General features: G+C 37.9%; 4 protein-coding genes and 1 long non-coding RNA gene across 10 annotated transcripts in view; 3 read left to right on the top strand and 2 right to left on the bottom strand.

Annotated features, from left to right (window-relative positions):
- LOC125276514 (L-threonine ammonia-lyase) overlaps window positions 1-10381 on the bottom strand; it is a 19967-nt gene extending 9586 nt beyond the window's left edge. Inside the window, exons 1-3 of one of the 2 annotated variants that reach the window (XM_048204044.1) lie at window positions 6372-10381; window positions 1975-2329; window positions 1167-1283 (exon numbers count right to left, since the gene is read on the bottom strand). In XM_048204044.1, coding sequence (XP_048060001.1) covers window positions 1167-1283; window positions 1975-2329; window positions 6372-6958 — 1059 coding nt within the window. In that variant the 5' untranslated portion in view covers window positions 6959-10381. The remainder of the gene's footprint in view (window positions 1-1166; window positions 1284-1974; window positions 2330-6371) is intronic. The other variant, XM_048204046.1, reaches the window with a different exon arrangement.
- A 13439-nt stretch (window positions 10382-23820) lies between these two features.
- Window positions 23821-107792, bottom strand: LOC125276512 (serine/threonine-protein kinase 32C-like). 2 transcript variants are annotated; one of them, XM_048204040.1, is made up of 12 exons: window positions 106754-107791; window positions 69847-69902; window positions 55814-55965; window positions 40597-40770; window positions 39125-39162; window positions 38896-38985; window positions 36473-36576; window positions 32944-33060; window positions 30046-30171; window positions 27898-28026; window positions 27000-27067; window positions 23821-25358 (listed from the first exon to the last, which is right to left on the bottom strand). In XM_048204040.1, exons 1-12 carry the CDS (start codon window positions 106833-106835, stop codon window positions 25178-25180), a joined length of 1317 nt encoding a protein of 438 aa, XP_048059997.1. In that variant the 5' UTR covers window positions 106836-107791; the 3' UTR covers window positions 23821-25177. The 2 variants fall into 2 exon arrangements, with proteins under 2 accessions (XP_048059997.1, XP_048059998.1); XM_048204041.1 differs by lacking the exon at window positions 32944-33060 and having other exon boundaries at window positions 106754-107792.
- Window positions 107793-108440: 648 nt separating this feature from the next.
- LOC125276513 (malignant fibrous histiocytoma-amplified sequence 1 homolog) lies at window positions 108441-125131 on the top strand. 2 transcript variants are annotated; one of them, XM_048204043.1, is made up of 9 exons: window positions 108441-108773; window positions 108857-108987; window positions 114218-114276; window positions 114354-114473; window positions 116800-116959; window positions 117466-117537; window positions 120076-120163; window positions 121168-121242; window positions 124310-125131. In XM_048204043.1, the coding sequence occupies exons 1-8, from the start codon at window positions 108633-108635 to the stop codon at window positions 121222-121224; spliced, it is 828 nt and encodes a 275-aa protein (XP_048060000.1). In that variant the 5' UTR covers window positions 108441-108632; the 3' UTR covers window positions 121225-121242; window positions 124310-125131. The 2 variants fall into 2 exon arrangements, with proteins under 2 accessions (XP_048060000.1, XP_048059999.1); XM_048204042.1 differs by having other exon boundaries at window positions 108448-108773; window positions 114354-114479.
- Window positions 125132-125621: 490 nt separating this feature from the next.
- pwwp2b (PWWP domain containing 2B) lies at window positions 125622-136133 on the top strand. 3 transcript variants are annotated; one of them, XM_048204038.1, is made up of 4 exons: window positions 125622-125960; window positions 131098-132733; window positions 133910-133945; window positions 134794-136133. In XM_048204038.1, the coding sequence occupies exons 1-2, from the start codon at window positions 125821-125823 to the stop codon at window positions 132731-132733; spliced, it is 1776 nt and encodes a 591-aa protein (XP_048059995.1). In that variant the 5' UTR covers window positions 125622-125820; the 3' UTR covers window positions 133910-133945; window positions 134794-136133. The 3 variants fall into 3 exon arrangements, with proteins under 3 accessions (XP_048059995.1, XP_048059996.1, XP_048059994.1); XM_048204039.1 differs by lacking the exons at window positions 133910-133945; window positions 134794-136133 and adding an exon at window positions 133193-133869; XM_048204037.1 differs by lacking the exon at window positions 133910-133945 and having other exon boundaries at window positions 125627-125960.
- A 6548-nt stretch (window positions 136134-142681) lies between these two features.
- The window catches only part of LOC125276510, a 4390-nt gene continuing 2892 nt past the window's right edge, over window positions 142682-144179 (top strand). Inside the window, exon 1 of the long non-coding RNA XR_007186686.1 lies at window positions 142682-144179. This exon is cut by the window's right edge and continues 177 nt beyond it. This is a non-coding gene — a long non-coding RNA (uncharacterized LOC125276510).

Raw genomic sequence — 144179 nt, 5'->3', positions numbered from 1 at the left:
TTTGATTTCACCACTAGGTGGCGCTGCCTCGAAACTCCTCAGACTCCTTCAGGGCATTGTGCAGATGACCCATACCAAGTTTCGAAATGATATTCTAATGCATTCAGCATTTAGCTACAAAATGCGAAATGGCTGACACCCAAAATGGCCGATATGGTAAAATTGGATATCATTCGACTCTGCATGCTGCCCTGAATCTAACAAGACCAGTTTATAAGTATAATTTTTGGCCAAACTGTTTCAAAGTTAAAAGCAATAATAGCCATTTTTGTTGTCTCCCGACCAGTAGGTGGCGCTGTGCCAAAACGCAGCACGTAGCCTCAGGTCATGCTTGTGATGACATGTACCCAGTTTGGTCTGAATACATTAAAGTGTTGCGGAGATATAGCCTCACGTACAATTTGGCAATGTTCTCCTTCGAATTTCTTTGCGCGTTATTCGAGAATGGTTGGGTTTATCAAAAAGATTTTGATAAATATTTGCCAGCATAGTCTGAAGATGATCTGATTTGATTTTCATGAAAATTGGAGCAACCATCTAGGAGGAGTTCGAAAAAGTTCTCTTTCTTTTTTTGGCGGGAAAAGTTTAATGACGGAAAATGTCGTCACGTCATAGGATGCAATCGAATTGTATTGAGCCAAGGAGTCAGAGGAAAAAAATTTGTTTCTAACCCTTATGTTTCAAAAGATATTAGCATAAACACGAGTGAAACTTTGGACAAGTGGTGGCGCTAGAGAGTTTGATCTAGAGACACTAAATTTGCTGTAGTTAATGTGGGGACTGTCCTCTATCAGTGTGCCAAATTTCATAACTTTCCCGCAAGCGGTTCTATGGGCTGCCATAGACTCCCAGAGCGGAAGAAGAAGAATAATAAGAACACCAATGAATACAATAGATGCCATTAAACCTTCGGTGCTTTGCCCCTAATAATAATATATGTCAAAAGACCTGAAATGACATTACAAAAATTCACACATTATTACTTTGTTTTGTTTGTATAAAATTAAATATAATATCATATATTAAACATATGATGATAAACTGAGTGCTATTTTAAGGATGTTTGTGCATCATTCCTGCTTTGATATTTTATATGATACAGTGACATAGACTGAAGTGTTGTGCAGTCACTGGACTGAAGTGTGTGTGACAGATGAGCTCGTCACCTGTTTGAGTGAGGACAGCAGGTACAGAACTCCTCTCTCCTTCACAGATCCAGTGTAATGGAGAAGCTCTTTCTTCAGGTAGATTTCCATCCCGTACTGTTTGGACAGTCTGGAGTACTGAGGGCAGAACGCACATGTTTATTATGGGCGGGATCGGAGTTTAACGAGGTCTTGTCTATGTTAGAGTGTTGTTTGTAATTCTAGCGAATGCCTCTCATTTTTAGGAGGCCATAAAACCAAAGTGGCCAAGGCAGAGGAATCGTGTCTAAATACACAGTGCAAAAACAGCAGGATAACTGGACTCAAAATCTCCTCCAACATCCATGCGGTGTGACTGAACATGTTCGAAGATTTCATTTGCACATTCCTGCAAAACTCAAAATCAGTATCTGCTGTTCTCGAGTTTGATCAGACGCAGATGTTTGAGTCTTATTGCACTGCAAAATGATGTTCTTCCTCAGTATTTCTGTCTTGTTTTCCTGCACAAATATCTAAACATTCTTATATCAAGATACATTTACTGGAGAAGCAAAATGACTGAAGAAATTAAGTCTTGTTTTCTGAAAAATGTTTATATATTTTTATAGGGAATGTGTTTTTCTGACCCCACTGGCAGATATTTGTTCTTGTTTTAAGCACAAACTCACTTAATTCTGATACATTTTTCTTAATATCTTCAGTCATTTTCTTCACCAGTATCTTGAATTAAGAATGTTTAGATATTTGTGCTGGAAAACAAGACAGAAATATTGAAGAAGAGCATCAGTTTTTGTCAATCACAATCAGTCGTGATTGTGTAGAGACGTACCGTGCAGGGAGTTTTCTGAATGCCTGACTGCTGGAGTTTGAATGCGGCCGCGCTGATGTCCTCAAAGCGCAGATGTTCAGGAGCAACTTTGGGTACTGATTTGCCCTCGCCGCCTTTCTTAACAGACGGTTTTGGTGTTGACATCAACTGGACCTCCGGTGGTTCCGAGATGGTGGTCTGGAAGACCTTCACATCTCCATTGAGGTATTCCTCAGCTCCAAAGTCTTTCAGGCGTTCTGGGCAGATGAGAGTTGAGCGGCGACCCACACGGCCGTTAACGACATGGGCGTCTTTTGCGCACGGGCCGCTGTGGAAGGAGCAGTCGGGTTTGGAGGAACCTCGGCGCTGCTCTGTGCTGTTGGAGGAAGACATGGAGTGAATAAACCAAGAGACACTGCAGAAATTACGTTCTTCCTCAGTGTTTTTGTCTTGTTATCCAGTACAAATAAACATTCTTAAATAATAAAAAGGGAATAAAATCAAAATTAAATGACTTTACACTCTAAAAAATGCTTGGTTAAAAACAACCCAAGTTGGATTGAAAATGGACAAACCCAGTGATTGGGTTGTTTTAACCCAGTGGTTGGGTTAAATGTTTGACCTAACCTGCTGTGCAGATTTATTTAACCCAACTATTGATTAAAAATTACTATATGGCTGGCTTAAAATGAACCCAAAATAGGTTTGAAATAAAAAATCAGACACATAATTACTAGACGCAACAATAATAGTTAAAAGGTTAAAATAAGCAATTTAATAAATGTTTTATTGTTTCATTTGTATTCATTAAACCCATTAAGAAATGTTTATTTATTAAACATAATAATAAATGTTAATTTCCAACATATTTTGGGTTCATTTTAAGCAAGAAATACAATCATTTTTAAACAATAGTTGAGTTAAATAAAACTACCCAGCAGGTTAGGCAAACATTTAACCCAACTGCTGGGTTTGTCCATTTTCAACCCAACTTGGGTTTTTTTTTAACCCAGCATTTTTTAGAGTGTGTTATTGTGTGATATAATTATTGAGGCTCTTATGTCAAATTGCTTATCTTCCTCAGTCTGTAAGGTTTTTTTATTCATTTTTATTTACTTATTATTTATTTCTATTTTTTATTATAAATATTTGTTATATAATTTATGTGATCATTTAAGTGTTGCATTACTTTTTTTTTTTTTTTTTTTTTTTTTTTTTTCCTGTTTGTGGAGAAAAAAAATTAAACATTTAGCCAATGACCTATGTTTCCGAATTTTCTTTGGTGGTTTTGTCTATAGTTATAGACATGTATATGTATGAGTACATAAAAAATGACCCATGCATGACTTTGATTGCATTTTTTTCCACTTATTATTAAAAATTTTGGCATGTCGTTGTTAACATTTAGCCAACGACCTATGTTTCCGAATTTTCTATGGTGATTTCATCTTGATCGGACTAAAGGTTTCGAAGATAACTGCGAATGTTGTTTTAGCGCTACATTGTTGCACGAACCATAAGGTGAAACCTAGCATGTTAGGTATCGTTGGACTCGGCAAGGATTCAGGAATCTAAGGATATTACTGAATCCCTGAAAATAAGTCAACCACATCAAAGGTTTTGAGCATATGTATATTTGATTTCACCACTAGGTGGCGCTGCCTCGAAACTCCTCAGACTCCTTCAGGGCATTGTGCAGATGACCCATACCAAGTTTCGTAATGATGTTCTAATGCATTCAGCATTTAGCTACAAAATGCGAAATGGCTGACTCCCAAAATGGCCGAAAATTGGATATCATTCGACTCTGCATGCTGCCCTGAATCTAACAAGACCAGTTTATAAGTATAATTTTTGGCCAAACTGTTTCGAAGTTAAAAGCAATAATAGCCATTTTTGTTGTCTCGTTGTCTTTTGCTTGTGATGACATGTACCCAGTTTGGTCTGAATACGCTAAAGTGTTGCGGAGATATAGCCTCACGTACAATTTGGCAATGTTCTCCTTCGAATTTCTTTGCGCGTTATTCGAGAATGGTTGGGTTTATCAAAAAGATTTTGATAAATATTTGCCAGCATAGTCTGAAGATGATCTGATTTGATTTTCATGAAAATTGGAGAAACCATCTAGGAGGAGTTCGAAAAAGTTCTCTTTCTTTTTTTGGCGGGAAAAGTTTAATGACGGAAAATGTCGTCACGTCATAGGATGCAATCGAATTGTATTGAGCCAAGGAGTCAGAGGAAAAAAATTTGTTTCTAACCCTTATGTTTCAAAAGATATTAGCATAAACACGAGTGAAACTTTGGACAAGTGGTGGCGCTAGTTTGATTTAGAGACACTAAAATTGCTGTAGTTAATGTGGGGACTGTCCTCTATCAGTGTGCCAAATTTCATAACTTTCCCGCAAGCGGTTCTATGGGCTGCCATAGACTCCCAGAGCGGAAGAAGAAGAATAATAAGAACACCAATGAATACAATAGATGCCATTAAACCTTTGGTGCTTTGCCCCTAATAATAATATATGTCAAAAGACCTGAAATGACATGTATATGTATGAGCCAATGACCTATGTTTCCGAATTTTCTTTGGTGGTTTTGTCTCTATCGGACTAATGGTTTCGAAGATATTCACAAACATTGTTTTAACGCTATTTCGCAACGTTGCACAAACCATAAGGCGAAACCTAGCATGTTGGGCATTGTTGGACTCACCAAGGATTCAGTAATCTAAGGAGATGACACCCATGAAAATAAGTCAACCACATCAAACGTTATGAGCATATGAATATTTCACTCAATATTTCATTCATCTCAAAACTTCTCAGGCTCCTTCAGGGCATTGTGCAGATGACCCATACTGAGTTTCGTAATGATACTCTAATGCGGTCAAAAAATACAGTATTTTGCTACAAAATGCAAAATGGTCCGACGCCATATGGTAAAATTGGATATCATTTGACTCTGCAATAAAAAAATGATGTACATTCTCAAGAACTGTTGTTCACAACTTCTGATTATTTCACACAATTGAAACTAGAAGACGACAAACAGCGAAACTCGCTCAACAAATGCAGGACCTGAACAAACCACACGCCCTCTGAAGACGTTCCTGACACATAAGACCGTTCACAATCACATCAAATGACTACAGACAGCAGCTTCTTCACATGCTATAGTACAGTTTCTGATCATATGGAGGAGGTTTCTACTTTACTCAGCTCAAATAAACAGATTTGTAAGGATTCAGAAAACAGCGTGGAGCAGAACACAGTACAAGCGCTAGTGGATTACTATGTATTCTTGATATTATGTGTATAATCCAGCATAATAAATTAACTGAATGCTTTGATCAAGGTGAAAACAACACTAGAGCCAAATTTTAACTGCAAAGGTGGTGCAGAAGCTGCATCTGAAGTGGCATTTAGGTGAATTTAGACTGTTTAACGCTGCTCAGATATGCATAAATGCATTTACACAGCAATTAAAATTGCATAAACTAGTTTTGATACTAGGGGCTGAGGTGTATCAGAGTTGACATAATTTAATCTGGCTTTTATGCAGCATTGAGTCTTTACATTGAGTCTTTACACAGAGCAGCATTAAATCAAAGACAACTAAGTGAAAGTGATTTTACACATCTGAATTAAGGCTGCTCTGTGCCTGCTCAAGATGCAATGCTGCATAAAAGCCAGATTATATTATTCCAGCTCTGACACACCTCAGCCCTTAATATGAAGGTATACTGTTAAAATTACTGTTTTGCCACATTAAACGGTCTGTATAAAGAATACACATAACTGCCACTTCAGAAGTGCTTCTGTTCCACTTCTGCAGTATATATTTGACATTAGTGGTCAGTATTTCACTGTCTCTGGTCGTGTGTCCAGTGCTGAAGGCTATTAATATCTGCTGTATTCTGCAGGTCTGACCTTCCACCTCATTCCCACGTCACCGTGTCTAATACAGTCTAATACAGAGAACCAAACCTCTCTGATTAACCCTATACATCCTACTGATACGCACATTTATAAGGCCTCTTAATGATCAAAATGATATATGCACACAATACAGTCCTTCTGTTGTCTGATTGATAGTTTAGACTGTTTTATCAAGTAAAAGTCTTAGTATAATTGTACAAACGCGTTCCTTCAGCTTGTGTCTTTCTGCTGTGAAATCAAGTAAACATCAGAATAACTTTGATATTAAAGCTGTTTTTTCCTCCATATTCTCACTATATCAGACTATATGAGCCATAAAAGCCTGATGGATCAAATATGATACTCAACAAAAACATTTTTGGTTCAATAAACTGTTCCACTTCAAACAATTAGATATTATTTCATATGTCAGGCTTTAGAGGGTTAATGTCATGCATCAATAACTCTTTGTGTGATTCCTCTTAGCTCCTCTCAGATGTTTACCGTGGCAGGAAGAGGAGGATGAAGGAGAGGAAGAGTCTGAGGAGGATGTACACTAATGCCTGGAAGAGCGACAGGAAAGGTGCGTTTTCGGTGAGCTGTGGGAACAGAGGGAGAGCTACAGACGAGGGCGGCTCTGCTGGATCTACAAGAGATGGACCGGGAGCTTTAGAAGCGGGTTGAGGATCATCGACTCTCTTTGACACTCCAGCTTGAGACTCTCTGGGATGAAGAATGTGAGCTGTAGCCACTGAGGGTTCAGGCTGGCGTCTTTGTTTGGGTGTTTTACGGGCAGGTGCAGGTGAATGTGAGTCACTGGATGGGGGAACCGCAGGATGGGAAGGAGTCACTACATGGTATCTAATTGCATCCACATCTGTCTCTGAACTATTACATCTCTCAGACTCAAGAGGACACTGGGAATTATTAGGTGTTGGAGACACTTTAAAGGTTTCAGATTTACATGCTACGGTTTCCCACCTCTGCCAGAAGGGATCATATTCCTCGCTGTCATTAAAGCCTCTCCGTGTCTCTTGTGGCTGCAAGCCGTCATTCACAAAGTTTGCAAAAAGCTGTGCTGCAAAATTCATCCTCAAGTTGACATGAAACACCAAGCTGCGCAGATGCTCTCTGATGTGTGTGTATCTATCCAACAGTATTGTCCTCTTTCTCAGTCGTCCTACAGGACATTAGCTTACTGCTCAGGGTTATTTAAAGAGGGATTACCAGTAATCACACGCTAGAGTCACTGCCGGCCTTTCCACCCCTCCAGGACTCCACCTACAGCTCTATTCCTGTATCAGACCTGGTCTTAACCCGCCGCTCACGTGGTATAATCAGACACTCTAACGGGATAGATGAGGACTTAATGCTTCCCAGAGAATAATGACCTCAGACTCTCGTCCAGCAGAAAGTGTCCCCCATAAGACCTCAAGCTCTGACCTCTAGGACTGGCCAAATCCTCTTCAGACGGGATCACAGATCACCTCTGACTTCACTCATCATTTATGCTGCTCCAGACTTTGTGAGACTCAAATACTGAGTTTGGACGTGGAACAAACATGATATGATATGATATATAAAGCAGGGATGTTGCTAGAGTGTTCTGTGTGGTTGTAAGGGTGTTGCCTGGGGGTTCTGTGTGGATGCTAGGGTATTGCTAGGGTGTTCTGTGTGGTTTCTATGTTGATAGGGTGCTCTGTGTGGTTTCTATGATGTTGCCAAGGTGTTCTGTTTGGTTGCTAGAGTGTTCTGTGTGGTTACGGTGTTGCTAGAGTGTTCTATGCAGTTGCTAGAATGTGGCTGGGGTGTTCTGTGTGGCTAGGTTGGTGCTAGGGTGTTCTGTGTAGTTGCTAGAGTGTGACCAGAGTGTTCTGTGCATCTAGGGTGTTGCTAGGGTGTTCTGTGTGGTTTCTAGAGTGTGGCTGGAGTGTTCTGTGCATCTAGGGTGTTGCTAGGGTGTTCTGTGTGGTTTCTAGAGTTTGGCTGGAGTGTTCTGTGCATCTAGGGTGTTGCTAGGGTGTTCTGTGTAGTTGCTAGAGTGTGACCAGAGTGTTCTGTGCATCTAGGGTGTTGCTAGGGTGTTCTGTGTAGTTGCTAGAGTGTGACCAGAGTGTTCTGTGCATCTAGGGTGTTGCTAGGGTGTTCTGTGTAGTTGCTAGAGTATGACCAGAGTGTTCTGTGCATCTAGGGTGTTGCTAGGGTGTTCTGTGTAGTTGCTAGAGTGTGGCTGGGAGGTTCTGTGTGCCTAGGGTGTTCTGTGTGGCTAGGTTGTTGCTAGGGTGTTCTGTGTAGTTGCTAGAGTGTGACCAGAGTGTTCTGTGCATCTAGGGTGTTGCTAGGGTGTTCTGTGTGGTTTCTAGAGTGTGGCTGGAGTGTTCTGTGCATCTAGGGTGTTGCTAGGGTGTTCTGTGTGGTTTCTAGAGTGTGACCTGAGTGTTCTGTGCATCTAGGGTGTTGCTAGGGTGTTCTGTGTAGTTGCTAGAGTGTGACCAGAGTGTTCTGTGCATCTAGGGTGTTGCTAGGGTGTTCTGTGTAGTTGCTAGAGTGTGACCAGAGTGTTCTGTGCATCTAGGGTGTTGCTAGGGTGTTCTGTGTGGTTGCTAGAGTGTGGCTGGGAGGTTCTGTGTGCCTAGGGTGTTCTGTGTAGCTAGGGTGTTGCTAGGGTGTGCTGTGTAGTTGCTAGGGTGTCGCTAAGGTGTTCTGTGTAGTTCCTAATGTGTTGCTAAGGTGTTCTGTGTGGTCGCTACTCGCTAGAGGTTTGCTGAGGTGTTCTTTGCTGCTAGGGTGTTTTTTGTAGCTGGAGTGTTGCTAGGGAGTTGCTAGGGTGTTCCGTGTGGCTGGAGTGTTGCTAGGGTGTTGCTAAGGTGTTCTGTGTGGCCGCTAGAGTGTTGCTGGGATGTTCTGTGCAATTTGGGTGTTGCTAGTGTGTTCTGTGTAGTTGCTAGAGTGTTGCTGGAGTGTTCTGTGCAACTAGGGTGTTGCCAGAGTGTTCCGTGTAGTTGCTATGTTGTTGCTAAGGTGTTCTGTGTGGTTGCTAGGGTATTGCTAAGGTGTTCTGTGTGGTCGCTAGAGTGTTTCTGGAGTGTTCTGTGCAACTAGGGTGTTGCCAGAGTGTTCCATGTAGTTGCTATGTTGTTGCTAAGGTGTTCTGTGTGGTCACTAGAGTGTTGCTAGGGTGTTCTGTGTGCCTAGGGTGTTGCTAGGGTGTTCTGTTTGGCTAGGGTGTTGCTAGGGTGTTCTGTGTAGTTGCTAGGGTGTTCTGTGTGGTCGCTAGAGTGTTGCTGGGGTGTTCTGTGTGGCTAGGGTGTTGCTAGGGTGTTTTGTGTGGTTGCCAGGGTGTTGCTAAGACTTTCTGTGTTGTCTCTAGGTGTTTTCCTCCTGTCTAGTGTGATCTTTTGGTCCGTAGATCTATTAGTAAAGTAGCAGCACACTCTCCTCAACAAAATACATGATTTGATGAATCATTCATGTCTAGAGTTCAAACACTGCACTTACACACTCAATTTTAATACTGATAGTGCTATAGAGGTTTCGGTACATCACTAACTTAGTAACACAATTACTAGTGAACAGACTGATCTGCCTTGGTCTTCGCTTTCAGCCCCTGTTGACAGAAATCTCACATAAACGTTCAAATTTAGTAAAAATATTAAAAAAGAAAATCGTCAAACTCCGCTCAAATCACTTTCATGCAAACTGCTATTATTTATCCACAGGACCTGTTTTATGGTGCTTGTAATAAAATGTTTCCTATGTCTCTTTATCCATCGTGATGCAGACGGACATGTGCAGACAAGATTTACAGACGGATACTAACCCCAGACATCACACCAACGGCCGGCGTGCCTGACAGCTTCAATACATCACACAAAACTAACAAGGGCTGAGGAAGATCCCGAAGGAGGATCATTGTTGTCCGTGTTCATTCCTCTGATGACCATTCCAGGAAAAAGAAAAGGATGGAAGTCTAGCCAAGAGAGAAGTCAATACTGAGATGGAGCCAAGAAACTCTTTCCAGCAGAATCTAGTGGTGGGAAGGCACAAATCATTTAATACTCAGAATGTTTGGAAAATTTTACTTCCCTTGGGAACAAATAGATCTGCGGATTCAAAGGAACCGATCACAGTTAATCAGCCAGATTTCATCAAAGCACAGAGGATTGTCACTAGTGGAGAAGATCAAAGATAAGAGGAGCAAATCTCTCCATGAGATCAGCTGTCAGAGAGTCTGTGTTTGTCTCAAGTTATCCTCAGTTCCGTAAGCACCATTGTGAGTCCTTCCCTCTTAAGTAGCTTTACGCATTGTACACAGTGAACTTTACCCTTGAACACTTGCGGCTGAACTTTCACTCTGTTTCTTCCTCTGCTGCTACAGTTATATTAACTATTAGCATGTGTTTTTAGGACAATTCATGTGGAATGGATGATTCCTCAAATCATGTGTGTCGTTGAGGAGTGCATGCTGCTATTTCACTGAATCAGATGCACCATTTTCACCTGATGGACCAGAAAAAAGGTGATGACATGAAGACACATTGAAGGAGGAACACGCCACACATATAGACCAGAAGATCACTGAGATTCTTTCAACGCCAGACAGGAAGAAAACACCTAGAAACAACACAGAACAACCTAGCAACCACTCAGAACAACCTAGCAACACCCTAACAACCGCACAAGATACCCTAGCAAATGCATAGCAACACCCTAGCAACCATACAGAAAAGCCTGGCAACATCTTAACAACCGCACAAGACACCCTGGCAACTGCATAGCAACACCCTTGCAACCACACAGAAAAGCCTGGCAACACCCTGGCAACCATTTAAAATAGCCTATAACCACCCAGAACAGCCTAGAAATTGCATAGCAATGCCCTAGCTACCACTCAAAATAGCATAACAACCACCCAGAACATACTAGCAATGCCATCTTAGCAACAACGCAGAACACCCTAGCAAGATAGCAGCAAGGTTTACATGGGTTCCATATACACTTAGCACAGCCTAGCAACACCCTAGCAACTGCATAGCAATGCATTAGCAACCACACAGAATAGCATAGCACAGCCCTGGCAACCACACAGAACAATAAATCTCATCTAGGGTGTTGCTAGGGTGTTCTGTGTAGTTGCTAGAGTGTGACCAGAGTGTTCTGTGCATCTAGGGTGTTGCTAGGGTGTTCTGTGTAGTTGCTAGAGTGTGACCAGAGTGTTCTGTGCATCTAAAAAAGATGCACAGAACACTTATCACAGCCTAGCAACACCCTAGCAACTGCATAGCAATGCATTAGCAACCACACAGAATAGCATAGCACAGCCCTGGCAACCACACAGAACAATAAATAATTAAAAAATAAAACACAAAAAAAAATTAAATATTTTACAAATTTACCTGCATGTTATGTGACCATTAACAACCCAGAACAGCCTAACAACCTCTATGCAACTGCAAAATAGCATATCAACCACCCAGAATAGACTAGCAATGCCCTAGCAACCGCACAAGACACCCTAGTAACTGCACAGCAACATCCTAGCAACAACACAGAACACCCCAGCAAGATAGCGGCAAGTTTTACATGGGTACCATATACACTTAGCACAGCCTAGCAACACCCTAGCAACTGCATAGTAATGTGCTAGCAACTACACAGAATAGCATAGAAACACCCTAGCAACCACACAGAACAATAATTTAAAAATAAAATTAAAAAATAAAACACTAAAATGAAAATGAAATATTTACCTGCATGTCATGTGACCATTAAAGGTGGTAAAGAGGATGTTTTGTTTTATACATTTTTGCAATATTACTTGAAACTGTCATTACTAAGTGATAAAAGACTATTTATTAGGTGCACTGAAAGGAATAATATTAATATACATCATCTGTGCACGAGGTAGGGCGTTAAAAACATCAGCCAATCGCGTAAACGATTGGCCCTCTGGCTTGTCAATCACTGCCATTGTGAGAGACGTGCGTGGATTGGCCCTCTGGCTTGTCAATCACTGCCATGACATTCCTTGTGAGAGACGCGCGGTTGCGCGCTCTAGTAACTTTCCACACTCAACCGGCGCTGCATGCAATGTTTTTGTCGGGAGACAGGAATAACAACTGCAGATTATGAGTCACCTGCGGTGAGTCCGACATAATGAATCCACTAAGTGTGTGCGCGGCTTAACGATTGTAAGGCCGATTATGAATGTAAATTGATACTTATGACTGATCGTGCTCAAACGCGTCCAGTCAGAGCCAGTTGCGTTTAGTCTGCGATTACAGTCGGTGTTCAAATTCCATGTGAAAGTATATAAATCTGCTTCAGGAGCAGGAAACTATCGCTGTATGTTGAGCATAGTCAGAATGTTTTAGCTAGTCGTAAAATGTGTGCCCGGCTTAATAACACAGCGAATGCCGGTGGTAAACAAACACTCGTGCACGAGTTTTGGGAGGCGTTCACTTCCACATGCGCTCATTTCAAAAACTCAGTCGACGAAAACATCCCCTGTACCACCTTTAACAACACAGAACAACCTAGCAACCACTCAAAATAGCCTACCAACCAACCAGAACAGCCTTGCAACCAATATGCAACTGCATAACAATCCTAACCCTAGCAGCCACACAGAACAGCTTAGCAACAACCTAGCAACTATTCAAAATAGCCTACCAACCAACCAGGAAAGCCTAGCAACACCCTAGAAACCACCTAGCAACCACACATAACAATAAATGATTTAAAAATAAAATTAAATTAAAAATGATGAAATATTTTATTATGTCACCTGCATGTCATGTGACCATTAACTGATATTGGAGAACGGTGAACATGTGAATGTGTTGTAAAACTACTGAAATATTAAGTTAAATCTCTGGTGGACTGTATGGAGAAAGTATTTTAGGTCAAACAGGCTCAGCTGACAAACACATTGGTTGAATGGCTGTTTTTTGACTCATGAGTCTCTGGTTGAGTTTGTGTCTTCATGTTTCTGTGTGTTTGGCTTCAGTCCTGCTGGAGAGCGTAAAGCAGACCCACCCGCTCCGTTCTTCCCTCCTCCTCTAGATAGAGAACACTTTTGTTCTGTGTTTTCATCAGGAAACCAGTGAATCGAGAGCAAGGGACAGCGTGACAAAAGCAGGAGAGACGCTTCAGTGTGAACGTGAGATTCTGCTCTTCATTCTGCTGGTTTCTCGGGTGCCGTCAGTGTTTGTGACAGACGTCACATCTCTCTTCTGCAGGTCCGTCATGCCCTGGTCAACACGTGTCGCTCTTCTGATGCTCCTCATTGGTCAGATTTCCGCAGGTAAGACAGTGGATTGGATGAAGGTCACGGTGAGCTCATGTTTAGATAGTTCATGAGTTTGATGTCTTTGAGGATCATGTCGATAGTGTTTTCAGATTGTTCTCAAAGACTTTTGTAAAACTGTAGCTGTTTGAGACGTCTGAGAGTGTGTGTGAGTGTGTGTGTGTGTGTTTGTGTGTGTCAGTAACTGCGACTAGAACATCTGGTTTTGATTTGGCATGTTCTCAGCGCTGTACTGACTGACAGAACCGCACAAACTCATGAGATTTCACACATGAACTACTGGAGTCCATCCAGAACCCTTGAAGCATCATATTCCCGTCTTCACGTCCGTATCTGAGCTGATCTTCAGTGTCAGTGAGGGAAGAGAGTGATTAGTCTGATGTGTGTGATCTCACTCTCATGGAATGACCAGCTCAACCCATGAACACTCAGTACTTTTCTCTTGTTATTGGCTCAGAAACTTTTCATCAAGTCCAGAGAGTTTCACTAATGTGTGGCATGACTGAACCATCAGCAGTTCAAGTGAAATCATCATTCTTTCAACATTTACTCACACTACACACGCATTACATAAATGCACTAGAGTAAATATGCATTTTTGTCTTGTTTTCCAGTACAAATATCTAAACATTCTTATATCAAGAGAACCTCTTTTTTTAAAGCCCATATTATGCCTAGAACAGGTTTTCATGCTTGAATGTTCATTATTTTCCTCATATTCTCCATTGTTGCAGCTCCTCTCTTTCCAGTCTGTCAGTAACGCTCTGTTTAGTTCCTGTCTCTATGAAGCCCCTCCTTCTGAAAAGCACAGTGTGCTCTGATTGGTCAGCTGGAGCAGTGTGTTATGATTGGTCAAGCGTTTCGAGCGTGTTTGGGAAATGTCCCGTCTCTTACCATAGCCGCCAGTTTCAACACACTACTAACTAACTCAACCAGGCCCCGCCCCTTTATTCTGCATGTGAATTATTTAAATGAGGAATATTGTGACGTGTTCATTCCCAGAAGAAAACTCAAGACTACAATGGAGCCGTTTCAGGGAGTTCAGAAACAGTGCAGTTTCATTACTGTTAATATAGTTATTTGTGTGTTATTATGTTGATGTCTTTTCTGTGTTTCTGTGAGTCATGAGAATCTGTGATCTGTGAAGCTTAAAGAGCAGACGAACTGACGTCAGATCAGAAACACGTCAGTCTCTGTGTGCCGATTTACTCTCGCTGTGTTTAACAGGCAACATCCTGCAGCACTTACAGGAAGATCTATTAAAATGCTACTCACGACAGGAAGTTAAATGCAAAAACATCAAAGACTGTGGGAGGTGGGAATCCTGCGGGAAAACTCGTGAAACATAACAAGCCCTGAGAGCTTAAAAAGCGGCTCTAAAAGCTGCGTGAGACACTCCGTCTATGTGCGAGTGCCCCTGCAAAAAATGACTTTCTTCCTCAGTAAATTTGTCTTGTTTTCCTGCACTAATATCTAAACATTCTTAAATCAAGATACATTTACTGGAGAAGCAAAATGACTGAAGATATTAAGTCTTGTTTACTGAAAAATTTATGAAAATGAAGTGCGCTTATGTATTTGCATAAAACAATAACAAATATCTGCCATTGAGTTCAAAAAATAAACTTAAAGGCAAAACAAGATTATTTTTCCGACCCCAGTCAAGATTACGGCATAAAAAGTAAAAAAAATGATTACATACTAGGTCAAAGTTCTAGCATAAATTGAAATTATGACTTAAAAAAATGAATAAAAAGTCGAAATTTTAATATACTAAATTGAAATTGTGACTTATGTCGAAATAATAATAAAAATAATAATAAATCATGGTGTAAAAAAAAAAATGAAATTGACAAAAAGTCAAAATTAGAACAAAAAGTTGAAATTATGACTTACGCCAAAATTATGATTTAAATTGAAATTGACATAAAAGTTGAAATTATTTAAAAAGGTGAAATTATGGCATAAAAAGTTGAAATTCTGAATTATAAGGTCAAAATTATGACATGAAAAACTAAAATTATGACATTCTAAATTGAAATTATGGCATAAAACATCAAAATTATGACTCAAAGTGGAAATTATGGTTTAGAAAATTGAAATTATGGCATAAAAAGTTAATGGTAATAATGGTAGGCTTAAAGTCAAAATAATAAAATACTAAATTGAAATTGACTTAAAAAGTCAAAATTATGACAAAAATTGAAATTATGGCAAAAAAAAAAGTAAAAATTTTGACGAGTCAAATTATGACTTAAAAAGTTGAAATTCTGACAAAGACAAGGTTATAGCATAAATCGAAATTATGATTTAAAAAGTCAAAATTATTACAAAAATTGAAATTATGATGTCATAATTTTGACTTACTATGTCATAATTTTACTTTTTGTCATAATTTTGACTTTGTCATAACTTAAAATTTGTGTTGTAATTTAAAATTTTTAACTCAAAATTTTAACACTTTATGCCATAATGTCAACTTTTTAAGTCATAATTTATTATTACTTAATTTATTATGACTTAGTATGTCATAATTTCAAAGTTTTAGGTCATACTTATGAGACTTATGACCAGAGCATGCCTTTTTTTCCCTTATGTGGCATAAATGTGCTTCCATATAATAACATGCTTCTCCAGTAAATGTATGAAAGTTTAGATATTTGCACTGGAAAACAAGACAGAACCACTGAGGAAGAACATCATTTTTGCAGTGTGTGTGTAACATGAGCTCACATCATCTGTTGTCATCATTATTCAGAAGGTGTGTTATTGTAACTGCAGATGATTGTGTGATTATGTTCATGTTTCACGGACGTGAATCTTTACTGTCCTCTGAGTTTCCAGAAATGATCCTCAGTGACTGACAGACCCAGTGCAGCCGTCTGACTGATGTTAAATGTGTTTTACAGTGACTGGACTTGTATATTAACAGTAGATGTGTGTGTGTGTGTGTGTGTGTGTGTGTAACAGGACCAGAGACGAGCAGCAGCTCAAACCCCTGTCAGGATCAGAAGGCTCTTCATGAGCGAATGGACAGTGTAGAGAAGGTGACGTCACTGAACACTCATTTCTCTCAGCCAAACCTCACTTCTTTCTTAAGGCAGTTTGAGAGAAGGCAGGCGTCACGTGACCTCTGTTAATGTCGGCGTGTGCTTCACCTGCACATGTGAAATCTCTCTGATTTTTTCACCCTTTATGGAACGTTTCAGTTTTCTATCTTATCAAGTTGAGTTCAATTTACTTTTCAGAATACACATTGTTTCAAAGCAGATTTACAAAGCAGAGTTCCTCAAAATGTGACCAAGAGGGAGTAAGTACATAATGAATAGAAGCGGGCCCAAAACAGAGCCCTGAGGAACACCATTAGTAACTGTAGATGATCTCGATCGAAAATGTTTAATTTGGACAAATTTATAAACACAGGTTTGTCAGATTAGAGCTGTGCAATAATATAGTTACATTTTGAGACAACATAAACAATCAGCAGTTGACATATACTATATAGTATATAGTATATATGTGAATACATACTTGTATATCCAACTTCATATAAAGAGCTGGGCAATAATATAGTTTATATTCTGCTACAAAAAAGTCCCTCCAGTTTTTAAAAAAATATTTTTTCATCATATTTTAGACGTTTCAAAACGTCTACAAATCATATTTTTAGATGCTCAAAAATATCTCATATTTTTTAAATATAAGTATAAAAACGCAATGCATGTGCGCATTAAGTGCATTATATCAAATGATTCATTTAAATGTTATTACAAGACATTGGGACCTATAGTTTTCTCATTTCTTGCTTGATTTTGGGTTAAATATGACCTGGACATTGACTGATTAAGTACAGAGCGCTTCAGTGATTATATGTGCTAGTTTTAACACACGGGCTGCGTCCTAAATCGCATACTTCCCTACTATATAGTAGGCAAAAAATAGTATGTGACAAAAGAAGTCTGAATTCACGCATCAAAGAGTAGGCAAAAAGTACCTGGATAACCCACTACTTCTGGCGAGATTGTGTGAAGTGTGCATATGATGGACACTACTATCCCATGAGGCCACTGAAAAGGATTTATGAATGCAAGTGAAGCGATGCAACCGATACTGGTAGGTCACATGATAATGACAACTTGGTGGATGTAATACATCAGGACTACCTTCAGACTACACACATTCATACTATATAGATTTTAAAATAAGTACCTACTTAAGTTAGTATGTGATTTGGGACGCAGCCACAGTTTCACTTGTAAGCTTGAGTCAGCTTCATGTTCACTTCATGTTCTTTCTCTGCGGTTGTTCAGCGGCTGGATGAGGGCGTTCAGAAGCTGCAGGCTGAACTGGCGCTTCTGCTGGAGGCGGTGGAGGCACGTGAGTGGAGCCCCCTGCTGGACGAGCCGCGCATAGACATACTGGACGAGCCTCCGGCACCGTGATCCTGTTGATCATCACAGATCACAACAAACATGTCCACCTCATATGTGAGGAACATTCATATTTTACATAATTTTCATGGTATCTAAACACAGTGAAAGCCCTTAAGCAGTGGTTCTCAAGCTTTTTTACTCCAAGGTCTCTCATTACACAGTAAGAAGAAAAAAAAGTTCTTCCTCAGTATTTTTGTTTTCCAGCACAAATATCTAGTCATTCTTAAATCAAGATACATTTACTGGAGAAACAAAATGACTGAAGATATTAAGATAATATTAAGTTTTGTTTTCTTTAAACACAGTGACTTAGGGTTATTATTCTGACTCCATTTGTAGATATTTGGCATGTTGTAAGCATAAAACAAGACTTAATATCTTCTGTCATTTTTTTTTCTCTAGTATCTTGATTTAAGAATGTTTAGATATTTGTGCTGGAAAACAAAACAGAAACACTGAGGAAGAACATCATTTTTGCAGTGAATGTCCTAATATTCAGGTTTATATTTCCCCTGGTTTATCTGCTGTAATGATATTACTGTTCTGTTTTTCATTTTTTTTTTTTTTTTTTTTCATTTACAGAAACTAGGAGTGTCCAGAGACTAGAATTAGTAGCTAAAATAATTACAATTAAAATGAAAATAAGATTCAGGATTCCAAAAGTTATGAGAGCTGAATGTTTTTCAGAGTTCCTGCTCTTTTTAACCAATGAATTTGCATGATTTTTCCAGTTGTTTCTGATTTAGTGGATTTTAGAGCATTCCATAACTCGAAAAATCAACCATATTTCCCAGTTTTCCAAGACAGTGGGAATCCTGGTTCTTCAAAGACAAAAACAGTTCTAGAGGTGGTGAATTCAAACGAGTAATTTTTCATTTTTAGTCATTTTAACTCATTTTAATACTTGTTTGTTTTGTTTTTTAGTCCCTGTTTTAAGTAATTTGAAGTAATCTTGAGGCCCTAGTGAGAACCACATAATTTCAACGGCAAAAATCAGTGTTGGGGAAAGTTACTTTTAAAAGTAATGCGTTACAAAATTGGTACTGAATTCAGATTAACTATATTTAATTAACTTTGTAAGTGATATTTTTGGAGTGAAGGCAACATTTTTCCTTTCATATCTTATCTATTAATAGGTGCAATATGTAAGATTTTTTAGTAAAATATCCAAAAACCACTAGGCCAGTGTTATATATTTTGTTCATTTGTGTACTTACAATATCCCAAATGTTTCCAACTATTTGTAAATCGTGAGAAAATTTTAATTTTAACCAATCAACCGCCTGTCAATTGCGTCGTACCCGCGTTACCCTCGGTTTCCAGTTTTATTTTGTAGAAACCATGGAAACACCAAAGACGCTTTAATATATTACATGTTTTAAGAGACAAGGTAACAACTGTTTGGTTACATTTATTGACAGAAAACTAATTGTTGTTACATAACTCAACACGTTTAGTCTTATTGTTTAAATCTAATTTTCTTGATTTTTTGCGAGTACCATGCTTTACCATGCCTCAGAGAAAAATACTATTTTGTGAAGTAGCTAACATAGCATAATCAGATGCAGCTTTATTTTTAGTAACAATAATAGAGAATTTTCTCCATCATACAGTATTACAATTTTAAAATTAATTGCATGCCATTTATCAACACAAGCCATCCAGCATTTAATATGATATTGTGAAATCGATCTATCTTACTGCAGTGTGTAACAGTGTCTCACAGCAGACGCCGAGCGAACGCACAGAGTAACGTTATAACATCATTTTCAACACACTCAAATGTATCTAATATGATAAACAGTGCTGCGTTACCTCATACTCGTGACCGGAAAAGCGGAAGCAGCGCCAGCGACCGTGTCATAATAAAAGTCCCGTTCCTCGTGAGGCATGTGTTGCGCAATCGCTCCACCGGCCGCGTTCAGCTCCCACAACACTCGCTCCTGCTCTGCTTCATACTACAGTAACGTTAATAATCGCTTCCATGAACATGATTTCTGCCCGAGTCCTATCCCGATTGTTTCCACCAGCTGTGAAGACCACATGTCCCAAGATTCAGCGCTCAAACTTGGCGTCATTAAGCTACGCCTTTGTTTTGAATAGGCCTCTAGCGACCTCTAGTGGACAGAAATCTTACATATTGCACCTTTAAGTCTGCACTGATTAGCCAGTAGTATAAACTGACTTCATGTTACTGAACAAACAGATCTGAGCTTTCAGTGACTTTATGTAGGATTTGCTGTCAAATGTTTATCTTGTCTGTATGTTTGTGTCCGTGTACATCAGCAGATGGTGTGAATCTGAGCAGACGGCAGGAGATCATGTTTATATAGAAGCAGGAGAGAGAAAACATCTTGTTGCTTCGCTGACATTTCAATCCCTCACATGATACAGAAACACACACTGTGAAATCTTCACACACACATGCTGTTTTTAGAAATAAAGAGACACAAGGGCACGTTAATACTTTATTCATACTTTAATGATCGTCAAAACAATCTATGGGTTGCCAAAATATTCAAGAGAATCTATGTTTACGTACAGTATCATGCCGTCCACATTACAATGGAAAACAAGGTTAAAGTCAGTCGTCTGGTCTTCATTGATCAGTCCTAAAGGATTCATGAGGGACTGAGCAGAAACTGGACTCATCCGTGCAAAAACACACATCATCTGATATGAATCAAACACTCACACACACTTCTGTGTGTGCTTCTGCTTGAATCCTCGATTCACTGGAACATGCAGGACTTCAGATTCACCACTGAATCTTTCACACCTCGGACTAAATGTAACTTTTTATAGCATTTCAAAAACATTCCATGATTTTACTTATTACAATAAATGCTTGTTTACAAATGTTACTGTGTTTCTATGGACTTTAAGCACTAATCAACACACACACACACACACTCACACTCTCTCACACACACGTACACTCGCTCTCACACACACAGGCACTCATTTATATTAGAAATGGCTATGCAAATGGTACAAAAGCTTTGGCGTATTTGCCTACAAGTTGTGCCTGCACACTTGAAAGAGATTTTAAACAACGTGGTATGAAGACGTCGCTTCATAAAACCTCTTAGTATCGTCTACATTTATACTCGCTTATGTCAGCACATCCACATAAAACTGTGGAAAAATACTGGAGCTTTTCACTATGTACATGTTTTACATGATGAAGCGCTGGAGTTTACTGTACACTTCAAAAAATGATGATCCTCAGTATTTTTGTCTCGTTTTCCCGCACAAATATCTAAACATTCTTAAATCAAGATACATTTACTGGATATGCAAAATGACTGAAGATATCAAGTCTTGTTTTCTGAAAAAAAGAGAAATCAAAATGAGAACCTATGCCCTTTTACAAAGTCTTGATGTTTTTGGGCTCTACTAGAACAGGTTTTCATGCTTGAATGTTCAAAAATGTTTAGATATTTGCACTGGAAAACAAAACAAAAACAGAAGAACATCATTTTCATCATGAACGCTACACGTGTGCCGACATCAACACCACCTTCTGTTATTCCTACTGAATTAATGCTACACTAAAGGAAACTCTGGAAACTACTGAAGCACATAACACACACATCCTCAAACATCACATGCACACACACACACACACACACGCTATTGTGTCAGCTATAAATAATCTTAAACTGGTGTCCTATAGAGATTCAATAAGCAGCAGAGGTGAAGGATTCACGTATCATCAAACCCTTCACTGAATGGTAGTTTAAGAAGTCTAACAGTCAGAAAGGTAATTTGGCAACATGTGAGAAGGGAAGAAGGTTTCAAAGCAGCAACAAGAGACAAATATATTCCAGGAAACATCATCATCATCATCATCATAGCTGTGGGTTCATGGGTCTGTCAAAGATCTAATACTGATGATGTTTGCGCAGCCAAACACGTCTGTCCGATAGCTGCCTTCACGTGCTATTGGAAATTTCCCATTTCCCACTTCTGAAGTCTTGATTACGAGCTCGTCGCATTCAATTGCTGAGTAAAGCCAAAATTATATCTAGTGTCCCATTCTTTGAGAACCATATAAACATTCACTGCACTATCTAGATAGTCAGCTTGCTAATGATTCTGGAATTTCAGTCAAATACAGGCTATATTCACAGTTTATAAAACTGTAGTCTACTCAGAAACTGGAGTATCAAAATTATCTCTTGAGTTTCCCAGTAGTAAATATGACTTGAGAGGGCATTATTCTCCAATTTTCAAGTAGGAAACTCCAACTAAACTAGGCACTTCCAACTGGGAAACTTTGACTAGGCATTTCTGACTGGGAAACTCTGACTAGAAATTTCTTACTAGGAAGCTCCGACTAGGCATTTCCAACTAGGAAAGTCCGACTAGGAATTTCCGATTGGGAAACTCTGACTAGGCATTTCTGACTGGGAAACTCTTACTAGGCATTTCCTACTGGGAAACTCTTACTAGGCATTTTCAACTGGGAAACTTCGACTAGGAATTTCTGAATGGGAAACTTCGACTAGAAATTTCTTACTAGGAAGCTCCAACTAGGAAAGTCCGACTAGGAATTTCCGACTGGGAAACTCTGACTAGGCATTTCTGACTGGGAAACTTTGACTAGGCATTTCTGACTGGGAAACTCTGACTAGGAATTTCTTACTAAGAAACTCCAACTAGGCATTTCTGACTAGGAAACTCTGACTAGGCATTTCTGACTGGGACACTTTGACTAGGCATTTCTGACTGGGAAACTCTGACTAGAAATTTCTTACTAGGAAGCTCCGACTAGGCATTTCCAACTAGGAAAGTCCGACTAGGAATTTCCGACTGGGAAACTCTGACTAGGCATTTCTGACTGGGAAACTTTGACTAGGCATTTCTGACTGGGAAACTCTGACTAGGCATTTCTGACTGGGAAACTTTGACTAGGAATTTCTTACTAGGAAACTCCAACTAGGCATTTCTGACTAGGAAACTCTGACTAGGAAACTCTGACTAGGCATTTCTGACTGGGACACTTTGACTAGGCATTTCTGAATGGGAAACTCTGACTAGGAATTTCTTACTAGGAAACTCCAACTAGGCATTTCTGACTGGGAAACTTTGACTAGGAATTTCTTACTAGGAAACTCCAACTAGGAATTTCCAACTAGGAAACTCTGACTGGGAAACTCATATTTATGATAAGTCTGATAACATGTGAAGGCAGCATGACATGCCTTTTTATTGCAATTTGTGCTGCCTTTACATGCTATTGGAATTATTGTAAATACGAGTTTCCTAGCTGTAAATTGGACATGAATGCCCTCTCAAGTCATATTTACTATAGGAAACTCATAGATAATTTTGATAGCAAAAATAGCCTGTATTTGACTGAAATTCCAGAATCATCAGTAAGCTGATTATCTAGATAACACGGTGAATGTTTATTTGGCTGTCAATCACTTTGGCTTTAATATTGTTTTCCCAATAAATAGGAAAGAATAAACCTGAAGTCTTCCCTGATTCCTGTTCTTTCTGAAAACAAAGCACTTATGCTCATAATCACGACTTCAAAAGTGGGAAGTAGGAAATTATGTGAAGGCAGCATAATAAAATCGCTATATGCCACGTTTTACTACAATTGTGAGCTTATGCCGTTTTCACATGATATTAGAAATGTCCTACTTCCTGTTCTATTCCATGCAACTGTGGCTGTGTACAAAACATACAATTTGCTTCAAATAGTTATTCATACATGTAAATATGCACAACTTTAACAAGCTGTTGTGGAAAAACTAATAAAGAATAGCAGTCACAGCAGCAATCATTCTCCCCTCCACCATGTTTAAAGTTTATGGCACACCCAACTCGGAAATTGGGATATCAAAATTATCTCTGGTTCCCAGAAATAAATACCACTTGAGAGGGCATTTGTGTCCAATTTCTGACTAGAAAACTATGAGGAATTTCCAACTAGGAAACTCTTACTCATGTAAAGGCAGCATTAAACACCCATCACAGCAAAATAAAAGTCTGTGGCTCATTTACACTCAACAGTTTGGAATAACTAGGTTTTTTTTAATGCTTAAAGTCTCTTTTGCTCATCAAGGCTGCATTTATTTGATCAAAAATACAGTAAAAACAGTGAAGTATTGATCCAATTTAAAACAGATGTTTTCTATGTGAATATATAGTAAACTAATTTATTCCTGTGATCAAAGCTGAATTTTCAGCATCATTACTCCAATCTTCAGTGTCACACTGGGTGTTTTGGTTTTTTGCTTTCCTTTTTTTTTTTGTATTTTTGATCAAATGCAGCTTTGGTGAGCAGAAGGGACTTCTTCCAAAAACATTTAAAAATCCTAATGACAGCATTTCAAATCATTTCTTCTGGGGAAATGGATGAAAACACTGATGTTCTTTCATTCAGGAGCAAATATATATACTGTAAGATTGTGCCTCCTCCTAAACTATTAGTAAATCATGGTTCATGATGTAAATTGTAAACTAAAGACTACTGGATATTTACAATAAATAGGGTGATGAGCCCTTCTGGAAATAAATGCTTCATCAGGTCTTTAAAAGAAATACTGATTGTAGAAATGTAGAAATGGTCATGTGATCACCCTCATGTAGAATTAAACAGTATTTTTCTTTCTTTTTTTTTTTAAGAAAAACTAAACGAATGACTCTCCTATTGAATTCTATGGCAGAATTTCTGCTTTAAAGTGCTGTGGAGGAAGTCAAACATCTCGAAAACACAAATTTCTGAAGCACAGATGAGGAAAACAGGAGAAAATATCATGCACACAAAATCAGACATTCATATGAAATCATCTATTAGAGGAAGGAGAACTTCTGCTTCAGTTTTTAAATTTTAAATTATAGACTGACATAACAAATACAAAACAACGTCAAACTTCATGTATTTGTAAATTCTGTAATTAACATTAAGTCTCATAGTTCATGTTAACTAATGAAACCTCATTGTAAAGTGTAACCAGTAAACCTGTATGAATTATGGGGCGAATTGTTTTTCCTCCCATGTAAAATCGGTTCTGATATGAGGATAAAAGAAAAATAATAACTACACAAACACTCCCATCAGAAGCACATACTCTACTCGCTAGTGCTCTACTAGAGTCAGTATGTTAACTAGTCCTATGCTTAGTCTTCTCACAGCACATGAAAGCAGGAAACTCTGTGCTGAATTCAAAAGGCACCAGATGCTTCCATGATCAGTAATAACTCGCATATGTAAACATACAAATGCAATCAAGTCATTATGTGAAATATCAATGAATCCTCAAGCAGCTTCATGTGTGTGGATGAGCATCAGTGTTGTTTCTGCTTCAAAGACAATTAAACTGAAGATAAAGAGCTCCTTCATCAGTTTCATGGAGTGTCGTCATACTCAAGCGTGTTGAATTGCCTCTAAAATCTCTATTTTACATCATGCTGAAGAGATACATTGCATAGAAGTTCAAACTTGCTGTAGGAGACAAACGAAAATGTGAGGGTCCGTCGCGGCTCTGAATAATGAGGGATTTTAAAGGCATGGTGAGCGCGCCGTGGCCTCGGAGGACAACGGGGCGCTAGCAGCTTCCTGGAGACGAGCAGACCGAACCGCACATGCTCAGTTTGGAGGTCTCGGGTTCGGGTTCAGGCTCGGTCTCTTCGTCCTCTGTTCCTCCCTCAGCCTCTGCCTCATCAGCGTCTGGATCTCCGTCTCCGTCTCCATCTCCATCTGCTCCCTCCTCCTGCCGACGCTTCAACCTGAACACAAGCAAGATCTTCAACAACATACTGATAAAAAAAACATGTAACTGCATTTGTCCTACTTTAGTTGCACATATACACCGATCAGGCATAACATTATGACTACCTTCCTAATATTGTGTTGGTCCCCCTTTTGCTGCCAAAACAGCCCTGACTCGTCTAGGCATGGACTCCTCTAGACCCCTGAATGTGTGCTGTGGTCTCTGCACCAAGATGGATCCTGGTGCCATGTGTTCCCCAGGTAAGTGACGCACACGCACCCGGCCATCCACGTGATGTAAAAGAAAACGTGATTCATCAGACCAGGCCACCTTCTTCCATTGCTCCGTGGTCCAGTTCTGATGTTCACGTGTCCACTGTTGGCTCTTTCAGTGGTGGACAGGGGTCAGCATGGGCACCCTGACTGGTCTGCAGCTATGCAGCTCCATACGCAACAAACTGTGATGCACTGTGTATTCTGACACCTTTCTATCAGAACCAGCATTAACTTCTTGAGCAGTTTGAGCTACAGCAGCTCGTCTGTTGGATCGGACCACACGGACCAGCCTTCGCTCCCCACGTGCATCAATGAGCCTTGGCCGCCCATGACCCTGTCACCGGTTCACCACTGTTCCTTCCTTAGACCACTTTTGATAGATACTGACCACTGCAGACCGGGAACACCCACAAGAGCTGCAGTTTTGGAGATGCTCTGACCCAGTCATCTAGCATCACAATTTGGTCCTTGTCAAACTCGTTCAAATCTTTACGCTTACCCATTGTTCCTGCTACTAACACATCAACTTTGAGGACAAAATGTTCACTTGCTGCCTATTATATCCCACCCACTAACAGGTGCCGTGATGAAGAGATAATCAGTGTTATTCACTCCACCTGTCAGTGCTCATGATGTTATGCCCGATCGGTGTATATACTGTATTAAGAATTTTAACGCAAGACTACACAGGCAAAATCACAGTTGTTGTTTTTTTTTTTTTTTTTTTTCCATGTGCTGGTTAATTTTCATAATTTTTTTTTTTTTTTTTACTTACAATAAAACTAAGTTGCATGTACAAAATACCATAGTATTGTACAAATTAAAATAGAATATATAACATTTCAATTTACTGCACCTTCATAAATTGAATAAAAACATTAAACATAAACACACCCAATGCACATTTTATATTCATTATTTTGTAGAAAAAAAAAAATATTGTTGAATTTTACATAGGCCTAGAAAAGGTACATCACGATCTTGCATCGATCAAACTGATCTGAACGCATCTGATGTCATAATTACAACTTCCCAACTCATAAATACGAATTTCCCATGAGGACTTGAGCAGCCAAGAGCTTCGAGAAGTTGAAAAATACTCTGTTTTTATGCAAATGAGGAGCAGAAAATGCAGTGAGGCAAGACTAGATTAAATCTGTTTATCATATAAAGCGATAGTCTCTTCAGAATATTTTGGACTAAATGGCTCGATTCATATGGATGAATGAAAGTCTTACTGGTTTGCAACGATATGAGGGTGAGTAACTGATGAAAGAATTTTCATTTTCTGGGTGAACTAACCCTTTAACTTTAATCTCAGGAGGACTTTTGACTCAGGAGGAAAATATGACAGCTCAGAATTCTAGTGTTTATATTCTCACTTTTCACGGTTGAAAATCATGAACTCTTGCTGGACGACTTCAAGGCACTCCTGAAGATATTCGTTCTCCTGCAGGCAAAAAGAGAGAAAATAAAGACAATAATCAGCTCTAACTATGGAGGTCTATCAGGTCTAACTTGCTGTCTATGGAGGAGTCAGAGAGCTCTCGGATTTCATCAAAAATATCTTAATTTGTGTTCCAAAGATGAGCGAAGGTCTTACGAGTTTGGAACGACATGAGGGTGAGTAATTAATGACAGAATTTTCATTTTTGGGTGAACTAACCCTTTAACGTTCACATAACCAAAAAAAAACCTTAATAGAACATCTTAAAAAACTGGACGTTTTGAACATTCAGAGAACATTCAAAAATAATGTTTTTAATGTAACTTAATAGCAACGTTTGGAAAACTTTCTTTGAACATATTTTTGTTGGCTTGGTCCCTGTTGTTGTGTTGAGCTCCAAACGGCAGAATCCTGCTGGAACACACCAAAAATAGCCTGGCGTGTTTCAGGAGAAGCTCCAGCACTGAAAGCATCATAATTTAATCATGCAGGTAATAATGCCTTCGCTTCCGGCATCTGCAGACCACAGCAGCTCATCTTCAGGGCTCTCGCTGGCGCTCATGCGCATGAGTAAGAAGAGCGAGCAAACTTCATCGTCATGTGATCTGATTAGAGACGCGCTTCATAATCATGTATCTGAATTTCTGTAATAGCACGGAAAATATCTGTTGAGAGGGATCGTGTGTGTGAAGATCCTTCACTGATGAAGATGTCAAACTCACTATAATGTGTGGCCGTCGCAGCAGAACGAACACTGTAATCTCAGGCCTCGGTTACAAATGTCACACAGTGAAATGTCATTTCTGAGACGTGTGAAAGTGAGTTACACTCACAGACTGAGAATCTTTGCTGTTGTCTCTCGACCTGTTTTTTGCCAGACGCTTTTTCTTCTTATGAAGAGGACGAGACTCCAGAATCATCTCCTCCAGTTCGAAGGTGGGATCACAATGCAGACGACCTTTCTGTTTGATAATTGAGAACAGAAACACGTTACAGAGAAACCTCTGAAAGCAGACATTCAGATAAGCAAAGTCTTAAGGTCTGTTCACGCCAAGAACGATAACTATAAAGAGAACTGTATTTGCGTCTAAGTGTGTACAACATGTTTTTGCTGTTCTTGTTGCATTTACACGGCTTTAACCAGCAGATGTCCTCAGCATGCAATGTTTCGAGTGACTAGCTAGTGTAATCGATCTAATCTAACAGTGAATTTAGCTGACGAAGTCAATATAGTGGAATAAAAACAACGCCTAGTCTTTTTCACTGCAACTTCAAAAAAAGGAAGCAAGATGATGTTGTCGAAACTAGTGCTGGATACCCGAGGTAATTTTATGTTACACTGTTTGCTAGCCTGGCATAATGATCTCAACGTTAATACTTCTCACCATTTATTCTGAGGGTATAACCGATTGTTTTCCATATATTCATTTTCTTTAAAGTATCCTTGAAAAGGGGGTTTGACTTGTCAAACAGTGGTGGATTTTTCTGGACCTCGGAGATTAACTTCTCCGCAATGTCGTCTGCCATTTTAAATGTGCGAGCTCTTAAATTAGAATGGATCTGATTGGCTGTCAGTGTTTTATCGTTAAACAGCTGAAAAAAAAAAACACGTTCTGAAAGTGATCCCAAAGATATCATTTCTCTATATCGTTATCGTTCTTGGGGTGAACGGGCCTTTAATCTGCATGTGTGTGTGTGAATGTGTGCACAGGGTCCAAAACTAACCTGTCAGTGGAGTGTGAATCTAGAACATTTACTGGCCATAAATATAGTTTTACTGGCTATGAAACTGTATTTTGCATCTCTGCCTTAAAATAGATTTGGTCCCTTTGCAATTAGTATTTAAAGACTCCATGTCACTGTATTTTCTTTTAAAGTAGGACATTTAATAAGTGAGGACATCATGTTTCTTACTTTCTTAGACAAACAATTGCACCTTAAAGTGTCACGATGATGCAAAAAATATGAAAATTATATTTCAGTGGTTTTGCAATCTTCCGGACACTTTGCATTTGCTCAGAAAGAATGCAAACATTTTCCAAATGCAAATACATTGAAATATAATTTTTTTGTTCCATCTTATATTTTTCCCCTGAAGAGAAAAACTGTAAATTTTAATGCATTCAAAGACTCAAAACGCATCTTTATATTTTGCCCTTTTATGCAATATGTATTTATTGTGTTTTAGTCAGCTTTATTTTGGTCAGCTTTACTCTGGTTTTGTGGTCCAGGGTCACATTTAAGCAGTCATAAGGGTCAATTTTTTTGAAATTGAGATTTATATGTCATCTAAAAGCTGAATAAATTGATGTATGGTTTGTTAGGATAGGACAATATTTGGCTAAGATACAACTATATGAAAATCTGGAATGTGATGTTGCAGAAAAATCAAAATATTGATAAAATCGCCTTTAAAAGTTGTCCAAATGAAGTTCTTAGCAATGCATATCCACTCACAAAAATACATTTTTGATATATTTACAGTAGGAAATTTACAAAATATCTTCATGGAACATAATTTTTATTAATATCCTAATGATTTTTGGCATAAAAGAAAAATCTATAATTTTGACCCATACAGTGTGCTGTTGGCTATTGCTACAAATATACCCGTGCGACTTATGACTGGTTTTGTGGTCCAGGGACACAAATGTGCTATATAAATAAACTGGTAACACTTAACAATAGTGTGTTAGCTCTAATGTAGTTATCTAACTACATGTTGTAAAGTGTAGCTAATAGATTTTACTTACACTGTAAATTTTAAATGCATATGCACTAAAAATCTTATACATTTCTTCTTGTTCACTAACACGTGTGTAAGTTTGGATTGATTGTGATTTAAATGAAATCAGGCATTATTTTGCACTTGCCGAACTGCCAGCGTCTCACCATTCTGACTCTTTTTGGCACTGCACAAGTGTTCATTTTAGACCCTGACCCTGTGTGTGTGTTCTGTCACTACTTGAACTCAATCTCACATTGGGAACAAACCCCGGCTCCATCTTCTTCTCATAAACATCGTCCCAGTTGACATCGGAGAGGTAGGGCGCCGTCTGCATCTGAGCCAGACTACAGAAGCGATGCTCTGGGTTTACAGTCAATAACTACAGAACCACAAAACACAGTAAGAACTCCATCAGGACGCTTCTCACTCACATACAAACATCACTGTGTATACTTCATTAAGTCTTAATATTCAAACAAAAAAGTGACTTCTGTAATGAGACGTAATTCTGAGTAAAACGGATATAAGGAGCAAAATTAAAGAGAGTAAGTAAATACATGTACATCTACTCAAATCTTGCTCACAATTTCTCAATTATGTTTGATGTTCATATAGAGTCGCACAGTTGGAGACTCTTCTAAAGCTCTCACACCTGAGATTACAAGGGTCTCTTCACAGGAGAAACATTTGAGAAGCAGGAAACCTTCATATTTACATTCACAATGATGCATTGAGCAGATGCTTTTATCCAAAACAAGAAGCATAAGCAATTTGTTGCAATGTGTGTGCATTTAATGTTATCACTATTTAGGAGAATCTATTGTGAGTTCCAAGAGAGTCCAGTTTGATTAGATGATCAGAAACAGAGTTTCATCAGCTGACAGTTTTATTTGGTAATAAACTCATGAGTGTGAAACTCAATCTGTCTGGTATAAACGGCCCACAGGAGGCACTGCTGAGCTGAACACTGAGGGCCAATGAGACGTCGGGGAGCCGTTACAGACGTTACTCTCTTATCAAGCGAGGGATGATTTTATAACAAACTGACAAATAGTGTCTGCTCAATGCATGAATGTAAAGGTTATAAAGCGCTCCGGCTAGTCTGCTCTCGGTTGTCAGGGAAACGATATCTGCAGATGGTTTCGGGTGCAGGCGTCTGCATCTCTCCCAAAGGTTAAGACGGGGTCCAGACACAAGCAATCGATCCGATGAGACGGATACGCAAGCTGAGAAGCGTCTGTGTGATCCGATCGCTTTCCTGTGAGTGAGTAAAACCTCAAACCTCACATTGTGGGACTGATGGTTTATACAGATTCATAAACATACTAAATTATGTTTCAGTATGTAAAAATGCAAAAAGCGAGGGTTTTTTTCTTTAGTGTGAAATGTTGAGCATGAAAAAGGTTTCCAAAGTCCCTCCAGCGGGAGTTATTCTCTATATCAGTGCCACTGTTTCTGAACTCCCTGAAACGCCTCAATTGTAGTCTTGAGTTTTCTTCCGGGAACGAACACTCATTTAAAAAATTCCCGCCCAAGGCATATGCTAAATAAAGGGGCGGGGCCTGGTTGAGTTAGTTAGTAGTGTGTTGAAACTAGCGGCTATGGTAAGGGGTGGGACATTTACACACTCAAAGCATTTGACCAATCACAACACACTTCTCCAGCCGACCAATCAGAGCACATTGTGCTTTTCAGAAGGAGGGGCTTCATAGAAACAGGAACTAAACAGAGCGTTACTGACAGACTGGGAAGAGAGGAGCTGCAACAATGAAGAATATGAGGAAAATAATGAACATTCAAGCATGAAAACCTGTTCTAATAGAGCCCAAAAATAACATCTAAACTTTGCGCAGGAGCTATTTAATAATCCAACTTTTCCTTTCTCCTCTTCATCTGTCTGTTCTAAACTCAAACCCACATCACGTCTCCAGAGGAAAGACCAAAAGTTTCTTCTAAATAGCAATAACATTAAATGCAGATGTTTGCAAAAAACTGCTTATGCTAAAATGCATCATTGTAAATGTAAATATGAAGGTTTCCTGCTTCTCAAATGCTTCTTCTGTGAAAAATAGACCCTTGTAATCTCAGATGTGAGAGTTTTAGAAGAGATCTCAACACTGTCTCCAACTGTGCTCAAATGATCAATATAAAGTCTAAGATCTCAATATGAACTCAGACTATTGACTCATTTATGTCTCTATATAACATCCGACATAAAAGTGATGCTTAAATGAAACATAATTGAGAAGTTCTGACCTGAAAATTTAGGATTTAAAAGAATTAATATTCAGTAATATTACTGATTTGATGCACTGACAATATCAGATGAGAAGTGAATTGATCTGAATAATAACAATATTGTCTTTTAAGAGCTGCTTTACAGCTGAAATTGAATTTGTTTCATAACAATTTATGAAGTCTGCAACATTAACAATGTTATTTGACTGTTTATTACCGTGAAGCTGCTTTGAAACAATCTGTATTGTATAAAGCACTATAGAAATAAAGCTGACTTGACTTAAAAGACAAAATTCTGAGCATCACACTTCTTGTGTTCATCAACCTCTTACCCACAATGCTCTTCTCCTCTGATTCATCCATATAATCTCTCCATATCTCACTGGTCTAATAAATGACTTTAATGTCTCTCGTCGCTCCTCTGTTCTTCACTCATATCCATTTTCCTCTCATAATATTTCTTCTGTCTCTCCAGCGTTCCACTCGTTTTCTTCATTCATCTTATTTTATTATCTCTCATTATCATCAGCTCCTCTTTCTCTCGCTCATCTCAATCCTTCCCTTTATTCTCTCCTGCATCATTAGAGTGTTTTATTCTCTCTTCATTCATTCTGACTCCATCTGTGTTCTGTCTATTTTCATTCCTCTCCATCTTTTTTCTATTTCATCCTTATTAATGCAGTTTGTTAAGGAAGAGGCTCTTCTGATTCGGGCCTGTAAGAACTCACCTAACAATGACCCATGACACCATAGCAACCACCTAGAACACCCTAGCAACTGCATAGCAACATACTAATAACAACTCAGGACACCTTAGCAACCACCCAAGTAAGAATACATGAGTGGTGTTTGCCTGTGTTAAAGTAACTGACACCACACTCATCCTATATAACATGAGTCGTGCTGATCTCACCTTCCTCAGCAGCGAGACGAGGTCTTTGTGCCAGGCCGAGCTGTACTGAACACTGACGGTACTGAACAACTGCAGCAGAGACTCCACCGAATTACTGGCATGGATGTCATATGGCCTCTGACAGACAGAGAGAGACAGTCAGACAGACAGATGGACAGTCAGGCAGACAGACAGACAGATGGACAGTCAGTCAGTCAGACAGACAGACAGACAGACAGTCAATCAGTCAGACAGTCAGGCAGACAGACAGATGGACAGTCAGGCAGACAGATGGACAGTCAGACAGACAGACAGTCAATCAGTCAGACAGTCAGGCAGACAGACAGATGGACAGTCAGTCAGTCAGACAGACAGACAGACAGTCAGATGGACAGTCAGTCAGTCAGACAGACAGTCAGTCAGACAGTCAGGCAGACAGACAGATGGACAGTCAGGCAGACAGACAGACAGACAGTCAGTCAGACAGTCAGGCAGATAGACAGATGAACAGTCAGTCAGACAGACAGACACAGTCAGGCAGACAGACAGACAGACATACAGACAGATGAACAGGCAGACAGACAGACAGACAGACATACAGACATACAGACAGACGGACAGGCAGACAGACAGACACAGTCAGGCAGACAGACAGACAGACAGATGGACAAACAGTCAGGCAGATAGACAGTCAGGCAGGCAGACAGACGGACAGACAGACAGACAGTCAGACAGACAGACAGACAGACAGTCAGGCAGACAGATGGACAGTCAGTCAGACAGTCAGGCAGACAGACAGATGGACAGTCAGTCAGACAGCCAGGCAGACAGACAGACAGACAGATGGACGGTCAATCAGACAGACAGACAGACAGATAGGCAGACAGACAGTCAGGCAGACAGACAGATGGACAGACAGATGGACAGACAGACAGTCAGACAGACAGACAGACAGATGGACAGTCAGTCAGTCAGACAGACAGACAGACAGACAGACAGACAGATGGACAGTCAGTCAGGCAGACAGATGGACAGTCAGTCAGACAGACAGACAGACAGACAGTCAGACAGACAGACAGATGGACAGTCAGTCAGGCAGACAGATGGACAGTCAGTCAGACAGACAGACAGACAGACAGTCAGACAGACAGACAGACAGACAGACAGACAGATGGACAGTCAGTCAGGCAGACAGATGGACAGTCAGTCAGACAGACAGACAGATGGACAGTCAGTCAGTTAGTCAGGCAGGCAGGCAGACAGACAGACAATCAGACAGGTAGACAGACAGACAGATGGACAGTCAGTCAGTCAGGCAGACAGATGGACAGTCAGACAGACAGACAGACAGTCAGTCAGTCAGACAGACAGACAGTCAGGCAGACAGACAGACAGACAGACAGACAGATGGACAGTCAGTCAGACAGACAGACAGACAGACAGATGGACAGTCAGGCAGGCAGACAGACAGACAGACAGATAGATGGACAGATGGACAGTCAGTCAGACAGACAGTCAGGCAGACAGACAGACAGACAGATGGACAGTCAGTCAGGCAGACAGACAGTCAGTCAGACAGACAGTCAGGCAGACAGACAGTCAGTCAGTCAGTCAGTCAGTCAGACAGACAGACAGATGGACAGTCAGGCAGGCAGACAGACAGACAGACAGATGGACAGACAGACAGATGGACAGTCAGACGCCAGACAAACAGACAGTCAGACAGACAGATGGACAGTCAGTCAGTCAGACAGACAGACAGACAGACAGACAGACAGACAGACAGACAGACAGACAGACAGACAGTCAGACAGACAGACAGATGGACAGTCAGTCAGACAGTCAGTCAGTCAGTCAGTCAGACAGACAGACAGACAGACAGACAGTCAGACAGACAGTCAGACAGACAGATGGACAGTCAATCAGTCAGACAGACAGACAGACAGATGGACAGTCAGTCAGACAGACAGTCAAGCAGGCAGACAGAGACAGACAGATGGACAGTCAGTCAGACAGACAGATGGACAGTCAGGCAGGCAGACAGACAGACAGATAGATGGACAGATGGACAGACAGACAGACAGACAGACAGACAGATGGACAGTCAGACGCCAGACAAACAGACAGACAGTCAGACAGACAGACAGACAGACAGACAGACAGATGGACAGACAGACAGACAGACAGACAGACAGACAGATGGACATTCAAACAGACAGATGGACATTCAAACAGACAGACGGACATTCAAACAGATGGACAGTCAGACGCCAGACAAACAGACAGTCAGTCAGACAGACAGACAGACAGACAGACAAACAAACAAACAAACAAACAAACAAACAAACAAACAAACAGACAGACAGACGGACAGTCAGACAGACAAACAGACAGATGGACAGTCAGACAAACAAACAAACAAACAAACAAACAAACAAACAAACAAACCGACAGACAGACAAACAGACAGTCAGACATACGGACAGTCAGGCGGACAGACGGACAGACAGACAGTCAGATGAACAGACAGACAGACAGACAGACAGACAGTGAGACAAACAGACAGTGAGACAGGCAGACGAACAGATAGATAGACAGACAGACATTCAGACAGAGAGAGAGAAACAGAACAAAAGCTTCCATAAATGTCTTCATGCAAACAGTCATCCTGCTGAAAAGTCCCATTTAGATCTGTATGAATCGGCACAGTTGTCCTAGCAAAACATTGCTGGTGAAGATGGTTGACCATGGAAGTTCAGTTAAGCTAGTTTAGAATTCCTTGCAGGAAACTTCAATCTAAAACACAAGATTTACTGATGACTCATTTCCCAAAACCACTAAGCATGGGTAAGCACTAAGCACTAAGCATCTAAACCAGTGGTTCCCAAACCTGTCCTGGAGGACCCCCAGCCCTGCACATTTTGTATGTCTCCCTCATCTATCACACCTGATTCAACTCATGAGCTCATTATTAGAAACTGCAAGACCTGAAATGGGTATGTCAGAAATAGGGAGACATACAAAATGTGCAGGGCTGGGGGTCCTCCAGGACAGGTTTGGGAAGCACTGATCTAAACCATCTTCACTAATGGTCTCTACAATCTTACTTTTGGGAAACATAGCCCTGGTGACCATACTATCCCAGCTAACAAAATGATGTTCTGAGAACGTTTTGCTTAATGTTCCCATTAAGTTATAAAAGCGTTATTTATGAATGTTTTCTAAATGTTCAAAATGTCCAGTTTATTAAATGTTTTGAAAAAGTTTTTTCTTGGTTTTATGAACGTTAAGAGAACATTACATTTTGCAAACATTACTGGAATGTTACTTTAGAAAGTTCTCTGAATGTTCTGAAACTAGTAGTAACATTTAAAAAAATGTAAGATGAACGTCCAACTATGTTAAAAAAATGAATGATGTACAAATGTTCTATTAATGATACTGGAAGAACGTTTGTTCATAACATTGAGAGAACCTTGCCAGAACGTCCTGAGAATGTTCCGTTAGCTGGGATGCTGTCATCTGCACAAAACAGAGTTGATCAGCTTACCCAACCTCGCAGAACCTCAAAAATTGTCACGCCCAGCGACCACCAGTCCACTTCGAGCGCATAACCGGTTCCTCCACTCACAAACGACTGGAAGATCTCTGGAGCTGTTAGGAGATGATAACATGCACTCAGATGGGATGTGATCTCATGTAGTCAGACTTTGACAAACAGCATAAAGTCTGATCCAGTTATTTTAGTTTAAAATACAAGTTGGATCAGTGGTTCTCAATCTTTTTTACTCCAAGGCCATTTGTTTACAACAATATTCAAAGACACTCCTAGTTTCTGTGCAGTAAATTTCATAACTAATGTATTTTCTTTATAAAAATGCTTATGGAGTTTTAAGATTTTATTAATCTTCACTCTTAAAAATAAATGCTCTTTATTGGCATCGATGGTTCCGTGAAGAACCTTCAACATCCATAGAATCTTTCCATTATGCAAAAGGTTCTTTATAGTAAAAAAAGGTTCTTTAGATTATTAACGCTTTCACAAAATTTTTATGGCCCCCAGAATATTTTGTTGTATGAAAATCTAAACATGCAATACATCAAAAGAAAGAACAGAGCTTCTGAACATGATATTCTAGCTTCATGCATTCATTTTTATCAACACTTGAATGTGGGTAAGTTCCATAAAGAAGCAACGTTTTGGAAAAAGAGCTGATAAAATAGCATTTTTTTCAAAGACTTCGTCTGGATGGGATTCAGAGCGATGATCAAAACACAGATGGAGTAGATTGAGTCCATCAACACCCCCATGGCTTCACAGTCGTTTCCTCTTTATGGGTTCAACATTTCATTCAGTAACGTTAGGCAGTTTTGAGTTAAGCTTTTTCCCCAGACCTGTTGCTGTCTGCATTTCCATCGAGGTCTACAGTACCGTGAAGATTAGTGCGGTGACGTAGGACAGCGTGTAACTTTCCAGTTCCTGCTGGATTTTGGCCTCCACATTTAAGCTTTATAAAGCCTGAACCTCATCGCCAGTCCATCGGTCGTATTTTTAATCTCCATTGTTGATTCGCAACAGAATTTTAAAAATGGTGGTTAAATAAAATGCTGCATAGAGTCAATCAATCAAAATGCTGTGAGACTTCAACCAATCAGCATAATCAGCGCCCAAGTCCCACCCCTGGAAGTTCCTGAACTTTGAAAAAGTACTACCTCATGAGCAGGGACTTTCTGAGGGGGAAATTTTTACCCAGAACTTCATTTAGACCCTGGTTCTTGTGGTTGAAACACACTGAGTACCACCCCAAAGTCCCTAGTTCCTGAGGAAAGTCCCTGCGGTGGAAACGCTGCTTTATATGCTATATATGTTTTATATATCGAACCCACAACTTTCGGGTTACCAGTCTGGCTCTCAAACCATTAGGCCACAACTGCCCCCTATATATCACGTGGGACTGTGGGAATCCTGGTTCTTCAAAGACAAAAAACAGTTGTTGAGGTGGTGAATTAAAATAGATATTTTAATTGTTTAGCTTATTTTGATACTTGTTTTGTCTTATTCTAAATCATCTTAAAGGGATAGTTCACCCAAAAATGAAAATTTGATGTTTATCTGTTTACCCCCAGGGCATCCAAGATGTAGGTGACTTTGTTTCTTCAGTAGAACACAAATGATGATTTTTAACTCCAACCGTTGCCGTCTGTCAGTCGTATAATGCATGTCAATGGGAACTCCATCTATAAGAGTAAAAAAAACATGCACAGACAAATCCGAATTAAACCCTGCGGCTTGTGACGACACATTGATGTCCTAAGACACGAAACGATCGGTTTGTGTGAGAAACGAACAGTATTTATATAATTTTTTACCTCTAAAACACCACTACGTCCAACTGCCCTCCACATCCGGCTAGTGAGGTCTGATCGCACTCTGACAACGGAAGTGATCTCTCGCACTCATTGAAGCAAAGCACGAGAGATCACTTCCGTCATCAGAACGTGTTTTTTGACCTCACTAACCGGATGTGGAGGGCAGTTGGACATAGTGGTGTTTTAGAGGTAAAAAAATGATATAAATACTGTTCGGTTTCTTGCACAAACCGATCGTTTCGTGTCTTAGGACATCGTCACGAGCCGCAGGGTTTAATTCGGATTTGTCTGTGCATGTTTTTTTTTACTCTTATAGATGGAGTTCCCATTGACACGCATTATACGACTGACAGACGGCAATGGTTGGAGTTAAAAATCATCATTTGTGTTCTACTGAAGAAACAAAGTCACCTACATCTTGGATGCCCTGGGGGTAAGCAGATAAACATCAAATTTTCATTTTTGGGTGAACTATCCCTTTAAAATGCCTTAGTCTCCAGGTTGAGAACCACTGAGTTTGTCAACTGACACAACAATCGGTGTGTAGAAAAACTGCACAATAGTTCTGGATCTGGATTCTGCAGATGAGCTGATGCTTCTTACCCATGTAAGGCTTTGTTCCCGCTAACGCCGTGGCCCGTTCACCGTCCTTGATTATCGTAGCAATGTTAAAGTCTGTTAAATGTGCGTGACCTGAAGAATAACAGAGAGATGAGTGATAACAACAAGAGGCATCTAATGTGCGCAATAATTCCTAAAAAGGGAAAGTCACGACTAGACCAAGATCTCCACACGTCTCCTGAGAGGCTTCACACGCACACGTGTGTCTCACCTTGCTCGTCCAGGAGAATGTTGTCAGGTTTGATGTCCCTGTGTGGAGAGACAATGACATCATCGCATCAGTTTCTATGACATCAGCAGATCAGTCAACACCTTCGCTTTATTTGCATCTCACGTCTGAGACTGCAGGCGGCGCGTGTGGAAGCTCTGACACTATCTGAGGGTAATTACTGCAGCCGTGTGCGAGATTGTCATGTTTTGAAAGCTTTTTCAGCCTTCTTTTGTGTGAATGTTCAGTTCTTGGGGGGGCCGTCACAGCTTCAACATGCTCACTAATTACAATGAGCGCACACACACGCTCGTGCACGCACACACACACACACACACACACACAGTGTCAGTATTTAAGAATAAAGCCCTGTCCAGCTGAAGCCGCAGTCTGATTCCCTCACAGCTAATTAACAGCGAGCCGTTCCCCTGCTGTCATGATGATGCCAGAGAGCATGATGGGATTAATTCATGCAGATCTGAGACACACACACACACACACACACACACAGCGTGCTGAAAAAATGATGCGATTACAACATCTACTGCATCCTTAAAAGAATCTCTACTATCATACGGAGACAATTTCAGTCAGATACTTTCACAGCTTGATTTGAATCTCTCTGAATCAGACAGAAGTGCTGTACGTCTGTGTGAGGATGTTCTGAGTGGCTGCCAGCCTGTTGCTATGATGTTCTGGGTAATTGCTAGGGTGTTTCTAGGGTGTTATGAGTGGCTGCTAGCTGGTTATTCAATAGAGTTCACCCCTGCATCTTAAACGAATCACTTAAAGACAAAAGCACAATCTGAAGACACATGATTTGAGCTCTCAACTATCAGTCGGGTGTCCAGACTTTGATTAGACCAGGATGTTTCCAGATGTTTCTTCAGTCATGTGCCGCTGCTCCCGCTCACCCTCCTTCTTTTAGGAATCCTCCACTGGGACTAAATTTACCTCCGTGGCAGCGTGACAAGGCACACTGTTGCTAGGAGACACTTCTTCCCAACTTAGTGCAACTAAATATCGCTACAGACAGAAAACGCTCCTTCTGAAAAGGTACAGAGTGAAGCTAAATCCACCACTGAAAAACAATGTGACTAAGTACAGCCTGACTAATACACACAGACACACACACTCTCACATGCTCACACACTCTCTCAAACACACACACACACACACTTGTATATATGGTTTACGGGGACTCTCCATAGGCGTAATGGTTTTTATACTGTACAAACTGTATATTCTCTCCCCCTACACTACCCATACCCCTAAACCTAACCATCACAGGAAACTATCTGCATTTTTGAATGCCAAAAAACACCATTTAGTATGTTTTTAAAGTCATTTGGTTTACAAGGACACAGGAAGTGTCCTCATAAACCATGTTTACGTTGTAAAATCCCATGTTATTATACACATTTGTGTCCTCATAAACCATGCATACAAGCACACACACACAGACACACACTCACCTGTGTATGATGTGTTGGCTCTGCAGGTAGTCGAGCGCCAGCGTCATCTCGCACAGGTACAGCTTCACCGCCTCCTCTGTGAACGGCACGTTCTGCTGCAGATGGTAGCGCAGGTCTCCTCCTAACAGCAGGTCCACCACCATGAACATGTCCTCCTCATCCTGGAACGAGTACCTGGAGAGCAGGGTCAGAGGTCAGAGGGGTGCAACAAACAACAGGAAGTGACATCACACAGCTTACCAAACATGGAAAAATCGCTCTTCTCATCATCTGGAGTCATTGATGAGATCTACAGATGTGCGTGTGTGAAATCATCACCATGAGAAACTCTTTTGTTGTCTTTCACAGAAATCTGATTGTGGTTTATTAATTAAAGTCATGGAGGAGATTATCTGATTTGGACATTTTAATTAAAATGCCGACACAGTTTAGATCACCTGTCAATCATCTCTCGGCAGATGTTAATCTGAGAGTGGGACGTCCGTCACACACGCGTCACTCGCAATAATCAACTACTGCTCAACACACACAAACCAGCTTTGATGGAGGAAATTATTACACAGTCGTTGTGTCTCTTGATCTGGATCTGAAATCTAAAGATATTGTAGTCATTATATTCAACTGTATAGACATGCTGTAAAAAACTAATAAAAATGACAAAAACACAAACTAAAATTAAAAAATTAATAAAGAATTTATATATATTTTATTCAGAAATGAAATAAAATTTTAAAAAACTATAAATTTTTTTTAAAAACTAATAAAAATTACAAACAACAAAATTACTAAAAGTTTAACTAAAATTAAAATATTAATAATTTTAAAAATATTCAGAAATTACATGTTCAAATTACTTCTTTGGAGAAAAGCTTCTGCTAAATGATTAAATGTAAATGTAAATAAAACACTTATTTTACTTCAGCTAGATGCCAATTACGGTAACATTTCTCATTTTCGTTTAATTTAACAGTGTATTAATATCTAAAACTAAAACTGAAATAAAAATAAATAACTATATAGACAATTAAAAAAAACTATTACAAATAACAAAAAACAAAATTACTAGAACTTAAATTCTAATTAAAATAACTAAAATTTATTAAAAATAATAACAAAATAAAAAAATCACTTTGAAAATATTTTATTAAGAATTTAAATAAAATGTAAAATATAAAGACATTTTAAAAAGTAATAAACAAAAACGTAGCAAAATTACAAAAACTTAAAAAAATAACTAAAATTAAATTATTAATAAAAATATTCAGAAACACAATAAAATGTCAAAAAAATGCATACTTGTACATATACCGGAATACAATTCCGCAAATAAAAACTATATATACATATTTACAAAAAAACTAACAAAACTGACAAAATTACTAAAACTTTAACTAAAATGGAAATATTAACATTTTATTCAACTATGAATAAAATGTAAAATATTACTTATAGTTTTTGTGTCTAAAATATTACTAATTTTAAATATTTATGAAACTATAATAGTCTCCCAGTGACACTAAAATAACAGCAGTGAAGTACCACAAGTGCTTCAGCACCTGGACTGGAGTTCCCATTGTGTCCCTTGTTCTCATTATACACTCATTATATGCTATGAGAACTTCTGTGTGTGTGTGTGAAGGACCCTCCTATCAGAGCACTTCAGAGCTCATTTCCTGTCTGTAAGAGGCCGCAGGTCTGAGAGGCAATCATCACATCTATTATGGATCTCAGTCGTGCACACGCTCTCCATTCACTGCTAACAAAGACAGCATCACGATCAGCACACGGCGGAGCGGAGCGGCTCATATTAAAGGTCAAAGGGCCAGAGAGCCATTCTGAGATTCAGAGCTGAATGATGAAGATGATTCATGTGTGAGAACCAGATATGACGACCAATGAATGAGTGCAACCTGGGAAATTAAAGTGAAGAGTGAACACACTAATCACACTGTTTTAAACTGCTAAATGGCTTAAATGGCATACATACACACATAATGTACAGTTAGCAGTCAAAACCACTAAATAAACCCCAACGGGGTCATCAGAGAGACAGATGGGTCTCGTTTCTTCCTGACATAATGAGCAACTGACTGAAAAGTACAATTACATGGATACTAACTAAATAAATACATGGAAATTAAATACTGAGTGTAAATGGCTGTAATGAAATAAAATGGAAAAAAACTATATAAACTTTTAAGAAACGAATAAAAATTACAAACAACAAAATTACCAAAAGTTTAACTAAAATTAAGATTTTAATAATTTTAAAAATATTCAGAAATTAAATGTTCAAATTAAATCTTTGGAGAAAAGCATCTGCTAAAATTAAAATATTAAAAAAGAAAAATATTTTTTATTAAAATAATTAAAATTATATTAAAATTATTATTTTTTAAATTAAATATCTAAAATTAAAATATTAATAATTTTATAAATATTCAGAAATTAAATGTTCAAATTAAATCTTTGGAGAAAAGCATGTGCTAAATGTAAATGTAAATAAAACACACTTATTTTACTTCAGCTAGATGCCAATTAGGGTAACATTTCTCATTTTCGTTTAATTTAACGATGTATTAATATCTAAAACTAAAACTGAAATAAAAATAAATAACTATATAGACAATTAAAAAAAACTAATACAAATTACAAAAAACAAAATTACTAGAACTTAAATTCTAATTAAAATAATAAAATTAATTAAAAATAATAACAAAATAAAAAAATCACTTTAAAAATCTTTTATTCAGAATTTAAATAAAATGTAAAAAATAAAGACATTTTAAAAAGTAATAAAGGGATAGTTCACCCAAAAATGAAAATTCTGTCATCATTTACAGACTTTTGTTCATCTTCGCATCAAGTAAGTACGTTTAAGAAAGTCTCATAGGTTTGGAGTGACATGAGAGAGTAAATTATGACAATTTTAATTTTTGGGTGAACTATCCCTTTAAGAAAAAGTGTGTGTCACGAAACAAGCACAAAGATGGAGGGAATCACTGAGACAACGATCGCTTTAGAGTCATTAGACACAAATTTTAATGACACCAGTGACCAAAATTATCAATCATCTTTAAAGAGTTAGTTCACCCAAAAATGAAAATAATGTCATTATTTACTCACCCTCATGTCGTTCCACACCCGTAAGACCTTTGTTCATCTTCAGAACACAAATTAAGATATTTTTGATGAAGTCCGATGCCTGCATTGACAGCAAGATAATTAACATATGTCCTTTCAAATGTCCAGAAATCAACTAAAGATGTATTTAAAACAGTTGATGTGACTACAGTGGTTCGATCTTAATGTTTTGAAGGCTGAGAATACCTTTTTTTTATTCAACAATATCTAGTGATGGGCGATTTCAAAACCCTGCTTCATGAAGCTTCGAAGCTTTACGAATCTTTTGTTTCGAATCAGTGGTTCAGGGTGCATATCAAACTGCCAAAGTCATGTGATTTCAGTAAATGAGGCTTTGTTACGTCATACGTGTTTTGAAACGTTTTGAAATTTCAGTGGTTTACCACTGGGGGGCGATGATCTCTGGGAAACCATGACTCAAGTCTATAGGTTTTACCTGATCTCTGATCAGTTTTATACATTTGTAGAGGGTTTAATTAAACATTAAAAAAATCCAGCGTTATCGTCAGTTCTGGCAGGTCACGTCAGTCAAGCTCGCATCAGCTGACTCCCAGGTGACTCGCGTCAACCTATAGGAATATGACACCTATAACAGCACCCATATATAAGCTCCTTCAGTATTATCAGTAGCTATCGCATTTCTCAGGAGCTAATTAGGACCTCTCTTCAGTCAGGATTGGCCTTATGATTCCCCTGAATCAAACTAATTCTTGAAATATGTCTACATGTTAAATTATTGACCTTAATGATATCTGCATATGTTGGTTCTGTTCTGTTTACCATAGGGGGTTTATTGCTGCTCTCCCTGCTCTTATCCATGCTAGGCTGCATGGATGCACAGGGAGTTCTTGCCCAGAACAGAACCACCGCCAATACAAACTCTATGCATTATCAATCATATTTAATGATAGTGGTCCTGACAGAAGAATAATAGTAGTTAATAGTCTCTTAATGGCTGAGCCATCCATGGAACAAACAAAACAAGCCCTGAAAATTGATAAAAGAAGGCATTTTATACATACACTTGAAATTCAATGTTATTATATGATTTATACTTTTAATAAAACATTTGCAATGGGTTTGTAAACGGTGTTTATTTGCATGAGTTTTCATAGCAAAACACTGTTCTAACACTATCCACTCCCTCACACAAACAACATGTACGTTATAATTAATCAACGCTTGTCTGAATCGTTGTCAAGGTTATTTCAAATCAATTCGGCTCATTTGCTTCAACTGTTTTAGTGTTTCCCTCTGATCTCTGTGAACTAGTGATAGGCATCGCCACCAAGTGGCGAACCACTGAAATTTCGAAACGTTTCAAAATGATGTAACGAACGTAACGAAGACTCGTTTACTGAAATCACGTGACTTTGGCAGTTTGATATGCGCTCCGAACCACTGATTCGAAACAAAAGATTCATAAAGCTTCAAAACTTCATGAAGCAGTGTTTCGAAATCACCCATCACTAGATATTAGTGAATAAAGTTTTTATTTAGTTTTTTTGGCGCAAAAAAGTATTCTCGTCGCTTCATAACATTAAGGTTGAACCACTGTAGTCACATGAACTGTTTTAAATATGTCTTTAGTAGCTTTCTGGTCACTTAAAGTTTTAATTAACTTGAAGTCAATGGAGTCATCGGATTTCATCAAAAATATCTTAATTTGTGTTCTGAAGATGAACGAAGGTCTTACGGGTGTAGAAAGACATGAAGGTGAGTAATTAATGACAGAATTTTAATTTTTGGGTGAACTAACCCTTTAAAAGCCTCTACAGATCTTGTATTTGGACGTAGTTTGACAATAGCTGACAAGTAGGTTAAAGCAGCAGGATTGCTGGAGAACAGGCGTTCTGGAGCCGGACCGACGGCCTTTATACGCTCCCACACCACAGCAGGAGCACGAGGAAGGTTAGCAGACTGGAAAGAGTCCGAGAGGCTGAAATAATCAGGCCATGATGACAAATGAGACGAGGGATGCAGAGAGGAACATGTAAAGAGAGTACAACATTTCGTCAAAAAATTCGCAGTGTCCCAGATAGAACTTGTCTCAGCTTCACGAGCGACTGGAGGTGACACACACACACACACACACACACATCTCGCTTCATTCCTTGGTGGATTCCTCCTGAATGTGTCCCGCAGCCAACGCCTCACCGCTGGCCTTATTTCACAAGGTGCCTTCATGAGGAACGTCCCGAATGAACTTCACAAGTTTCCTGGGCTGCAAGTAGAGGAAAGTTCCAGGGAAGACGAGCGACAGAGAGGCTCGACGGATTAAGACAAGCGTCTCCACATGAAGTGATCGGGGAGAAAATAAGGCACCTTTTAGCTGAACATCTACAACAAAACACTGAACTCAAAGGGAAGACGAGGAAGGAATTATTCACCCAAAAATACAAAAGTAGATATTTTGAGAAATGTCTTTTTGTCCATACAATGAAAGTCAATGGAGTCCAATGTTGTCTGGTTCCCAACATTCTTTAAAATATCGTCTTTTACAGAAGAAAGTAAGTAAAGTCACACAGGTTTGGAACAACACGAGGGAGAGTAAATGATGACAGAATGATCATATTTGAGTGAACTATCCCATCCGATCTGACCATTTCTATCTATCTATCTATCTATCTATCTATCTATCTATCTATCTATCTATCTATCTATCTATCTATCTATCTATCTATCTATCTATCTATCTATCTAATCTGTCCTTCTGTCCGTCTATCTATCTATCTATCTATCTATCTATCCGTCTGTCCGTCTATCTATCTATCTATCTATCTATCTAATCTGTCCATCTGTCCGTCTATCTATCTATCTATCTATCTATCTATCTATCTATCTATCTATCTATCTATCTATCTATCTATCTATCTATCTATCTATCCGTCTGTCCGTCTATCTATCTATCTATCTATCTAATCTGTCCATCTGTCCGTCTATCTATCTATCTATCTATCTATCTATCTATCTATCTATCTATCTATCTATCTATCTATCTATCTATCTATCTATCTATCTATCTATCCAATCTGATCATTTCCATCCATCCATCCATCCGTCTGTCCATCTATCTATCTATCTATCTATCTATCTATCTATCTATCTATCTATCTATCTATCTATCTATCTATCTATCTATCCAATCTGATCATTTCCATCCATCCATCCGTCTGTCCATCTATCTATCTATCCAATCTGACCATTTCTATCTATCTATCTATCTATCTATCTATCTATCTATCTATCTATCTATCCAATCTGACCATTTCTATCTATCTATCTATCTATCTATCTATCTATCTATCTATCTATCTATCTATCTATCTATCTATCTATCTATCTATCCAATCTGACCATTTCTATCTATCTATCTATCTATCTATACATATAACCTTATTTTTTTACTTTTATATTGTTTTTTTATCTATCTATCTATCTATCTATCTATCCGTCTGTCCGTCTATCTATCTATCTATCTATCTAATCTGTCCATCTGTCCTTCTATCTATCTATCTATCTATCTATCTATCTATCTATCTATCCAATCTGATCATTTCCATCCATCCATCCATCCGTCTGTCCATCTATCTATCTATCTATCTATCTATCTATCTATCCAATCTGATCATTTCCATCCATCCATCCATCCATCCATCCATCCATCCGTCTGTCCATCTATCTATCTATCTATCCAATCTGACCATTTCTATCTATCTATCTATCTATCTATCTATCTATCTATCTATCTATCTATCTATCTATCTATCCAATCTGACCATTTCTATCTATCTATCTATCTATCTATCTATCTATCTATCTATCTATCTATCTATCCAATCTGACCATTTCTATCTATCTATCTATCTATACATATAACCTTATTTTTTTACTTTTATATTGTTTTTTTATCTATCTATCTATCTATCTATCTATCATCTATCTATCTATCTATCTATCTATCTATCTATCTATCTATCTATCTATCCAATCTGACCATTTCTATCTATCTATCTATCTATCTATCTATCTATCTATCTATCTATCTATCTATCCAATCTGACCATTTCTATCTATCTATCTATCTATCTATCTATCTATCTATCTATCTATCTATCTATCTATCCAATCTGACCATTTCTATCTATCTATCTATCTATCTATCTATCTATCTATCTATCTATCTATCTATCTATCTATCTATCCAATCTGACCATTTCTATCTATCTATCTATACATATAACCTTATTTTTTTACTTTTATATTGTTTTTTTATCTATCTATCTATCTATCTATCTATCTATCTATCTATCTATCTATCTATCTATCTATCCAATCTGACCATTTCTATCTATCTATCTATCTATCTATCTATCTATCTATCTATCTATCTATCTATCCAATCTGACCATTTCTATCTATCTATCTATCTATCTATCTATCTATCTATCTATCTATCTATCTATCTATCTATCTATCTATCTATCTATCTATCTATCTATCTATCTATCCAATCTGACCATTTCTATCTATCTATCTATCTATCTATCTATCTATCTATCTATCTATCTATCTATCTATCTATCTATCTATCTATCTATCTATCCAATCTGACCATTTCTATCTATCTATCTATCTATACATATAACCTTATTTTTTTACTTTTATATTGTTTTTGTTATTGTAATATTTTATTGTATTTTTCCCTGTAATTACTTGTTTTGTCTATAATGCTCTGGAAATATTGTATGTAAACAATACTCGAAACTGAAATTGAAATTACTTGGGTTTCTCCTCATCTGAGATACGAAACTCTATTTGGGAGAAACGACTGAGACTCAGGAGATCTCATTTGTGTATCAGTCAGACGAGTGTTGATGGCATGTTTGGCGCGCTGCGGTCTGACCTCATTGTGTTTTATAGACGGTGTCATATGTTTGTGTGACAGAGCTGTTTTCTGCCGTGACTCAGAGCGGGTAAATGGATACAGTAATTACAACTTTCTGCATACTTGACATTTTAAAGGCTTAAAAGAGTCGAAGAGGAGGAAGCCCTCTTTATTCCTTACAGCAGAAGCTCCTTTGACTCACAGAGACGGAGGCTGTTCAAAGCTCAGTGTGTGTTCAGGAGAGACACATAAAAGGCTGTTCTGAGAAAATCCTGTCTGCTTCAAAAAAAAAAAAAAAAAAAATTATATATAGACACCGCGTTCAGATGGAGTTGTCAATGTCAATCTGTCCTTCCCTTCTTCACATGACTTACAGAAGCATTACTGTCCTTCAAAGAACACAACCCCTCGCACACACATTTATTCAGCTATCTAAAGGAGGACAGAACATCTATTGTTCTTATATAATATTATAAAGAAAATGTGTGCAAATCTGCCATGATGCAGAAACACTGCAGGACAAACTCAACTTTAATACTTCAATAGTGCTAGAAGTTTGATCACATCACTACCAGCACTAGTACTAGTGATGACTGACTTAGTAAAAACTACAGGATATTTCAGACTATAACCCTAAAATAAACTGCTGGCTGGACCCCACAATGTAGGTGATCTCGGGTTTTACTATCCTTGTGGAAACATTAAACTGAATTGAGCTGAATAATGAACACTCTAAAAAATGCTGGGTTAAAAACAACCCAAGTTGGGTTGAAAATGGATAAACCCAGTGCGCAGTTTTATTTAAACCAACTATTGTTTAAAAATGACTATATGGCTGGCTTAAAATGAACCCAAAATAGGTTGGAAATTAAAAATCAGACACAATTACTAGAGGAAACAATAATGATCAAAAGGTGAACATTTATTAATAAGCAATTTAATAAATGTTTATTGTTTCATTTTTATTCATTAAACTTATTAATAAATGTTTATTTCCAACATACTTTGGGTTCATTTAAAGTAAGCAATACAGTCATTTATAAACAATAGTTTAGTTAAATAAAACTACCCAGCAGGTTGGGCAAACATTTAGCCCAACTGCTGGGTTAAAACAACCCAATTGCTGGGTTTGTTCATTTTCAACCCAACTTGTGTTGTTTTTAACCCAGCAATTTTTTAGAGTGAAACTATTGTCTTCTGTAGAGCTGCTTTACAGCAGAATTTCTCATAATTGATGAAGTTTGCATCATCATTGATTCTGTTATTTTCCTGTTTATTACTGTGAAGCTGCTTTGAATCAATCTGTATTATATAAAGCGCTGTAGAAATAAAGCTGACTTAAAGTATAAATAATATTCAAATAGACATATATATTACCGTTTTTCTCAATTGCTTTGGCACATTTTTCTTAACATTCTCTAAAACTGTAAGCTCAATTGTCACAACTGTTTGCTGGAACATCACAACTCTATTGCATGTCTGCAAAACGTAATTCACCCAAAACTTTTATTAATCCTTTAAAACCTAGTTATTGTGTCAGTAAATTGGCCAATGCCACCAAAATAAAAAGTGTTTTTGTCATCGTGTGGGTCACACTGATCAAAAAAAAAAAAAAAAAAAAAAAAAAATATATATATATATATATATATATATATACACCGAGGCATAACATTACGACCACCTGTTTTGCTGCCAAAACAGCCCTGACCCGTCAAGGCATGGACTCCTCTAGACCTCTGAAGGTGTGCTGTGGTATCTGCACCAAGATGTTAGCAGCAGATCCTTTAAGTCCTGAAAGTCGCAAGGTGGAGCCTCCATGGATTGGGCTTGTTTGTTCAGCACATCCCACAGATGCTCGATTGGATTGATATCTGGGGAATTTGGAGGCCAAGTCAACACCTCAAACTCATTGTTGTGCTCCTCAAACCATTCCTGAACCATTTTTGCTTTGTGGCAGGACGGATTATCCTGCTGAAAGAGGCCACTGCCACCAGGGAATACCGTTTCCATGAAAGGGTGTACATGGTCTGCAACAATGCTTTGGTAGGTGGATCGTGTCAAAGTAACATCCACATGGATGGCAGGATCCAAGGTTTCCCAGCAGAACATTGCCCAAAGCATCACACTGCCTTCGCCGGCTCGCCTTCTTCCCATAGTGCATCCTGGTGCCATGTGTTCCCCAGGTAAGCGACGCACACGCACCCGGCCATCCACGTGATGTAAAAGAAAATGTGATTCATCAGACCAGGCCACCTTCTTCCATTGCTCCATGGTCCAGTTCTGATGCTCACGTGCCACTGTTGGTGCTTTCGGTGGTGGACAGGGGTCAGCATGGACACCCTGACTGGTCTGCATCTATGCAGCTCCATACGCAACAAACTGTGATGCACTGTGTATTCTGACACCTTTCTATCAGAACCAGCATTAACTTCTTGAGCAATTTGAGCTACAGTAGCTCGCCTGTTGGATCGGACCACACAGGCCAGCCTTCGCTCCCCACGTGCATCAGTGAGTCTTGGCCGCCCATGACCAGTTGACCACCAGTCACCAGTTGACCACTGTTCCTTCCTTGGACCATTTTTGATAGATACTGACCACTGCAGACCGGGAACACCCACAAGAGCTGCAGTTTTGGAGATGCTCTGACCCAGTCGTCTAGCATCACAATTTGGTCATTGTCAAACTCACTCAAATCTTTACGCTTTGAATCTTTACCCAGACTTGTTGATTGATAATATTGTGGTTCCTATTTCATTACAACAGCAGGGCATTTGCCAATTTAGAAAACATTACATGTCATAAATATTTATGGAATATAACATGTCTGACAGTTTTTGATAACTGAATGGATATCATTTTGCATGTGAAGGCTCACAAGATGAATGAATCTTTGGAGGTTGTGAAGAGTTTGACAGTTTCACTGAGAAACAAATCAGTTTTGATCAACTAGCTCTGTGCATTTAGTTATGCAAATTGTAGACAATTGTACTTATTCTTTTGCACATATGTGCAAAAACGCATGCAATTTGTTTAAATCAATAAGAAATTTAAATCTGATGTGAACAAGAAACTAACTGTTCAGAGATCTGAACTTATTGTTTTGAGAAATAAAAGTCTCATTTGAGAATTGAGCCAAAGCGATTGAGAAAAACTGTAATTTCCAGAAAATATGATAAACCTCCTCATGTTTTTTCCATCTCTAACAGTGGAGATGTCAGAGTGACTCCACAGTGGAGGACGTCACTACTGTTCTACATTTACACAATGATCGACAGACTTTTAGAAAGTTACTCCAAAACCACCCATCTCTCTCTCTCTATCTCTAAGCGAAGCCGGACGCAAAAATTTGGCAGCAATCAGGAACAAAAAGAAGGCAGATGCTTTCGCTTGACAACTTTTTACTTTCGTCTTCTGCTTTCTGACACACGCACAGCTGCCGGGATCCAGACCGGTGGACGTCGTGCTGATGTTTCCACCCATATGGATGGCCTGAACAATAAATGACAGGTATTATTTATAAACACTCATTCTGTGCATATGCTGGCCTGATGAAACGACTCCATCATGAGCGGAGAGAGGAGGAGAGCGCCGTTGTTTAAACAGATGGAAATGTGAAGCGCGCTGTCATGTTGAAGCAGCGTGGGAAAGTGAACGAGTGCTGCAATATGCATGAGAGATGCATTGTGTGTGTAGTTTGCATGTGTTGAGTCTTCTATTCTCTGCTGAATCGCTTTTCTTTAGACAGCCGATCAGCAGTAATTCAAAGAGGTTTTTCTCCTCCAGGTTCATGCAGCGCTGATGTGGAATGAACGATTATCTACAGAAAGGTAAAGCATTCTCACGCTCAAATGGATGCAAATGAGACACTACCTGAAAATCGTCTTCTGCACACGCAGATGCTTTTATCCAAAGAAACTTGGACTGCTTTCAAGGTTTACACTTTCTCAGGTCATGCATTGCCTGGGAATCGAACCCGTGATCTTGGTGTTGCGAGTGCCATGATTTACTGCGTGCAAGCAGACTATCTACTCGACAAGCCAGATTTCACCAAAACATTTTTATCTTTATGCACACAATAATAATCTTTTACATTGTTGTAATCCTTTTATTTTTAATATTTGGCATGTTTTTGGCATCCCTGTGTGTGTGTGTAACAAGCGGAGTGTACGTGCCTTGTGCACCCGCCTATAGGCGCATATTACTAAATAACAAAACAAATATTGCAGTGGTCAGTGATGCAGTCATTTTCAGTTGCCTTAAAATAGCAACACGCCAACAATGCACCTGAACACACCTCGTTTTCAGACCAGCACGCCCATGGGTGAACAGATGGGCGCGAGCGCATTTGCTATTTAAACAACGTGGTGCTGGATGTGAAAATTATAACTGTGTCAGGCTGAAACTAGCAAAAAACACTTGCGTCGCTCCTGGTGCCGCATTGCGCCGGGTGTATAATTGCCCAATGTGCAATTCTTGAAATGTCCTTAAGGAGTTCAAAAAATAAAATAAAATAAAATATAAATCTTTATATATTTTGTTTAAAAATATTTAAACTTGGCAACTAACTGAAATAAAATAAAACTTCAGTTAAAAAAAAAACTAAAATTAAAAATGAACTGAAACTAAAACTAAAACTGAAATATTTACAGAAGAGGATTAGGGCCAAGCAATAATAAAAAAATAAAACCATCTCGAGATTAAAGTTGTTAAATTTCCAGAAAAAAGTCGTTAAATTTCGAGAAAAAAGTCGAGATAAAATGTTGAGAATAAAGTCATTAAATTATGAGAAAAAAGTTGTTAAATTATGAGAACAAATTCATTAAATTATGAGAAAAAAGTCGTTAAATTTCGAGAAAAAAGTCGAGATAAAATGTTGAGAATAAAGTCATTAAATTTCGAGAAAAAAGTCGTTAAATTACGAGAAAAAAGTCGTTAAATTACGAATTTGTTCTCATAATTTAACAACTTTTTTCTCGTAGTTTAATGACTTTATTCTCAACATTTTATCTAGACTTTTTTCTCGAAATTTAACGACTTTTTTCTCAAAATTTAACAACTTTAATCTCGAGATGGTTTTATTTTTTTATTATTGCCTGGCCCTAATCCTCTTCCGTAAATATTAAACCTAAATAGTAATATTTAAAATAATAATCATTCAAATTGTTTCAAATGTTTCAAGTAATAAAAACTAATAAAAATGACAAAAACCCGCAAAACAATTACTAAAAATGTAACTAAAATTAAAATGAAAACTGAAAATGTGCAACATACTAAACTAACATAGTTCCTCACACTCATTTTCTGAATGTAAAGTGGTTAGTTTAACTTGAAATTCCGACTTTAGATATAAACTCATATTTCAGAATTTTTTTCTTGAAATTCCTACTTTTTTCTTGCAATTACGAGTTTATAACTCGCAGCTCTGATTTTTTTCTCGTAATTCCGACTTTAGATACAAACTCGCATTTCTGAAAAAAAAGTGCAAACCATGAGATAAAAATTCGTAATTACCCTTCTTATTTTTTTTTATTCCGTGGCAGAAACAAATTTCCATAACAACCATTTGCAGAGACCACTACGTCAAATTTTAAATCAATATTTACAAGCTGCTCTATTATTGTTATATCATCTATTTCAGATCAACAACATATAAAAACGCACCTCTAAACAATACATACAACTAAAACGAGTGCTTTACATCAGTCAGACAGTTCTGAGATGTGAACATATAGATGGTTTGGTTGGAAACAGAGATGATTGAGAAGAGAGGCGAAGTTTAATCTATAAAAATCTGATTCTCCAGGTCTTCATATTTTCCCCATGAACACTCACCGGTAATACATAAAAATGAGGCCTGTACCACTGAGAGCACATTAACACACACATTATCATTAAATAAAGCATCACACTATAGCACAGAAGACTGAATTATGAACTGAACGTGTTATACGGAGGCACAGAGTCACAGAAGGGCAGGAAGTGATGAAGCGTTTCTATGGAAACAGCCTTAAAGACGACCTGACCATATAAAGAGGAAGAAGATGATGATGATGCTCAAGGATACTCGCTTTCTCTCCTTCAGTTACACAACTACACACTCGCACAAATCTCAGTTCCTGTGACGTCAAACAATCATGTATGTTGGATTACTGGGATGATCTTATTTCAGGTTCAGCTGCCACATTAAACAGATTAAGAGAGATTTTACATTCATTTTTCCCCTAAGGTCGCAAAAACAAACAGCAAAGATGTACATTTGCTGGTGTTTGGCAGTAATTGCATCTATCCTACTTCAGTTGGACACATATACTTAAGAAAAAATTCAGATTTAAGGCAAGACACTACAGACAAAACCATTGCTTTATTCATATCTATATTCTGAAGGTTTGTTCATATATCACTCACCTGATTTATAGAACATTTTAATCCTAAAACATGGTGAAATGTATTTGTTTTCTGCCGGTTGACAGTATTTTCTAATTTGTGATAAAAAGAGAAGTCCAAAATTCCAGTTTTTAGATTTCTGTTCTGGAAATGTATGCAAATGAGTGCATATTTAATGTAAAGTTATCTGGATAAATGTCAGCTCCATCCATCCATCCATCCATCCATCCATCCATCCAGATTATATTATTTAATTGAAGAGGTGTCAATACAATAAATGACCTAGGGTATGATTTTCCCCAAAACTTCAACATATCTGCCTGCTCTGACACAAAACGGTAACTGCAAATCCACATTTCTCTGCCTGGAGTCCAGTTGTTTTTGAGAATTGCAGTGATCAATTTCCTTGTCTTTCCTGTAGGTTTCAGCAGTCTATAAAACTAAGCTTTGTAGTCAATCTCACAACTCTTTGCCGTTTTGTGTTTTTTGCCACATTCACGCTGAACACCAACGTCTTTTTGCCACTCAGTGGGTGTGACCGCAGTGTGACATCATGTGCATATGCTCTATTACATAATGCCTTATTTGCATATGTAAATATAACATTTTAGAATACTTGTAACACACACACACACAAAATTTGTAATGAACTAGGGAAATATGGTGATATTATTAGTTAAATAACTTTTTACCCCAATTCACCTGCGATGTCTTGCCTTAAAAAAAAACACCAGAAATTAGTTGCATCATCATGCACATGCAGAACACAAGAAAGAATCAGAGAAAGCACAGGATAGTCACCAGAGGTTTACTAAAAACACATGTTCAATCTCCTGTAGGATCTCAAGCTCTCTAAAGACGTTCCGGACCTCGTCGCGCTCAATGCACTGCTGCTTGTTCATATACTTCATGGCGTACATCTTCTCCGTGTCCCGCTTCTGCACAATGCACACCTGCACACACACAAACAGACAATGAGTATTACACAGACACAACGGCACGGGCCGGTTTAATAACATCAACATACATCATCATAGACTCACGTCCTATATTAATAACCCGCTCGCTTACACCGGCACAAAATGCCACGGGTCAGAGGTCATTCACGAGCACAGAATCTGCATTAAAAGCTCATTAAATGATAATCAAGAGTGTGTGTGATGTGAGACAGAGATAAAGGTCAAAATACAGTAAGGACTGGGGCAGGAGGGATGGAGACAGGTGACCAAATGCTATGACACAATGAAAATCTGACATCACTGCATATGCATACTTCACTAGTTAATTTTACTGGAAAGTCATACATACATATATAGATAATATATTATTAATATTAATATTAATATATAATAAATAAAAATGTTTATTTTTACGTAATTATTCTCTTATTTTTTCACTGAGCTCATATGAGCAGATATCAAATGAATGAATCGGTCTCAATCAGGGCAAAAACAACTGAGTCATTGAATCATTCATTCAATCATTCAAAAACACACATGCCGTGTTCGACTTGAAGTGGTGATGTACAGACCGATCGGTGTATGACATCGAAGTACCCTGAGAGCGATTCAAATGCATACGGAGCCATCTGCTCTCTCATTTTCAATGTCATATACCAATCGGTCTGCGCAGCAATGCTTCAAGTCGAAAACACCTATAATCATTTGGGAACAAAACAAACGAGTCAATGAATCATTCATTCAACAGATTTGTTTTAAAAACATGGACTCATTCAGGAACAAAATAAATGAGAAATTAAATTATTCATTCAGCCATTTTGTTCAAAAACACTGATTCATTCAGGGGGAAAAAAACAAGTGAGTCATAGAATCACTCACTCAACCGATTTGTTCAAATTAATTGATCTGTTCAGGAACAAAACAAGAAAGTCATTGAATCATTCATTCAACCTTTTTGTTCAAAAACCCAGATTTGTTCATCAACAAAACAAATGAGTCATTGAATCATGGAGACTGATTCGCTATAATGACCCGCGTTGGATTAAAGGAATAACTCTTTATTTTACTCAGTTACTAACAATTCTTCAGTTGTCCTCATTCAGGTGTTCAGGTAAAATGAAACGAGCCACAGCGTGACTGTGCTAGAAAATGCTCTGATTCTGTCAAACAGATGCTGTGAAAGTCCAGAGGCAACAATCAAGTCATTTAGCTGTCCGAATGTAACAAGAAAACAAAATAATCTAGTTGAAATGGCCTTCAGAGCATCTAGAAATGTTGTTTTCCTGAACTGTAGGAAAGCCTTTGAGCTCAGTGTTTCGCCCCACAGATCCAGACGGAAAACACACTAAAACGTTCCCTAATTACATCCGCTTTGATCCAGCAGCGACTCGGCGGTTCACAGCAGACATCTCCAATACAAACCTGCCCGCAGGCACAGATAACTCAGATAAACAGCCCAAATATCAGCCTTGGAGAGGAGACGGATAACAGCGTCCCGAACTCAGATCTAATCATCCATTCCAAAACTACATAAGCACAATATGAGCAGAAACTGTGAAAATAAGATGCTATTCTGCTTTGACAACAAATACATTTTCTTGCTTCTAAAAAAAATCATTCTGCAGGTGGAAGTGTTTATAAAGTGCAAAAAATGATGTTCTTCCTTAGTATTTTTGTCTTGTTTTTTAGTACAAATATCTAAACATTCTTAAATCAAGATACATTTACTGGAGAAGCAAAATGACTGAAGATATTAAGTCTTGTCTTCAGAAAAATCTATCAAAAGTAAAGGGGACCTATAATGCCCCTTTTCACAAGATGTAATATAAGTCTCCGGCGTCCCCAGAATGTGTCCATGAAGTTTCAGCTCAAAATCCCCCACAGATCATTTATTATAGCTTGTCAAATTTGCCCCAAAATTTTTGTATGCATCACTTTAAATGCAAATGAGCTGCTGCTTCCGGCCCCATTTCCAGAAGAGGGCGGAGCTTTAACAGCTCATGCTTCAGTTGCTCAACAACAACAAAGCTGGAGAATCTCACGCAGCCAAAATGAGGATTGTCAGTAACGGTGTTCAGCCTTACATTGTTCAAACCGGAGTCGACACTGATGGAGAGACTCAGGAAGAAGTTACAACTTTTAGAATGAAACTGGACATTTCAACTCATCCACTAGCATGTGTCGTCATGTTAATCTTTTGTGCAAATCCAGTGTTGAATTGACCATCGTTTGTGAAGCAGTCCGGCGTAAAATGACGGCAACATCACTCTACTACAACAACTCTTCCTCTTCTCTAAAGCAGCCCAACATGGCCTCACCCCCTTTGTTGTCTGTTCTTGGGGGCGGGGTTTATGTAAATTTTGGGGTTTGTGATGTCACTAACCCGGGAAGAAGCTCATTGTAATCCTTAAAAAGTGATTTCTGTAAAAGAAAATTTCTCCCTTTGCATTGAACTTTGACCGTGTATGATGATGTTTATGCTCAAACAGCAACATTACACACTAAATAGTTAAAAAGTGAAATCATAATAAAGGACCTAGGGCTGCACGATATATCGCATGAGATTGTCACGCGCATTTCGTCAGTAAAGCCGGTTCCCTGATTACCGCTAAATCACCATCACCTGCTTTCAAACGGAGCGGCATTTAATAGACAGAGCCGTAGATCACTGAAAAGCCACGCAATATCGCGTTCATTATCGAAGGCGATTCAGCTCTGTCTATTAAATGCCGCTCCGTTTGAAAGCAGGTGATGGTGATTTAGCGGTAATCAGGGAACCGGCTTTACTGACGAAATGCGCGTGACAATCTCATGCGATATATCGTGCAGCCCTAAAAGGACCCCTTAAGTGAGGTTATGTTTAAAACAAGAACAAATATCTGCCAATGGGGTCAGAAAAATAAACTTAATTCAAAGGGAATTCAAGATTATTTTTCTGACCCCATTGGCAGATATTTGTTTATGTTTTTTAAGACTTTTGGCGCATTTTGCTTGATTTAAGAATGTCCAGATATTCATACTGGAAAAAAAATAGATAAAAATACTGAGGAAGGAGGACATTTTTTGCAGTGTTATGCATCACATCATTAACTCGCATTAAAAATATATGAGGTCTGGTCACTTTGTCACAGAGCTGTTCTTTAACAATTTAATTAAGTTCACAGTTATCTCTTCCAATTGCTAATAAACAGAATTAAACTCCCGCTGGCTGCTTTTCACAGTTAAATATTCATTATGAACACCTGTGATTGTGCTTCAACACACATTAAACAGGTTGTTAAAGGTCAGGCATTGGCTGTGCTGAAAGACTGTGTTTCGTGCAAATCAGAGGTGATATTTCAGTGACTGCAGTGGAGAAATTTGCTCTGGGAAACATCATAATGTTTGCTTTCGTCACCGGAGCGGATCGACCCATCGAGCCCTAACTGAGTCACGCTGAAGCTGCTTTATGTGAGAGTGAGATAAACCGGGGAAACACCCATATAAACCTCCATCTCACTCAACGGATCATTTCACGCATATCATCGCTCTGTTTGCATGTTTACAGAAACCCCGAGCTGCTTCTTACGAGACACTGCTGAATCAGTGTTGAGCGTCCTGATGAGACACAGCATGTGAAATGCCTGCAGACGTCGAGCTCATCAAATTACAACAACATGCGTGTGAATAACACAATCACTGTATGTATGTAATATGTAAATGTACAGTAGTGGCCAAAAGTGAAGTCTGACCTAGGAGAATTGATGTGTTAAGCATATTCTGTAGTTGTGTTTGGAGTCGTTTGTTTTATTTGTGATGATAATGCAATGAAACATGCTAATACAACACAATTTTTGGCCAGGCTGTCATACAAAGAAATTATGAACATGCAAAAACAAGAGAGAACCAACCAAATATTAATAACTGATTTTGTTGTAGTCAATGTATGTTTTTTTGTTTGTGCATATAGTAAAATAAAACCTGTAGATGTAGTAATAATTTTGTCAGATTAACCAAGTTTAGTGTTTTGTTCAGTCATATTTAAAATATTTGAAAAATATAAAATAATGTTCCTTATATTTTGATGGTTTAATTAAACTTACAGGGTCATTACAAACAAATATGGTCAAAAGTTTGGAATAATTAAGATGTTTTTGAACCTTAGTTCGTCTCTTCTGCTCACCAAGGCTCCATTTATTTGATCAAAACTACAGTAAAAAATGTGAAATATTATTACAATTTAAAATAGCTGTTTTCTATGTGAATACATTTTAAAATATAATTTATTTCTGTGATGAAATCTGCATTTTCAGCAGCCATCACTTCAGTTCAGTGACCGCTTACAAATACATGAAGCACATAAAAAGAAAAACTTTATACCGTTTCTGTCGCCCAGATCTTTTAAGCTGCCCTTCAGATCCGTCTCCACTAAAGAGTTTTAATGAGCGTTTATAGGGACTAAAACCTCCATCAGCTGCTTTATTAGTAGGCGGTGTGTTTCTCGTTCACTACAGCTTCTTCCAGTGAGCAATAATCAGATACAGAGAGAAAGAGGTGAGAAAAGACAAGGACAGAAGCACAAAGAGTCTTTTATCTTGCAATGAAGGATGTAAAGACACTTCAAACCCCAGCGTTTATGGATTGAACTCTCATGAAAGCTACATTTCACAAGACGAGATGATATTCGGTCCACACTACTGCACAAATGTTCAGCTGAAATGACACCTTATTAAATGAATCACCGCAGCCTCTGCCAAAATCATTAAATTAAATGTGATCTGCTTCTCTTTTTTTTTTTTCTGTCGACAGTTCTGCAGTTACTATGGTATTTTGGTGGAGACTATGGTTACCATGGTTACCATTTTTGGTAAGAATCCTTATGAGGAGAAATTACTTCCCTTTCCTAGACACCGGTGTCAATCTTCATAAAGCAACATTTAATGAGCAACAGAATACCTCTTCACCATAATTACTATTATTGAATCTGCAACATGTACGTGACACACAATGATGATCATGCTGTTGTTCGTGGCTGTAGTTGTACTGAATGAGACAATGGATAATTAATCTCAGATCTTGAAAATAAATGAAAGGAAACAGGAATGTTCAAACTGTAAACAAAAAAGTGTATTATTCAAAGTCTTTTATTTTTCTAATGTTAAAATGGTGTAATATTTATGATTTTGATTGTGCTTATCTGTTTCGCTGCGAGTGCAGTGTGCTTGCAGAGAGGCTCCGCCCACACTCTTCTGATTGGCTGACTTTTGATTGATTTGTTTGCAGAGTGCAGTGCACTTGTAGAAACTCCGCCCACACGCTCTTCTGATTGGCTGTGGTTTTGGATTGATTTGATTGCAAGTACAGTGCGTTTGCAGAGACTCCGCCCACATGCTCTTCTGATTGGCTATGATTTTGGATAGATTTGGTTGCGACTGCAGTAAGATTGCAGAGAGGCTCCACCCACACGCTCTTCTGATTGGCTTTAATTTTGGATAGATCGCGAGTACAGTGCATTTGCAGTGACTCCACCCACACGCTCTTCTGATTGGCTGTGGGTTTGGATTGATTTGGTTGCGAATACAGTGCGTTTGCAGAAAGGCTCCGCCCATACGCTCTTCTGATTGGCTGTGGGTTTGGTTTGATTTGGTTGCGAATACAGTGCATTTGCAGAGAGGCTCCGCCCACACGCTCTTCTGATTGGCTGTGGGTTTGGATTGATTTGGTTGCGAGTACAGTGCATTTGCAGAGAGGCTCCGCCCACACGCTCTTCTGATTGGCTGTGATTTTGGTTTGATTTGGTTGCGAGTACAGTGCATTTGGAGAGAGGCTCCGCCCACACGCTCTTCTGATTGGCTGTGATTTTGGTTTGATTTGGTTGCAAGTACAGTGCATTTGCAGAGAGGCTCTGCCCACACGCTCTTCTGATTGGCTGTGATTTTTTGGTTTGATTTGGTTGCGAGTACAGTGCATTTGCAGAGAGGCTCCGCCCACATGCTCTTCTGATTGGCTGTGATTTTGGTTTGATTTGGTTGCGAGTACAGTGCATTTGGAGAGAGGCTCCGCCCACACGCTCTTCTGATTGGCTGTGATTTTGGTTTGATTTGGTTGCAAGTACAGTGCATTTGCAGAGAGGCTCCGCCCACACGCTCTTCTGATTTGCTGTGGGTTTGGATTGATTTGGTTTCGAGTACAGTGCATTTGCAGAGAGGCTCCACCCACACGCTCTTCTGATTGGCTGTGATTTTGGATAGATTTGGTTGCGAGTGCAGTGCGTTTGCAGAGAGGCTCCACCCACACGCTCTTCTGATTGGCTGTGATTTTGGATTGATTTGGTTGAGAGTGCAGTGAGCTTGCAGAGAGGCTCCGCCCACACACTCTTCTGATTGGCTGTGGTTTTGGATAGATTGATTTGGTTGTAAGTGAGATGCACTTGTAGAGAGACTCCACCCACAAGCTCTTCTGATTGGCTGTGATTTTGGATTGATTTAGTTGCGAGTGCAGTGAGCTTGCAGAGAGGCTCCGCCCACACGCTCTTCTGATTGGCTGTGGTTTTGGATAGATTGATTTAGTTGTAAGTGCGATGCACTTGTAGAGAGACTCCACCCACAAGCTCTTCTGATTGGCTGTGATTTTGGATTGATTTGGTTGCGAGTGCGTTGAGCTTGCAGAGAGGCTCCACCCACACGCTCTTCTGATTGGCTGTGATTTTTGATTGATTTGGTTGCGAGTGCAGTGAGCTTGCAGAGAGGCTCCGCCCACACGCTCTTCTGATTGGCTGTGATTTTGGATTGATTTGGATGTAAGTGCGATGCACTTGTAGAGAGACTCCACCCACAAGCTCTTCTGATTGGCTGTGATGTTTGGTTGATTTTGTCACGTCCTTTAGTCGTGTCGTGTCTCGCAGACAAACTGCTTGTCACTGGAATCTAATCAAAATCATTTTTTTACAGTGTAGATGAATGATCCTTCCCACATTCTCATGAGGTCTCCAGGAATCCTGCTTTATCTTCTCAAAGCGTGTCAGGTATAAGATGCAGTGTTTTATGTAACACTGCATAATGCGTCGGTTGCGTTATGAATACGGAGCCGCTGGGGTTTACAGAGTGTCTTTACTTTTTAAGCTTCTTCTATTCCCATGACTCTGATATATTTAGCTGCTCTATCCATTGTTGTCACAAAGCTTCTCATAGGCCCGACCCAGCCGAGAGAAACAAGAGTGTTCTGTTCAATCTGCAGGAGACTCGAATCAAAAGCGTTGGGTTTCTGGGTCACACAACTGCTGAGAGGAGCAAGACGTCTTCCAGCTGAAGAGAAACGGACATAAAACCTGAGAGCTGCAGATAAACTCAAAGATCAGTCTGTCCACTATTTCTGTCTTACAAAATTAAAGGTCTTTTTTGCACTGATACCAAGAACCATTTCTGGTTCCCAAAAGAACCTTTAAGTGAACAATTTTGTTCTTATTGTTAAGAACTTTTTAATGATATAAAGAACCTTTTGTGCAATGCAATGCTAATAAAACAATGTTCTTTCTCAGTATTTGTCTTGTTTTCCAGTACAAATATCCAAACATTCTTAAAATAACTCAAAATATTAAGTCTTGTTTTCTTAAAAATGTATCAAAATTAAGTGACTTCATGCTTAAAACAAGAAAAAATATCTGCCAATAGAAAATAACCCTATTTCAAATGGGAAAACAATTTTATTTTACTCCATTTAAGCATAAAGTCGCTTAATTTTGAATTTTTTCAGACAACACTTGTTATCATTTGCTATCTTGATTTAAGAATGTTTAGATATTTGTACTGGAAAACAAGACAAAAATACTGAGGAAGAACATAATTTTTTGTGGTGTGAATGGAAAGATTCATGGAAATATCGATGCCAATAAAGAACCTTTATTTTTAAGACTGTATTTCAAGCCTCTTGTATCTTAACAGACTGTTTTTACCAGAATAATAATTTCAAGACAGCTAAAATTGACAGTGAGGTTTAGTGGATTATATTCTATTTGAAACTTAACTAAACACATCCGACTGGAACAAGCAAATCGTTTTTTCTGTGAATTATAACACACGCACAGACGGGAACACTGAGCGCTGATGTTTCCAGACACTCTTTATATAATAATTTCCTCTTATGTAAATTTGTTTTCTCTCTGTGCTTTTCTCTCCATCTTTAGTGACGCGGGCCAGGAAATGAAAGCACACGACCAGCACTTACAACACAAATAACAAAACGCATCATACATCCAGTATCTGAACATCTCATCTGCGCTCACGGAGAGACCTGGAATCGGCTGGAAATTAAAAATTAAAGGGCAGAAGTGTAGATAAAAAAGAGAGAGACAAAGATGGAGCGAAGAACATGTTGAAGGCTTTATTTGCAAAGAGCAACAGCCTTCAAAATACAGGGAGAGAGAGAAAGAGAGAGAGAATAGCTATCAACCCACACACAAGCTGAGAAACTAAACAATTAAAGAAAATCATTGTGGGCTAACGGACTTATAGAGACAAGCTCATTTGAGGATGGATGGAGACAGAAGAGCTGAATTAATCACTATTGGTTTCTTAAACACAGAAGAATGAGCTGATCTTTAACAGCACATCAGGCCTGTAACACTGAACTGAACTGATGCAGAAGAGTGAATGATGACATGTGAATGACACATGAAGCTAGGGCTGATCTATAATGTAGTTATACTTTTATGAGAGGCATCATCTTCACAGATGGTGTCTGACTCCAGTTTGAACAATGTAAGGCTGAACACCGTTACTGACAATCCTCATTTTGGCTGCGTGAGATTCTCCAGCTTTGTTGTTGTTGAGCAACTGAAGCGTGAGCTGTTAAAGCTCCGCCCTCTTCTGGAAAGGGGGCGGGAGCATCAGCTCATTTGCATTTAAAGGGACACATACAAAAAACAGCATGTTTTTGCTCACACCAAAATAGGAGCAAATTTGACAAGCTATAATAAATGATCTGTGGGGTATTTTGAGCTGAAACTTCACAGACACATTCTGGAGACACCAGAGACTTATATTACATCTTGTGAAAAGGTGAAAAACAACTTTTTAAATGACATAATTATGTTTCTACTCTACTACTACTACTATCTACTCATTCATTTTTAAATATAAACATTTAAATGGTGGTTGTCATAAAAACTTTCATTCATTCAAATATAGCCTACAGTGAGGGTTCAAATGGAATTTGAAAGGATCTGATACCTTTTGTTTCTTTGAAATAATTGAGATGAATTTTAAATGCTCTTTCCATATTACACCTGTAAAATTGTAGGGCTGGTTCATTCATTCATTTACACTACTGTTCAAAAGTTTGAGGTCAGTAAGATTTTTTCGTAAAAAGAAATTAGTACTTTTACTCAGAAAATAAAACATCAAAAGTGACAGTAAAGACAAATGTTCAAGGCATTAGACAAGGGCAGCCAGTATTAACGTCTGGATCTGTGCAGAGCTGAATCATCAGACTAGGTAAGCAAGCAAGGACAATAGTGAAAAATAGCAGATGGAGCAATAATAACTGACATGATCCATGATTACATGATATTTTTAGTGATATATGTAAATTGTCTTTCCAAATGTTTCGTTAGCATGTTGCTAATGTACTGTTAAATGTGGTTAATGTTACCATCGCTTCTTATATTCACGGAGACAAGAGAGCTGTCGCTATTTTCATTTTTAAACACTTGCAGTCTGTATAATTCATAAACACAACTTCATTCTTTATAAATCTCTCCAACAGTGTGTAATGTTAGCTTTAGCCACGGAGCACTATCAAACTCATTCAGAATCAAATGTAAACATCCAAATAAATACTATACTCACATGATCAGATGTATGCATGACGAACATCTTGTAAAAATCCATGAGGGTTATATTAGCTGTGTGAACTTTGTAAATGCACTGTATTATAGTCAAGAGCTGAGGGGGCAGGGAGTGCGAGATTTAAAGGGGCCGCAGCCTGAATCGGTGCATAGTTAATGATGCCCCAAAATAGGCAGTTAAAAAAATTAATTAAAAAAATCTATGGGGTATTTTGAGCTGAAACTTCACAGACACATTCAGGGGACACCTTAGACTTATATTACATCTTGTAAAAACTGGTTCTAGGGCACCTTTAAATACATGCTGTTCTTTTCAATTATCTATTCATCAAATAATCCTGAAAAATAGGGTTTCAACAAAAACCTGAAGCAGTTCTCAACATTGATAATAATCAGAAATATTTCTTGAGCAGCAAATCAGCATATTAGAATGATTTCTGGAGGATCATGTGACACTGAAGACTGGAGTAATGATGCTGAAAATTCAGCTTTGTATCAGTATATTCACATTGAAAACAGCGGTTTTAAATTGTAATAATTTTTCACAATTATTTGATCAGATAACTGCAGCCTTGGTGAGCAGAAGAGACTTCTTTCAAAAACATTTCAAATGGTCCTACATTATTTAGCTTCAAGAAATGAAGAAACAACTAATTATTACTTCAAAACATCAGTTATATATTATAAATTGTGATGCTTCTCAAACAAAAATGCTTATTCGATTAGTGACCTAGAAATAGTTTCAGGATAAATTCTGTTCTCAGACTAATTACCTCTTTTTCTAATGAGTTTTGATTTGTTGTGTTCTAGTTGCAATTTTTTAAAAAAGATTCTAAGACTGCAATTAAATCTGGGCCGAGAAGCAGTGGGAAGCTGTTATTTGAAGTTCTTTGCTGAAACACAGACTTTACATCACATATGAAACACTTTCAGCTGGAGCAGGTCACACAGGCTCTTAGAAAGGAAAGCAATTGTCCCGGTGCTCTCGAACAGCTCGTGTCATTACCATCAGCGCTGACCGGCTCCAGTCTCACTCTTCACCTCCACGCCAACTGGGGAAATATAATCCTGAGCGCCTCCGGCTGCGCTGCTCTCCACAGGACTGTGTCGCGCCGCACACATCACGGCAGGATGCAGACACCAGCCGGGAAATAAACGCCCTCGCGCACTCAGACGGATTTCATATTTGGTCTAAACTCAAGTTCAATCACACCCACATGGCCTCTTTCACATTGCAGTGTTTGGCTTTAAAACGCCGTACATTAGTGTTTTTAGTAAACCTCATTATCACCATTTCTTCTCAAGTTTGTTGACACATTCTGCTCAATATTTCAGACGTAATCTCACAAACCAGATGAATTCTGTGTTCAGTGCATTCATGTGAGTGCAAAAACTGCAAAAAATATATGTTCTTCCTCAGTATGTTTGTCTTGTTTTCCAGTACAAATATCTAAACATTCTTAAATCAAGATATATTTCCTAAAATATACATTAAAAAAGTATCACAATTAAGTGCGTTTGTGCTTAAAACAAGAACAAATATGGGGTCAAAACAACCTTAATTCAAAGGGAAAACAAGATTATAATTTTTTTACCCCGATGGCAGATATTTGTTTTTGTGTTAAGCATGAAGTCACTTGATTTTGATATTTTTTTCAGAAATGAAAACTTAATATGTCATTTTGCTTCTCAAGAATGCTTAGATATTTCTACTGGAAAATGACAAAAATACTGAGGAAGATGTTGATTGGAGATCCTCATGCATCACATGTCAACAGCCCTATTGAGTCGTATTTCTAGAGCTCAAACGGACACTTTGAAAATGCAAAATGACACTTTGAAATCTTGCAAATGTAACTTCTAGTTGCTAGGCAACCCTTACATCCCATTAATCTCCAAATTACATAAAATGCAATTAGCCACATACCCTTCAAGCGTGCAAAGTTTGGTGAGTGTTCACCGTGGGAATATGAAGTTATAGCTGTTCAAACAGGCATGAATAATGACAAGCAATGGGAAGTTAATCGGATAAAAACACTCTCCAATTAAACGCACGACACGTTACGCGTCACATTCTGAAACAGAAAGCATTTGGAAAGCACACAAGAGCAACGCTGCCGTTTCTCATGGATAAATGATGTTTTCCAGGCTTTTCTGGAGTTGATAGTGCCTGTGTGACGAGACAATATCATATTCACTCACACACATACTGACAGCAAAACTGCAAAGTTGCATATTAAAGCAGGTGCTCTTCCTCGCGAGAGGATGAATTTTAAGGAAACAGCGGATCAGTTTTTTTTATACTCATGAAGCAGGTGTGTAAAGCTCAGGAGAATAAAGTGTCTGCCAAACCAAGCCATTCTTCATATTTTTATGGTTATTGCTATCATGAAGAGAGGGTAAAATAGGCCGGTCTGGGAGGAGATTATAACTCATTCTGACGTTGATTTATTGATGGGGCTTTCAGAAAGGGGTCACTTATTTCCTAAAAGACCATTTAAAAAGAGCAAAGGGAAAGATCAAATCAGAGGCTCCGAAGAACAATTTTACCTGCAGACCGATCTGTCTGCTTGATTTCATCACCATTATTCTTGTCTGACCACAGATGAAAGTGCCTGACTGAAATTCAGCTTTGACCACGGGAATAAAACAGTTTACTATATATTTACATGGAAAACACCTATTTTAAATTGTAATAATATTTCACAATTTTTTAGTGTTTTTTGATCAAATTAATGCAGACTTGATGAGCAAAAGAAGCTTCTTTCAAAAACATCAAAAAAAAAATCCTAACTTTTGACCCGACGCATACATTAAAGGGGTCCTTGATAATGATTTCACTTTTTTAACTTTAGTTAGTGTGTAATGTTGCTGTTTGAGCATAAACAACATCTGCAAAGTTACGATGCACAAAATTCAATGCAAAGAATTCACTGTTTAAGGACTACAACAAGCTTCTTCATGGGTTAGTGACATCACTAACCCTAAAATGTACATAAACCCCGCCCCCGAGAACATGCAACAAAGGAGGTGAGGCCATGTTGGGCTGCTTTAGAGAAGAGGAAGAGTTGTTGTAGTAGAGTGTTGTTGCCGTGCCGTCATTTTACGCCGGACTGCTTCAGAAACAAGGCTCAATTCAACGCTGGATTTGCACAAAAGATTAACATGACGGCACATGCTAGTTGATGAGTTGAATCAACTCCACAGCAACTACATAAATTTATCAACTAACCATTTAGAAACGTCCAGTTTCATTCTAAAAGTTGTAACTTCTTTCTCACACCCAAATAGGGGCAAATTTGTCAAGCTATAATAAATGATCTGTGGGGTATTTTGAGCTGAAACTTCACAGACACATTCTGGGGACTTAATATATGTATTATATATATGTATTAGCTATTACTATTAAAGCTATTGCTCAGAAATTGCCCATGAGGCTTAATGGAGTTCTCAGTGCTAACTTTGGCATCTTGAGTAAAACTGTTAAATTCTAGAGGAAACGTGAGATTACTAGTCCTTTTTCTCGTCTGAATCTCATCCATTACTCCATTTAATCTCCTAGCTGCCTAAGAGAAACAATTGAGATGCAAACAAAGTCTTGTGTGCGATTTGGACAGATCCTGTCTTTCTCGGGTCATTCAGAGGATAAATCTCACACGACATGCATCTTAAATTAATTAACCGCTACGGTCTAGATTAATGGAAAAATTAATTTGTAATTACTTAAGGCCTACTTAAGCAGTAAATCTCAGCGCAGCCTCGTTTCAGATAACGAGAGCGCAGGGTAATTAGAGTGGCTGAATTACCCAGGGTGCCCGGCGTCTGTGGCATTCTCCCCACAGCATTGATTTCAATCTCTTACTGTACTTACTGTAGATGTGACACACCATCAGCCGTCAGCTCGGCTCGTCCTGTAGTTGACGGCTCATTTCATCATCTGTTTATTAATTCATTTGTACAAGATCTAGTTATGGAGGAAGGGCCGTTTGAAGACTCATCTTTCACGACAGTATGTACAGACATGGATAATGAAAGTGAACGAGACATCTTACCTTCCCAAAGCTCCCTTTCCCAATGGCTCGCAGAATCTGGAAGTGATCGAAATTCACTACAAAGGAAAGGAAAAAGTAGATTAATAAAAGGAAATGCAAGTAGATTAAAGGTTACAAAGACAATTCTGTCATCATTTACCCACCGTCATGTTAATATAAACACTATTTTTGCACTGGAACACAAAAGGAGATGTTCAATGAGTAAATAAGGACTGTGCTGAAGTTTAAGACTAGAAAATGACAGAATGTGAATAGTTTTTGCTAAAATATTCGAAAGTCGAATATTTTAGTCGAAATTATGGCATAAAATAAATTGAAATTATGACTGGAAATTGACAATATATCAAAATTATGACAAAGTTGAAATTATGACTGTCGAAATTCTGACATAAAATGTCAAATTATGACAAAACTGTCAAAATGATGACAACGTTGAAATTATGGCATTAAATGCCAAAATTATGACAAAGTCGAAATTATCATAGTCAAAATTGAAAAAATGTCAAATTAAGTCGAACTTATGAGTCAAAATTCTGACATAAAATGTCAAAATTATGACAACATTTCAAATATATGACAATTGAAATTGACAGTTGAAATTCTGACATAAAATGTCATAAAATTATGACAAAGTTTAAATTATGACAGTCAACATTGACAAAATGTCAAATTATGACAGTCGAACTTATGATTTGCTATCTGACATAAAATGTCAAAATGACAAAACTGTCAAAATTATGTCAGTTGAAATTATGAGAGTTTAAATTGACGAAATGTCAAAATTACAACATCAAAATTATGACAAAATTACAACGTCGAAATTAAAATTATGACCAAAATATAAATTATGACATAACATCGAAATTATGACAATGTCAAAATTGACAAAATGTCAAAATTATGACAAAAATATCAATTATGACAACATTGAAATTAAGACAATGTCGAAATTATGAGACTAAATTATGACATAATTTCAATAATTGACAAAAAAAGAGATAAAAGTTTAAATTGACAAGCCGAAATTATGAAGCAAGATAATTTTACATAATTCTGACAAGTCAACTTCATTTTAGTATGTCATAATTTCAACGTTTTGTGTCATAATTATGATTTACCAAAGCATGATTATTTTTTCTTCTGTGGTGGAAATGGGCTTCCATAAATATGAACCATTTAGGGGTAAATAAGGTACAAAGATGCGCCTTTTGAAAGGAAATCACCCCAGCGACCGCTGTACACAGCGGCACCATTAGAAACAGTGTTTTTGTCAGGAAGAAACGCAGTAGAGCATCACGAGCAGCTGTGCATCACGTTCATGGTGTCTGTTCATCTGAATCTCTGATGTCAGCAGTGTGAATCAATACTTCATGTCATAAAAAACTCCAGTGTGTGAAGTCATGAGAAAACGAACTCATCGATTCGACCTTTATCCAGGCAGCGTCAGCAGAAAACACTGAATATATTCACCCTCACTGCTGAACTTCAAACACGACAATCCAAATCATATTATTATGATACTGTCTTTATATCTAATGTATTAAGAAACTAAATATGACATGCCATCTCCTGAAAATGCTTTATTTAATGCTCAATTGCTTTTACAATGTGTTTTAAATGATGGACAATGTAGTTTTAATAGTAATATGTGGCATTATGTGGAGCTAAATTAAGCCACTTTAAGATGCATTAAGATATTCAGAGATGTCAAAGCTTATGCGTTTTGCTTTCATTAGATATGTATTTAACGATAACAATGTTTGCTGAGGTTTTTTACTGGATTGATGTGCTCTAAAAAGCCTTTTTCCATTTGAAAGGTCGTCTATTCATGAAAACGATTTTCCAAGGCAGAGATGTGATATGGATTTCAGATGAAGCAGACTGAAGGTTCCTTCAACTAATGGTTTCTGCTTCTTTTTTAGCAGCATTCACACACACACACACACACAACATTTGAAGAAACGCTTAGAAACACACTTGAGAGGACGCGGGTCGCCTCGGGTCACTTCTGAAGAGGAGGCGCGAGTGTTTCCGTGTCAAGAATCTACTCCGTCTCATTCTACATTTACTTTCTTACTTGAACTTTCCACACCACCTGTTTCTCCTACTGAACTAAAGCAATCACAGCAGAGATTCATGCTGCCATATATTTCTGCAAGACAAAATTTATTTATATAGCGCTTTTTACAATACGAGTCATTTCAAAGCAGCTCTTCATGCTTACAGTCACACTTTTCAGATTAGCGATAATATAGTTACATTTTGCCACGATATAAACAATCAAGCAGTTCAGATTTGCTATATAGTACAGTATATACATCTATGTATGTGGATAAAGTTGGATATAATATATAACAAACTTTTTTCATTTAGTTACATTTTGCAATGAAATAAATATATAACCCAGACTAGAACCCAATTATTCATTCCTAACAAGCAATATAAATATAATTCAAAGAATAAAATAGCCAATCATACAAATAACAAGTTACATGTCATTTGTAATGGTTTATTAGGGATTCAAGTGCATTTAGTGCTAAAATACTATTGTAATTGTTAAAATTTCCAAGAATCATCAGTGATCAGGCAGACCAAACCGTAAGTGGTAGAGGGCTCACACCGCCTACAATGTCAGGAAGGCTCACCATGATCGGCCTGATGGGGGCGCTACAGCAGTCAAAAGTATGAAATGGCTCATAACTCCTGAACCATTAGGCGTAGGATCAAGTGTCTCATATATAATAGTAGTCAACATTTGAAGTGCATCAAAGTTGTCCTAAGAACTAAGCTGTTCTAAGAAGAAGGTTTTAGGACAACTTTGATGAAAGGTTTTGATCCACTTCAAATGTTGACTACTGTAGTTGGAATCCTTGGCTCAAGATGGACAAAATGCATGCCTTCAGGTAAACTTTTGCAAACTAGTCCTAGGTTTTTTGCCCGATCGGAACCATATCAGTGTGGTATTCTCTGGACTGTCTAGATCGGGGTGTCCAAACTCAGTCCTGGAGGGCCACTGTCCTGCAGAGTTTAGCTCCAGCTTGCCTCAATACACCTGTCTAGAAGTTTCTAGCCTATAGTAAGACCTTGATCAGATGGTTCAGGTGTGTTTAATTAGGATTGGAGCTAAACTTTTCAGGAGTGGCCCTCCAGGAGCAGGACTGGACACCCCTGCTCTAGATCAATAATTATCAAAAAAAGTTGAACTTTACCTTTTGGATAGTTATAACAGGCTCAATTAGAAAATGGCCGTGGCAAAATATACTCAAAAGCCTATAAATCCAAAAGGAAAACTCAGAACTTCACAAAAATAGGTGAGCACATGCAGCATATGACTCTAAAGATGCATGCCAATTTTTATGGAGAACGGACCATAGGTGGCGCTATAACTGTTAAAAATCTTTAAAAAACATGTATTTCCTTAGTAAATTGAATGTATTGGCTGTAAATGGTCTTTTACATCTATGATCTAAATAGTTACATGCTTGCTAAGTAAAACTATATCTTTTTACGCAAGGCCTTAAAGTGCTTAAACCCCGTTAATTGCTGCTTTCAGCTATATTTTACTAATTTTTTGTATGTGCTGTTCAGAGTCAGTCACTTATCAGGCTCATGTTTCATATTCCCTTAGTAGTGAGCTGCATCTACTCTGTGTATGTTGGAGAATTAGTCATGGAAAAGCTTCTGTGGTGCTGTTTTTGCAGTTCTTGGCATTGCGACGTAACATACGAACCGGAGTATGTGGGCAAGTTTGGCCTCGCTTCTATAGACTTAAAAAGACCACAAAAAAATAGCAATCATTCTGATGACTAATAATGTTTAGCCATTTGTTTGCTGGAACACAATCAGTGTCTGTATTCTTGTTTTTCCTGAATGCAATAAAGCCAGTCAAAAGCCCTGCTTTGATCTGTTACAGAGATTTAAACTTCATACACCTGTAACGGTGATATTAAACAATGACTCTATGATTCTAGACTCAGACTATGTATATTCTACACAGACACAGATTATTGCTGAACATAAGATCTGGCCGGTTTATCGTTGTCTGAGTCAGCAGCTCTCAGACGGATGTGATGGTCTGGATGGAGCGGCTCTGGAATAATGCCAATATGCTGAAGGAGGAAGGAGTGATTTCCAATCGACTGCTAATGGATCACAGAGCCAACAATAACACCGTCAACACTCATGAATACTGATGCACTACAACTGTGTGATTGTCTGTATCAGCGCAAAAAAATTAACGCTCAGCAATATCATAAAGGGATACATTAAAAGTTGGATAAAGTGTGATGTATTGAATCTTATATATTATATACAACTTTATCCACATGCCTACTGTACATTACTGTAAAGTGTTACAGCAGCTAATGTACAAAACACATTACCAAAAACCAAAATAACTTTATGAAAGTATATTTTATGTTGACTTTAAGTGCCTGTATTTATACATTTTATTGTGAAGGATTTTGCTGAAGCTTTGGCTTATTTCCCCGACAGCGGTTCAGTGCTCGTGGGCAGAATGTACAGAAAAGCCACAGAGAGGAAGTCATTAGTGTCTCTTCCTGTCGGAGGTCCATCTTTCCCACACAGCACTATGACTAATGATAACGGCCCTGAACACACTACGTTGAGCCAGAAATGAGACGAGAAACCCTTGAGACATTTTAACATTATATATACAGTGTACAAACTCGATTCCAAAAAAAGTTGGGACACTGTACAAATTGTGAATAAAAACAGAATGCAATGATGTGGAAGTTTCAAATTTCAATATTTTATTCAGAATACAATATAGATGACATATCAAAGGTTTAAACTGAGAAAATGTATCATTTTAAGGGAAAAATAAGTTGATTTTAAATTTCATGGCAACAACACATCTCAAAAAAGTTGGGACAAGGCCATGTTTACCACTGTGTGGCATCCCCTCTTCTTTATATAACAGTCTGCAAATGTCTGGGGACTGAGGAGACAAGTTGCTCAAGTTTAGGAATAGGAATGTTGTCCCATTCTTGTCTAATACAGGCTTCTAGTTGCTCAACTGTCTTAGGTCTTCTTTGTCGCATCTTCCTCTTTATGATGGGCCAAATGTTTTCTATGGGTGAAAGATCTGGACTGCAGGCTGGTCATTTCAGTACCCGGATCCTTCTTCTACGCAGCCATGATGTTGTAATTGATGCAGTATGTGGTCTGGCATTGTCATGTTGGAAAATGCAAGGTCTTCCCTGAAAGAGACGACGTCTGGATAGGAGCATATGTTGTTCTAGAACTTGGATATACCTTTCAGCATTAATGGTGCCTTTCCAGATGTGTAAGCTGCCCATGCCACACGCACTCATGCAACCCCATACCATCAGAGATGCAGGCTTCTGAACTGAGCGCTGATAACAACTTGGGTTGTCCTTGTCCTCTTTAGTCCGGATGACATGGCGTCCCAGTTTTCCAAAAAGAACTTCAAATTTTGATTCGTCTGACCACAGAACAGTTTTCCACTTTGCCACAGTCCATTTTAAATGAGCCTTGGCCCAGAGAAAACGCCTGCGCTTCTGGATCATGTTTAGATATGGCTTCTTTTTTGACCTATAGAGTTTTAGCCGGCAACGGCGAATGGCACGGTGGATTGTGTTCACTGACAATGTTTTCTGGAAGTATTCCTGAGCCCATGTTGTGATTTCCATTACAGTAGCATTCCTGTATGTGATGCAGTGCCGTCTAAGGGCCCGAAGATCACGGGCATCCAGTATGGTTTTCCGGCCTTGACCCTTACGCACAGAAATTGTTCCAGATTCTCTGAATCTTTGGATGATATTATGCACTGTAGATGATGATAACTTCAAACTCTTTGCAATTTTTCTCTGAGAAACTCCTTTCTGATATTGCTCCACTATTTTTCGCAGCAGCATTGAGGGAATTGGTGATCCTCTGCCCATCTTGACTTCTGAGAGACACTGCCACTCTGAGAGGCTCTTTTTATACCCAATCATGTTGCCAATTGACCTAATAAGTTGCAAATTGGTCCTCCAGCTGTTCCTTGTATGTACATTTAACTTTTCCGGCCTCTTATTGCTATCTGTCCCAACTTTTTTGGAATGTGTAGCTCTCGTGAAATCCAAAATGAGCTAATATTTGGCATGACATTTCAAAATGTCTCACTTTCAACATTTGATATGTTATCTATATTCTATTGTGAATAAAATATAAGTTTATGAGATTTGTAAATTATTGCATTCCTTTTTTATTCACGATTTGTACAGTGTCCCAACTTTTTTGGAATCGGGTTTGTATATATACACACACACACACACACACACACACACACACACACACACACACACAGAGAGACACAGACTCTCAAGTACACACTCACAAATTCACTCACTCGCTCTCTCACACACCTCACACACACATTCACTCACACATACACAATCACACACACTCACACATTCACGCCCACACTTGCACGCACACTCCCACACACATGCACACACTCACACACACTCATGCACGCTCACTAAGGCCCACTCACGCACACACATGCACGCACACTCACTCACATTTCTTTTCATAGAAACTTCTTACCAAAACTTTTGAATGGTAATGTTTTGTTTTCACACAGAGGAGATAGGCAGCATTCAGTAAATCTCTTAAACTGCTTTTCTGCAGCAGATTCCCTGAGTGAAGTGAAGTTGTTCCTGATGGAAAGGTGCAGCTGTTTGTGTGTTTCTGGGTTAAAGGCTTGTAATCAAGCTAACCGTCACATGATTTGTTCTCAATATCAGAACAGCTGAACGAACGCAGAATGACCAGAGGAAGAGATGTAGTCTATAGAGGGAGTGTGTTGGCAATCTCCTAATGAGTCCTGCATCTCCTGAGCTTTTCTTCTCACTGACAGACACTTCACATTAAAGCAAAACAACACCAGACCAGCGCTGACACAGAGAAACAAAGAAGAATGGTAGAATGTTTACTAAAATATTACTGATAAAGATAATATTACAGCAATCATGTAGTGCATGTTTTTTATCCGCTGTTTAGAAACAGAACTAATGATGCCAGATTCGCAAATGAATCGCTTTAACAGTTCTAATTTCTGAATTTGTTTACGACTCAGTTTGATTCATTCGGACAGTTCACTCATGCACTGAATCATTTTCTCACGCATAATAACAGGCCATTTTATAAAACAGAACTCAAAGAGCACTGGATGAAGTGGATATTTACACTATCAGTCAAAGGTTTGGAATATTTCAAATTACTAATTGATAATCAATAATATTTGATAAAAACTGAGCAGCAAATCAGCATATCAGAATGATTTCTGAAGGATCATGTGACACTGAAGACTGGAGTAATAATGCTGAAAATTCAGCTTTGATCACAGGAATAAATTACATTTTACTATACAATCACATAAAAACAACTGTTTTAAATTGTAATAATATTTCACTTTTTTTACTGTACGTTTAATCAAATAAATGCAGCCTTGTTGAGCAGAAAAGACTCTAAAAACATAAAAAAAACTGTAATTATTCCAAACATCTGACCAGTAGTGTACCTACAAAACTTGCAAATGTCTTTTATCATTAGTCAGTCTCCAAAGCACAATTAGAGCTGGGCTTGCTGCAGTGCACACTGGGAACATCTTGATATATGAGGCTGTGTTACAGATCCCTGTAAGGATCATTAAAGGACCTTTAGATGGTCAACATGTACAAGAAGATCATTAAGACCAGATGAGTCTCTTCTACCAACTCTATATTGAAGCCAGAGTAATCAAGATTTTATTTTTGCTATTAAAAAATGCTTAGTAGCTTTATATTTTAATAGCCATAGACTATGAATATTGTTTGCTCTTTAATGAATTGCCCTTTATTGTAAGTCGCTTTGGATGAAAATTTTGGATGTAACACTTCACAATAGTAATGCTACGCAAATGTTCTCAAATCAACCAAAGAGAGCATCTCCGCTCATCCGAACCTCTCTTCTCTCTGAGCATCTCAAAATTCACTAAACTGCCTTTGAATACATGACTTATATGTTTGGAGATGCTGTCATAGTTTGGCATTAATTATGCAAAAAGAGATTATGCAATTTTCATAAGCTTTTCCTTATTAATCACAATCAAGGGCACAAACGCCTTCCGGGCACAAACAGTGCTGCGCTGAAGCATGATGGGTAATCTGAAATGCAGCGGCTCAAAAAATGTGCTTAGAGATCATGTGAGACCTGCGTGAGAAACACCGTCAACATCAGTAGGGCTTTAGCTCAGACCTTTGACATGCATTAATGCACCGCATTTTAATAATTGTGGGATGCAATGATACGATACACGTCAAAACGCTTTACAGTGGACAATGAACACAGAAACACAACTCAAGTCCGCTTTATTTCTATAGCGCTTACATTGATTCAAAGCAGCTTCACAGTAATAAACAGGAAAATAACAGAATCAATGATGCAAACTTCATCAAATATGAGATAAATTCACATTTCAGCTGTAAAGCAGCTCTACAGAAGACAACAATGTCATTATTCAGCTCTCATCTGATAGTGTCAGATGAGATATTACTGAATATTAATTCTGTCTTTTAAACCCAACTGAGCGAGCCAAAGTTTGCAAAGATACACAGCAAACGTTGGTGGATTGGACATATTTCAATCTACATGTTCACTGCCAATATCCACCTTCTCCTGGACTCAGAATCTTCCTGTGATTCATAGAGGTTTCAGATCAGACCGACGACACAGTCAGTTGTTTAGTAGAAATGTACATAAATGTCTCAAATACATAATATGATTCTTGTCTTTGGGACATCTTACCAAATACTATATTTAAAAGAGAATTATAGGGTGAGCAGATCATACGTGTTAAATATAGGGTGAGACACAAACTGTTGAACTTCTTATCTTGCATGAATTTCTTTGATGTCTATTAGAGCATTATATATTGAAAACATCTTTGGTTTGGCCCTCAGCAGAACTTCATGAGAGAAAAATAAAACAAATGTGCAGGAAGAAGCAAAGAGCCGCACAAAATGTTCCTCCGTAAATCAAACACCATGAAGGCAGACGACATGATGTCTGGGCCCTGAAACATCGCAACGTCCCTGGAGCTAAAAAACCACGTGTTTCAGGAATCTCATGATAATCAATACGGCTGTCTGTAGAAACCAAAGCAAAGCAAACCTCCACCGTCTGGAACTGCTGCTCTCTCAAGGGCAAGAGACACACTAACACCAAAACTTCACATCAAAACACTAGCTATATTTCCATACAAAGTTTAAAGGGGGCCTATTATGCAAAATTCACTGTTATAAGGTGTCTGAACACTGATGTGTGTCCACAGTGTGTGAGAACAGCCTATAATGGTCAGAATCCTCTCACTCATTTTTTTTATAATTCCCATAAATCAAAAGCAGTCTCTTCAAATGAGCTGATTCAGATTTTACCCTACAATGATGTCATTGTAAGGAGAAGCCCCGCCCATAGCCGGTGACGATCTGCCTTATTAGCATAGACACAGCCCTGAGTGAGAAGCACAGAGTCCGCCATTTCTGTATCCTCACAGTAGCACCGGGAGTTGTACAACATCTGCGCCAAAGAGGCATTATAAGTGTTGTGTTTTGAGATGTACCAATGCACATAAGAGTCTCCATAGACTCCCGCCATCTGAGTCACAAGGACATCATGGTTAAATTTAATTTTCGAAAGGAATGTCCTTAAAGGTGCCATCGAATTGAAAATTGAATTTACCTCGGCATAGTTGAATAACAAGAGTTCAGTACATGGAAATGACATACATTGAGTCTCAAACTCCATTGTTTCCTCCTTCTTATATAAATCTCATTTGTTTAAAAGACCTAGTGTTGTCACGGTACCAAAATTCCAGTAGTCGGTACCGATACCATGAAAATTTTACGGTTCTCGTTACCAATTTCGGTACCACAGTAAAATCTATTGGAACTATTTTACTATTTTATATAGCCTATTTTAAAAACATTAAATATGATTTGGAGTGTGTGTGTTTGTGTGTATAGGCTACCTCAATGAAATAAATTTTGAAATATAAAAAAAATAAATAAATAATTAAATGCTCAAACATCCATTGTGTACTGTTGAAAAAACCAGCATATGCTGGTAAGGTAGGTGCTGCTGGTCCATACTAGTCCTAAGCTGGTCCTGGACCAGCATAAACCAGCTCAAACCAGCATACCAGCTTCAAAACCTACTTTACCAGCATATGCTCGTTTTTTCAACAGGGGTAACAGACGTGCGTGTTTATTTTAGCTATTCCGTCAGAGAAACAACACACTACAGCCTGTAAAACTATGAAATAAATATCCGTAAATAATGGTAACCTAAATAATAAGAAAGTTAAATATTATTTCAAAAAGCATTCGTTTTTTATTTCCACACAAAGACGCGTCATATATAGCCAAAGTCCCGTTATTACTTTGATATAGCCGCTTTGCGATTTGAGAGGGATGTGGGACACGAGCAGGAATGAGACCATTTCTCTTTAATAATATCTTCGTTATCTCCTGATGTTACAAACAACTGACACTTGTTGTAAAAGGTCTGAAGAGCGAGTTTTATCCTCTGCAGGGGCAAGACATTCAGGCTATGTTTGATTTAGCGCTGCCAGAGAAAACGAAAGTAAAAATCACCAGCGTATGAAACGCGATATATACAAATAAACTTGACGCGCCTTATAAAGTCTAATAACAAGCACAAACTCTGTTAAATAGAAACTGACGTGCAAGCAAAAAGGTTTCTGTCCTACGGTGTTTTTTTCTACTTTACCACAGTAAAGAATGCGAATAGCCTATAATAGGCCTAAATGCGAACGAAAGAAACGTTATAATCCCCTGCGTGAGTGAAGATTTGGGAAAAGAAACAGATTCCATGTTCAGTGGAATAACTAATGGAATATTGTTAAATTCTCTGCTAATCAGGTGACCAGATCGCGATTCGGAAAACAGAATACGAAGCTTAAATGTATGGACTCACGCACCTCTCTTATTCGGCATTAACCAAAATGTTTCCATGGCTGCGATGTCTCATTTAATTGCTAACCTATTATTTCTTCTGTAAACAAAGCTTTGTGCTTCACTCGTGTCATATTCAAGTAAATACTGCCAACAACCTTATCAGTGGGTACCGAATATACCCGGATTCTCGGTACTACCGGTACTACAGAAATGCTGGTATCGTCACATTTTCAAAATTTCAGTACCGACTTGGTACCGAAGTACCGGTACTTTTGACAACACTAAAAAGACCTCCGAAGAACAGCCGAATCTCAACATAACACCGACTGTTACGTAACAGTCGGGATCATTAATATGTACGCCCCCAATATTTGCATATGCCAGCTCATGTTCAAGGCATTAGACAAGGGCAGCCAGTATTAACGTCTGGATCTGTGCACAGCTGAATCATCAGACTAGGTAAGCAAGCAAGAACAATAGCGAAAAATGGCAGATGGAGCGATAATAACTGACATGATCCATGATCATGATATTTTTAGTGATATTTGTAAATTGTCTTTCTAAATGTTTCGTTAGCATGTTGCTAATGTACTGTTAAATGTGGTTAAAGTTACCATCGTTTCTTACTGTATTCACGGAGACAAGAGCCGTCGCTATTTTCATTTTTAAACACTTGCAGTCTGTATAATTCATAAACACAACTTCATTCTTTATAAATCTCTCCAACAGTGTGTAATGTTAGCTTTAGCCACGGAGCACTATCAAACTCATTCAGAATCTAATGTAAACATCCAAATAAATACCATACTTACACGATTAGACATGTTGCATGATGAACACTTTGTAAAGATTCATTTTGAGGGTTATATTAGCTGTGTGAAATTTGTTTTTTTCAGTGATAGAGTCGAGAGCTCGGGAGGGGGCGGAGAGCGTGCGATTTAAAGGGGCCGCAGCATGAATCGCCGCATTTCTAATTAAAAAAATTAATTAAAAAAAATCTATGGGGTATTTTGAGCTGCAACTTCACAGACACATTCAGGGGACACCTTAGACTTATATTACATCTTGTAAAAAAACATTCGATGGCAACTTTAAGAAAATCAGATCAAGTCTAAGTAAGTATCACACGTCATATGTTGTGAGTCCTTCCAAATTAACTTTCTGAAAGAGCTTGCTGGCACTCTGAACAGCTAATGTTGCAAAAGCTACCACTGTCTGTGCATTTTTTTACCAATGCTGTCCTCGCGTGCTATCAGGATTATCATAAAATACAAGTTAAAAACTGCACATGAATGCCTTCTGAAGTCGCTCACTTGAAAGCGACGAGCTCATAATTTTCTGATAGCACATGAAGGCACCAGGAGACCAGAGCTATGCAGTTATTTTTATCCCGCCATGCTTACCGACTGCATAATTAATAAACGCGCATTTTTTTAGGCACAGTACAGTCAGATGATTGACTATGTAAGGATGAATGCTACTTACAGTTCTGGCATTTTCAGTGTGTGATTGTCCTGTTTTGTTGTTGCCTGTATGAGCTCTTGAAGCTCCTCCCTCTTCTTGAAAGGGGGCTGGGAGCAGCAGCTCATTTGCATTTAAAGTGACACATACAAAAATGACACGTTTTTGTTCACACACACACTCAGGGGACATCAGAGACTTATTTTACATCTTGTAAAAAGGGGCATAATAAGCCCCTTTTAACTTATGCGCAAAATTTGTGAATAAACAGCGTTTCTACCCCATGTGTTCAAGAGAACAAAATCATCACTTCTTGGAAAAAATCTCAAACCAACATTTGAGATGCTGCAATGTGATTGGTCCACTGGGTAGTCCAGTTATCCAATCACAACCTCTGCTGAGGCAAAGTCACATGAGGTTTTGAGAGATTTATTCAGTAAATGTGTTTTATCTGCATGTCTTCTTATTGGATAAAAAAAAAGAAAAAAGATCATGTTTTAGAATTTATGCACATCTTGCCGTTTCCATCCAGTGTTTTTTTTTATGCAATATCCCAAAATTATAGATAATGAACAAATCAAAAATGAATAGATACAAGAAACTTCACACAAATAGCCATGACAACTGTGCATCACAGGTGTACGTACAGTATAAGGTCTATTATACGGATTAGAATGTGGCTCATCCAATCAGATTACAGAACTCTCTGAAGGCCTCCATGTTAACATGCTTTAATTCAGTTATCATGCTGCGCTCTTGAAGTTTTACCTGGAGTAATTACTCAACGTCCTGCTCTCATAGAGACAGAAAACTGAGAAGCGCAGAGAAATCAAAGAGCGGCGAGCCCCTAAGCTGCGTGTTTCATCTTCTTTAAGGATTACAGAAGAACACACACTATTGATTTTCAAAGCTCGTGCATGAGCACGTGTGTCACACGTTCACCATCGGAGAGGAGAGTCGTCTCCATCACACTCCCTCCAGAAACACACTGCTTTCACCGCAAGAAATAAAACCCCTGAGACAAGCACTGTTTCCCTGAGGTTGTAGACTATATACACAAATTAGCAGTATTCAGTACTTGACATCCTTCATCCTCAAACCTTTAACCACATGCACTGCCTTATACTCGAGTACAGCGTAACAGCCTGTTTTAAATGCACTACAGATCGTCAGTGCAATGACAAACTCACTGGCTTTCACACAAGTTCATTTCACTGCAAAAAATTATGTTTTTCCTCAGTATTTTTGTCTGGGTTTCCAGTACAAATATCTAAACATTCTTAAATCAATATACATTTACTGGAGAAGCAAAATTGCTTAAGATATTAAGTCTTGCTTTCTGAAAAATGTATCAAAATCAAGTGAGTTCATGTTTAAAACAAGAAAAGATATCTTCAGTGATTATAAAAGGAGAGCTATTTACATGCTTTCTGTGTAATTCATTCGCAATTTGAAAAAAAAAAAAAACAGGTTTTGTTTTTCATGAGATTGTGTGACTTTCACAAAATACATTTCACATACATTAATACAAAAAGTGCCAAACACTGACAAAAATTCGATTTCTTGATTTGATATTTTATAATAGTGATTTATATTTAAATATAATATAAATTCAAAAGAAAATGTGTGAAAAAAAAAATATATATATATATTAGGGAGTAAAAATGGCTAATAACCAATAAGTGGTTCTCTGTCGTCATCTACTGGTTATAGTGGTAATTTTTAAAGTGTTTGTTTGCCACCAAGTGTTAGTTTAACTACATCTTGAAACTTTTATCTTTACAAATGGGGACAATCTTTGAAGGATAAACAAATAATGTTTTTGGTCATCACATTAAAGATGCTAAAGAGGATGTTTTGTTTTATACATTTTTGCAATATTACTTAAAACTGTCTTTACTAACTGATAAAAGACTATTTATTAGGTGCACTGAAAGGAATAATATTAATATACATCATCTGTGCACGAGGTAGGGCCTTAAAAACATCAGCCAAGATTGGCCCTCTAGCTTGTCAATCACTGCCATGACGTTCCTTGTGAGAGACTAGCACGGCTGCGCGCTCCAGTAACTTTCCACACTCTACAGGCGCCGCATGCAATGTTTTTGTCAGGAGACAGGAGTAACAACTGCAGATTATGAGTTACCTGCGGTGAGTCCGACATAATGAATCCACTAACACGACACAGCGAATGCCGGTGGTAAACACTCGTGTTACAATACTCGTGCATGAAATGAATAACGTAAAAACATTCAACTATTTTTTCCACAATACCATGGTTACAGTTAGCATTACTTCATTAAATCCATGGTGAATATTGGCGATTTGTAGACTGAAAAGCCTTCTATAACTTCTACGTTCATGGCACAATGTTTCTCCTGGTGTCCACGTCTGAGCAGTTTGATCTGATATGGTTTATAACAGAGAATTCTGTGCCGAATTTGAATGCTTCTCACTAAATCTTGCAGCGATGTTATTAATTCTGCAGCGAATTCAAATGCTTTCACACTGGATCGGTGTAGTAACGTGTCACTGACCAAAGATCGGCCTGTGAGTACCTGCTCTGAGCTTACGCTGCAACAAATGGTCAACGCTGCTCAGTTCAAACGAGTAGCATGGTCTCATCGTGCTTTCGTTGCATTTGCCATTTGACGTTCCACATATGCAACATAAAAGGCAGCGCTTATCAGGTGGGAAATGTGTTAGAACTCTAATTAGACCTCTAATTTTGGTCATTTGGTCACAGTCTGGAATCCTAAAAAAATGCTTCTCCAGTAAATGTATCTTGATTTAAGGTAGTTTAGATATTTGTGCTGGAAAACAAGACAAAAACACTGAGGAAGAAGATAATTTTTTGCAGTGTAGTTCATACTGACACAATCAGCAGAGCAATGACTGAATCTATGCATTGATATCTCCACTGTTGGGCATGTCTGTATTTCCCCAGATATAAATCTATAAGTCTGAGTCTTTGTTTACTCAAATTACTATAATTAATAGAGCAGCTCTCATTGTTTTCTGGTCGTGCGCTGAAGGACTAATACAGTTTAATGGCCGCTTTCAAAACACTCGCTGTGGAATATGGATGAGAACTCACAAGTCCACTGCAAACCTGGCTATTTTCTCTCTGCATTTATAAAGATGTGCTAAGAATTAAAATGTCACGAAGAGCACAGGGAGGGCTGGATTTGTGTGCCATTAAGGAAAACACTCGGGCTATGTTTAACTTTAGCTGCTCATTTAAGACTTCTGGGCCAAAGCCGGTGTCGAGTCTGTTCACGACACTTTAATCGCCTTCAGACACTGATTATCTGATCATTCACCCTCAAAGGCAATGTCTTATTGAAGGATTTTAATGCAAACATGACCTATTCAGCAAACAAAAACATGTTCTAAAAACATTCCCCTTAAGTTATAAACATTATTTTTGAGTGTTCTCTGAAAACATTCCGCTTTAAGGGAACATTCCATTTTGTAAACATTATGGAAATGTTACTTCTGAATATTCTAAAAACTTTCTGAAACAATTAGTTACATTTAAAAATTGTTACATGAACATCCAAATAAAACGTATCAGTAAAAGGTTCCATGTACAATATACAAATAAAGTTTTAGTGCTAACGTTCTGAGAACATTATTAAAGACCAGATAACTCTGAATGAACATTCTATTAATGTTACTGGAAGAACGTTTGTTCAGAACATTGCCAGAACGTTCTGAGACCCTCTCGTCTTCATAAGCTGGCTCTTATAGCATGCTGTCAAAAAGAGCATTGCATCAAATACTTGCATTGCATTCTGACTCGAGCTCTGACACATTTAGAAAAGCAGTGATGCATTAAAAGACTGCACCTTGTCCTCGGCTGTAGTCTGAATATGTGATTGCATTAGAATGGAGCGCTGTTGTAAATATCAGGGTTCAGATCGATAAAGGGCAGCAGATGGCCTCGCCTTTGAAATGCCTCCATCCACTCACTTCACAAGAGCCGCAGCGTCCAGCGCATCGATTTTCCTGCCTGTTTATTTTAGCTTCCATGTCGTTATTGTGCAGAAGCTCTCTGAGACTCACCGCAAAACTTCTGCACAGTAACCAGGCTCAAACTAAATGGACAATTATGATTGGCAATACAAATAAAAGACTGGACTACTGAACTTGGTGAGGGAATAAATAATGGTTGATAACCTTAACTGCAACATAATGTTCTGTCATAAAATTGTAAGTATGATAATCTGACCGTCGATGATGTAAGTCATGTGAACAATTCAAATAAAATACATAGAAAACATCCATCATGATGCTACATACACTGTTTAATAGAGGGCTCAAAACCATGATGTGATGCTGTGATTGACACATGATCTGTGCTGATGGATACTCTATTAATTCAACAAAAACACCTGTGAAATAATTCCTCTTAGTGACAAAAATATTTTAATATATCAATGATTTAATATCAAATATATTACATTTTAATATATTAAGAAATATTAATATTTTAATAAAAAATACAAAATAACAAAAAAGCATCATGAGCATATATTATAACTATTTGCGTTCTATTTTCTTTTTTTGTACACAAAAGGTACCAGATTTATGGAAACAAATTTTCACCACATAAGGAAAAATTATGTCATAATTGTGAGATAAAATTTAAATTATGGCATACTAAATTGAAATCATCACTTAAGAAATCCAAATTATGACATACTAAATTGAAATTAAGAGATTAAAGTCAAAATTATGACAGTGTTTAAATTATGAAAGTCATAATTATGATAAAAAGTCAATTATGAGATAGTCGAAATTATGACTTACTAAATTGAAATTATCACTTAAGAAGGCAAAATTATGGCATAATTTTTGAATAATAATTTATGTCATAATTTTTTTACAAAATTATGACAATTTTTTCAAAGTTGAAATTGAGATACAAATTTGAAATTGATATACTAAATTGAAATTATGACTTAAAAATGAAATTAGGACATACTAAATTAAAATTATGAGGAAAAAAATCAAAATTATGACAAAATCTCAAAATTATGAAAGTCAATTATGAGACAAAAAGTCAAAATTATGACAAACTAAATCAAAGTTATGACCGTCAAAATTACAACAAAATGTCAGTCAGAATTATGATAAAAAGTCATAATGACTTGTTAATTTCGACTTATCGCATAACTGTGACTTGTGACATAATTTTGAATTTTTAAGTCATACTTATGAGGCAGAAATGTAATTCCACACATAAAATTTGTATAGCGCTTTTCACAATACACAATGCTTCAAAGCAGCTTTAGAGAAAATCATGATGTTGATGTTTATAATATCTTAATATCTCAATGCCTTATAGTTGCATTTATCAGATTAGAGCTGAATGATAACAGTTACATTTTGTGATGGTATAAACAAACAAGCAGTTGAGATTTGAGCATCTTGTATGTATGTGAGTAAAGTTAGATATAACTCTATATCCAACTTTATACAAAGAACTGGGTAAATGACTTTATGAATATACTGTATATATGCAAACACTTTTGGATAAAGTCATGGTATGGTCCTTTTATGGAGTTTTTTGTTGTTGTCATTTTTGTAGCTCAACATGTCATTACCTGTTAAATGTCTCCTAAAAATCTCTTTTAGTGCTTCACAGCAGAGCGTCATACGGGTTTGAAAAGATATGAGGGCGAGTAAATGAAGAAATATTCCTTTAACAATCTAGCAAATTCAAATAAAGGACGATTATGCAGCAGCAATTTTCACCTTGACTTCTCAAGTGACTGAGAAAGGCGACATACAGAGAAGAAAGCAAGAGATGAAGAAAGTGAGCATGATGTGTGTGTGTCATAAGACTTCTCGCTGATTAAATTAGTCAGTAAAGCCGATTTACTGAAGCAGTGGGGTGTGTGTCCGCCCATATCTGCTCCACTCACAAACACATGACAGACAGACCGCACACGACCTGCGCCGGACCTTGAGCCGCCCAGCTGTCACAACTCACACGTGTGACGCACAAGTCCTGCCACACCATTAGCACATCATTAATTCATGCTGTTTGCATTCATCCATTATACATGCAGCCACTGGGGTTCTGGCGGGTCTGCTGGGTTCCTCATGGACACTCAGTGTAAATGTGATAATTGATCAGAGGTCAGAGAGACGGTGCTGATGAGAGTCCAGAGAGACGCATTGCAGGAGCGATGGCTCCACTAGTGTCTCACCGTCACCCACCACCGTCCATACAGGGTAATTAATGCCAATTAAAAATTGAAACAAAATACATGTCAACTGAAATAAAATATAAAAAACTAGTGTTGTAGTCAAGAGCATCTAAACCGAGACCAAGTCAAGACAGAGTATGTTGAGACCAAGACAAGACCGAGACCAAGTCAAGACCAAGACCAGAGTGTATTGAGAGTGAGACCAAAATAAGTTCAAGACCAGAGTGTGTTGAGACCAAAACAAGATCAAGACCAGAGTGTGTTGAGACCAAAACAAGATCAAGACCAGAGTGTGTGGAGATCAAGACAAGATCAAAACCAGAGTGTGTGGAGACCAAGACAAGACCAGAGTGTGTGGAGACCAAGACAAGTCAAGACCAGAGTGTGTGGAGACCAAGACAAGACCGAGACCAAGTCAAGACCAAGACCAGAGTGTATTGAGAGTGAGACCAAAATAAGTTCAAGACCAGAGTGTGTTGAGACCAAAACAAGATCAAGACCAGAGTGTGTTGAGACCAAAACAAGATCAAGACCAGAGTGTGTGGAGATCAAGACAAGATCAAGACCAGAGTGTGTGGAGACCAAGACAAGACCAGAGTGTGTTGAGACCAAGACAAGTCAAGACCAGAGTGTGTGGAGACCAAGACAAGTCAAGACCAGAGTGTGTGGAGACCAAGACAAGTCTAGACCAGAATGTGTGGAGACCAAGACAAGTCAAGACCAGAGTGTGTGGAGACCAAGACAAGTCTAGACCAGAATGTGTGGAGACCAAGACAAGACCAGAGTGTGTGGAGACCAAGACAAGTCAAGACCAGAGTGTGTGGAGACCAAGACAAGTCAAGACCAAAGTGTGTGGAGACCAAGACAAGTCTAGACCAGAGTGTGTGGAGACCAAGACAAGTCTAGACCAGAGTGTGTGGAGACCAAGACAAGTCAAGACCAGAGTGTGTGGAGACCAAGACAAGTCAAGACCAGAGTGTGTGGAGACCAAGTCTAGACCAGAGTGTGTGGAGACCAAGTCTAGACCAGAGTGTGTGGAGACCAAGTCTAGACCAGAATGTGTGGAGACCAAGTCTAGACCAGAGTGTGTGGAGACCAAGACAATTCTAGACCAGAGTGTGTGAAGACCAAGACAAGTCTAGACCAGAGTGTGTTGAGACCAAGACAAGTCAAGACCAGAGTGTGTGGAGACCAAGTCTAGACCAGAGTGTGTGGAGACCAAGACAAGTCTAGACCAGAGTGTGTAGAGACCAAGACAAGTCTAGACCAGAGTGTGTGAAGACCAAGACAAGTCAAGACCAGAATGTGTTGAGACCAAGACAAGTCTAGACCAGAGTGTGTGGAGACCAAGTCTAGACCAGAGTGTGTGGAGACCAAGACAAGTCTAGACCAGAGTGTGTTGAGACCAAGACAAGTCTAGACCAGAATGTGTTGAGACCAAGACAAGTCAAGACCAGAATGTGCTGAGACCAAGACAAGTCAAGACCAGAGTGTGTTGAGACCAAGACAAGTCTAGACCAGAGTGTGTTGAGACCAAGACAAGTCAAGACCAGAATGTGCTGAGACCAAGACAAGTCAAGACCAGAGTGTGTTGAGACCAAGACAAGTCTAGACCAGAGTGTGTTGAGACCAAGACAAGTCTAGACCAGAATGTGTTGAGACCAAGACAAGTCTAGACCAGAGTGTGTAGAGACCAAGACAAGTCAAGACCAGAGTGTGTGGAGACCAAGACAAGTCAAGACCAGAGTGTGTGGAGACCAAGACAAGTCTAGACCAGAGTGTGTGGAGACCAAGACAAGTCTAGACCAGAGTGTGTTGAGACCAAGACAAGTCTAGACCAGAATGTGTTGAGACCAAGACAAGTCTAGACCAGAATGTGTTGAGACCAAGACAAGTCAAGACCAGAATGTGCTGAGACCAAGACAAGTCAAGACCAGAGTGTGTTGAGACCAAGACAAGTCTAGACCAGAGTGTGTTGAGACCAAGACAAGTCTAGACCAGAATGTGTTGAGACCAAGACAAGTCTAGACCAGAGTGTGTAGAGACCAAGACAAGTCTAGACCAGAGTGTGTTGAGACCAAGACAAGTCAAGACCAGAGTGTGTGGAGACCAAGACAAGTCAAGACCAGAGTGTGTGGAGACCAAGACAAGTCTAGACCAGAGTGTGTTGAGACCAAAACAAGTCAAGACCAGAGTGTGTGGAGACCAAGACAAGTCAAGACCAGAGTGTGTGGAGACCAAGACAAGTCAAGACCAGAGTGTGTTGAGACCAAGACAAGTCAAGACCAGAATGTGCTGAGACCAAGATAAGTCAAGACCAGAGTGTGTTGAGACCAAGACAAGTCTAGACCAGAGTGTGTTGAGACCAAACCAGAGTGTGTAGAGACCAAGACAAGTCAAGACTAGAGTGTGTGGAGACCAAGACAAGTCAAGACCAGAGTGTGTGGAGACCAAGACAAGTCAAGACCAGAGTGTGTGGAGACCAAGACAAGTCTAGACCAGAGTGTGTTGAGACCAAGACAAGTCAAGACCAGAGTGCGTGGAGACCAAGACAAGTCAAGACCAGAGTGTGTGGAGACCAAGACAAGTCTAGACCAGAGTGTGTTGAGACCAAGACAAGTCAAGACCAGAGTGCGTGGAGACCAAGACAAGTCAAGACCAGAGTGTGTGGAGACCAAGACAAGTCTAGACCAGAGTGTGTTGAGACCAAGACAAGTCTAGACCAGAGTGTGTTGAGACCGAGACCAGAGTGTGCTGAGAAAAATAAGATTATTTTTCTGACTCCATTGGCAGATAATTGTTCTTGTTTTAAGCACAAATACTTAATTCTCATACATTTATCTAAATATCTTCAGTCATTTTGGTTAGTAAATGTATCTTGATTTAAGAATTTTTAGATAATTATAACAAGAAAAAAATACTGAGTTAGAACAGTGACATTTTTGTCCATCAAAAAGAATAATAAATGATTATTTCACAGTCATCTCTCAGACACAAATCAGATTATCTCTATTTCCCATTCTATTAGAGCCTCAAAGAAAGATCTGAATCAGATGGGCAGTGAACAGACTGTGTGGGCAACTCATCTGAGACTCTTATTCTAACCTCACTGAAATGCTTTAAAGGGAAATATTATGGAAAACAACACTATAGCTATTTTTCCTTGCCAAGTCTCTGTACTGTTGGTTTCTCATTTGCATAAAGTCCAGCTCAAATCCACTCTCCTGCGCTCACGATCGCCTCGAATCACAAACTGTCATTGAAAATGAATGACTTCCACAAATCAGTGTCAATAAGATTGCACTCACACAAAACCTTCTCTACAGTTATAAATCATTCGAAATGAAAAATACAGCTTTCCATTTCATTTGGGACTAGATTTTGAAACAAAGATTAAAGTGCATTCATAAATCAAAAAAATACTACTAGAAGTGTGGAATACATCTCCATTAAAAGGCCTAATAAATATGAACCAGAACACTCATCTGCATAAATTAATTAACAAGAATCTGAAATTTTGAATTAGAAAGATCACTGGAGTACGTTTTACAAGAAAAAACTATTCCAGTCTGTTTTAATTACAACTTTCAAAAAAAAAATTGTTTCATTTTACAGTGTAAATTAAAAATGTACAATAACTGTGATTTTAAAAAAATGATGGAAAGGCAAAAAAAAAAAATGTATATGTGTATATGCTTAAATTTATTAGACCACCAACCAATGTAAGGTTTGTGCCACAGCTGTATTGGTTTATTGGTGATATACACAGTATTGGTGATTACCAAAATCTTTTTTTTTTTACACCAATATGTGTAAGCTCTTTAGTCACAGTAATGGTTCTAATGCTAAAATATAATTATTGTTGGGATTTAATGGATTTAAAGATAGATCACACCAAAGTTTAATCAAAAGCAAGTCTTTGGAAACAACTAGAAACTATTTGAAAATCAATAACAACAGAGACTGTGGAAAAATACATAAAAACAATGCCAGCAAAAATGCTGTTATCGAGCCAAAGGAGGCCATACAAAACAAAAATAAAATATGTAATTTTATTATTATTATTATCATCAACAAGCATCTGAAAGACAAGAAAGACAAACAAAAGCCCAAACATCTCATAGCCACTGTGAATGATGACACTCTCTGAAGAGCACACCATTAAAATACAGTAATTACACATATTCAGCACATGCTCAATCAGCTCTCCATGCCTAATGAGAGCGAAGAGCATTAACGAGCTAGGAGGAGATGGATCCTGGCCTGCTCTCCTGCTGCCAATGCACTGAAGGAGAGGAAGGACACGTGCTGAAATGGCCCATATACCACCCACAGACATGGAAAAAACACTTCCAACGGCCTCGTTAGATTTACTAGCCACCTAAATGAGGACTTAACCTGTTAACAGTGATATCTGTGTCTGTGTTGGGTGGGTTTTGCATGTGTTTTAGTTCCGCTCCCTATGTTTGAGTTTGTTACCAGGGGTTTTTATTGATTGTTTGATTTGTTGCACCTAATGTTCATTTCGTTGATGAGTCCGCTTGTGTATTTTTTTTTTCACAGGATGAATTTGGGGTGTTTAAGCTTATGAGTCGGAATGTGCACAGACCATTTTTGAGCTACAGGCAAAGAGTTTTTTCACAAAAATGAGTTCATTGAGTTCTCGCCTAGTGATCCCAATGCTCCAAATAGCAATTAACACTCTGAGGTCTGAAAACGCGCCGGCGCGTTTTGCAGGTTTTTTTTCACATTGCAGCAAAACAGACTTCAAATACTCCGTCATTTTTTGTCATAGAGACATAAGTAATATATCAATTGAAACTATAGAATATCTTCTTTTATTTGTATACACTCTTTATTTGTATACATCTTCTTTTATATTGTATAACACAATGTTGTGATTTTTGTAAAATAAAGAAAACATGATGCGTGATTTCTCCTCTCCCTCTGAACGAAGTCCAATCTGATAGTTCTCAGAAAATGAACTGTAACTTAGTGAATACTAATCACAGAAAAATTAAACTTATGTCTAAAAAAATGTTAAGATGTCAGGTTTTAAATCATGTAAGTCAAATCGAAAACAAACCTTCTGTGTTTATGTAATCTGTATGAAAAGAGAGCCATGTCAGAAGTCCGTGATTCAGCTCATTATCCGCTAATGCGGCCACGCCCACGGAGCCAGCGCTATTCAGACGCAAATTCAGAGGCAATACTTGCATTCATCGTCTCAATCGTGTATTTATTGTCTTGAAAAGTGTTTATCTGGATGTAAAAGTCATGGTTAGCGATCTGTAGAAGACATGCAGTTAGTTCCTGTTTTCTTTTCTTCTATAGATGAATTTTAGATGAGTTTTTGTTTCTTTAGCGCCCTCCAGCTGCAGTATGAATTGGGAACTCCATTCATGGAATAGCCTCTTCTTCTTTTAGATGAATTTGTGGACTAAAAATGCACAGAGAGCGCCCTCCGACTTCAAGGATGAATTGAAAACACCAGTGCTCATAGTAATGACAATGAATATTAAATAAATATAACTCCTCTGTATAGAAAATTGACATAAGCATATGAGAATCCAATATTTCTCCAAATGTGCATGCTTTTAAACTAAAAGCCTATATTCAGACTCTTTGCATCACAGAAATACATTATATTTTAAAGTATAATATAAAACCATTACTATATATTGTAATAATATTTTTCTGTATGTTTCATATATCATGATGAGCTTGAGACATCACAGAAGGTTTTTTTCACAGCCTACCTGACTGAAATGCCTCATTAATATGCAAGTCATTTCAGCTCATTACTATCCAATTCTTTTGTCTTCTCAGGTGAGAATGGCCCATTATTCAGTGGTGATTCACGCCTCCACGCATACTGTGTTTCTTGGCAAAAAGTGTCTTACAAAAACTAAATCAATATATTGTTTTATATGAAGGAGTAGGCAGCATAATTTTTGCATAATTTTGAAGCAAAAACTCTAGTTTACAACCTCCAATACCCTAAAGTATTGTAAACACAGATTTACTATACTTTTTTTGGCCTTATTTCAGTGACTTAAGTTTTTTGTTTTTTCAATAGCCACGCATAAATGTTATTCCTTCAAAAACACAAACATGTACATACATGTTCCTCACATATTATTGTAGCCTAGTTTGTGCTGAATACAGTGTAATGACACTTTTGTCATTAATATGTTTATGAACAACTGAAAAAAGCACAAATGTCAGGACATGTCAAAACTTCTCCAGGCCCCAAATCAGCCTCAGACTCCAGAGGGTTAAACATCTAAAAGTATCTTTATTTGTACATTTTCCGAGAGGAGTACCTTTTCTTTTACCATGAAAAAATGCAGTTTTTCTCTGTTCACTTCTCGAATACTGGCGCTTCCCCTCAGCACAAGTTTTAAAGGGCAACATTCCAACTTTGTGAATATTAATAGCAAATTCTCGATGATTTGGTTTAATTCCCTCCAGAAGCATCTCACACGATTGCGTTCCCAAACACCAGCATCCGAATGCAAAAAAACATGACAGCGTTTACTGCGTTTCGTCTGACGCTCTGAGACGCAACTCTTTTATGATGGAGGAAAAAAGAGCCTGATTGTCATTTTTATTACTGATATTTTGAGCCAATTTATATAGAAGTAACAATTTTATTCTCTTGAACACATGGGGTGGAAACTCTGCTTTATCTGCAAATGTTTTAAACCATATTCCAATTCTGTGCAACTTTTTCCTTAACAGACGACACCATTGTCAAAACGATCCCCATTCACACAAATCCGTGAAAATTACTAAAATGCTGTATTCTGCTGGCAGGCCATTAGATGGCGATGAAACACTACAGACTGAACATGTAATGTGCATGTGCATGACGTCATCGTTTTCAAAGATTCGCGTTTTTGATGGTTTGCAAGGAGACCATTTTCAAAACCTTGCACTCTGAAACCCGTTTTCAAAAGTTTGCATTTTCAGGCACCCAAAACGGCGCTGTCATGTAAATGAACAGCCAAAATGCATAAAACATTTTATGTTTTTAGTTGTAAACAGTGTCGTGTAAACAGCCCCTAAATTTGCCACTTTGGATGGAAACATCTTTAATTATGGACAGAGTTAGTGTAAACAGCACAAGATGCGAGTCATTTGCACTTGGTTTAAATAGACACTCCGTAATTAAGGTTTTCCGGAAACGCCCTTTACCATTACGGGCAATAGTTGCATGTGCTTCAGTTGAAATGTAAATAATGGCGTCAATATTGCCATATCAATCTGAGCCCGGATCAGACCCAGATAGCAGTAATGAAGAGGGTCAAGCAGAACCTCTGCAAGCACTGCTTTTAAAGGACGTTTCTGATTGGTAAGTATTCCGTTTGTATTTGTATCAAAGTGTTTAAATATGCTGTCACTTGTAAATGTTACTGCTGTTTGTTAGCTCTCAATATACGGTTTAATCCTGATTAAAGCTGAATAACTGACTGAGTAGTAGCATTTTTGTAAAGGTATTGTTTAATTTATAGCATGAACAACTGTTTGTCTATGAACATAGAAGTTTGTTGGTGTTTGTAGGCGTTTGTTGGAGAAGTATGCAATAGAATTTAGCATTATATTAGAATTAGATCCGTGTGGTACAGTAGGTCTTAATATATAGGCTGTTTGTTTCATTAATGTTAATTAAACAATTATGGAATCATGGAAAAAAAGTTGAATATATATTTTTTTCCTATTGATATGGGTTTTGACTTGGTGGTATTACCAGGGATTTTAAGGTATGGTTGCTAGATGATTTTGTTTTGGAACCTTCAGAAAACTTTAACTCGATTTTTCTCAAAATTGACTGCTAACTCTAGCTATTTTTTTTTTTTTTTTTTGTCGGATTCCAACAAATCATACATCATTTTGAAGGTTTTTAAAAGAGAATGTGAGAATAACAATACCTAATTTTTCTCATTTTGCCAGCATGGGTCACAAATACATTGTGAAAGTGTTTATTAATACTATAATCCACCTCTAAAAAAAAGTATAGAGAGAATAAAGAATATTTTGAAATGCACTCTTGGAATTAAACATTTAGTGTAATCATAAATCATTGCTTAATACGTAATATAAAAAAAAAACGTAGGTCACATTCATTGCATACAGCTCAGCTGGCAGCACACTAATATTAATACTTTGTGTAAAATTGTTTATGTGGCCAGAAGCAATAAACTGGCAAAAGTCAATTGAGTTTGCAAAGTGAAATGACATGATTTTCAAACGCAAAGCTGAAGCAGAACTAAAGCACCGTTACATTCAATAAACTCACTCAAGTGAGCAGCAATCTGCCAATCACACAGCAGGTCGAGGTCCTCTTTTGCATACACGGCGAAGAGAGCCAGTGGTTCTCAGGGCAGGTGGGGCTTTTAAGGTGTTGGTTGGAATAAAATGGGGTGAAATTTCAAGAATGAGCCAGTCGACAGCCATTATTTAACTACAATAGTCCAACAGAATGGAGAAAACTGTCTAGTAATGCCAATCTCACCCAGGGTGAACATTTTCACTCTATCATATTTACTAACCGCTAACGTTCATTAAAAATAATGAAAGAATCCCACATCTACTTAACAGTTCAAGGAACAGAACAGAAGAGCAGCACTTTCATCTTCAGAGTCTGACGTGTTCTGCTGTAAAAGAGCAGCTTTAATTGGATCTGTGCGGGTTTGAGCTGCAAAGATGATCAGGAGGCAGGTGTGCATGTTTCAACTTAATCTGATATTGCCAGACAGACAACATCCTTCACTTTCAACCCACACAAACCCAGAGTCATCCAAGCAACGTAGTTAAGTCTTAAAGTGATAGTTCTCCTGCTACTGCTATGATGCTTCTGCTTATATGGTGTGTTTATGATATTTCTGTCCTGTTTGATGCTTGACAGACATGATCACTGAATGGAAAAGAGCTGCATGAAGAATCTAATATTTCCTGCCATGTGTGCGTTTGTGCTGGAAGGCAGAATACCGTCAAAGGTCAACAGAGACAGAGGAGAAAAACAAGCCGGGAAGGCGAGCTGTGTGTGTGTGTGTGTGTGTGTGTGTGTGTATGATGAATGAAGCCTAATGAGGGAAGCACAAGACAAAGAAAAATTACAGTGAGAATTAATGAAGGAGAGATGCAGTATCTGATGAACACACGTATCAAAACCACATCAGCCACACATATATGGTGACCAGCGTAACTTTAGTATCATTGAGATACTATTATAGTTTTTTATTAATATTTTAAATATGTCTATATGGTTTAATTTTTATTTGTTTTGGTTTTTTTAGTACATCATTTACAAAATGTGTTCAACGGAGTCAAATAATTGTTTCATACAATAAGAAGACATGCACATAAACTACGATGGAAACACATTTACCGTATAAATCTCTTCTAAAAGACTTTGCCTCAGCATAGGCTGTGATTGGATAACAGGACTAACCAGTGGACCAATCACATTGCAGCTTCTCAAATGTTGGTTTGGTGGTTTTGAAAGCATCTCACACAATTGCGTTCCCAAACACCAGCATCCGAACACAAGAGAACATGACAGCGTTTATTGCGTTTTGTCTGCCGCTCTGAGACACAACTCATTTATGATGGAGGAAAAAAGAGCCTGATTGCAGCAACTTACATTTTATTACTGATATTTTGAGCCAATTTCTGTAGACGCAATGATTTTGTTCTCTTGAACACATGGGGTGGAAACTCTGCTTTATCTGCAAATGTTTTATAGCATGTTTCAATTTTGCGCATAAGTTAAATTAGCAACTTTGGATGGAAACATTGCTAATGATGGGCGGAGTTAAGGCCCTGATATACTTCAAACGAAATCGAAGAACGAACTGATGTGACATAATTTCGTACAAAATCAGGCCGAAACGAAGTTCGTTTTGCAAGTTCAAAACAGCTTTCCAAAGCGAACTTTCTGGAAAAGTTTGCTTCGGCTGGCAAACACCTTCGTACTACCATTGGTCCATTACGTAAGGTAGGTGTGCGCTGAGGCTCCGCCTTCTTTCACTCGGTAAATCTTTTCCAGTTCATTTCTCCTCTCGAGTAGGGATGGGCGATACCACTTATTTTGTTTTCGATACCATACCGATACTTTCAAGGCCAATATCGCCGATATCGATACAGATATGATACCTCTAATATAAACTTAAAGATTTTAACATTTATTCAATTATTGAATTACTAAGAGTAAAATGGTTTATGATACCCACTTAACATTATATTGAAGATTAATACTTAACACTTAACATTATATTAGATTATATTTTTGTTTACACATGGTTAAAATGTTTACTTGGTATGGAAAATCTACAAATAAGCCTACTATATGCCTAGCTGAACTATGGTCACTGTAGTAATGGTTCATTTTCATAAGGGACTGCCATTGACAGGCTGTTGCACCCATTAAATGAAACATTTGTATTCTGACAGAACATCAATATGAACTTTTAACGTTCATTTTAAATAAATGTAATTGCACAAACTATGTAGGCTATTTCATTTTGTTTATTGTGAAATAACTAATAATAATAATATTATTTTTTTCTGTCTTCTGTTAAGCACTGTTCTGGGCTGCGTTTCCCAAAAGCATCAATGGTTTCTTACGATACTAAACGCAGCCCTACAGCTGTTTGAATGTAGTGTCGGCAGTGAGCGAATGCTCTCTGTGATTGATTGGTTCTGACTTGCAGCATTTGTGTGTTCAGATGAGCAGGAAAATACTTTTACTACAAATTATTCACTTACATAGGTTATTTGTCCAATCCAATGCATATTGTATGCATTAAATTTATTGTTAAATTAACAAAATCACTGGTTAAAAAAAAAAAAAACACACACACCTTAGTATCGATATTTTAATTTGAGTATCGATACTTTCAATACTCAACGTCAGTATCGATATATTGATACTTCATATCGATCTGCCCATCCCTACTCTCAAGTCCGTAATAGTCAGACGTCTGCGAGTGAAAACATGAACACTGGAGGGCTGCTTTATAGTAGAAAATGAAGTTGTACTACTGATGAAATGAAAGACTGGCACTGTTTTTCGTGTTTAATATGGTAAAGCTGCTTGATTTTAAGCTATCCATTTTATAAAGTGTTATAATATAAACGCAATGTGACTTAACTGGAGTGCCGAATTATAGAGCTCGTGCAAACAAATGATCAGATGCTTTTCTTATGCTTTATTAAAAAATCCTTGTTAGTTTCTCAATTTTGATGTGTTTATTTTATTACTGAGAGGAAAGCGTGCAACATTTTTACATATTCATCTAACCGTCGCTCTCAGCAGTGTGGGCGCCGTCAGATGTTCGATCGCAGTATATCGCTGCTCACGTATTTCAAACTTCGTTTTACCCCTAAACGAAGAACGAAAAAGAACTTGAAGTATAAAGGGTCTTTAACAGCACCAAATGTGAGTAATTTGCACTTGGTGTAAACAGACACTCTGTAATTAATTTGACTTCCCTGAAACTATCAGATGAGAACTGAGTTGATCTGAATAACTCTATTGTCTTCTGTAGAGCAGCTTTACAGCTGAAATGTGAATTTATCTCATAATTGATGATTTTCACATCATTAACACTGTTATAGTCCTATAGTATATAGTATAGTATAGAGCGCTATAGAAATAAAGCTGACTTGACTTGATGTAAAGCATCATATAAGCACCATATCATCTGCTGATATGAGACTTATTTTATTGCACAAACAAGAGCTGTGTGAAGTTTCATTAAAGTCATTCCTCTTTTGTGCTGCACAGAAGAAAGAGACTGAGTGTGCTGACAGACTTTACATTTTGGGTGAATTATTCCTTTAATTTTTCATTTAAAAAATGGTGTAGCAGTAGAGATGAGCACTTGTACAACAATTATGGAGAACAAACATCAGAAGAGCAGAACAGCAGAGCCTCACGCTGACCTCGATAGCGTGTCGACTGATGCCGCCTGCAGCCAAACGACACGCCGTAGGGTGAAACGCGTCACACCGATATGTTATTGAAATTAAATATGCATGAACTGAGAATAAACATTTCACATTTGCTAAATGAGACAGTCATTTGTATTTGATAACACTGCAGTGTGTGCTCGTGCATGTATTTGCATGTCTGCTCCTTTAATGAAGGAGGTAAAGACTCAGCTGTGAAACACTTATCAAGCACACAGGGTCCCCAATCTCTCTCTTTCTCTAGCTGTCATCTTTCTGTTTGGAACTTCAGTCTGACTGCTTTACCACTAATTCCAAGTTGCACTCTTGGCTGGCATCAATAATTCAGCAGCGTGTGATTCAGAATGTGTCCTTCACTGAAGATGCAGCCTGTAGTCTGGGAGAATATGAAAGAGAAGAGTAAAGCATGCACTGAATGACATTTTGATGGAAGATTATAGGAAGACTCGCATGCACTTTGTTTCCATACAAAGTTACGAATTTGGAATATGGCATAAGACATTTGCAAATAACGTGGCAAACAAAGTAGTCTCTTCCATAGAAATTAGCGCAAAATATCAGTAATTAAAATGGAAACTGCTGCAATCAGGCTATTTTTTGCTCCATCATACGACAGACGAAATGCAAAAAACGCTGTCATGTTCTCCTGAGTTCGGATGCTGGTGTTTGGGAACGCAATCGTGTGAGACGCTTCTGGGAGGGAATTAAACCAAATCATTCTGATGACAGACTTTGGCTCGGGTGTTTCTGAACCACCAAACCAACATTTGAGATGCTGTGATGTGACTGGTCTGCTGGTTAATCCGGTTATCCAATCACAGACTCTGCTGAGACAAAGTCACATGAGTGTTTGAGGGATTTATTCGGTAAATGTGTTGCCATCGTAGTTTGTGCGCAAAAAAACAGCATCCATCTCAATTTAGTTTTTTATGTGTGTTTTTAGAATTTAAGTGCATCTTTCCATCCATCCATCTATTATTATATTTTTTTTTTGTGATATCCCAAAGATATCCCACAATTCTCATAAAAATAGGTGGATGTGAATATAGATAATGTCTGATTGAGCCAGACAAAGCACAAAAAGAAGTGCCGTTGAGTGTAAGGCGGGTGGCATCAGCTTTTGATTTCAAATCCGCATTTTTCCCAACTCATTATTTTCCCTTTTCCCATCGCATATCAGCTCGGAGAAGCGTTTATTTTAAATAACAATGAAGAAAATATCTGAAAAGTAGAAATGATGTACCTAAAGGGTAATTAATATTGGGAATAAAGTGTTTAACGGGTAGGAGTAGGTGTACGGAGGCTTTAGGGACAGAAACAAGTAATGTCCCAATAAGGCAGGATCCTTTTATGATTTTAATACACTGAATATGTTGTTAATATTGTCTTATTATATACAATACACTGAGGTGTAAATAATATCTGCCACAATTTATACTAAGTGTAAAATAGCATCTAACTACTATTTACACTAAGAGTGTAGAAAATAATTTTTGTTGTTATTTGCACTTAGTGAAAATAGCAGCTGCCAATCAATAATATTACTGAATATTAATTGTCTTTTAAACAATTGACTTTTATTCATTTGCAGTGCTTGATTAGTGAACTTAGTTCTTCATTTAATTGATAATTCTTGTATGCAAACGAGCTGCATGAGGAAATTTACAGAGGTTCTTACAGAAGAACATTAGTGAGTAAATGATGACAAAAATGTCATTTTTGTTTGAACTCTCAATGATTTTGGACTTAATGTATAAGCGGGGCCTGATTCTACAGCCCAATGTGTGTCACATCTTTCCTCTGAATGCTTTCATGTGAGGATCATGAGGAATAACCTGTTTTCTCATCTAGCAGCAGCATGAAAGCGGCCGTACGATGACGTAACTCAAACCCGCAGTGTTCCTCCAGCACTGATTATGAATGTGAGAATCTGGTGGAAGGGTGAGAACATCAGACACACAGACAGAACAGATCTCGTGTCTATCCCAGAGAACTACTGAAGATCCTGCTAATGATGTGCATATTATTATCATAGCGTGATTATACCGGCTGCTGCTATTTCAGTAAAGCAGCAACCCAACATACTGTTCTTCTTTGTCAAAATCCCTGAGACCAAAATACAACTCGTCCTTCAGCCTGTCAATTTCTGAGTGAAGATTGTTTCAAAGTAAACCAATTTGTTTCAGTGCAGAATGTTCGTTCTTTCTTTGTCTGAATGTACAGCCAACGCATCCTTCAAATGCCAAGTATGTCAGAAAAGGCTTTATGAATACAACATTCAAAGGTTGACTTGACAAACTGTCCTTTTCTGGTTTTCTAGCTATACTTCTTTCCTTTGTAGCTTAAGAAATGTTCATCAGAAAAACAACAATACACGTCACTAGACTGTATAAAGAAAATTCATTAGATTAATTTTTATTTGATGTCTCTCAGCTAGCAGTAACATGTTCTACGAAGGTTTTGCAAACGTTCCTGTTAAGTTATGAAAATGTTATTTCTGTATGTTCTCTGAATGTTTTTGAATGTTTTAAAACTGTTGAACATTCCATTTGCAAACATTGTGTGAATGTTACTTTTGAATATTCTCTGAACATTCCGAAACAAGTACAACCAAAAAAATCTTGGGTTATTTTTTCTACCCAAGTCCTGGGTTGAGCCTTTTGTGTCTTTTTTGTTATTTTTCCAGTGTTTGGGTAGTTTTTGCGTTACCCAGATCCTGGGTCAGACGTAACAACCCAGTGTTTGGGTAGTTTTTGCGTTACCCAGATCCTGGGTCAAGCGTAACAACCCAGTGTTTAGGTAGTTTTTGCGTTACCCAGATCCTGGGTCAAGCGTAACAACCCAGTGTTTGGGTAGTTTTTGCGTTACCCAGATCCTGGGTCAGGCGTAACAACCCAGTGTTTGGGTAGTTATTGTTTTACACAGATCCTGGGTCAGACATAACAACCCAGTGTTTGGGTAGTTTTTGTGTTACCCAGATCAGACATAACAACCCAGTGTTTGGGTAGTTTTTGTGTTACCCAGATCCTGGATCAGATGTAACAACCCATTGCTTGGGTAGTTTTTGTGTTACCCAGATCCTGGGTCAGACGTAACAACCCAGTGTTTGGGTAGTTTTTGTGTTACCCAGATCAGACATAACAACCCAGTGTTTGGGTAGTTTTTGTGTTACCCAGATCCTGGGTCAGACGTAACAACCCAGTGTTTGGGTAGTTTTTGTGTTACTCAGATCCTGGGTCAGACGTAACAACCCAGTGTTTGGGTAGTTTTTGTGTTACCCAGATCCTGGGTCAGACGTAACAACCCAGTGTTTGGGTAGTTTTTGCGTTACCCAGATCCTGGGTCAGACGTAACAACCCAGTGTTTGGGTAGTTTTTGTTTTACCCAAATCCTGGGTCAGATGTAACAACCCAGTGTTTGGGTAGTTTTTGTGTTACCCAGATCCTGGGTCAGACGTAACAACCCAGTGTTTGGGTCGTTTTTGCGTTACCCAGATCCTGGGTCAGACGTAACAACCCAGTGTTTGGGTAGTTTTTGTTTTACCCAAATCCTGGGTCAGACGTAACAACCCAGTGTTTGGGTAGTTTTTGCGTTACCCAGATCCTGGGTCAGACGTAACAACCCAGTGTTTGGGTAGTTTTTGTTTTACCCAAATCCTGGGTCAGACGTAACAACCCAGTGTTTGGGTAGTTTTTGTGTTACTCAGATCCTGGGTCAGACATAACAACCCAGTGTTTGGGTAGTTTTTGTTTTACCCAAATCCTGGGTCAGACATAACAACCCAGTGTTTGGGTAGTTTTTGCGTTACCCAGATCCTGGGTCAGACGTAACAACCCAGTGTTTGGGTAGTTTTTGTTTTACCCAAATCCTGGGTCAGACATAACAACCCAGTGTTTGGGTAGTTTTTGTGTTACCCAGATCCTGGGTCAGACATAACAACCCAGTGTTTGGGTAGTTTTTGTGTTACCCAGATCCTGGGTCAGACGTAACAACCCAGTGTTTGGGTAGTTTTTGTGTTACTCAGATCCTGGGTCAGACGTAACAACCCAGTGTTTGGGTAGTTTTTGTTTTACCCAAATCCTGGGTCAGACATAACAACCCAGTGTTTGGGTAGTTTTTGTGTTACCCAGATCCTGGGTCAGACGTAACAACCCAGTGTTTGGGTAGTTTTTGTGTTACCCAGATCCTGGGTCAGACGTAACAACCCAGTGTTTGGGTAGTTTTTGTGTTACCCAGATCAGATGTAACAACCCAGTGTTTGGGTAGTTTTTGCGTTACCCAGATCCTGGGTCAGACGTAACAACCCAGTGTTTGGGTAGTTTTTGTGTTACCCAGATCCTGGGTCAGACGTAACAACCCAGTGTTTGGGTAGTTTTTGTGTTACCCAGATCAGACGTAACAACCCAGTGTTTGGGTAGTTTTTGGATTACCCAGATCCTGGGTCAGACGTAACAACCCAGTGTTTGGGTAGTTTTTGTGTTACCCAGATCCTGGGTCAGACGTAACAACCCAGTGTTTGGGTAGATTTTGGATTACCCAGATCCTGGGTCAGACGTAACAACCCAGTGTTTGGGTAGTTTTTCTGGGCCAGACGTAACAACCCAGTGTTTGGGTAGTTTTTGTGTTACCCAGATCTTGGGTCAGATGTAACAACCCAGGGATTGAGTTATTTATTGTGGGCTTTTTGCACCCTCTTCAGGATAGAGCAGTGCAGCTTCGTCAAATTGTCTTTGGTAAAATACAGGTTTGTGTATGTTTTATTTTATCTAAAAATTCATTATTGTACTGTTTATCATTTAATTTTATGCAAAGCAACATACAGGGGCGAAGAGTCACCTAAACACGTCTTTTCACATGATGGAAACACCTGATGCCTAAATTTTTATGATTTTATTCAAAAATTGTGCTGGGTTAAATAAACAACCCAATTTGCTGGGTAACATTAATCCAACATGTGTTGTCCAATATTTACCCAGCCCTTGGGTTGAAAACAACCTGAATTGTTTTTAACCCAGTGTTTTTTTAGAGTGTAGTAACATTTTAAAAAAATGCTAGATGAAAAGTCCAACTAAAATGTTTCAGGAAAACGTTCTATGAACGATATATAAATAATGTTTCTGTGCTAACATTTTGAGAACATTATTAAAGACCAGATAACTTTGAACAAGCATTCTATTAACATTACTGGAAGAACGTTTGCACATAACTTTGAGAGAACCTTACCAGAACATTGTTGGTCACATTAAATAAAACCCTAATCCAAAACAAATTCCCAGTGCTCCATCCTGTCCTAAACTCAACTCATTAGCCTGTACATAACTGTAATTACTTTCACATTCATTAGAGCAGTGATTTTGAAATAACAGAAGTAAGTGTGGAGTCCATACTGTAACTAAATGGGTCATTCCGTGTCCCGCTCCATATGATTATAAACCCACAGTGAACTGACCTCATTTCTGGCTTTTGTGACACATTCTGACCTATACAGCAGACTTCAGGTCTCGTCTTTCAATGTGACACATTCAGTCTGCGTTCCAGCACAATTCAACTGATAAAGCAGCACAATTTCCCTGGATTTCCATAATCCTCGCTAATTAACCAATTAAACAGCAAATGATGTAATTGGCAGGTTTTGTTCAAACAGACTGTAGCTGATCTCAACAGTCACATTGTTGCAGGAATTGCATTTGAAATGTAATACGCATTAATGAGGCAGAAACCCAAAAGTGGAACATTTGCATTGTGTAAAATCTCACAATTAATTCTGATCAATCATGATCTCAGTATGGTCTGTGTTTATAATTATAGGGCAAGTTTAAGCACATAGTGCTCAGTAAAAGTGAACTTAGATGAAGAAAAATGCATGTTTTACTGTCAAAGACCCATAATAAAAGCACCTAAAAATATGAGCACTTGTATACTTGCTACTCATAATCTGGACAAGTCAGCCTTTCTTACAGATCACAAAAATATTATTGTCATCGTTTTTATATTAGCAAGCATTCGCCAAACACCATCTAGCAAAAGCTCATCTGTCAATCATATGTGTTTCTAACTGCTGTTACATCAGAAACACTGTTCAAATGTTCTGTCTGTTGCATTAAAACGTGTAGCATCAACTGTTTAAAAGTCATAAATAGTATTTAACAATTAAAGTCATGTTCAGAGTCAGACCTGCTCACTTCTAAGAGAGTAAAACTGCGGTTTGGTAATGTTGTGATTATTATAATGTGGTGTTTCAGCTGCAGAGCTTCTCACCATCCTCTTTGTCGTCGAACACTGGTCTCTTGGATGAACTGTTCGCTCCCATCCTCTTTTTCCACTTGCCCCAGTGAAACATTGATGCTCTGATCTCATTCCTTTCAGTGCGACTAAAACTGATGCTGATGCCTCTAAAACACGAGCATCTCTGAGTGACAAACACCGATGATCCGCTCCGATCTGCGCTCCACAAATTAGGAACAGAGAGACTCGAGCACAGAACCACAGAGCTGAATCTGTCTCGCGCCGCTCGAACTGACGACGAGCCTCAGATGCGGCGCGTATATGAACCTCCCCTGCGCGAGCCTCGGGCACGCGCGCGCGTTCGCGCCTCTGAACTGTAGAAAGGTTTTGTCAGGTTGCTTACCAACGTGCGCCAGGTGCAACAAATGTTTTCATACAAAGAGAAAAAAATATGTAAGACACTTAAGTTAGGGTACGTTTACACGACAACGATGTACTAAAAATGGAAAAGTTTTTTCCTTTGCTTTTTTCGCGTAGCCTACAGACGGCAACGATCCCAGTTGACACCGATCCATGAAAACAACTAGGCCTACAACGCTGTATTCTGCTGCTATGCCAGTAGATGGCAATGTAAAGAAACACAACGCGCCTATAGACTGAACACGTAACACGCATGCGCAAGACGTCACCGTTTGCGTAAATTCGCGTTTTTGTAGTTTACACGAAAACGATTTTTTAAAAACTCACTTTGAAACACATTTTCAAAAGTTTCTGTTTTCATGCCCACAAAACTCGACTGTTGTGTAAATGAACGGCCAAAACGCATAAAAAGTTTTCTGTTTTTAGTTGAACTCAGTGTCATGTAAAAGGTCCCTAAAATAGGCTACATTTCGGCCTGCCCTGAACATAATGATATATATTTTTACATTTAATCTTATCATTGAAATACTATTAGCTAGCTACGGTTTTTATACGTAGGCTACTTCAGTTTTTGTTTTGATATTTCCGTTTTCATTTTAATTTTAGGTAAAGTTTTAGTAATTTTGTTATTTTAATGATTTTGTAATTTTGTAATAATTTTATAATTTTGCAATAATGTATTTTTAGTGGTTGTTTAAAATATGTTTCAGGGTTTTTTTTTTTTTAATTTAGTAGTTTTTATAAATTTCTATTTAGTTTTACTTTTAGTTATTTTAGTAGCCTAGGCTACATCAAACCCTGGCAACTAGCTGAAATAAAATTTAAAAAAAGTTTTTTATATTTTATTTCAAGCATATAAAAGGTTTAAATTATATATAGTTTTACTTAACTAGTATAAATAACCCTGCTGATAAAGAAAACTTATCAAGGATGAGGTTGTTTTCGTTATTTATAAGCTATTTATATTTATACAGCCTAATATTTTTGGCATTAATAAAACCACATAATCAATACTTTATGAAATTTAACCATTTTTCTTACCTGACCAAACATTTTTATAGTGTAGAACGCTGTGTCACAGAATAAATACTTCATATATATCCTATTGACAATTACTAGGCCTACATTTTGAGGCATTTTCTTTATTTTATTTAATTTTTACTTTTAGATTTTAGTTTAATTAGCTGTACTTCTTGTTTCACAAATAAATTAAGAAATTTGGAAACTTTTCAGTCAGACTAAGTTTTGATGCATTCTCTGTATTTATCAAACGCGTTTGGATGTTTGGTCTCCCACGCTCCCCGTAGTTTTGGTTTCGCTTTCATGCGCCGTCACCATAGCAACGACTCACAACATCCCAGCTGACAGTCAGATGTAAATATTACACCATAACCTTTCAACAGCCGCGGATAATGGCAGAAATATGATCGATTAGATTTGATTACTACAGTATTAATTACAGTATTATTGCGGTGCTCTGAACGTTGGAATAATGAGTGATTATCATCTCCATTTGAGCCTGGACTCTGAAGAAGGAGCCGTAAAATCTGCTTCCTTGAACGACATGCTGCACATGAGCAGAAGAGGACTGAAGGACATCTCAGCTTCTGTGTTACAGATGACGCATCTAAAGGTGATCAACGCGCTCGTTCAGTCTGACTGTATGACGTCATTGCTTGTACAGTTGTGCTGATATAATTCACTTGCGTGTTGTAGAGTTTGTATCTGGAGGGTAATGAGATCAGCGGGTTTCCTGAGCATTTCTTTAGCAGTTTTCCGTCTCTTGTCTGGTTGGATGTGAGGAACAATCAGATCACAGCTCTTCCAGTCGCTGTCGGCCAGCACAGGTGAGTCAAAACAGCATTGTAAGGGAATAGTCCAGGTGAAATAGTCCACTCTTGGGCCGGTTCACACAGAGCGCATGCTTCCATGCCACTGCGAGACTTTTCCATTGTTTTTCTATGTAAACATGCGCTTGATGGACGTGCATGTACGGCCTTCTAAAAATATAATTTATATCATTTGGCCCTCTAGCGGTTATATACAAAACGGCATGCATTTTGCGGAAGAACATTGTTTTGGTTGTGCTTCGGCTCTGTTAATTTCGGCAGCCATTTTAGATTTTAGTCTTTATCTTTAGACGAAAATGATCTTTAGTCTTAGTCACATTTTTGTCTTTCATATTTTAGTCTAGTTTTAGTCGACGAAAAGTCATCACATTTTTGTCAAGTCTTAGTCATTACTTTTAGTCAAACTACAGTTACAAACATTAATTTTGATAGCTATTTTATATGTATTCTTTAGACATAATTGTTATTATAATTTTTATCTTTAGATCAATTCATTTAGGCCTAAGCTTATGAAAAATTTGAATCAAGGTAACAGGCTGTATTGACATTGCACTCTTAGCACTCTAAATATCCCTTTTCAGTGGTCCTCAAACCTCAAAAAAAAAAAAAAAAGAGTGTTGTACCCCCTGAGGGATTTAACATCCTTCTGCGTACCCTTATTGCAACTTATTGCAGTTAAACCTTTTCCATTAAGGGACAATATTTGCCCTCTTAAATAGATTTTTTCAGTGCATTTTTTTACCTTTATAAATACCTTCATAAAATAAATAATGCTTTAAATACATTTTTTTTTTCAAAAACAATGATGAAAACGAAATGAGACTTTATTTAAATATTACATTAAAACCGCCAGTAGTTGGACGTAAGTCACTGTTTTTATGAGTGAATCATCGAGTGAATCATTCTTTCAGTATCAAAGCAATATATAGACTAAAGGTGCGTTCACGCGGCCTCGTAATTCCTGTAGTTACGAGATTCTAGCTTGTAAAATGCGTTCACGTCCTCGTAGAGATCGTAATTACAGCTTGTAATCTGGGAGTTTTCTGAAAGCTCCCACATGTACCACGTGGCCGCTGTACCACCTGACCGCTGTAGATTCATTTAGGCGTTGATAGTGGTGCCATGGAAACGCTTAATTCCCAGTCAAAGGACGTGAACAGCTCCGAATATAACATCACGTGTTGCCATTTCAAGATACCGGTAAATACGAGGTGACGTGAACGCAGCTTATATATAGGCTATATAGAGGGTATGCACGTGACGTCACCGTCGACCGTTATGACTGCGGTCACGCCCACTGAGTGGCAGCATTGGTTTTCAGCATGAATGCCGCGAAAAACACACAAAACGCATCCAAAACGGTAAAGAGCTTTGTGACTGACTGTACAAATAGCTTTGACACAAAACCTGAGGTATATATTTAAAAACTGCAGAAAGCAACAGAAAAAAGCAAATGGATCACTGCAATTCACAGAAACAGCTGGACTCCAGGCAAAGAAACATGTTTTGCAGTTATCATTTTGTGTCAAATTGTTGGATTTTGAGGTAAAATCATACCGTATATATTGTATTGTTATATATTATGTTGACAACTCATCAATTAAATATTTTCCATCTTATATTCTGCATAATTGGGTGTTTTTAAATAAACAACACTGACAAAAACTATAGTTTTTTTTTAGTTTTTTTTTATACACTATAAAACTATATATGTTTTAGAGCTGGGCAATATGACGATATAACATTGATATAAGTGATTACGTGGATTTAAACCTACCTATATTGTAGTTATATAAAATATTTACAGGCAGATTTGCTTTATGTATTTCCCTGCCGTCGAAATCAGGCACATATAAATGTCAGGAAACAGGACTTACGGCTGCATGTCAATATCCATGGATTAGGTTTATTTGACAAGTTGTAAGAAACACTTTCACTTCCAACCTTTAGTGTAATCATTTGTTTTAATCGAGTTTTCGCAGTTTCCCCTATTAAATCCAGTCATGCAGCAAGTTCTTTTGCCACTCAGTCCAGCTGAGAGAGCGCGTTTTCGGCGGGAAAGTGACGTCGATACATACCCTATTTATGAATGGGTCATTGAATCATTGACGATCCGTTCAAAGCCACAGGTTCGTTAGAAATATATGCCCAGTTTTAATGTTAAGGTGGAGTAGAATTAAATGAACGACAAAGCATTTTGTTCTCGTATGTCAGTTTGAGAACCACTGCTGGATATCAGTCTACACTTTGGTCGCAGATTTAGTCAGCAAACGAGCAGCGCAATATAGACCGACTGAATGACACTTTAATTTAAGTAGCTAGAAAATCTCAAATGAAGATCGCTGAACTCCAGCTTGTCTGTTTTCAGACAAAGAGTAGGCTATGGAACCCAAGAGGCAAAACTTTTTTGCTAAAAGCCACTAGATGGCGCTCCGGTAGCGCGGCCGCCATTATGGGGTGAACATACTAACTGGACCATTGAATCCTTCACATCTTGCGCACCCAAAATCAGCGAATTTCACTGCCAAATCAGAAGCGCAATAGAACAGTTTTTTTAAATTAAGTCATCAGTAAATTGTATGGCTTCTACAGTAAATGTTGTATTGGCTTATATATGTTTTATTTTACCAGTTGTGGAATCCAACCATTCATCCATCTGAGGTAATATAGCCTACTTTATTGAGTATTTCCATTTTATGCAACTTTACACATTCATTAATAGTAAATTAATAATTAATAATTAATAAATTAAGATCATCATGTTTGCAGCGAACAATATATTTCAGACCTAGTGGAGTAATAGTAATAATATCTAGGTCTGAATTGAAATAAGCTATATTGTATGTTTTAATGGATCACGCTACAAACATAATGATCTTATAATAGCCTACATGATGCATTGCTGTCCATTATCACATAATTCACACATCTGGACACTTTTGCTTTAACAGACATTAGACAACACTGCAAAATCAAGCTGTTATATTCATATATTTATTTTTCCCAATTTTTCTGATGCATGTCCTTAATTTAATTTAATATGTTGGTAATAATTCAGTGTTTTTAAGCCTTTTAAAGAATTTTGACCATTCTAGAGAGCAAAGGTTTGTGAAAAACGTGGAAGACTTAAACACAAAGTGTGTAAAATAAACTGTAAAAAGGATTTGATGGTCACTAGTGATAGTATTTTATTCTGTGTTGTCATCATTCAGGTTGGATTTCAGCTTTAATGTACTTTTTTTTTTAACAAAGCAGCTGATATTGCCATAGAAACTAGTGAACTGCCGACCCGCTTTCACCCCAAAATGACGCAAACGCAGGGCTGCTGCTGGGCGCCGGTGTTCCAATGGAACGTTCTATTGACTGTCGCTTCTTGTTAGTGTATATTCTTCGTTTCAGATCATCCGCGCTTCTTCCTCAGTGTAGAGAGAGCGCGTGAACATGGTTGCCAGATGGCAAAGATTAAGTAAAACGTGTTATTTTAACAGAAAAGCTCTGGGGTGCGTTTCCCGAAAGCATCGTTGGTGAAGTATGGTCGTAAGTCCCATTGAACTCTATTGGTAACGACGGAACTTACGACCATAGTTCGCTTTGGGAAACGCACCCCTGATTGGGGGTTTATATTCTGGAAATTTGGCAACCGTAAGCATGAACTCTCGTAAAAACAGTCTGTAATAGTTTGTCTAAGACTAAGTACTGGAGAAATCCTAAAATCTCAAAAACTGCAACAAAATCTGACATCAACTGTCCCATAAATGTTGTTTCTTATGCTCAAATAGCGTTAAAAAGCTTATTTTTTCAGGCTAGATGAGCCAATGCGCATGTGCAGTCCTAAGCGTGAGTCTCAGGTTTCTATGGGAATCGGAGCTTCTAATGACAGCTGCAGTGACTCAATGACTTTATCAATCAGCAGTTGGCTCTTTTACTCTTTAAGGCGGGACGTATTTCACCACATTTCGCTTTGCCGTTTCAAACCAAAATCGTGTTCTGTGTGAACTGCCCTTCTAAAATAAAGGTTCTTTATTGGCACTGATGGTTCCATGAAGAACCTTTAACATCCGTGGAATCTTTCCATTGCACTAAATGTTCTTTATAGTAGAAAAAAAGGTTCTTTAGATTATTTAAATGTTGTTCACTCTAAGAAAAAAATTTCTTTTAGGGAACCAAAAATGGTTCTTTCATGGCATTGCTGCAAAAACCATATATGATTAATATATCAATAAACTATAAAATGATGATTTGAGTGTGAATGATTTTATCAGCGTGGAGTGATATGAAAGAAATTAGCACAGATATGAAGGAAATCATAATCTTCCTCAGTAGTTTTATCTAATTTTCCAGTGTAAAGTTAATCTTATATCAAGATACATTTACTTGTGAAAGAAAATGACTTAAGAAATTATCTGCCAAATGAGGTCAGAAAAATAATCGGTAACACTTTACTCTAAGCTTTTATATAATGCAAAAGTAAAAGTATTTTTAGTATTTTCATTAATTATGCATTCTTATAATGCATGGATCTCATGAATAATTATAGCCACAGTTAAAATACATTAAAATATGCCTTTAGAGACTAGAATGCATTAAAACACACGACAAACAACCAATTTCACATGTGACATGGAATATTATGAAAATACAGCATATAACGCATTAATATGCATTATTATAATGCATTAAACATAAAGGCTTTAAATAAAGTGTTTCTTTATAATCTTGTTTTCCCCAGTGAATTAAGTTTATTTTCTGAATCCACTGGCAGATATTTGTTTTACTGTTTTAAGCATGAAGTCAAACAAGACTTGATATCTTCAGTAAATTTGCTTCTCCAGTAAATGTATGTTGATTTAAGAATGTTTAGATATTTGTGCTGGAAAACAAGACGAAAATACTGAGGAAAGACATCATTTTATTTGCAGTGTGTTCAATTTTACAGCTTTAGACACAAATATTAGGCCACAGAATGACAGTAACAACCAATCACGATACAGTATTCCACAAAGACAGGGATTACATCATTGTAAATAAAGCTTTGTTTTAAAGAATGAAAAAATCTTGGAAAGCATTAAAATTGATTGCATTTGCACTGTAAAAATGATTTTCCTACTCAGTATTTTTGTATGTTTTCCAGTACAAATATCTAAACCATCTTAAATCAAGATTAGGATTTTAAGTCTTAGATATTCATACATGTTTTCTGAAGAATTTATTCATTCTTGTCTTTAAGGTGCTTGAAGACATTGCTTTTGGAGGGCAATCCGATCACAGAGCTCCCCCCAGAGCTGGGTGCGTCTTACAGTATATCATACAGAGGATGTGATAAATGTGTGTTTGGTTCATGTGACGCTTCTCTTCTCCTGCAGGTAATCTGATCACGCTGAAGGCCTTGAGCCTGAGGAACTGCCCTCTCACATTCCCTCCCCGAGACGTCCTGGACCGCGGCCTGCCGCAGATCCTCCACTACCTGCGCCGCTCTCAACTAGGTGAAGGTGAAAACAACCTGAGAGCGAGGTGTAGATGTGTGTGTGCGAGTGTGTGTGTGTGCTTTGCCATCTGTGGCTTTGCATAAAAAGGATGGCCTGCCTCAAAAATAGCTCCTTGCCCTGGTTCTGCCTGACTGGTGTGAGTTCTGTTCCCTTGGAGACGCGCGAGCTGCTCAGCTGGATTCTGGCGCTCGTGCTTTCAGTCCAGAGGAAATGATCAATAACCCCATATAGACTCAATGTAATCTGAGACTCATTAGACTAACAAGTGTTCAACTCCGCTCTCATTTGATTACGCATTATTGGGGAATGATGCTGAGATCTTAATGAGGCTGAAAATGAAAATCAAGTGATCAGCAGGACTGGAGAGAACACTGGCCTAAAAACCTCTCAGACTGAACTGAAATTTATTACACTGCAGAAAATGATTTTCTTGATTTTTCCAGCACAAATATCTAAACATTCTTAAATCAAGATACATTTAATGGAGAAGCAAAATGACTGAAGATATTAAAGGGGACATACTGTATAATGCCCCTTTTCAAAATAGCTCAAAATACCCCACAGATCATTTATTACAGCTTGTCACATTTGCCCAAATTTGGGTGTGAGCAAAAACACACCGTTTTTATGTGTGTCTCTTTAAATGCAAATGAGCTGCTGCTCGCGGCCCCCTTTCCAGAAGAGGGCGGAGCTTTAAAAGCTCAACAACAACAAAGCTGGAGAATCTCACGCAGCCAAAAGGAGGATTGTCAGTAACGGTGTTCAGCCTTACATTGTTCAAACCGGAGTCGACAATGATGGAGAGACTCAGGAAGAAGTTACAACTTTTAGAATGAAACTGGACGTTTTTGAACGGTTAGTGGATAAATTTATGTAGTTGCTGTGGAGTTGATTCAACTCATCCACTAGCATGTGCCGTCATGTTCATCTTTTGTGCAAATCCAGCGTTGAATTGATCCTCGTTTGTGAAGCAGTCCGATGTAAAATGACGGCATGTCAACAACACTCTACTACAACAACTCTTCCTCTTCTCTAAAGCAGCCCAACATGGCCTCACCCCCTTTGTTGTGTGTTCTTGGGGTTTATGTAAATTTTAAGGTTAGTGATGTCACGAACCTGGGAAGAAGCTTGTTGTAGTCCTTAAACAGTGAATTCTTTAAAAGAAATGCAAAGGGAAATTTGCATTGAACTTTGAGTGTTGTAACTTTGCAGATGTTGTTTATGATCAAACAGCAACATTACACACTAACTAAAGTTGAAATCCCAATCAACCACCCCTTTAAGTCTTGCTTTCTGAAAAATAGTGATTTTGTGCTTAAAACAAGAACAAATATCTTATAATAGTTGCATTTCGGCTTTATTTCAACTAATAATAACAATAATAATTGTAATACCCTGTAATAATTAGGTTTTTTCAAAGAAGTCTCTTCTGTTCACAGAGGCTGCATTAATTTGATCAAAAATACAGTAAAAACAGTCATATTCATATTTTTGTGGAAACCATGATACACTACTGTTTGTACAGTTTGGGGTACACAAGATCTTTTTTTTTTAAAATAGAAATTAATACTTTTATTTAGCAAGGATGCATTAAATTGATCAAAAGTGACAGTAAAGACATTTATAATGTTACAAAAGATTGTATTTCAATTTTCAAATAAATGCTGTTCTTTTGAACTTTCTATTCATCAAAGAATCATGAAAGATAAAATGTTTCCACACAAACTGTTTTCAACACTGATAATAATCAAAAATGTTTCTTGAGCAGTAAATCATCATATTTGAATGATTTCTGAAGGATCATGTGACACTGAAGACTGGAGTAATGATGCTGAAAATTCAGCTTTGATCACAGGAATAAATTACATTTTAACATATATTCACATAGAAAACAGCTGTTTTAAATTGTAATAATACTTCAAAGTTTTTTTTACTGTATTTTTGATCAAATAAATGCAGCCATGGTGAGCAGAAGAGACTTATTTCAAAAACATAAAATAAAAATAATTAATTATTTCAAACCTTTGACCAGTAGTATTGTAGTTTCAGGTTTGGTTAACATTAACAATGGTTTGAAACACTGAAAAATATGAGCAAAGTCATTAAGAGAAGTCATTTAGTGATCAAATCACTGTGAGCACTAGTAAATAATAAGATATTTGTGCTGGAAAACAAGACAGAAACACTGAGGAAGAAGATCATTTTTTTTGCAGTGTAATAGTGATGACTGACATAACAAAAAACATTAATAAATGAAGTTTTTGTGTTAGAAGACCTCAGTGGTCATGTTTGAATGCTTGTGTCTCAATTGTGTCTCGTTCAGAATCAGAGGTGGAGAAGCTGCAGCTGCGTCTCTCCAGCCTGGATGTGTGTGAGGAAGATGATCCAGACATACAGCACTTTCAGGAGCTCCGGCACAGGATCATCCAGATGGAGAGGGATGAATTAGGGGCTGCTGACCCCGTCAGACTGACCAGAACCCGGTACGGAGCGAGAGCTGATTTCATTAGAAAGAGAAACAGCAGATGCTTTATTAGATTCTGCTGCTGTTTAAACTTCGTACAGGTCTCCGTGTCTGAAAAAGTCTGGGATCACTACTGAAAATTCCTACTATTGTTTATACTTATAAATGTATCTTTACAATTTATATTATGAGTTTAACAGTTTGAGTGAAACGGGAAGAAAACCTGATGAAGTTCTGATCCAAACAGCTTCAACTGTAGAACATCTGACTGTCTGAAAGAGTCTCATTTACATAAAAGATGCTTTTATCAGAAATTGCTACATTTCACACATAATTACAAAGAAACAGCAAATAACACTTTGAATTAAACATCTGAAATTCTATTTTCTTCTAAAACATAGTCCAATCATCTTTGTTTTATTTATAACTATATAAAAATATAGAGTGTAGATGATTATCTGTGTGTGTTCAGAACATATATCCATTTGGGAATGAGTGTGTGACGTCAGACTATGACTGTGTCAGGAGAAACGAGTGGACGAGAGGAACAGAAGCCCAGAGCTGGAGCAGGACAGACCAGATGAAACAGAGACAGACGTGAGTCTGACTGCGGCTTTCAGAAGTGATGGTGCTGTGAGAATATGCGTTCAGTTAGATGAAGCAAAAGTCAGTCTTACTAACTTCAGCAGTGAAGGAGTAAATCTGGTTACATTTTCTGAACTCTTCAAGGAAAAAATAAATCGGACTCTGTTTTCCAACACAATGATCTAAACATCCTTAAAACAAGATTTATTTACTTAAGAAGCAAGACTATACAAGATTTTATGTCTTTTTGCCAGCGGGGTCAGAAAAATAATCTAAATCAAAAGGAAAAACATGATTATTTCGCTGAACCCATTGGCAGATATTTCTTCTTGTTTTAATTCACTTCATTTTGTTACATTTTAATGTATATTTTAGTAAATGTATCTTGATTCAAAGTCCCCTTGGAGTCAATTTTATCCCTAAAAACTCATCTTTGATCACCATAATGACATATTTAAAGGGTTAGTTCACCCAAAAATGACATTTCTGTCATTAATTACTCACCCTCATGTCGTTCCAAACTCGTAAGTCATTATTTTTGTTTGTTTTTGCACACAAAAAGTATTCTCGTTACTTCATAAAATTAAGGTTGAACCACTGCAGTCCCGTCGACGGTTTTAACAATGTCTTTAGTACCTTTCTAGACCTTGAAAGTGTTGATTATATTGCTGTCTATGGACGAGTCATTTACCTCACGGATTTTATCAAAAATATCTTTATTTGTGTTCAGAAGATGAACGAAGGTCTTACGAGTGTAGAACGACATAATTTTAGGGTGAATTAACCTTTTAAAGGTGCCATTGAACGTTTTTTTACAAGATGTAATATAAGTCTAAGGTGTCTCCTGAATGTGTCTGTGAAGTTTCAGCTCAAAATACCTCATAGATTTTTTTTAATTCATTTTTTTAACTGCCTATTTTGGGGCATAATTAGAAATGCACCGATTCATGTTGCGGCCCCTTTAAATGCTCACGCTCCCCGCCCACGGAGCTCGCGCTTGCCTTAAACAGTGCATAAACAAAGTTTACACAGCTAATATAACCCTCAAAATGGATCTTTACAAAGTGTTCGTCATGCATACTGCATGCATGTGTCGGATTATGTGAGTATTGTATTTATTTGGATGTTTACATTTGATTCTGAATGAATTTGAGGCTGTAATCCGTGGCTAACGGCTAATGCTACACTATTGGAGAGATTTATAAAGAATGAAGTTTTGTTTATGAATTATACAGACTGCAAGTGTTTAAAAATGAAAATAGCGACGGCTCTTGTCTCCGTGAATACAGTAAGAAACGATGGTAACTTTAACCACATTTAACAGTACATTAGCAACATGCTAACGAAACATTTAGAAAGACAATTTACAAATATCACTAAAAATATCATGTTATCTTGGATCATGTCAGTTATTATTGCTCCATCTGCCATTTTTCGCTATTGTTCTTGCTTGCTTACCTAGTCTGATGATTCAGCTGTGCACAGATCCAGACGTTAATACTGGCTGCCCTTGTGTAATGCCTTGAACATGGGCTGGCATATGCAAATATTGGGGCGTACATATTAATGATCCGACTGTTACTAACAGTCGGTGTTATGTTGAGATTCGCCTGTTCTTCTGAGGTCTTTTAAACAAATGAGATTTATATAAGAAGGAGGAAACAATGGAGTTTGAGACTCACTGTATGTCATTTCCATGTACTGAACTCTTGTTATTTAACTATGCCAATATAAATTCAATTTTTAATTCTAGGGCACCTTTAAATGTTTTTTCATGCTTTAAAATAGCTTGAATGTAACTCTACACCCTTGCTTAGGATCTATTAATATGCTAATTAGCCCCGCCTCCACTCACTCTCATGAGCTCAGAGATCCACTCGGTCAACTTACTGAGGCAAACGCTGCACAATGGTATCACTCTTTACAACATCGGAGACATAACGGTAATTAATATGATTAGTCTTTTGCTTGACTACGTTATCAAACAGCCAATAATGTGTTGCTAACGTTACACAAACCATGTTCCCGTTCACCATCTCAGAGTCAGACAGCTGCCTTCTGAAAATCAGCATCCTTACAAACGCTTTGAACAACTCAGAACGTCAGTGGAGAAAGGCATATAGTTCATCATAACATCGTAATATACATCACACACCCGCTATATTGCAAAATCTACCCGATTCTTCATACCAACAGAAAAATATACCGGGATAACCTTGCTTCTCTTCGGTAGTTGGTGACATAAGAAACACCAGCACAAACAAATTTTTTTTTAAAAAACTGTCTTTAGATCACTGCAGTTTTAAAGAGAAAATACTCAGCATTGGTGTTGACTTATGAATTTGCACATGGTTTGTCTCAAAGCATATTATAAACAGCACTTTAAGAATGTTTAGATATTTGTACTGGAAAACAAGACAGAAGTACTGAGGAAGAAGATGATGCTTTGCAGTGTGCGCTATATTCCTGGTATTCTGAGTGCAGTTTAAGGCCTGTTCTTCATTCAGCACACACTGTAGGGATGTGTTTGTGTGTTTATGTGTATTTTAGAGTCCAGGAGCTGCTGAGGGAGCAGAGAAATCAGGCCAGAGTCACGCGGAAAGACCTGGATGATCAGCCGGGGAGGAGAAGAGACGAGGTTCAGATTCACAGACACATCTTTCCCTTCACCTTTTGAGATAAAAAGCATTTGATGTATACAGTGAAAACATACTGCAAGCATTTATTCAAACAGTTTGATAAAAATTTTAAATATGACATTATAACATTATAATGGACCTTAAGGGAAAATGAATTATAATAAAATGTTGCATGAAATGTTGCAACCCCTTAATGATCATATAAATGTATTTATAAATACAGATGAGTGTTATATAATTGAGTGTTACATAATTTCAATATGGAGACTCTAATAAGGGTCTTATTGTCGTGTTCTGACACACAGATTTCTGAAAAATGTGTGATCAAAATGAAGCGAGTTTATGCTTATAACAAGAACAAATATCTGCCAGTGGGGTCAGAAAAATAATCTTGTTTTCCCTTTGAATGAATTTGATTTTTCTGACCCCATTGGCAGATATTTGTTCTTGTTTTAAGCATTAACTTGCTTTATTCTGATACATTTAATTTTGTTTCTCCAGTAAATGTATCTTGATTTAAGAATGTTTATATTTGTACTGGAAAACAAGACAAAATACTGAGAAAGAACATCGTTTTTTGCAGTGAATCTGCTATGTGTTATTTCTGTGCCACTAGTGTCATCAAACAATGATGACTAACAAAAGTTATTTATAAAAATAATCCTACTGCCCTGTCATTGGCCAGTCAAACAGATAGTCCCGCCCCCAAACTCATGTGATTAGCTGAGTCAGAATCTGACAGCTCAATGTTCTGAAAGTGTCAGTGTTTCACCTTTTAGTAAGTCAAACAATCAATGCAAGTTAAAAGAAAGCAGTTTTAATATTTAAGCATTACATGCAACAACCCAAAAAACTACAACACTTCAAAACCAACAGACTTTATCTGGTGTATTTGCACAAGAACATGTGACCCACTATTGATCCCACATCTTATTTTTTTCAGTTTAGGATGGAAGTTTTCAGATCTGTCATCTGACAGGTTGTTTTTATGGTCTGTTTTCAGGGTGTGAAAACTTCCACATCTTCACATCGGACCCACACAACAGAGACACGTGATTGATGGAGTGCAGGAGAAACTGTGAGTTTATACTGACATCATGTGGTTAGTCCAGTTATAACCATAGTTGAGTTTTACTTTCTATCCTCACTCCTGCCAGTTCCAATAAAAGCTTGTTTCTGCCATTGAATAAAAAAATAAATCATGTAAATGTGACAGTAAGTCAGAATTGTGAGATATAAACTAGCAACTATGAGAAAAAAGTCAGAATTGTGAAATAGAAAGTTGCAATCATTTTTATCTTTTTTTTATTCTGTGGCAGAAACAAGCTTCTAAGTTCCAGAACAACATCACATTCAAAATAAGCTGTACAGATAATGTTTAGGATCAATTGCACAAAAACATATAAAGATCAAATTTCAACCAAAAAATCAAGAGAAAAAAAGTTTTTCTTTCATCTTAACATTATTTTTTATTACAGTTAAACACATAACCAAAACTATAATGCATCCAGGGGGTTTTGTAATTCCCATTAATCTCAATCGTCATTCTCATGATTGACTGTTTTACTGTAAAAAAAAGTATGAATACATTAGAGTTTAACCCTCTGCTGCTACTTGTGTTGGGATCAAAAATTACAGAAATATATTTTTTATTTCAATGAATTGAATGTACTATTTTATTTGATTATTTTGTATTTTAGTTGATTTTTAGTTACATTTTATATGAAATATATGTTTTCCAAAACATGTTTTACCCCAAAACTGAGAAAATCAAAGCCATAAGTTTAAACAAGTTGTGCTCCAAATTTGAGGTTGATATCTCAAAAAATGAGCTTTCAGTCAGATTTAGTTTGGGCGCAGTACCAAACGCTTCCACTAGATGAGATTTGTCTTGCATTTGTTTTCAATGCGCTCATTTTTGACAGGAATAAGTGTTTCTCTCAGGACCATGTAATCTTTTCAAATCATGTCCGTGATTTTCTTTTTGTGTTCACATAGCAAGTGCCAAAACCTTTTTCAAAGTTTCATACATTCCAATTTAGTAAAAAATTGTTAAAAACAAAACATAAACTTTTTCAGTCAAAAATGACCGAACAGCACCAGAGTGTTCAATAATATATCATTGTTTTGTTTTTGTTTTTTACATCACAATGATGAGAATTTAGAAGGAAATGTGTTTAATGGTCATTACAACAATGTCAAAATGCAAAAAAACCCTGAATTTTCTTTAAGGAAATATAATTTCTTTCTTTTAAATTATGAATACAATTTAAGCAGCACAGGCTCCTTCTTTTTGGCCCTGAAGAATCAAATCTTTCCCTTCATATTTTGAGATAAAATCATCTGATATACAGTTCAAATAGGTGGAAAATGCTCATGGAAAATTAAAATATGACTGTTATGCAAAAAAAAAAAAAAAACCTTATTATACATGGACCTCAAGGGGGAAATGAGTGAACACTTTAACGATCATATATATAAATCCAGATGAGTTACAGAGACTCTAACAAGGGTCTTATTGCCCTGTTCTGAGACAAACCAGAATCAGCTAGTAAAGACGCTGACGTCCACTGAAGAACAGACTCACAGGTCTGCTAATGGGACGCTGCAGGCGAGGGACTATTTCAAGCTAAATGTGTCGCTGTTTGAAATGATGAAGCCTATATAAACCTCAGGCCTGCAATGCGGTCAGTGATCGAGAGCAGGAACAGAACTGAACGTTACAAATGATACGGACTGAAATCTGTGATACAGACTCAGCGTTTCTGTCTTGCTTTCCAGTACAAATATCTAAACATTCTTAAATCAAGATGCATTTACTGAAGAAGCAAAATGACTGAAGATATTAAGTCTTGCTTTATGAAAAATGAAATAAAATGAAGTGAGTTTATGCTTAAAATATACACAAAAATATCTGCCAGTACTAATGGTAAACGCCCCACCTGCTAGATTAAACATGCAACAAAAGTCAAGTCAGATTTATTTGTATAACACTTTTCACAACACACATCATTTCAAAGCAGCTTCTACAGAAAATCATGATGTTAATGTTTATAATATCTTCATACCTTAAAGTTGCATTTATTAGATTAGAGCTGAATGATTAGACGATATAAACAATCAAGCAGTTGAGATTTGATATATACTATATATACTGCTTTATATGAGTGTACTGTGTGTATGCAGATAAAGTTGAACACACTTATATCCGACTTTATATAAAGAACTAATTCAGCAAGCAGTAAAAATATGAACAGATCATCATCTATAAGATTTAGCTGTCAACATTTACCAATTGCTTTTCCCATTCATTTACCCGTTTCTACACATCCTGATCCCTTGCATGTTTGTTTATTACATATTTGGCTAATTCAAGCTCTAATGATAAGAATGCATTAGTGTCACTTTATAATAAGATCTGATTTGTTACCATTAGTTAACATGAACTAACACTGAACTATAGTTCTACAGCATTCATTAATCTCAGTTTATATTCATTTCAACATTTACTAATGCATTATTTAAATCAAAAGTTATATCTATTAATATTATTTAATGGACCTGAGCTGACATGAACTGTTGCAAACAATGATTAATAAATAGGCTACTGTAACAAATGTATTGTTACAAAATGTATTAACTAACGGAATTTATTGTAGAGTGTTCGAAACGTTGTATCATTCTGCCGATTTGCTCATATGGAACAGAAGTGACAAAAATAACCGAGTTTAAGGGTGAAAAAAAATCTTCTTTTTTTACAGTGTGTACGAATAGTTGATATATAATGTTTGCATAAATCAACATTAAGACTTCAGGGTAAAATATGATCATATAATAAGGAAAAGCCTATGACTGAATAAACAGTTCAGTGTGTTTATAAAGCCACAGAAACACAATCGGTTGATTACACAGATTACTTACTTATCATTTACTCTAAACATTAACCTGTGATATACGAGAATGTATTCTGTTTTATTTGCATATGTTCCTGTATTTATTCAAGAATAATTTGTTTATAAAGGCTCGTAACCCTCAAATTTCTCCTAAAATCTATAACATTATCTCCACTAACTAAATCAGCAATTATGCCTGACATGCTGTAAAAATAAGAAACTGATTGTGCTTCTTGTTAACTCTTCCTCCAGGAGATGAGGTTGTGTTTCGATCTTTCAGAGAGGCAAAAGAAGAGATGTCACAGTTCACAAGATGCTTTTCTGAACGGCTTGAATTAACACAGTTCTCTGCTTGAGCAGCAGGTGGCGCCGCTTCCACCATCATCCTCTTCATCATCCTCATTGTTTATTTCCACAGGAATCAGTCAGTGTCTGCAGCAGCCATTTTAAGGCCCTAATGGATCAGTGTTATGGGAAAAATGACAAATTACTTCCTGTATTCTGGAACTAACGTTCAACACAAGTCAAGAAATCACAGTATATGATTGTACAGCCGATAACTGGTGTGTTTTGAGAGGTTTGTTTCATCACAGGATTGATTTATGGTGTTAAATACTGGTGTTAAAACTGCAATATGAAGGTTTCAACACCAGTTTTGTTGCTTTAGCAACATTTTTTGTACACTTTTTGTACATTTTTCAATATTCCACCTAGATTAATGTTTTTCAAGTGATTTATATATATATATATTGGAGACACTGAGAGGGATGAAACATCCCAAAGCAAAATATTTGTATTCTTTATTAGAGGATTTTGGTTCTATAATATAAAAACCTCCTACTCCCCTATACTTTTTCCCCTCTCTTTCTCTCTTTTCTTTTGTCTTTAATTTATTGTTTGGTATGTTGTGTAGAATGTGATGTGAAAATTGAGTGTAATCTCAGCCTTTGTTTGTAAAATTGTTAGTTATGACTGCCTTTCTGTTGTTGTTGTTCAACAAATATTTATGAAGCATTTGAGCTATTGAATCTTAATATTGTATTGAAAAGAATAAACCGCTCTGCATACATATAATTCATATGGTTTATGCTCAATGGAAAAAAAAGATGCATAAAATGCAGGTCTGCAGTAAAATCAATCAACTAAGCTTGATCATTTTAATAAAACATATTATTTTAACTCATCTTGAGGCCTCCTTGTAAGTTTACTGTAGGTGAATTTATGTTTAAGCTACTGATATAAAAATGAAAATGTATATGAAAATACATCATAACAGCAGAGCTTGTTTATATGAAAACCAAACATATACTGTATATATGAAATATATATATATATAGCATAATATAAATTGTATTAGAGTTTTGGGATATATATATATATATATATATATATATATATATATATATATATATATATATAAAATGTATATATAATGTATATAATGTGCCTTGTGCTCTAATAGGTGATTTTACCTGTCTGTCCAGAGTTGCAAGTCTATGTTCTCTTCACTAAACACACATGCAGTATGCAGATGTGTGTTTGGTGCTGTAGAAGCTCAGATGGAGGTTCTCGTCTTTCTCTGGTGATGTCACCGCGGACGGATCCGTTGTAATCGCGTCGGTGGAGTTGATGGCGTCATTGCGCGTCCTGGCGGAGCCTCCCGAGCGCGCTGACGGATCGCAGTAGCAGCGAAGGCCGACGCGACCGTGGCTCCGGCGGCCGGGATCGAGCGACGCCAACCCGGACACCCGAGCAAGGAAAACATGGAGGCTATAGCGGAGGAGCTGCGGGCCGGCTCCAGGATCCCGGTGACCGTCGACCAGATCGTCAACGACACGCTGGTGGTGACGCTCACGTACCGAGAGAGGAGCTACACGGGAATCTTACTGGACTGCAGCAGAAAGTGAGTCGCGTTTCTTTGTGTTTTCATGCAGAAACACAATTTTTGTGATGTCGGGCCCAAACAGCAGGCCAGGAGAACACAGTCAGGCCTTTCTCAGAGACAATGAGAAGAACAGCAACCACCACCATCGTTATTATCATCATCAGACACGCGTAAAGACGAGAATAAATCGTCTCTTTTGTGTCGGATTGTGTGATTTTCAGTGTCTTGCAGCAGATGATGGTGTGATGGTTGGGCATTCTGCTTTTAGCCATGTAGCAGCTGAAGCTGTTTCTTTGTATCATTTCCAGATGAAACACTGATTGATGTTTTCATGCACATTCAGTGCTGTCATCGAGCATTCGTGAATTGGGACACAGGATCTGTTTAATTGAGTCAAATAATCATTATTCTTCATGAAGGGTCAGATGGCATTGTTATAGCCTGTGATGGCTGCCTGAACACACACACACACACACACACAGTCAGTTTAAAGGTCAAATATTGTTCAGGTATTCGTGTTTATTCATTTTATACTATTAAATGCATTTTGGGAAGTTAACACTTTCAATTTTGAACCTGTTTTCTCATAGTTAAAAAGACCTGCATTGGTTTATTCCATATTTCACCAGTGCTTATTTTCAGATTCTATGGATCTGATGTGGAATAATCAAGTTTTTGTGTCACTGAACCTGAGAAGAACTGCTTCTCCATGTTATATTCCATTGCGGATGGTTTATTCTGCATGCGGATGTGGATATTTGCTTGAATATGAGTGTCTGTCACTCAGATACCGTGTGGTATTTATAGACACGTTGCATCAGAATCTTATATCACCTTTAATTTATAGCGCTCCAGGCCATCAGAGAAAAATAATTGCCATGGAACGTTCAATTTTTATAACTGTAAAGTACATTTAGTTTAAAGGTCAAATACTTTGACAGCTTATGATAGATCATAAACTGCAAAAGACAGGTTTACGTATTATTTTCAGGGTTTATTTTCAGTGGTTAATCTAAAAACTTGTTAACTTTTTATGTGCTACGTGTTCTTTTCCTCACCTGTGCACTCTTAAAAATGAAGATTCTTTATTGGCACTGATGGTTCCATGGAATCTTTCCATTCCACAAAAGGTTCTTTAGATTATTAAAATGTTCTTCACACTGAGAAAAAATGGTTTAAGAACTGTTCATTGAAACGTTCTTTGGGGAACCAAAAATGGACCTTTTAGAGCCTTTATATTTAGTGCCATGAAGGATTTATTAAATCTCTTTGAAATGTTCAAATGCTGCTTCACTGCTTGTTCCTGTTATGTCATCATGAATCACGTCCTGCTGGGAAGGTTTTTGGGTGAATCATTATCGCTCGTTCACTCTGTCCTTGGACGTATTGCACTATGTTCAGAATATCATACTCGGATGATCTAGTGCACTTGCTGAGCACACTACATAGAATACTGTGTCCCACAACGCAGTGTGCTTAACCTTTCATTTCCAGTGTGACGAATGAACCAGAAGTAATTGCAACTGCCATCTTTTCTTTTCTTTTTTGACATAGAATTTAATTGAGCTACCATTTTTGCACAACACCTAATTTATAAATATGCATTAACATTTCATTTGTTTACATCGCTTACTTACATTAGTTAACATAGTTCATGTTATTGAGCACAGCGTTTATTAATCTTAATGTTCATTTCAGCATTCACTAATACGTTTTTTTTAAGATCACAACTTGTATCTGTTAATATTAGTTAATGCAATGTGAACTAACATGAACAGTTTTATTAGTAACATTAACAACGGTTAATTAAAGCTGTAAAAATACACTGCTCGTTGTTAGTTAATGCATTAACTAAACTAATGTTAACCAGTAAGACCTTATTGTAAACAAGCTACTCACCACAATAAGCTGAAAATACAAAATTATTTTTGGAAGTTGCAGAAAAAACAAAGATGATTGGAGTACATTTTAAAAGAAAATACAGTTTCAGAATTTCAAAATTTCATGTGTAATTCAGTGTTTCTTTGTAATTACATCAAATTTTTAAAGCGTTTAGCGTAGAATCATGCCAAATTTGTCAATAAATAGCAAGCAGTGTACAGTATGTAGTCAGCTAGTGTTTCTTTCAGGCTGGGAGTGTTTAAATAGCATCTAGTCATTCATCGTCTCAGCTGTTATTCTATATATATATATATATATATATATATATATATACATATATACATACAGTATATTCTAATTACGCAGTGAAATGTTTCTTACTCTGGATACTGATACTCGACGCTGTAGGCCTGTAGTTATTGTGGCCTTGAGGACAGTAGCTTCAGGGGTGGGTGTTTTATTTCTCATCAAACATCTCAAATGATTGGTGTTTATTGCCTGAGGGCTTCTTCCTCTGTTACCCGCAGGACTTCCTTCTAAGGTTTAATTGATAATCCCGGCACAATCAGATTTCAGGGCTGGATGTGAAAACAACCAAATCTCTTGGCCCTCTCCCTGTGTCCCCGGTGGTTTATGGGATTGTTTTTGTTCAGTGAGGTGGAGGGGGGTTCCGGGCCCGTCCCGTTGGTCTCTTTGTCTGTGGTTTCTAACAGCGCACGCACAGCCGTGCAGCTCGTTGCTTTGGCTCAGGTTGTATCTTTCACAGGTTCCTGGTCACCTCAAGACTCTAGTGTGATTTTTAAACTACTGGGTCGATTTCACAAAACTTATCATGAATTTGTATGTAATAGTTGTTTCATTACATGCAAATATGCTACGTAAATAAAATCTCCATGTCTAGTAATTGCAGTAGTGAGATAATGTGCTTAATTGTGACAATAATATCACAATAAAAATAATAATGGTTGTTCTAAAATTGCCTTAAATTGCTTTATCATCTTGAAATATGACCTTTATGTGTTTTTTTTTTTTTTTTAAATTCACCCTACTGCTTTTAAATTCTAAGCATAGCAGAGATTCTAAGAATAATGCACCGTTAAGAGTTTTGAAAGATGAAATGATTTCTGGGGTATTTTTAAAGGTTATGAAAAACAAATAGGTGTGGTTCTGTGTTGCATGATATGACTGGTTAACTAACTAGTTTTTCCAGTCAAGAGTCAGCTTGTCATTAGAAATGATTAATCGTGTATTTCAGTTCATGAGCCTTCAAATGTTTTGCAACACTGTGATAAGAGTGTTAAAAATAAGGACGTTTAAAGGTGATGTAATGTAAGGTTGTTTTTTTTTCTCTGTGCCATTGTTGCAGGTTTATTATTGTAAACTAAAACCATTATTTTCATTACTTTAAATAAAATTATTTATTATTATTTCAGCTCATTGTATCATTTTTGCTTCGTTTTAGTACTAAAATAACTCAAAATTGTATAGACATTTAATAAAAACTAATTTTACTAAATAATACTGCATCTTATGGCGCTTTTCCACTGCATAGTACAGCTCAGTATGGCTCACTTAAAGTGCCCCTAATATGCCTTTTTTAAGGTTTCTAATATTGTTTTGCTAGTCTCCTACAACAGGTTTACATGCATGCAGGGTCAAAAAACACTTGTTTTCTCAGAATATACATTTAATTTCACCTCAGTTCGTAAACGATTCGTTAGAAGCAGTTTGAAGAATCAGTCTCTCTAAACTCCTCCTTTCTATGAGCCTACACTGCTCTGATTGGTCTACTGCGCGCGCCCATTGCCATAACTAAATGACGGCTATCAATTCGCAAGACATTGTATACAATGTATGGACAGAAAAGATAGCATTGATTTTGCCATCTCAATTCAAGCCCAAGCCCGAGTCTGAGTTTATTTGGCACTGTAATTACATTCTTCACTTTGAAGGCCAGTACACACCAAACCGACGTCAAAGAACTAGCAGAGATGAAAAGACGGCCTACCAGTGTTTTTGTTCTGTGCCTATCCACAACAACAGATGGCAGTAGTTTGTATTTGCCATTCAAAAAAGGGAAAGTGAACTAGGAATGCGAATATACACCGTAAACAATGTAGCACTCTTACCACTTTGAATATGAATCATGCTGATCGGTTTGTCTTCAGTTATATTAATTAGGCTACATACGGCCATGTCGTTATGAAAATATTTGCATATGCTCCAACAAGATGAAGATGAAGGTAAATTTATTTGTGTGCCCTAGTCTTCATTGTTTGCTTTCTTTGTCACTGTTGTTAAAAGTGATCTCTTTTCCCAACGGCCGACGCCTATTCAACATGCTCATGCTCAAAAACTAGCCCAACTGATGCTCGCTGATTACCCGACGGCCGATCGTCGACTTGGTGTGTCCTGCCCTTAAACAAAAGTCTTGATTATTAATAAAGTTATCACTAGTTTATCACAATAATCAGGAAACTGTTGTGTTGCCCATTGTGCCTTAAGCTGCATGATTAATCATTAAACACCCACGCAATCTTATTTCTAAATGACAAAGATTCTACGATCACAGCGAACATTCAGATCTGCATTGACGCTGCCGCTGATTCAGAGAGAGCAGTTGTCATGTATAGTTATGAAACGGCTTTACAAACAGTCTTTTCAACCACACAGTATCGTTATTTCTGTCTTACAAAAATTCTAATTATCACAGAAGTACTGGGATAAAAGTTTATAGTTCAGATACAAACATTGATGTCTACAGTAGTGATCAAAATAGAGTAAATCTCCTTTTGAAAGTAACTTGATGCTTCAAATACAGATTGTGTGAATTACATTGTTACACCAGTAGGTGGCGACAAGTTAAAATGTATTTGAATCATTCATTCAAGAGATGATTTATTCAAAAATGCTGATTCACCAGTAATGAAACAAGTGAAGTCTTTATGATTGAGTCATTGAATCATTCACTCAAACTGATTTTTAAAAAGTTAGTTTCAAAGTAAATAATTATTTTTTTAGACTGCAGCAATTAACATTTTGTCTGAACCTCTAGTAAATTACATGATATTTTGTTTTGTTGTCTATTCAGAATCATGGGGGATTTGTGATCTCTATTTTAAACAAAAAAAATGTTATTCTCAACTTATACAGAATCATGCAGCTCTACAATGCACAGAAGTGCAGTACTTCTGGTAATTAACCTCCATCACTCTGATTCTGTTACTATGAAAGTGCTTGGCTCTTATATTTCCCTCTTGATTCTCTTCCATAGGACTGGGCTGTTTTGCCTTCCAGATGTTGTTGGAAAAACAGAAGAGAGCCTCATATTGAGACCAGACTGTGAAGTCTTGAGTGAAGAGGCTCCTTCTAAACCCATTAGTCAGCCTTCACAGCGACCAAAAGATGAGAACACGGAGCCGGCGATGGCACCTCCTGCCCCCGTACCCATCCCAGTACAGCCGGGCCAGCCGACGTACCCTCCGTACTTTGAGGGTGCTCCCTTCCCGCAGCCCATGTGGGTCCGGCACACGTACAACCAGTGGGTTCCTCAACCGCCGCCTCGTCCAATCAAAAGGAAGAAAAGACGAAGTCGAGAGTCTGGAAGGATGACCATGAGCACAATCCGACTGAGACCTCGGCAGGTGTTGTGCGAGAAATGTAAAAACACACTAAACAGCGATGAGGACAGCAAAGATGGACCAACGGTGCCCAAGACGTCCAGGAAAGAGAACGCACCTCAAGAAGACGAGGACACTAAATCAACTCCGGCCAAGAGGAAGGATGATGGTGACAACAACAACAAGGAGTCGAAGAGAAGAGAGGATTCAATGGTCTACGACAGCAAACGCTTTAGAAAGGACAAGAAAGACGATGAGAAGTTTCCCGGAGGGGACGTGATTCCCCACAGTCCTGTAATTAAGATCTCCTATAGCACTCCACAAGGTAAAGGTGAAGTAATGAAGATCCCCTCAAGAGTACACGGTTCTGTCAAACCCTTCTGTCCGAAACAGTTGTTGCAGAATGGCCATGGACAAAGAGACGCCTCCAAGGAATCCCAGAAAGTAGTGCAACCGCCAATGGACGCCATCCGAACAGGTCTTACCATTTCCATTCCCAAACTCAAGCTCCCAAAGTTGGCTAGTCCAGAGGCCCCATCGCCCAAGATACGCTTAAGATCCCGGGCCGATGGAGCGGAGCAGGTGTCCGTGTACGAGGCGGAACTGGTCAGTGGTGCCCAGAGAAGAAGCCCCAGAGTTCCCAACTGTCAATCCGAGGATGGTGCGGAAAAGAACTCGCTAGAACTTTGGTCAGGTGAGGAAGTCGAACGGCACGGTGACCTGACTTTACTCATTAACTTCCGGAAGAGGAAAGCAGACTCTTCGAGCCTTTCCGTGTGCAGCAGCGACAGTCTAGATGAGTCCAAGTCGTTCAGCTCGGATGGCACGTCGCCAGAACTGTGCGATCTCGCTCCAGGTGATGACATCTCAGTGTCGTCTTCCTCTCAAGGGGAAAGCAAGACTGTTCCACCTCTAACCGTACGACTGCACACTCGCAGCATGACTAAGTGCGTGACCGAGGAAGGTTATGCTGTGACAGTAGGTGATGTCGTTTGGGGAAAGATTCACGGCTTCCCTTGGTGGCCTGCTCGGATACTCAGTATTAGCGGTACTCGTAGAGAAGAAGGCGAGGTTGATGCTCCTTGGCCCGAAGCTAAAGTGTCCTGGTTTGGTTCCCCCACCACCTCCCAACTCTCGGTTGCCAAACTGTCGCCGTTCCGCGAATTCTTCAGGTCACGCTTCAACCGCAAAAAGAAAGGGATGTACCGTCGTGCCATCATGGAGGCCGCCAAGGCAGTGGGACACATGAGCGCTGAAATCACTTCTCTACTGGCTCACTGCGAAACTTAGGTGAGTTTTTCTTTGCTTGTCATTATACTGTTAAAGAGATTATTCACCCAAAACTGAAAATTCTGTCATTTATACTCACCCTCAGATCATTCCAAACCTGTAAGACTTCTTGAAACAAATGAAGATATTTTTAATGAATTCTGCCTCTCCATTGAAAGTCTATTCACCCAAAACATTCTTTAAAACATTCATGAAGAGATCCTAAAATAAATCCATTTGTGTTAATGGATGAAAGTCTTATGGGTGTGGAACGACATGAGGGTGAGTACATGACAGAATTTTCATTTTTGGGTGAACTAACCCTTTAAGCCCAAAGCATACTTCGATTTTGACGGAAAGCGTATGCGTACAGCTTAAAGCACAACCTTTTGAAGTATATTTCATTTAAAACACAGGTGCTCAACACATGCATGATAGAGAGTTTCATCCTTGTCCAATGTCTGCAATATTTCTCTGCAGAAGAAAATGTCTTCGTACCCTCTGAGTTGCGTCAATCTCTGAACTCCTTCACGCAAGCGCTCACCAACGCAGGCATCTGTTTTTGTTGCGTTTCCAGTAGTTTGCTGCTGTTGTTGTTTTGCTTATCTTGTTTCTTTTTCAGCTGACAGTTTTGCCACCTTGTGAACCAATTAATCAGTGCAATCCCTAATCCCTAAAGAAAGGCCTTGTTTTAGTTTCTTTAGGGATCCTTTTTAACTGTGCATATCTTGACTGAATTTTTTCTGTCTATGTTTATGATGCATTCAACTCATCAGGTGCAAAATGTATCATCATTTATTCACCCTCGTGTCTTTCTAAGTTCGAATGACTACAACTTTTTCTGTGGAACATAAAAGTAAATTTTGCAAGTATGTTGATGCTGCTGCACAATGACAGTATGGTGACTGGGCTTTCTTGTTTTCCACTATAGTTCTTACATCTCATTTATGCTTCTCCATAAACATGGCACATTGTGATGCACTGTGGTGATTTCAATTTGTTCCTCACACAAATCTCTATTGCATGGTTTGCCTTGAGTCTTGGGCAAATATATACAGTATTTATAGTATAAATACTGAAGTATTTATACAGTATTTATTTATACTTTGATCAGGGCTGTAAAATCTTTCTCAGTCTGCTTTAGTTTTAAAGAGCAGCATGAACATAGGGCTGAACCTCTACTTTTGTGTTCCACAGAAGAAAGTCAGTCAAACGGTTTGGAATGACACGAAGGTGGGTACATGACATGTTTTTTTTTTAGGTGCACATTTTCTTTGAATTTCTTGAAGCAATGATGCCCAAACACTATTAGACTGAAAACAGGCTTGATTTCTGATTAGTTTAGCATAGAATCGTCTTTAACTTCCCAGTTGGTTCCCATGGCCTCAGTTTCTTTGGAGATTGCTAGGTCACCTCATGTTTATTGAGGATCAGATGCTGTCTTGGTTCAATATTGTCTCAAGTTCACAAGCCGCTCCCACTGCCAGTGTTTGGACTCTTGAATTTGCCTGCAGCCATATTTAGTCATCTAGACTGTGCTTTGCATGACTTCGTGCCTGCAGATCCAAACTTCAGTGGTGCATTTTATTTTTTTAAATTTGTCTTATATTTGATGTTTGCATCATTGATTTTCCTGTTTATTACTGTGAAGCTGCTTTGAAACAATCTGTATTGTATAAAGCGCTGTAGAAATAAAAAAAATATGCATTTTTATGCATCCTTTTTTTTTTGCATTATGCATTTTATACATGCATTTTATGCATCGTTTATGCATCTTTTTTTGCATTATGCATTTTTATTTTTTGCATGCATTTTTATGATGCATGCATTTTTTTTTTATGCATCACCATTTATTAAATACATTTGTATGCTCTTTACGTATTGTCCTCAACTTGCAACAATCTCTCAGTGGTTTGATGTTAGCTGGTTATCGTGATACTCGAATCATAGAAACGTACAGTGCACACAAATATTGTTTTAATTAATTGCATTTTTTTTTTTTTTTTTGTCAGTGCTGAATAGATGAATTAAAAGTATATTTGTAAACCTCTTAGGGTTTCATGTTTGTTTTCTCTCCGTAGAGGACGAGGACGGCAGAGGACTGGCTGTCATTCAGGGGTCTGCAGGCGCTCCCAGTATGTGGCAGCCTCCCAGGACGGAGAGCGCCTTCATTTGCCACGGATACCATGAGGGGAAGGTGCTTTTTTCCTCCCCCACACACGACTGTTGGAAGAAAATGTCTGCCTTGTGATGAGCAGACTGAGTTTGAGGGGCCACAAGGAGAACGTGGGAACATCTTAAAAGACGATTCGGAGCGAACAATTCCCCCATCTCCTCTTTGTTTGTCTCTCCATCTTTCGTTTGTTTGTTTTTTAGGACGTACATTATATTAGAACAAGTAGCTTGACACTAAATCCGAATGTATTTATTCACGAAAAACACTCGACCGGTGACTGGCCTCGAAATAATCCTGTAAGATCACACTGCTGCTGTTTCTTATGACTGACGGTTCGCTTCACTGTCCGTTTATGACTGGACGCCAGAACGGAACGGACTGACGAATATCCGTATTATGAAACCTAAACGACAAGTCTTACTGTGTCTGTTTCTTCAGATTAAGAAAATGTGAAATTCCCTTTTGCATCATGTAGGTCTTACACCATGCAGTATGTCAGTTTGTCCGTCGCTTCACTTTCTCTCTCTCTCCACCTAGTTTTCTGTCCCCTTGAAGAAATATATCTCCTGTCCTCCATTTTCTTATTTCGCTCTGATTATGTGATGTTTTCTTTTGCTTTAATTATTTAATGTCACGTTAAGAGAAGCACTTTATCCATACCTTGGTGGCCTGCTGTGAACTCGTTGTTTGCAGACTCTCGGAGGAGCCAACCCATCGCTTTTGAAGTGATTTTTAATTTTTATTAAACAGATTTCGAATTAAAGGACGCTTTCAGGAAGTTGTGTACACTGTATTACCACGTTTAGCCTGATTTACATTAGACATCGTTGCTTTCCTCCTTATGAAATGTTCCACTGGAGATATGGACAGAACTGTACGCTCCTATGCACCGTCTCTTTCATTAAAGCATAAAAAGCAGCGTGTTCAATCATGTGTCTGCTGAATGAGTGGAGGCGTACGTGGGCTTGAGTATCTGTATGTCTGCTGTGACGCATCGGAGTTGTTGAGATGGCCGGACTGACCTTCGGGACGCGAGCGTTTCAAGAGGTCTCGCTCAAGATCTCGCGCCGCTCCAGGTGTATTTTAAGCTCGAAGTGAAGTACAGTTGCAGGTTTTGGTGCATTTTTCCAGCTGGCTTATGATTATGGACTCTCTGCAGGCATCGAGTGCTTTATATCTGCCACCACCCACTGCTCAGCGGTGGGTTTTTTTATGTGCTGTAAATAGAATAAAATATAAAAGCAATGTTCTTTCTGCAGTGTTCTTTTGCACGTGGGCACGGCAAAGTGGTTTACTTTCAAAACGCTATTGGGTTGCGTATGCGTGAGTCGGGTGTGAAATATTGAGATTACTGTATGTTTTACTTTTTTTAGTTTTTACTTTTTTTTTATTCAAATGCAGTTTAAACACTGCAGCACAAAATGATGTTCTTCCTCAGTGTTTTCGTCTTGTTTTCCAGCACAAATATCTAAACATTCTTAAATCAAGATACATTTACTGGAGAAGCACAATGACTGAAGATGTTAAGTCTTGTTTACTGAAAAATGTATGAAAATGAAGAGAGTTTGTGTTTAAAACAAGGAAAAATATCTGTCAATGGGGTCCGAAAAATATTGTTTTCCCTTTGAATTAAAAGGGTGGTTGATTTATGATTTCACTTGTTTAACTTTAGTTAGTGTGTAATGTTGCTGTTTGATCATAAACAACATCTGGAAAGTTACAACGCTCAGAGTTCAGTGCAAATGGAGATTTTTTCTTTTACAGAATTCTCTGTTTAAGGACTACAACAAACGGCTGGTAGGGACTACAACAAGCTTCTTCCCGGGTTGATGACATCACAAACCCCAAATTTGACATAAACCCCGCCCCCAAGAACATGCAACAAAGGGGGCGAGGCCATGTTGGGCTGCTTTAGAGAAGAGGAAGAGTTGTTGTAGTGGAGTGTTTTTTCCATGCCGTCATTTTATGCTGGACTGCTTCACAAACGAGGGTCAATTCAACACTGGATTTGCATAAAAGATTAACATGACGGCACATGCTAGTGGATGAGTTGAATCAACTCCACAGCAACTACATAAACTTATCCACTAACCGTTCAGAAACGTCCGGTTTCATTCTAAAAGTAGTAACTTCTTCCTGAGTCTCTCCATCAGTGTCGACTCCGGTTTGAACAATGTAAGGCTGAACACCGTTACTGACAATCCTCATTTTGGCTGCGTGAGATTCTCCAGCTTTGTTGTTGTTGAGCTGTTAAAGCTCCGCCCTCTTCTGGAAAGGGGGCCGGGAGCAGCAGCTCATTTGCATTTAAAGGGACACACACAAAAACGGCGTGTTTTTTCTCACACCCAAATAGGGGCAAATTTGACAAGCTATAATAAATGATCTGTGGGGGATTTTGAGCTGAAACTTCACAGACACATTCTGGGGACACCAGAGACTTGTGAAAGGGGCATTATAGGTCCCCTTTGTTTATTTTTCTGACCCCATTGGCAGATTTTTGTTCTTGTTTTAAGCAAAAACTCACTTCATTTTGATACATTTTTCATTAAAGACTTATCTTCAGTCATTTTGCTTCTCCATTAACTGTATCTTAATTTATAAAATGTTTTGTGCTATTGACTACTTGTATTTACATTTCTTAAGAAAAAAATGGTACTTTTTCCTCCTCACAATTTTATTTCTAGATAAGGCCTGTTCACACCAAAGATGATAAAGATATAGTTTGAAAAATCATTCTAAATGTAAAAGAATAGTAAAAGAACTATAACGATAACAGCACAGATCCTTCCTAATGAGTTTGAGCATTTAAAGCGACAGACGACAAAAATGCAGCACTTACAATAAACAGAACGATATTGTGCGCTAGTGTGGACGCTAATATAGTTATCATTATCTCTATATATTGTTATCAGTTATGACTGTGGCAACAATTTTTGGAATTAATTCACTTTGAGAGACTGATTGGAAATGATTAAACAAGAATATCCTCTTTTTTTTGCTAGGTTACTTCATTTTTAATATGCAAGTTGTATTTTTTTTACTTTCAGGTATATTTTGGTAACACTACAATAAGGTTTCAGTCTAGTTCACTACATTAGTTAGCATGAACTGACAATCAAAACTTCTCAGTTAAAAGTTGTATCTGTTAGTTAATGCATTTTATCATATAGTTCATGTTAGTTAATGCATTAACTAATGTTAATAAATGAGACCTAACTGTAAAGTGTTACGTATATTTATGTGTTACAGATACTTGTAAAATTTTCACTCAGTATCTGTACTTTTGTATAACTAGTAGTTTTCACACCCCTGGCGTGAGGTAAATCTCACTATTGCTCATTATGTTAGTCGGTCGTCTGTTCTGCTATCAAACTCAATGTTTTTCATAGCTGTTGCCTAAACAAAGTTTGTGCTTTTGTGTCCGATGTGAATGAGTGTTTACAGCCACAACAGCTCAGGATCTCAATGAGTGTTTTTGAGGCTCGAATGAATATTTCCATGATGTGCTTCACCGATTGACTTGGAAGAGACGGAAACTGAAAATACACACAGCGTCAGTCTCCACTTTGAAAAACTTGAGTTTCATATTCCATTGGCTATATTTAACCTTTTATTTCATTGGTGGATTCACCATCTAAAAAGCTGATTGCATGATCTGTTAGTAAAGCTTTCTGCAGTGTTGTGTAATCAGACCTACTCACAATAGTCTGGCTTATCTGTGTAACTAAAGTCCTGACCTCACCGAGCGGTGTTTACTCTTCTGGTCTGAAAGTTCATCACACACACATATACACACTCACGCTCTCACACGCACTTACACACACACTCGCATACTCACACAAATGCACACACTCGCATACTCACACACACTTAGACACTCGCACTTACACACTCTCACACATATTTTGCATTTAATGTCAATATGAAACTGCATTTACAACTCATTTCACTTTCATACTGTGCCATATTTCTGAGTTAAAACAGTATATTATGATACGTTCTTGAAGAGATATTTCACACATTCATCATTTCCATGTCATTCCATGCATGATGATCTTCTGAGAAACACCAAAAAACAAATCACAGTGTCCATCTTCACCAGCCGTTGTTTTGTTTTTGTTTGTTTTTTTATTGAAAATTTGACATCATAAAATACAGAAGCACAATCATGACATAAGGGTGAGTGGATGATGACAGAATCAGATGGACAGTTCTGTTGGAGAACAGGATCTGTAGTTCTCGTAGTTTATAGTGTATTAAAGCGTCTGACGTGAACTCTTCTCCAGCACCGACCCAGTATGGTGATGAAGTCTCACTGAAACCGGAGCCGGTTCTGGGTGAGCTCCCCCCATTCCCCACCCCCCCCCCCCCAGACGCCCCGTACCATCTGCTGCTCCTTCCAGCTGGGAAAAGCAGCGATTACACACTACTTAATGTTCCTCTCCAGAGTGTGTTTTGTGTCTCCAGGTGTTATTGAGTTTCCTGAGATTCCCTTTGGCATTGTTGATCTAAAAACACGCATGTGTGGAGAGAAAAGTCCCTCGTCTTATTCACTTCCCTAAAACACCTCAAAAACTCATTGAGTTTAGAGCTGCTATCACTATTATAGTGCTCATACACTCAGTGGCGTTCTATATAGACTCCATTTTAAAGAACACTTTATGCCAAAAAGGTTCTAATTATAAAGGTTCTATTTATGAAGCTCCTGACAGAACACTTTAAGGTTCTATGGAAACTTTTCTTAAGAGTGTTGGTTTGTGTTAAACTTCAGCACAGGCTCTAATTTAACCCGCAGAGAAATAATAAAAGCACTAGCTGCTGGTATACAGTATAAAGACACTCTATAAAGTCCAGACGAGCAGATAAGTTCTTTCAGACCGCAGAAACTCATAGTGAGTCAAAGCGCCTTCAGCGGTTTCACTAGTCATGAAATAATTCCTCAATGCTGTCATTATCATCTGCTGTCAGCTGTTTGCTGTAAAACTAATGAGGTGCTTTTTCATACTGCTGAGTTTATGGATTAATTTCCTGTGCTGATGACTAAATGGGTGAATGTCAGGAAAACTGTGCAGAAATGTTCATACCTCACCTTATATTCAAAAGATATGAGAAAAGCATTGAGACATTCTTTTCATGACATTACGTGTTTATATTTTTCATTAATACATCGTGGTAGTGTGTGCTGTTCTGAATTTAATATATGCTGATGTTATGGACAGATATTCGGACAGTATGGTTTTCTTTAGTGTATTACAGTTAGGAGAACTGCAATAATGGGAACTGGGGGTTTAAATGTCTTGAAAATAATGTCATAATGAAAAAAAATGGTTCTAATATTTTTATATAATTTCTTTTATATATTTTATATGAAATCTATAAAAAGAAATTATAAAATATATTTTTGCATAAGATTATAATATATGTTACGGAAGAGGATTAGGGCCAAGCAATAATAAAAAATAAAAAAAACATCTTGAGATTAAAGTTGTTAAATTTTGAGAAAAAAACTCGTTAAATTTCGAGAAAAAAGTCAAAATAAAATGTTGAGAATAAACTCGTTAAATTATGAGAATAAAATCATTAAATTACGAGAAAAAAGTTGTTAAATTATGAGAACAAATTCGTAATTTAACGAATTCGTTCTCGTAATTTAACGACTTTTTTCTCATAATTTAATGACTTTATTCTCAACATTTTATCTCGACTTTTTTCTCGAAATTTAACGACATTTTTCTCATAATTTAACAAATTTGTTCTCGTAATTTAACAACTTTTTTCTCGTAATTCAATGACTTTATTCTCAACATTTTATCTCGACTTTTTTCTCGAAATTTTACAATTTTTTTTCTCGTAATTTAACGAGTTTATTTTCAACATTTTATCTCGACTTTTTTCTCGAAATTTAACAACTTTAATCTCGAGATTGTTTTATTTTTTTATTATTGCTTGGCCCTAATCCTCTTCCGTATTACGTAGTTTTATAAAAGAAATTATAAAATATCTTTTATAAAATTATATAAATTATATATTTCATATTATAAAATGGATAGTTCTGGCCCTTGATTCTGATTGGTTGAGCCTCGTTCGAAGCCGTTGTAAAATTCCAGAAAATATACAGCTGACCGCATTACATAAGTATCGCTGCGCCACTGAATTTAAAATGTTCCTGCGTCTGTCTTAGCAACCACTCTTAGTAACGTAAACATATGTTTGTTCTCAACTGATATTGTTCATTGAAGCTTACTGCATTATGTAGAAGAGTATTGAGAGAGAGATATCGAGTGACCGAGTGTATTACCTGCATTAGCATTTTCCTTCAGGTCAGTCAGTTCTATGTTCATAATAAAAAATCTGTTTGAATGTCTGCTGCGATCTTGTCCTTTTAACATTTAATGGGGTTTCCTGTGCCCTGCTGACACTGACAGCGCTACTCAAAGCATTTGTCATTTGCGCCTTGTTCACAACAAGTTTCAATATAAAAGTCTTTGCGACTGAGTGACTCGCTCATAAAGACAATCTTTGCCGCCATCTAATGGCGTAATAAATGTAACTTCTGTTGCTGTTCACGGTCAGGGACTATTTTTTTCAGCGGAAGGAAACCTTTTAATGATTTTACTTCATGAAAGATACATCTTGATACATATTTTTTGAATTTAATATTTGTATTTTGTTTGGTAACCATTTTATAAAAGCAATAAGCCCTGTGTCGTGCCTAACAACAACCCTTAGCTGTTATAAATTCACTGTAAACAACGGCTTCTTGCTGTATTTTAAATCTTACATACTGTAAATATATATATATATATATATATATATATACATATATATATATATATATATATATGTATATATATTACACTTATAAAATTTATAAAAATAAATTATAGGTTATATATTAAAATATGTAAATAAATATTTAAAGGTGCCGTAGAATGTGTTTTCAAAAGATGTAATATAAGTCTAAGGTGTCCCCTGAATGTGTTTGTGAAGTTTCAGCTCAAAATACCCCATAGATTTTTTTTTATTCATTTTTTTAACTGCCTATTTTGGGGCATCATTAAATATGCGCCGATTCAGGCTGCGGCCCCTTTAAATTCTCGTGTTCCCCTGTCCCCGGAGCTCGCGCTTGCCTTAAACGGCATAAACAAAGTTCACACAGCTAATATAACCCTCAAAATTGATCTTTAGAAAGTGTTCATCATGCAGCATGTCTAATCGCGTAAGTATGGTATTTATTTGGATGTTTATATTTTATTCTGAATGAATTTGATAGTGCTCCGTGGCTAAAGCTAACATTACACACTGTTGGAGAGATTTATAAAGAATGAAGTTGTGTTTATGAATTATACAGACTGCAAGTGTTTAAAAAATGAAAATAACGACAGTCTTGTCTCTGTGAATACAGTAAGAAACGGTAACTTTAACCACATTTAACAGTACATTAGCAACATGCTAACGAAACATTTAGAAAGACAATTCACAAATATCACTAAAAATATCATGTTATCATGGATCATGTCAGTTATTATTGCTCCATCTGCCATTTTTCGCTATTGTTCTTGCTTGCTTACCTAGTCTGATGATTCAGCTGTGCACAGATCCAGACGTTAATACTGGCTGCCCTTGTCTAATGCCTTGAACATGGGCTGGCATATGCAAATATTGGGGGCGTACATATTAATGATCCTGACTGTTACGTAACAGTCGGTGTTATGTTGAGATTCGCCTGTTTTTCGGAGGTCTTTTAAACAAATGAGATTTATATAAGAAGGAGGAAACAATGGAGTTTGAGACTCACTGTATGTCATTTCCATGTACTGAACTCTTGTTATTCAACTATGCCAAGGTAAATAAAAAATTTTATTCTAGGGCACCTTTAAATCTTTTATAGTAAAATGTATTTTTATCTTAGGGTTTGGGGATGGATATGAACTGGTCCTGTTGATCATCAGATTCACTTATAGAGCAGTGAAGATCTGAAACACGCAGTATTTCTTTGTTCAGTGTGTGTCTTGAAAACAAACCAGAGCTCTGGCTGCTCTCCAAGAGCCCATATGGATCTTTCTTTTCTCTTTCAAGACACCTTGAGCATGTGATGCTGTGTGTGTCACTGAGTGTGGGCATCATCTGAGCCTTATTGATGTCTTCTTCTGCCGCTGAAATTAGTGATGTTGTGTCCGTGATCTCAGTATTGATCACTTCACACACAGCAGGTGCATCACATTCAGCTGAGCAGCATTTAATCTGCTTTAATAACCTGCTTCAAAACAACAGGACAGTAGTACAGTGTCCAATCACTGGCAGAATGATATTTCACACCCAAAAACAGCATGCTCACCGCTCTCGTACTTATATTATATAGAAAAAGTGCAGTGTAAAGATTCTGCTAAACATCCGATTCTGTGTTCAGAACATCTTGATAACGCAGCACTGACAGAAGGTTCAGTGAGCGTTGACGGGAAAGGCCGATGTGTCCGACGAGGACAGAGGTGAGCTGGGATTTGGAGGCCTGCTGTAAATACTCTCTGATGGCAAGAGATTCTGCAGGCCACGAGAGGAACAGAATGGCTGAAGCTCTTCTCAGCAGACCATCTCAAACAACCCCATCCCCCAAACACCATAAATCCTGAGATGCTCCTCAGCATAGGTTCAAATGTTAACATAACCAAACAGACTGTGTAAATATTTGCCCTACGAGACGTTCAGAGCGACAGGAACTCCAGTTAAGTCTCATGAAACTGAAGTTTTGTGAGTCTGTGAAAAGCAGGATGGATATATTGTGTTGTTGTGTGTCTGTTCACTGCAGGCCTGTGCTGAACATCTGTCAACATGTTAAAGAAAGACAGAGACAGAGAGAGAGAGAGAGAGAGAGAGAGAGAGAGAGAGAGCGAGCGCTTCCTCCCCCACTGCTCTGTGTTTTCCTCAGGGATTCAGATTAAAAGTGCAGCACACATTGGAAACTTTAAGATTCCACAGTGTCAAAGTGCATTTATATATTAACCCTGTGAAGCCTGACATGACAACGGCCATTGAATTCTTTAAAAAATAATGCACACCCGAGGTGTTAATGCGGCCACGACGCGAAGCGGAGTCAATTATTCCGCTTATACTTACCACACCTCAAGATATATCCAATGTTGTATTTCAAGACATTTGTCAGGTTTTGTCCTTAAAACACTCTTGTGTGTGGGACTAATTTCTCACGCATCTCATCCCAAGCCTCCGTTGCTAATTCCAAAATTACATTTCAGAACTAGTAACAGAGGTTTGAGCCGTCAATAGCAGAATAAT

This window comes from Megalobrama amblycephala, linkage group LG10 (genome assembly GCF_018812025.1).
Source record: "Megalobrama amblycephala isolate DHTTF-2021 linkage group LG10, ASM1881202v1, whole genome shotgun sequence".
In the NCBI taxonomy this organism is placed as follows: domain Eukaryota; kingdom Metazoa; phylum Chordata; class Actinopteri; order Cypriniformes; family Xenocyprididae; genus Megalobrama; species Megalobrama amblycephala.
Note: the sequence above shows the minus strand (reverse complement) of the source record. Positions and strands in the feature narration are given on the sequence as shown.

Bases quoted from the DNA above. Each gene is read 5' to 3' on its own strand.
- LOC125276512 (XM_048204040.1), bottom strand. From the start codon at position 106,835: ATGTTTCACTGGGGCAAGTGGAAAAAGAGGATGGGAGCGAACAGTTCA. The intron at 55,966-69,846 runs GTAAGATGTCTC...GTGTGTGTGCAG, and splicing joins GGAAAGGGAGCTTTGGGAAG to GTGTGCATTGTGCAGAAGCG. The intron at 33,061-36,472 runs GTAAGCTGATCA...TCTGTCTGTCAG, and splicing joins TTGAGGTTCTGCGAGGTTGG to AGGCCATATGACATCCATGC.
- LOC125276513 (XM_048204042.1), top strand. From the start codon at position 108,633: ATGAGTGATTATCATCTCCATTTGAGCCTGGACTCTGAAGAAGGAGCC. The intron at 114,277-114,353 runs GTGCGTCTTACA...CTTCTCCTGCAG, and splicing joins AGAGCTCCCCCCAGAGCTGG to GTAATCTGATCACGCTGAAG. The intron at 114,480-116,799 runs GTGAAAACAACC...TGTCTCGTTCAG, and splicing joins CCGCTCTCAACTAGGTGAAG to AATCAGAGGTGGAGAAGCTG.
- pwwp2b (XM_048204038.1), top strand. From the start codon at position 125,821: ATGGAGGCTATAGCGGAGGAGCTGCGGGCCGGCTCCAGGATCCCGGTG. The intron at 125,961-131,097 runs GTGAGTCGCGTT...TCTCTTCCATAG, and splicing joins TTACTGGACTGCAGCAGAAA to GACTGGGCTGTTTTGCCTTC.